The 138,718-nt window shown below is 34.3% G+C and overlaps 1 long non-coding RNA gene across 3 annotated transcripts; it reads right to left on the bottom strand.

The window, feature by feature from the left end:
* Positions 1 to 17,205: 17,205 nt before the first annotated feature.
* On the bottom strand, positions 17,206 to 98,205 carry LOC110260235 (uncharacterized). Of its 3 annotated transcripts, XR_014842988.1 has the most exons (5): positions 97,943 to 98,165; positions 85,618 to 85,785; positions 41,747 to 41,860; positions 28,366 to 28,448; positions 17,206 to 18,704 (listed from the first exon to the last, which is right to left on the bottom strand). It is a non-coding gene; the product is annotated as an uncharacterized LOC110260235 (long non-coding RNA). The 3 variants fall into 3 exon arrangements; XR_002343152.2 differs by lacking the exons at positions 17,206 to 18,704; positions 28,366 to 28,448 and adding an exon at positions 35,708 to 36,489 and having other exon boundaries at positions 41,743 to 41,860; positions 97,943 to 98,205; XR_002343151.2 differs by lacking the exons at positions 17,206 to 18,704; positions 28,366 to 28,448 and adding an exon at positions 35,708 to 36,489.
* Between the last annotated feature and the right edge of the window lie 40,513 nt (positions 98,206 to 138,718).

Raw genomic sequence — 138,718 nt, 5'->3', positions numbered from 1 at the left:
CTGGCTCAGTGGGTTAAGGATCCAGCGTTGCCGTGAGCTCTGGTGTAGGTCACAGACATGGCTCAGATTTGGTGTTGCTGTAGCTGTGGCATAAGCCGGCAGCTACAGCTCCGTTTTGACCCCTAGCCTGGTAACCTCCATGTGCTATGGTGTGGCTCTAAAAAGTCAAAAGACAAATTAATTAATTAAACATAAATTCTGCCAAACTATCTTCCAAAAAGTTGCATCTATTTTCATAACCACTTGTAGTATATACAATTACAATGAATATATCATTAAAGTATACTTAATTTGAAATATTTCTTTATTTTTATAATTAAAGTGATAATGAAAGTGCTCTTGTGAATTTTGAGTATAAAATTATATGAAATAAAATATGAAATAAGTGATTTCACCATTTTGATTGCTAAAACTGCTAATTTTTTCATGTGTTTCTTTTCAGTTTGTATTATGTGTGAGTATGCTTGTGTGTAGGTGTATGAAATATATCTAAATATATTTACATGACCTACTTCCTACTTTGTTTTAAAAATTAATATTCTACTATACATGCATATTTCTATTGTGCTTTTAAAATAAAGTATCCTGGAGTTTGCACTGTGGCACAATGGGTTAAGGACCTGTCATTGCCACAGGTGTGGCATGGGTTGCAGCTGTGGCTTGGATTCATTCTCCAACCTGGGCACTTCCATATGCCCTAGGAGCTGCCAAAAAATAAATAAATAAAAAGGATCCTTAAATCAGCATAATTTAGCAAGAAGATTTGTAGAGCTACTAAAATTCTTCTATCTCAAAGATAGTATTAATTTCATTAAACAGCCACTTAATAAATTCAACTTCTTTGGTTTTTAAGCATAAACTATTATAATTATAAACCCCACTGATGCACTGATATAATCATTAAAATGTATTGATTTTCAATTAAAATGCTTTAGCTAAACATAGCAAGAAAAAAAGTCTATTTATGAGTGCCTCATAAGGGATCTATAGATTAATCTTAGGCCTTTTAATAGTTCATAAATAAAGATGCTTTACATATTTGCAGTATACTTTAAAAAAATCAAAATGTCTAAACTGTAACAGAAAAGAGATGCCAATAGGGAGGTAAACTTCTCCAGATAAAATAGTTTTACCTTTGAAATTTTGAAGCAAACTCAAAGAAAATATTTTTATGATTAATAAAGTTTGATTTTAAATTAAAACTGATGTTCTTGGTAAAAGCATAAAGCTAGATTTCAGGAGCTCTGGATTCTTCGCTTAGATCTGCTACTTGTTTTTTTCCAGGTTTGGAGGAGATTTTTTATTTCAAAAGCTTTCAGGGTAGCATCTCCGTTTCTACTACTTTCAAAGCTCTAAAATAAACACAATGGAACAATAATATTCAGACTAAATTGTCTACAATTTAAAAAGGAGTTTGTGTTTCATGCGTGGCCAGTAGAAGTCCAGAAAATAGCATTTTTTATTTAAGAAAACTTACTTTATCTGACTTTCATCCAGAGGTAGTTACTATATTTCCTGTGTCTTAGTTTTGAGAACCTTAGTTTATCCCCTGTTACAGATGCTATGAAGTTCCTGGTCCTAATCCCTCAGCACTCAGCAAACCAGACATTTTACTGTAAATGTAAATCTGTAAAGCTTGTTGCTGTACGCAACCCAAGCAAGTTTCAGCTCCCCAAGATCACTTTAGTCCATGGTAAGCTGAGACTTGATGAACCAGTACCCTAGCTTTCTATCCTCATGGCTGAGAAAACTCATTGATGTGGTTTTCATTATTTCCTAAAGGTTTGCAAAGGTGACTTGTTGATAGTGCAAGCTGCCTTGACTTCTCTGTCTCACTCCTTCAGCTCTCTTCCCAGAACTTCTAGGATCACTTTCCCCTGAAAATTACATTCATTTGAATACTTTTTCCAAAGTTGGTTTCTGAAGAAACCCAACCTAAGTTATTCCTAATGTAGTTTCAAAAACATTTAAACATCCTTTTTACCATGCATATTTTGAACACCCACATTTGACTCAATAAAATGATTTATTTTAATCAATAAAAAATTTAATCAATGTTCTTAGAATTTCATCAGATGAGAGTATCTCAACATCTCAAAATTTTTTCAGACTTGTAGTTTTCACATGGTATCAATTTGTAATTATTTTGGCCACTCCCATGGTATGTGGAAGTTCCTGGGCCAGGGATTGAACTCATGCCACAATTGTGACTAGAGCCACAGCAGTGACAACACCAGCTCTTTAACCTGCTGAGCCACGAGGAAACTATGATAATTTTTAAAATATTAGAAAATCATATATTATTTTTAAATTTTCAGATGTAACCCTCTATTTTTGGATTAAGTTCCAAAGCAGCATCAGTTTGGATGATGACACTTTCTTAAAAATTCTGTCATCAGAATATGTATATCACTCTATTGTTGCCATACTACCATTTACCTGAGAGATTAAATAAAGAGAGTAAGTTTGAAATACTGGAACACTTCTACTGTGTAATTTTTGCCTCTGCCCAAAACACTGCTAGGGAATCAATAAAAGTCATGCAGTTTTTTCCGTTGTTCATTGGTCATTTTAATGTGAATATTGAACAAAGCAGATAATCCAAACAACTTTGCTCTGAACCCCACTCTCATGATATTTGATTATCATATTTTTTGAGTTGATTTCATGATATTAATATTATCTAATTGCTCTTAAATTGTTCTTATGGGCTGTTTTAATTTATTTGTAATGCTTTGATAACAGAAACAAATTCCTTGGTAACATATTTCCTTCTGCGTTTGTATTAGTTGTAGCTTAAACATTTCCAAAGGCTCAACTAGGTTGCTAATAAGAAAACCTCCAAAAGATCTACGTTGAGTGCATTAATTTCATGGCATTTCATTCTGGTCTATATTGAAAAAGTCCATGGAACCATCTAAGAAACCACAGGGGGTTTAACTTAATATTGTTATTACAACCAACTTGATGATGCCACAGGTGGGAGTAGGTCTTTAGATTCTTCAGTGACAGAGTTAGAATAAAGCTCCATGAAAGGAAAGACGTTGTATCTCTCAACACTCTCTCCTATCAGTTGAATGAGTGAATGAACATATAAATGAAAGAATGGATAGCTCAGTTATGTGGATCATGTGACCATGAAATCATTTTGATTTTATTTCTATAAGTTGATTTATATAATTCTATTTGTTACATGTTCCTGTTCTTGTGGATATAACTAGTGAACTGCTATCATCTTTCCAGCTATATATGGCCACATGACAAAAAGTTCTCTCCAATGGAATATCAGAAAGGATATACATGGCCACTTCCACATCTGGCCTATGGAATCCTTCCACATGACCTTCTTCAAGATAGGTTCAGAAGAGCTGCCCCATCTGAACAGGAATCCTGAGAAGAAAAATTTTTGTTCCATAAGCCATTGATTTTTAGGGTATATATCTTAATTCAGCTTAGCCTACTTTAATGGCTATATTAGATAAGTGTAAAATAAATGTAAATACAATCCCATTGAGTTAAAAGCATGGGCTATATAAATCAATCTCACACATATACATATATATGTGTATGTACATATGCATATGACAAACATATTATATATATATATATGTGTTGAAAATGTATGTCTATTTCTGTTGAAAGATATTTTCAAGGCTAAAGTTTTATTTTAGACTGATTTGTTATTTGTGGCTTATATCTGATTCAGCTTCATTTCTATTCTTTTTATTTTATCAGTTTTATAGGGGTTTTAACTTCAAACTTTCTTCCTGCTGTGCTGTGAACTTCCTTTAAGTCTGATACATGCTGTGAATAAGTGGGTTTCTTTATTTGTAAAAATCATGTTAATATCTTTCTTCTTTTCACCGCTTATCTACATTGCTCTTTAGTAGACTGCACAAAGCACAAGGGTGACAATTTGAAATTATCCCACAGATAATTTTTGGATAAAAATCTCTAAATTACTTATGAATTATGACATGAAGAATAATGGTAAACCTAAAAAATAGAGAAAGCTTAGCCTGGAGGAAGTTGTTGCTCTATCTCATTATTAGCTCCAAAATATTTTACTCTTCTCTTTAAATCTTTCAGGGATTTATAAAATACTTCTGTTTTGTTGAAAAGATTTTTTTTTTTAAGAACTTGTAGTCTGATGCATTTTAGTCATTTCAGGTAGCCATATTGCATTTACAGAGACATTGATTGACTAACTTCCAGATATAGTAAATTTCATCAAACTATGTGCATGGTATATGTGATTTTAAAATAATACCTATTTGTCCCATTGAAGAATTGCTTGTGAATTTCATTTTGATTAATGTCTTCAAATGCAACATGACACTTCAATTGAAATTTTCAATTTCTGAGACTCATCCTGTGTCTTCTAGATGACAAACAAACAAACAAACAAAAAACACTGTGAATGAATAACTTTGTATCTCTAACATGCTTAGGCAATAGTACCTCTCTGCTGCTCTGATAGTCTTAAAGGTCTCAGTTGTTGCAATGTGTTCAGGGATAGCAGGTGTTTTGTCAGAATAGACGGGTTTAAACAAACTAAATCAAGGCTCTTGCAATTAATTGAAGGTTTGGGTAAGCATCATCTGGCTGGTGGTTCTCAAGCGTAATAGATCATAGAGAAGTCAGTCTCTGGGACCTCAGTTTCTCTGAAAAGCTAACCATATGCCACCTTGGGAAATGTAATCATCAAAACCTCATCTCCATACTCCTCATCATGAAAGTCCTTAAGGGAGAAAATTTCGACTGACTTTTCAGGTTATAAGAAAAAAGATAAAGTGGAGACATTTTTGGGGTAAAGTTGGATGAACTTATTTTGACAATAATAAAATTGAATAAAAATTCCTGTAATCTAAACTTTCTCACTCCATTTGATTTTGCATCTATGGAGCCTTTTAGAGATAAGAAGAAGAGTTTTACAAAAATATAGCACTGAATATAGAAAATACATTCTAAATAAAGTTACAAACCAATCCTTATACAAAGTATATAGATTGCTAAAGATAAATCAGAATTTATTTTATTCAGTGCTTAAGCAAAATCATAATCTCAGGAAAAAAATTACTGATTTAGTTTACTTAATTTGCCCCAGGAAAAATATTATAAAACAATAAAATTCTGAAAAAATCCCAATAATCTACTTAAACAACATGAAATAGTCTTTGGCAGTTGAAATGGATTCTAGTTTCAGTACTGCAATTTCTTTGGGTACTGTGTTCAGGCATTATTATAATTGATATTATTAATGCTAAGAGTTACTAAGACAATGGACCTCCACTCATAATAAATATGGATAGCTAATCTTAATAAGTATGCTCCAAAATGAGCCATTTGACTTCAGGCATAATTTTTTAATCTGTATTTTTAAAAGTAAGTCATTTTTTATCAAGATTTTCCAATTTGTGAGATATATTCATATGAAAAATGTTTTAAGGAGTCTGTGAAACCATATAAACACTAATAATTAGTATCTATAAAGTACCCATATGTGTACTTTTACCATTTATTGTTATTAATAAAAAGTACATTTATCAAAATATTCAAATTTAGACTAAGTTTTATCACTTTGAATTTCTTTCAATTACCAGAAACTAAAAATAGAGCTAATGTCATCTGTCAAAAGAATTCAGAGGTCTTTATTTAAATTATTTTAGTTGAAAAATAACCTTTATTTCATAAAAGACCAAGAATTTTAATTGCTTATTATAATTTCATAATATCAAAAAAGAATTTCACAAATCAAATATACAATGTGTCTAGAGTCAGGACTACTGAAAAATTTGGATGGAAAACTGAGGTTTAAAAATCTTTTAATTTATATAATTTATGAAAAATATTAACAAAACTGTCCACCTAGCTACCAAATAAGGATTTTTTATAGACTATTCCCCTTAATTTTTTCGTTGCAGCTTTCTCCTGAAAAACAAATAACTATGCTGATTTCAAGGGGCTTTTTGAGGGGAAAGTGGTAGAATCAATGACTTTTTAAGAAGCTATATCATATTTACAAGGGAAAATAAAAGTGTTGTGTACTTGACCACCTATTAGAAGTTGAAACACATACAGACACAGATGCAGAGAGACAGATGATAAATAAATAGATGAGAGAGAGGAAGAGAATTGCTAATCTTATAGGAAATATGCAAATTGAAAGAACCAACGAAATATCATGTTAGGATACTGGGGCTCAAAGAAGTAATTTATTCTCAGACCCAGATAAAGAAAAAACAAAAAACAAAACCAAAACAACCATGCCTGCAATCCAAAAACTAACTTAAAAGTTTATTTCATTTCATCAAATCTCCTTTCAGCAGCAGGGAAGTGAAAGCCACATGTTCCTCAAACCTATTTGCATTTTATATATGAGTGTGTATATGTGTATGCATGAATTACCAACACCAAATTTTTCTAGACAAGAAGCTGCTTATTAATCATAGCTTACCAATTTTCGAAAGTTAAATGTTTGCCTTTTGATTTATATAAACTCAAAGGTATCTAAGGTAGGTAGAATTATCACCCCCAGAAAGATTCTATACCTTAATCCCCAGAAATATGAAAAGGATGATATAGCATGCCTTGGAATAGGTTAATTCACATAGCTAAAGATACATGCAAATGCATGCAGATATAATTGTTTATTAGTCAGTTGTCCTCATGATAGATTATTTTTGATTATCTGGGTGGGCCCAATGTAATCGCATAAGCCCTGAAAAGTAGAAAAGAAAATCAGAGGGTGAAGTGGAAAAGAAATAGCAGAAAAGAAGTCAGAGAGATTCAGATTATAACCACCATTGAAGACGTTTTTTTGTTTTGTTGTCTTTTTAGGGCTGCACCCATGGCATATGAAAGCTCGTAGGCTGGTGGTTGAATCAGATCAGTAGCCGCTAGCCTGTGCCACAGCTGAGCCACATCTGTGACCTACACTATAGATTATGGTAACTCTGAATCCTTAACCCAGTGAGTGAGGCCTGGGCTTTTCATGGATACTAGTTGGATTCTTAACCCACTAAATCACAATGGGAACTCCAGCTGATTCAAACTTGAAGATGGGGGGCACCATATGGAAAATAAAAGAAGGAATGCAGGTCACCATTAGGAGCGAAAAACTGGCTTACCTATAGCTACCAAAGAAACATTCTACACCGCATGGAAATAAATTGCCAGCAACTAGATGAACTTAGTAGCAAAACCTTTCCTAGTCTTCAGCAAATAGTTTGGCTCAGGCAAAAAAAAAAACATTGATTTTGGTTTTATAATTAGTAATTTTGGTCTTACAATTAATAATTTTCACAATTATATGGATGGAAATTACTCTATGGAACGAATTTTTTTCTTGATAATGAGAGGGGATAAAATGTCTCAATATTTGGCTATATTTAGATACTTCACACCTTTTTAAATATCCTAGATAAAAACTGTTTAATTAAAGACTGGGGAATACCTGGTTCAGGGGTAATGAATCCAACTAGTATCCATGAGGATGTAGGTTTCATCCATGGCCTTACTCAGTGGGTTAAAGATCTGGCACTGCTGTGGTTTAGGCCAGAAGCTTCAGCTCTGATTCATTCCCTAGTCAGGGAAATTCCATATGCTGCAAGTATGGTCTTAAAAAGCAAAAACGAAACAAAACAAACAAAAACTGGATTGTATTAAAATGGTCTACCATGTGCCTATTTCATTGGTAATTGATAAACATTCTTTTATTTCAAGGTGAAAGAATGCATTACATTAATAATATGACATCTGCTTATAAAAAATTTAGTAGTTCAGAAAATCAGGAAATGATTTTTTTTTTAAGTTTAGATGGGACTATGTTATCTGCTTCTACCTCATTGTCCCTATACAAATAATAATGGTAAAAATATGTCCAGGATATAAAGTAAGGAACAATTACTCTAGTTACTACGGACAAGGTAACCGGATTATAACTGACCATATGCCAATAGTTTTTAATGCTCTTCAAAAAAAAAAAAAAAAAAAAGAGAGAGAGAGCGAGAGCAGAAGGAAGAGAAGAAAGAAAAAAAAATGTAGTCTTTTTATTCTAATTTTAATTTTAGATTTTTTTGATATAATTCAACTTTTCTGAGTTAGGCTCAATTCAAAGATTGCTTTTGTCTTTACTCCGTTATTAAATTATCTCCAACAAAGTTTCATACACATGTTCTAATACCAGCTTGCAGGCTATCTGTTCCATAGTGTAAGATTATAACTATGTAAGATTGATAGGATAGGAAAGGAATGACACAGTTCTGGAAGAAGCAAATACAACAATCAGACTCTTACGACGTTAAAGTGTTATCTCATTTAACACACATCAGATAATATATTCTTAACCACAACTCTTTTCAAGACATCTAAATATAGAAGTTGTCCCCTAAGTGTTTTGTGATTATTTTTTATAATCAAAGAATATAAACAATCAATAAAGAGAATAGATTCAGGAGCATTTGGCTGTTTTGTAAAAGAGAGAAGAAAGGCTTAAAGCATTCCATTAATCTCAATATTAAGTTCAACTTTTTGTAGAATTGATTCCTTAATCGCTTTAGCCAACATTTACAGTTCTTTGATAGTGACACACCGTGGTAGGCCACAGGTTAGCCTCCTAAAGTCTTAATGACACCATAAAAAAATGTTTTCCCAGGAGTTTCCAGTTAGTTATATGTGTTGCCACTGCTATGGGCCAAGTTTGATCCCTGGCCTGGAAACTTCCACATGCAGTGGGGGCAGCCAAACACAAACAAAAAGAAAGACATGGCCAGGTGGAGTAAATGATCTTGGAATAAAGGAAGAAGGGGTGGTGCTGGTAGAAGAGGGGGGATAAAAGAAAAAAAAATTATTCTCTTGACTATGAAGGTAGCTCCTATTCATTCCAGTGGTTATATTAAAGGCAGCTGATATGCAGGTACTCAATTCTTCTGATAAAGGCTGCATGTGATAGTTAACTTCAGATGCACTCATATAAGGAGGTAGGGTGACAGCAAAGAACCACTTATGCACCTATATACTTAATTGTATAGTTATTCCTTCGACAGTTAACCCTAATGAGTTTGGTACTAAGTCAAAGTGAAAAATAATATATGTCAGGATCCAACTATTTTTCTCAATAAACTCTTTGAATCTGGATCCTTTTATTTTTGGTCTAGTTCATATTCACAGAAATACTTAATACTTAAACTTTAAGATATGATGTGCTAAATTTCAAATGCCTTTTGGCGTTTGTGGCAATACTGGGATAATAGAAAAAGGTAAAAAAAAAATTCTATTGTCTAAAGGCCACAAGTTTGAGATATAATTAGGTAACTGAATTTCGATCTCAGCAATGCATTAGATGAAAAAGCTTTTTAAAAATATGGGGCTTAGGAGAGTTGGGCTCTGTTTAATGAACCCAATTAATATTCATGAGGATACAGGTTCAATCCCTGGCCTTGCTCAGTGGGTTAAGCATCCAGCATTGCTGTGAGCTGTGACATAGGTCACAGATATGGCTTGGACCCCATATTGCTGTGGCTGTGGCATAGGCTGGCATCTATAGCTCAGATTCAACCCCTAGCCTGTGAACTTCATATGCCACAGGTGCAGCCCTAAAAAAAAAATGTGGGGCTTAGGATCAACTCTAGGCATCTAGGCAGATAGAATCAGAATTGGGGGGGAAGGATGATACTTAAAATCAATATTTGTTTTAAAGTTGTAATGATAAATTCTAATGAGCAGCTATCAATAATGCAGAGTGATACATTCTGTTCTATGATAGTAATGTGTTACCATAAAACTACTACATGAGAGAACTAGAGCCTTTTATTTATGAGCAGTTAAAATGGTGTTGTTTTATTGATTAGGTAAAGATGCATAATAGCAAATAGTAAGATACTCTTTTGCAAACCCAGCCAGGCAAGCTGAGTTTTCACTGAGAGTCAGTCAGTCCTTTTGGTTAAGGCAGTATGAATTCATGGTTCCCAGCTAAAGGCATATATCCCTTAGGAAATATAATATTTTTTAACATGAACATTCATTTATTCACACATATATTCAACATACTTCACCATATATCCAGTACGAATACATATATTCATGTATTCAAAGGTCCTACTATATGTCAAACATGGTACTAAGCAGGGGGTGTTTGATGGTGCATAAAAAGTAGATATTGCCTTCAATAATGATCAGGTATATTAAAAACTAATTATAAGCAAAACATTATACATTCTTAAAAGACAGATGCGAGTGACCTATTCTCATTAAAAAATAATTTTAACTAGACATTTGTCCTTGAATAGGATATATTCAGTGTGTTTCCAGGAAAAAAAGATGAAATGCTGTCTGCCAAAGCATAAAGACCTAAGGATAAATTTTCTATTTGAGGAAACAAATCTAGTTAAAATGTAAGATCATCCTAAGAGAAGGGGTACAGATATATTTGTATAAACATATATAACATATATATATGTTTAATTTTTATTCACTTTTTCTTCACAACTTTGAAGTTGTTTTTATTCTGTAGATAATAGGGTAGGCCCTGCAAATGTTTACAAGTAAGAAAACTGTAGTGTAGGGAGTTCCCATTGTGGCTCAGTGGTTAACGAATCCAACTAGGAACCATGAGGTTGCGGGTTTGATCCCTGGCCTTGATCAGTGGGTTAAGGATCCGGCGTTTCCATGAGCTGTGGTGTAGGTCGCGGACGCAGCTTGGATCCCGTATTGCTGTGGCTCTGGCGTAGGCCGGTGGCTACAGCTCTGATTAGACCCCTAGCCTGGGAACCTCCACATACCACAGAAACGGCCCTAGAAAAGGCAAAAAGACCAAAAAAAAAAAAAAAAAAAAAAAGAAAAAAAGGAAACTATAGTGTTTAGTGGCATCACTGTGGCTTAAGAAAATTCTACCAGTAAGATGGAATATGAACATTATAGGGGAGAAAAAATATAGAATATGTATAATCTAATAAGTTTTTGCAGGAATCTGAGTAAGAGGTAATACAAATCTTAAAAAGGAGAGGGATTGTACAGATGGTGAGGTGGAGTGAAATCTGGAGTTCTTTGGAAGATATACTGTATAGGAGATGAATATAAAGATGTGTGAAGGAAGGGGTTAGAAATGCATCCCATTATTCCAAGTGGATGAGTAGTAAAATGGGGCTAATGTAAATGAGGAGTTCCCTTGTGGTACAGTGGGTTAAGGATTTGGCATTGTTGGCCTATGGCTCAGGACATAGGCATGGCCAAAAAAATAAATAAATAAAATAGATTTGAAGGAAGGTGATGAGTTGGAGTATGCGAAATTAGATACAAATTTTATGGCATATAGGTAAACAGTAAATGGTGATCAATTTAAAAATGTTGTGAAACAGAGGTAGTAGCATTAGCTCTAAGAGAAAATTTAAAGATGTACCTTTTCTCAGTAATGGAGTGAGAAATTGTTGTTGACAGTGGAGTCAGGTGAGACAAAATCTATCCTAGCTATTTTCAGAGTGATTAAGAGTTTAATTATGATTTAGTGATGAGGGTTATAGTCTAGAAGAAAAACTATACTAAACTAAATCTCAGGTAAATTTACTCAGACTGCCTATTCAAACTCAATATATTTCAAACTGAATTCTTATTTTTTATTCCAAACCTCCTTTACACTCTTAGTATTCCAATTTCAGTGAAAGGTGTCTCCTTTCTTCTTATTTCTCTGACCTAAATCTTGGATTCATTTAAAATTGCTTTTTCATTTTTCAAAGTTTCATTGAAGTATAGTTGATTTACAAGGTTGTGATAATTTCTGCTGTACAAAATACATCCATTCTCTTTCAGATTCTTTTCCCTCATAGATTATCAGAAAATATTGGGTTGGAATCATATTTGCCTCTCATTTTCCTCCCTCAATCAATATCCACTCCATTTGGAAATCCACTTGGCTCTATAGTCAGCATATCCACAGTGAGACTGCTTCTCAGACACTCACCATTAATTAGCACATTCTGTTGAGGCACTATCCTCTTGTCTGGACTATTGGAATCACCTCTGATTTCCCAGCTTCTCAAAGGGATCCCATTAAGATCTAAGTTATCCCACTGATAAGTTCAAAACCTTTCAGTGAATTACAGCGATGATAAGTGCCCAAATCCTTACAATGGTCCCTGAAGCCTGCTAATATGACCCCTTCTTCTGTCGCATCACTTCTTTCCCTCTGCTTTCGCCACACTTGTTTCCTTGCTCTCATTTGCCATTCAAGGCACGCTCGCCTTGCAGGATATTTGTACTGGCTCTTTTTCTTGTCTGGAACACTTTTCCCCAAATATCCACATGGTTAACTCATTTCCTTATGCTTTGATCACAGGTCACTTTTCCATGGAGACTACCTCGTACACCAGTTAGTACTACAAAGTGACTTTACCCTGCTCTCTCCACTTGCAATCCTGCTCACTCTGTTTTATTTTCTCCATAATATTCCATCTATATCACATTATTTATGTTGTTTATCATTATTGCCTGTCACTCTTATCAGAAAGTAAATAGGTTCGCAATAATTATTTGTTAATAAATGCCTACTTCCAACTTCTCTGATAATTATAATTAGAGTAATAATTATAATGCCCATGTTCTCCTTTATTACTATACCTAACAGTGATATAGCAATGGGTGAGATCTATATTATATGGTTATTAAAGTATTTTCCTACTTGTAATTTCACACTTATTCTACTTCAAGGACTGTATTCATATAGCCTAGGGTGGACCAGCATCTATTTTCCCTAAGCCTTGAAATTCTGGAATTATTTTCTCTTAGACAAGTTTTATCTTTTATGGAAGTATTTTCCATTTCAGCAAATAATTCCTGGCTCCTTTCAATTCTTGATTCATGTTAAAATTTCACTCCCTTTCTCCATTGACCATGTGACTCGCCCTGGTCAGTGAAGTGTGAAAGAGTATTACATGTCACTTATGAGTGGAAACTATAAGCAGGGATTGATTTGCCATACTATCTAATTTCATTTGCCACAGTGACAAGAAATATCCTAGACAGTGGCTGCTCTGTCAGTTTGGGTCTAAACAAGTGAAACTGAATCATAGCCAATTCACCATCAAAATGTAGTATGAGTGGGAGAAAATATTAATATTTTAATTTCTATGATTTTGCAATTAATTACTATTTCAGTGTAAGTTATCATTGTAATTCATATATGCTCTCAGTCACAAATTAGGTCATTCCCACTTAACTTCCTATTCAGCCTTTTGGCCATATACATTTCTCAATGGAGTCTGGAACCTGCAACTGATGATTTAAACTATATTTTAAGTGATAATTTATTTACCCAACATTTATTAACTTGGTGTGGAAAGAACAGGCGAAATATGTCATGTGACAGTCAAGCAAGGATGCAAGTAAAACATAAATGTAACTCTTTTCTATTTAGTGAAGAATAAGTATGGAACATATAAGAACCATAATAGAGGGAATTGCCTCTGTCAAGGAGATCAGAATTTTCCTGGAAAATTCAAGGTGGATTTGAGAAATGAATGAATGATAAGCATGAACAAAGAAAGAGGGGAGAAGGAACATAGAAGAAAGTTAACTGTGAGTGTGAGAAACTCAAAGGCCAGTATAACTACAGGACAAGAAAAACAGATGAGTATGGTACAAAATGAGGTTGAGAGAAATCCAGTTTATAGATCCTGAGAGTCCCTGATAAGGAGTTTAATTTTCAAAGGATGAAAGATTGTATACTGGGAAGAAAAACAAACAGATCTGAAATTAAAGTATCACTCTGGTTGCATCAAGGAAATGAGATTACAATTCAGTGAGTAAGTGCAGGTAGTCCTGCAAAGGAACTACTAGATTAACCCAGGTGAGATATAAGAAAGGCTTGCAGCAGATATGTAGTGTAGACTTAAAGAGGAGAAAATAGATTCGGGTAGTGTTAGGAAGGTAGAATTCACTAAATTTAGTGATGAACCATCCATGGCAGTAAAGGAGAGAAAATACTTTTGGTTAATATCCAGGCTTCTAATTTGTATAAGTGATGAAACTGTATGGCACTCCACTGAGTGAAATGAAAGGATCACCTTAGAAAGAAAGATAGTGAGATGATTAAAATCTCACACACATAAATTTGTATAATTATTTTTAATTATATTTGATATTCTCCAGTTAGATTGTGAGATCATTATGGTTGGAGCTATAGAACTTACCTAATTTTTACCCTAAAATTGATAGTAGTTCAATATATTCCTTGGTAGTTTGCTATAATGTGAAAGGGGGGGAAAAAGAGTGTAAGGGAATAAATGTTGCAAAACTTTTAAATAAAATGAGTGGCAAGTACTTTAAAACTTGCATTATGGAGGAGAGCAAGTCAGCTGCACTTGACCTGGATGTGAAGTCACTAGTGTTTAGCATTGGAAAAAAATTAAAAATGTCACAAGTGGAAGAAAAATCTCAAAAATCTCTTTCCATGATCTCTGCATGCTCTTTCTGCTAAACTGAGCAGTTTGTCATTCACATTAATAAAGTTCCTAATTATTATAACCAGGTCTTGTTAAACTTGTTCTGATGATCAGGGGAGAAAAATGACTGTTTAGCAACCTGAGTCATGCTGTGCCCTGGCTCTTGAGCTGAAAGTTGACATTCAACCAAGACTTGCTGGTGGGTTGTTTGAGGGGTTTAAAAAAAATCACTATTCATCATGTGATGTCTGCCTTAAAACACTCATTTCGGTTGGTATTTTTCTAACAATTTGATAAAATAGAATGTATTTTATTGAAACATATGGCGATAGAATCCTTGAGTCTAAACATGGGCATCTGACAGATACTGTTTCTTGCTGAGAAAGAATTACTTCAATATAGTTTGACAATATGGCTTTTTCCTCAGATATTCTGTGCTTCATTTTTCCCCTATAGTAAGCATACTGTTAAGAAAATTTATTCATACAGGATCCTTTACTCAACCTACAGCCATAACAATAAACTTTCTTTCTCCTAAATCCCTCCCAGATTTCCCTCTAGTGACAATAAGCATACACTGCATTTACAGAATCAATATGCTTGTTTTACATGTTAAATGTTTAAATTCATTCCTTTTGTGTTGCTGCTACCACCTAAGAGGAGAATGAATCAAGCTTCTATTTCAGCTAGCACACAGGCATCTTTCCATAATAATAACATCTACAGTGAATCTCATCCATTTTTTATGTGTCAGTATTTTTTGACTATAGAGTGATTTTGATATATATATATATATATATATATTATTAGCTTTCCTTGGACTTTCTATCAAATGACATACCCCATGTTTCCTAAAAATGGGTTTAATGATATTTTCATTGTACTGCTATTCAATCAAAAAAACTATATCTAAAATTTTAATTCCGCTTTAATTTTGCAATTGATTGGAAAAAAAGCTTTATTAAGATATATCCCTTGTTTTCATAATATAAATGAAATAGAAAACTCAAAAGTTTTCTTTATTCTCCTGAATGTTTCCTCCTAAAACTCTGGGTCTCATGTATTAACCTGATACATTTTGTGTTGTGCTTTCTTTGTGCTTTAATTAACGTATACTTTTTCTCAATATAAAATGCTTTACTCACTTTGTATAAGTACAGTTATTCCTTAAGAATATGCCCAAACCTCAAATTAACACATCTCAGTATTCACTTTGATGACATCTAATCCATATAATAGGTCTGGTAGAAAAAAGTCACTTGTCTTAATAGATTGAAAGCCTATCCTATCCTGCTTCCTTATTAGAGTGCCTAATAACGTTTGCCTTCCTTGTTAATGTTTACTCCACCACTGCAAAGGTCTTAAGTAGAACCATGAATCTAGTAGTTGTTCAATGAACAACTATGAAACAGAACTGACTTACAAAGGAGGTGTCTGTAGGTTCCTTATGATGATGTCAATGTGCCAAAATTAAATTAAGTTAGAGATTTATGTATTTTTAATGTAAATGGAAAGCAGGTTATGGTAGTAAAGAAGCAGAAGCCAAGTTTATTATCACCATCCTTCATCATTTAATATTTCCAATTTGACTGCTCAAAATATTTAATGTTATAAAAGAATTCAGAGCTATTTCTCATAAAAGGTCAAATGGTAAAAATTCATTCTTTTGGGGCATTTTGGATAAATATGTCTTTTTACTTTTAATGAAGACTTTATGGATATTTTTGTTATGGTTAATGTGATTTTTGCTCTGTTTAAGAAATTTTTGCTTATGTCAAAATCATAAAGAATTTCCTCTGTTTTCTTCTAAAACATTTATCTTTACAATCAGCTCTGTAATATATCCCAAATTAAGTTTTCTGTTATTTGAGAAATCATATAAAGATAGACTTTGTTTTTCTTATAAACATTTAATTGACCCAGCATCATTCAATGAAAATATCACCCATCTCCACCATACTGCAAGGTTACCCTTGTAATAACTGCTAAACAAATAGGTACTAGTTATTATACAAACATGGAAATGCTGATTGCATTGCTGATTGGATTCTATTAATTGAAGAAAAATTATGAAGATTTTTTTTTCGTCTTTTGTCCTTTTTAGGGCCACACTCATGGCATATGGAGGTTCCTAGGCTAGGGGTCTAATCAGAGCTGTAGCTGCTGGCCTACCCCAGAGCCACAGCAACATCAGATCCAAGCCGTGTCTGCAACCTACACCACAGCTCATGGATCCTTAACCCACTGAGCAAGGCCAGGGATCGAACCTGCAACCTCATGGCTCCTAGTCGGATTTGTTTCCTCTGTGCCACAACGGGAACTCCAAAAAATTATAAAATCTTACAGAAGCAACTAGATCTTAAGAGCAGGACCAGTAAAAGATGAATTCAAATAGATAAGATTGAGAAACATGACACATCTATTTTCCTTCTCTAGAAATTGCTTCTGCTAATGTCTTACTGGCTTCAGAATCCCTCTACTCTCTCTCTCTTCATGGTCTCCTTAAGAAAAGTACTTCTAAAGGAACTCCAAAATTAATAAGATGTTTGAAAATGCATGCCTCTCTTAACCCATAAGTACACTGTACAGAAAATTTAATGGAGTCCAAAGATAGAAGGGAAACGTCTATTCCTGGTAATATAAAAGATTAGATCACATGAAAAACCACACATTTTAAAAAAATCCAAAAATGCTAAACAAGCTAAGACAAAATTCATTCTGCTAAAAAATTATTTTCAAAAGTCAAAAATAGAACTCTCATAAATATATAAAATGAATAAGCATCAACAATTTATTAACAGATTGAAAGATGTAATAAAAGTCTAATGGTTCAAAGAACATTTGCGGAAGAAAGATTTATATATCCTAACAGAAAAAAATTTTAACACTGCAACAGCATTACTAGCATTACATACAAAATTAGTCAAAGTACTATATGGCAATAAATTATAGCCTTTAGGTTTATCCATTATACTGAACAGAATTTTTTATTGCTATCTGATAGGAATTCTTGTCATTGTTTTTGATTTTCTATGTTAATTTATATTCTCATAGAGTTAGAAAATATTTTAATCAATAACGAATAGAATGCCAAACATATACATCCCATAGAAAGTCAAATAATTCTTATTAGACCATGCCTAGCACTATAACAAAAAAATACCCACAAGCCCATTTTGTTATTTCCACATTTTCCATAGTTTTCTTAACAGTGTTCACACTTGTAATCAAATAATTCTCAACAATTATTATTCAACATAATAAAAAATAAAAGGAATATTCTCATTACATGGTGGCCTGATTCATTTGTTTACACTCAGAAAGGGTTAATGAACATGCATAAATCTCATTATGGTCAGCAAATGTAGAACCATTTGGTGTTAAGCAACTATTAGAGCAGAAAATTAGTGTCTGTCTGGAGTTTTCATAGGGAACTAAGATGGTATTTTTTTTATTTATTTAGGCCATGCCTGGGGCATGTGGAAGTTCCTAGGCCGGGGACTGAACTGACAGCACAGCAGGGACCTGAGCCACAGCAGTGACAATGCTGAATCCTTAACCTGCTGAGCTTAAGATGGTATGTTCAGTAGGATTTATTATTTAGTCTTCTATATGAGGCTAGACAGCCAAGCCGAAGAAAAACACCTTCACTTCCTGGCAAGATCTTCCAAATTTCCCAAGGTTCCTAGCCTGCAAGGAATTTAACTTTCTTACTATGAGACTTGGTTGCATAAGTCATAGAACAGGTTACATGTTAACTTCCTTCAAAGGCTTTATTGGCACTTGTTCCACATATAAAATACAGCACTTAATCCTTAATAGTGGGCTTACCTAACCATGTAAGTGGCTTTCTCAAATATGACACTCATGGCTTGGTTACATAATTTATTGTCCAATTATACCCTATTAAAAAGGAGGACATAGTGTACTTAACCAAACTGAATAATTATAGTGCCATGAAAATGAGGAAACTCAGTAAAAATATTTATTTTTGAATTCTGAGTGGTCAATGATAGTCATACAGCATTTTTGAATATTTTATTTCAGTTTGTAGAAGCTTGGTCTAATAATTTGTGGGTTAAAGATAAGGAAGAAAGCTAAATTACTTCCTCATTTACTCATCAGAAAACAGACTATTAAAAATAATAACAATTTTGCAAAACATTTAACTACAATACAGTTTTCTAATCAGTTTTTACAGTGCTACTTAAATAATTCTTGTTTTGTTGGGTCTTAACATCAGCAGTCAACATATGAAATTGTCTATGTCTGGACAAAAAAGAAATGAAGAAATTATGACTCAGTTTCTTAGTACAATCTGATAATTTTCTAAGAGAAATTACACACAGGCCTATACTCAAAACCATTATTCAAAGCATCATTTATTAATATTCCTTTCACTATTTTTTTTTCCAGAAGACCTAATTTCTAGTTTGTAGTAAATGACAAGAGTTTTTAGGCAATAATCAGAGGAAAGGAAGAACCACCAGTTTGATAATGTTCCAGTTCCACAGATCTTTTCTTGTTAGTGGTCTTGATATATTTTCTTAATTGTTTTGAGCTAACAAACAGATAAACAAGTAATATATGAAGTAAACCACAACAAAGGAAGATATTTTTAAAACCCTATTTCCTTTCTTTTCTCACTCAACAGAGAATAGAATCCCATTTCTGCTAAAAGAGATCACCAAATTGTCAGATCAAAAAATTAAATTTCTAATCTTTGCTGCTGCTAATGGAGAAAAGATCAAAAACAAACCAAAACCATAATAAAATGTAACCAATAATCACAAGAAAACAAAGCCATAAAATCAGAAATTATCAATCTTTCAGAAATCACTCAGGAGCCCAGAATTCCAGGTGTTCTTATTCTTTTTTGAACACCATGCTAAGTTCCCCTGGCTACTTAGGCATCATGAGCATCTTGATCGAAAAGCCCCTCAAAGGGGACCTGCTATATAGCACAGACAACTCTATGCATATTTTGTGACAATCTATATGGGGAAAGAATCTGAAAGAGAATGGATGTGTGTACATATACAATTGAATCACTTTTTTGTACAGCAAAAATTATCACAACATTGTAAATAAACTATTCTTCAATAAAACTTTAAAAAATGGGAAGTTCCCGTCGTTGCGCAGTGGTTAACGAATCCGACTAGGAACAATGAGGTTGTGGGTTCGATCCCTGCCCTTGCTCAGTGGGTTAACGATCCGGTGTTGCCGTGAGCTATGGTGTAGATCGCAGATGCGGCTCGGATCCCTCGTTGCTGTGGCTCTGGCGTAGGCCGGCGGCTACAGCTCTGATTAGAACCCTAGCCTGGGAACCTCCATATGCTGCAGGAGCGGCCCAAGAAATGGCAAAAAGACAAAAAAAAATAAAAAAATAAAAAAAATAAAAAAATAAAAAAGGGAAAAAATCCAAAAACACAATACTCTAACATGTAAAATTAATGCATGCCAAATACTTATTCAAGAACTCACAGATGAGGGAACTAGTGAAATGGCAAAGCTGGTTCAATGGCTTTTTTGAGCAAAGTTTCAGTAGAATGTTTTTTAATAAATGGTAGATTAAGTTTGCCAAAGGAGAAACAAAATGGTAGGTGTTTTTGAGAAGCATTAAGGATAAACTTTGAGAATATCTTTTAAATGGGACAATATTTATATTGGTCTCAGACAAGAGTAATTTGCATTGTTTTAAGTCTTCCATAAGTTAACTTCTACCCTTATAGTTGTAAACTATCTTAATCAATTGTAAATAAAAAGTCAAAGGAACTCCATGGCCCTAGAAAATCAGAAATCCTCAGTATCAAACTTATTAGGCATTCAGTAAAACTTTTTGACTATTTCCAAGTTTTTGATAATTTTTCTCAATACTTCCAATATAAATTTGAATTTACATAGGCTTAGTGAAAAAAAAAAAGCCCAGTGTGTCCAGCTTCTCCTTCAAAAAAAAAAAAAGATGGTGAATTAGTTTGCTGGAGCTGCAATAACAACAAATGCCAGAGACTATGTGGCTTAAACAACAGAGTTTTTTTTCTCACATTTCTAGAGGGTGGAAGTCCCAGTTCAAGGTGCTAGCGAGTTTGATTTTTCCTAAAGCTTCTCTCCTTGGCTTCCTGATTGCTGTCTTCTCCAGTGTTCTCCTGTGGTCTTTTCTTTTTGTGCACAAAAGCCTGGTGTCTCTTCCTTGTCTCATAATAAGGACATCAAGCCACCTAGATTAGGACCCCACCCTTGTGACCTTATTTAACCATAATTATTTCCTTAAAGGCTCTATGTCTAAATATAGTCACTTTGGGGGTTAGGGCTTTAACATATGAATATCCAGGGGACATGATTCAGTCATTTACAGATGGAGTTAAAAGCAATTAAGATAAAACTGAAGCTTTATATGATTAGTCATTTTTTTACTATCACATTCTCAAAGAGGTTTGCATTTTAATTTCACTGAGAAAGGATTCAGGCCATGAGTCCAAACAAGAAGTAAAGTTGTGACAGAATGCTACAGATGACTGATTCTCTCAATATTTTTACTGTAAGAAAAAAAAAAACCTGCTGGTGATAGAAAGAGGCAAGAAAATATGTTTGAGAATAATCTATGTTGTTTTAAAAAATCCACTAAAAAACTTACACTTTCAAGTATTTGGTGTTTACATATTCTACTCCCAGTGTATCTCAGAAAAGCTAAACTAATAAACTGATGTGAAAATGATCCCAGTTCCAGTTTAGGAGCATCATTGAGTAAAGGTCAAAACAAATACAAATCCTCACTAGATTTGTATTTTAAACTAGATACATCAACTAATCACATAAACTCACATCCTTTAACTAAAAAACACACTAGCAAACAATCAATAACAAAACAAACAGTAAAAAACAAAAGAATTATGGAGGATTTCCAGATAATATAATTATCAGATATAGAATATAATGAAGAATGTTTAATATATTTAAGAAGTAGAGGAAGTACTTTAAAAAATTAAAAGGAGAAACCATCCCATTTACCATAGCATCAAAAAGAATGAAACACCTAGAAAAAATCTACCCAAAGAGACAAAAGACCTGTACTCTTAAAACTGTAAGTCACTGATGGAAAGGAAAAAAAAAAAAAAAAAAAAAAAAAAGACAACAACCAAATAGAAAGATATATCATGCTCTTGGATTGGAAGAATCAATATTGTCAAAATAACTATATTACCCAAAGCAATCTACAGATTCAATGCAATCCCTATCAAGTTACCATATAACCATATAATCATATAATCAGAACAGAATATTTTAAAATTTTTATGGAAACACAAAAGATGTCAAATAGCCAATGCAATATTGAAAAAGAAAAATGGAAATGGAGGAATCAGACTCCCTGACATCAGACAAATTACAAAGCTACAGTTATCAAAATAATATAGTATTGGCACAAAAATAGAAATGTAGATCAAAGGAACAGGATGGAAAGCCCATAAATAAACCCAAGCATCTATGGTCAAGTAATCTAGACAAAGGAGGCAACAACATACAGTGGAAGAAAGATAGTCTCTTCAATAAATGGTGCTGGGAAAGCTGGAAAGCTACATGTAAAAGAATGAAATTATAACACTTTAACACCATATATGAAAATAAACTCAAAATGGATTAAAGACCTAACTATAAGGTCAGATACTAGAAAATTCCTAGAGGAAAACATAGGCAGAATGCTCTTCAACAAAAATCACAGCAAATCTTGTTTGATCCACCTCTTGAATAAGGTCAATAAAAGCAAAAATAAACCAATGGGAGCTAAGTAAACTCAAAAGATTTTGCACAGCAAAGGAAACCATTTAAAAAAATTGAAAAAACAACATACAGAAAGGGATAAAATAATATCTTTGCAAATGATGCAACCAATAAAGGCCTAATCTCCAAAATACAAAAATAATTCATACAACAAAACCATAAAAACAAACAACCCAATCTAAAAATTGGCAGAGGACGAACATTTCTCCAAAGAAGACATGTGTGGCCACAGGGCAGATGAAAAAAAAAATGCTCAACATCACTAAATATTAGAGAAATGCAAATTAAAACAAAAATGAGATACCACCTCACACAGGTCAGAATGGGTCATCATTAACAAGTCAGCAAATAAACGCTGGAGAGGGTGTGGAGAAAAGGGTAACCTCCTTCACTGCTGCTGGGAACATAATTTGGTAAAATCATAATGGAAAACGGTATGGAGGTACCCCAGAAACCTAAATGTAGAACTATCACATGATGTAGCAGTTCCACTTCTGGGCATATATCCAGACAAAACTCTCATTGGAAAAGATAAATGTACCCTATGTTAATTGCAGCAGTATTCACAATAGCCAAGACATGGAAACAACCTAAATGTCCATTGACAGATGAATGGATTAAGAAGAGTGGTACATATATACAATGGAATACTACTCAGCCATAAAAAGGACAAAATAATGCTATTTGCACAAACATAGATGGAACTAGAAAGTCTCATACTAAGTAAAGTAAATCAGAAAGAGAAAGACAAATACCATATAATATTACTTATATGTGGAATGGAAAATATGGCACAGATGATCCTACATATACAAAACAGATACAGATTATGGACATGGAGAGTAGGTCTGTGGTTATCAGAGAGCAGAGAGTGGGATTGTGGGGAAGTTTGTGGTTAGTGAATGCAAACTGTAGCATTTGGAATGGATGGACAATGGAGTCCTACTCTACGGCACAGGGAATTTTGTGTGATTAGGTTGCTTTGCTATACAACAGAAATTGAAGAAACATTGTTAATCAACTATACCTTATTTTTAAAAAAATTTAAAAAGAGATAAGATGATATTTATTTTAAAAAAGCTTTGGGAGTTCCCTCATGGTGCAGCAGAAATGAATCCGACTAGGAACCATTAGGTTGCAGATTTGATCCCTGGCCTCGCTCAGTGGGTTAAGGATCCAGGGTTGCCCTGAGCTGTGGTATAGGTTGCAGATGCGGCTCGGATCTGGTGCTGCTCTGGCTGTGGTGTAGGCCTGCAGCTATAGCTCAGATTAGACCCCTAGCCTGGGAACCTCCATATGCCATGGGTGTGGCCTTGAAAAAAAAAAAAAAGACAAAAAGACAAAATAAATAAATAAATAAATAAAGCCTCAAGATATATATATTTATAAATGAATGAACTCCTAGCAGAAAAGTATAATACTGAAGTTAGAAATCCAATGGATGGTTAAGCAGTATTATAGCCAGGGCTTATGGGGAATAAATAATTGTAAGAGGGTTCTGAATATACTAATTCTATGAAGCCTAGAGAATAAAAACAATGAGATATAGATTATTGAAGAGAGGTTAAGGAAACTGGAGGATAGAATACAACTTAATTATCCCACTAGAGTTCTGAAGAAATGGAATAAGCACTAATATTTGAAAATATAGTGACTAAGAATTTTCTAGAATTATTAAAAGGGTATACTTATATTCAAATTTGATAAGCAAAATGTATGTTAAAACACAAAGAATACAGGCCTCGACATGTGATTCTAAAGCTGGAGAACACCAAAGACAACTAAATGCAAGCAGCTGGGGAGAGAAAAGAAATTACTTATGAGGCAATTATAACTGGAATGTCAGCAGGCTTCATATTTTAAGAATAGATGCCAGAAAACCAAGATATACTTGTCATCAAAGATGGGAGGCCATAGCTGTCAACCTCAATTTCTGTATCCTAGAAAAACTCTTATTAAAGGGTGGGCAACTCTAAGGCTTTTCTGCTAATGGGCCTCAAGGACACAATACTAAGAAACCTCATTCTTTGAAATGAAACAGGACATTTATAAATACAAAGCAACATAACTGAGAAAACTTGATCTGCGATACCCTAAGATGAAGAAAACTTTGCTCTTTGAAAATAAACCAGGGACTTGAAGACCAGAAGCAACCAGCTTTGAGTGGGAAAAAGAATTAAATATTGCAATGATTAAATATTAAATATTGTCTGTTAGGACGTGGGTTGAATACCCAGCCTCACTCAGTGCATTAAGGATCCAGGATTGCCATAAGCTGCACCATAGTTTGCATATACAGCTTGGATGGGCATTTGCTATGGCTGTGGTATAGGCTGGCAGCTGCTGCTCCCATTTGACTCCTAGCCTAGGAACTTCCATATGCTGCGGGTGTAGCCATAAAAAGAAAAAAAAAAGTTATATATATATCTGAATAAACAAAGCCAAGCCTTGGTAATACTAACAAATATGCACTACAGACCAGGGCTATTCCATAGAATTTTCTGTGTGATGAAAATATTCTACATCTGCACAGTTCAATGCAAAACCTGCTTGCCACATGTCTCTGTATTGCATGTTGTAACTCCCTAAAGTGATGGAGTAGAACTTTAAATTGTCTTTAATTTTAATTATTTTTAATTTTAGTATCAACATATCAAGTAGCTATAGATTATTAGAAGCTTTGTTTAAGTAAAGGTGATTTAAAATATTTGTTAGTTTCAGGTATACAGCAAGTTGATTCAGATTTATTTTTTCTAGATTATTTTCCATTATAGGTTATTACAAGATATATAGTTCCCTGTGTTGTACAGTAAATACTTGTTGCTTATTTATTTTATACATAGTATTTTGCATATGTTAATCCCATAATCCTAATTTATCCCTTCCCATCTCCCTCTCTCCTTTGGTAACCATAGGTTGTTTTTTTTTTTTTTCCCTATGTCTGTGAGTCTGTTTTCTGTTATATGTAGATTAATTTGTATTATTTTTTAGATTATGCATATAAGTGATACCAGTCTTTTTTTTCTAAATTACTTCATTTAGTATTATATTCTCTACTCTTTCCATGTTGCTGCCAATGACAATAATTCATTCTTTTTTATGACTAATATTCCATTATACATATAACAGATGGTTGGTAAGATATACATACACACACACATGCGCGCACACACACACACACACACCACATCTTCTTAAACTAACCATCTGTTGGTGGGCACTTGGGTTGTTTCCATTTCTTGGCTATTGTGTCACTATGAACACTGGGGTGCATGTGCCTTTTCAAATTAGAGTTGTCATCTTTTCCTGATATGCACAGGAGTAGGGTGGCTGGATCATATGGTAGCTCTATTTTAGTTTTTTAAGGAATATCCATACTGTTCTCCATAGTGGCTGCACCAATTTGCATTCCTACCAAGAGAGTAGGAAGATTCCTTTTTCCCCACACCCACTCCGGCATGTATGATTTGTAGATTTTTGATGATAGCTATTCTGACCAGTGTGAGGTGATTACTTTATTGTGGTTTTAATTTGCATTTCTCTAATAGTTAGTAATGATGAGCATCTTTTAATGTGCCTATTGGAGAAATGTCTGTTTAGGTATGCTGCCCATGTTTTGATTGGGTTACTTCTTTTTTCTGATGTTGAGTCATATGAGCTGTCTGTATATTTTGGAAATTAAGCCCTTGTCAGTAGCATTGGTTGCAAATTTTTTCTCTCATTCAATAGGTTGCATTTTCATTTTATTTATAGTTTCCTTTGCTGTGCAAAAGTTTATAAGTTTCACTAGGTCCCATTTGTTTATTTTTGCTTTTATTTATTTTGCCTTGGGAGACTGATCTAAGAAAAAATTACTATGATTTATATCTGAGAATGCATAACCTATGATCTCTTCTAGAAATTTTATGGTGTTATGTCTGATATTTAGGTCTTTAAACCATTTTGAGCTTATTTTTTATGTGGTATAAGGGAATACTCTAATTTATTTGATTTACATGAGGCTGGCCATCTTTCCCAATACCACTTGCTAAAGAGACTGACTTTTTTTTCTTTGTATTGTTATGTCTCCTTTGTCATATATTAACTGACCAAAGGCGTGTGGATTTATTTCTGGGTTCTTTATTCTGTCTCATTTATCTGTAAGTCTGCTTTTGTGCCAATATCATGATGTTTGGATTATTATAGCTTTTCAGTATTGTTTGAAGTCTGAAAGTGTTAAGACTCCAGCTTTGTTCTTTTTCTTCAGGACTCCTTTGGCAATTATGTGTCTTTTATAGTTCTACATAAATTTTAGTATTATTTCTTCTAGTTTTGTATAAGAGCAGTCCTTTTTTAAAAAGAAAAGTAAACCTAGGATGAAAACATGAGATAAACAAGGCATATGTAAAAATTTTCATAAATACCTGAACTAAATCATTGGTTGCATATGTTCATAAGATTAATAATAGGAACTATAAAAGGTTGAATTAAAATATCAGAAAACAATAACTACAAAAATTGAGTTAAAACAATACTAGAATAATATATTGTTCTGAAGTAGAAATTTTGTTTAAATTTATCCTATATGCATTCACACATACATACACAAATATTTCCAAGAAATAGAGGGGAAAATAGAATACTATAAACATTAACCAAATCAAACATGGAAAGAATGACTGAAAAAGAAAATTATACTCCAAATTACATTCTTACTTAGTTTGCAAAGGAACATGGATCATTTAGAAAAAATGAAAATTATCTCCTTTGGACCTCTCTAAATAAAACTTGAATCCAACTTCTTTTTTATCCTACTTTTCCTCTTTCCTCTGATAATATACGCAAGCGATCCTCTCTTTTCCTTATTTCCCTTTTTCTTTAATTCTGATAAGCCTGAATCCCTGAAAAGTCAATTGCCACTTTAAATTAAATTCATTCAAAATAGATAAAGACACTTGATTTTAAATCTACTCCTAATTCTAAACTGAGAGTCATTGTTATTTATTCTCTGTGCCCAGATAGGAAAAACAATAATCAACAGAATAATTTAAAATAGTCTTAAAGGAGTTCTGTCGTGGCGCAGTGGTTAACAAATCCGACTAGGAACCATGAGGTTGCGGGTTTGATTGCTGGCCTTGCTCAGTGGGTTAAGGATCTGGTGTTGCCATGAGCTGTGGTGTAAGTCACAGATGCTGCTCGGATCTGGCGTTGCTGTGGCTGTGGCGTAGGCCGGCGGCTACAGCTCCGATTGGACCCCTAGCCTGGGTACCTCCATATGCCTCGGGAGCGGCCCTAGAAAAGGCAAACAAACAAACAAACAAAATAAATAAAATAGTCTTAAAGACATATAATTCAAGACTGTAAAATGTATATCAATCACTTCACGTTATTAAAAATTTTGGGTTAAAATTAAACAACTACAAAAAAGATGGAAAATGTGGGTGGGAAAGACACCAAGGGTAACCTATAGTCTCAAACTGAATATTCTATAGGCCATCAGAAGTGCTAAGAAAAGCTATGGTGTTTTGACAAAATCTTATTGAGATATTTCCTTGAAATTAGGCCAGGCCCTAATTCAGTTCCATAAGCAAAGAAAAGATAAATTTATTGTAGATTTCAGAGTGAAATCTTCATCTTCAACACCTTTACCCATGATTCAAAAATAGTTCCTGACTGATGTGACCTTAACTCTCTTCTCACTCTGTGTGAAAGACCTTAACCAGACAGTTAGGGGATTTGATATATCAGTAAGGACTGCAATGGGAATACTTTGCTAAAGATTTTGAATGAGTATTAAAACAAGCAGAATATGACCCAGAATAAACAAATGGCTTTACAGGTTAAACAATGATATGCTCCCATCCAGGTGAAAACTGTAATGGAGAAATTTTCTTAACAAAGACTCCTGTAGACATTGTGAGGGGAAAAGAAATTGAAAAAATAACACACTGCATTAGCTAAAAAGGGGGGGGGTACAATAAACAATGAAAGTCTCCAGCGAAAAAAAAACCAAGTGCTTAATTTTTCCATTTAACTCAAACTCACAAGAAGCAATACCACTGTTGAGCTGTACCATACAGGCCTGGTGGGCCTTTGCTTGCCCAGCTTCAAGACTAAAGAAAGAGCCAGGGTGAGCAACAGAGACCTCAATGGTTTAATAGCTGGGGGAACTTACGTGTCAGAAGCATGGTCCTAAAATTACACCACCACACTGTGTGCAGCAGACAGCAGGGAAGACGTGGGGGCAGGCCTCACTCCCTGGAGGAAAGGGCAATTGCAGTGTGTAGGTGGAACTAGGTTAGATTGGCTGATTAGTTACCAGGGAAACCAACAGAGGTGCCCACCCCTCATCCTCCCTTTGATAAGAGCAATCTTGAGCTGGGGCATGGGGCACACGTGGGGGAAGGTCAGCCAGGTGAGTGGGATATTGGCTAAGCAGGCACTAGTTGAGCAGAGGTTATACAGTCATCTCGAATGGCCTGACCTTACAATGGCAATATGTTAAAGGGTAACTTTGAAAACATCTAACTAAAATTTTATTTAAAATATTTACTTTAAGCCCTTGAACCATCTCATAACTTTCCCCAAACTTCCCATGTAGCAGAGAACTATGATAATCTTGGGTTTCATACTATAACTTTCACCCTTAATTTTTTTTAAAAAAGGATTGTTCCTTCCTCCTTTGTGACATCAACTAACTTAGATGATGGTGACTCGAATGAACTTGCACTGTGTTAGGGAAGCTGATGAAGGTCATGTATCCCCCAGTCTGCATCCAGTGACATCATGTTGCTAAAATGAAACTGAGTAGCATTACTGTACTGAAATCAGAACATTATTTTTTTAAAATGGAAACATAGTTGTTATGTAAGTCACCATGCAAATAAAATGCTAGGTTATGTAGTTTCCTGAAGGCGTCTTCCTGTTAATTTTCTATTTTTTTTTTCTCAAGATATAAACCATCAACAAACCATAAAAAATCTGGGATTTCCACAGAGGTCTTTAAGGTCTGATTGTGTCATGAGCAATTCTTGAATGGAGACTACGTAGTAATGAGTTTTTCACTCTTCTAGTAATGAAAAGATAGCAGGTTTTATTAAGTTTTATAACATCATATAAAAATGCATTTGGGATAAAGTAATTGAATTTCATTTTTTTACTTACCTAATAAACTTTTTGTATATTCAATGAGCAATGAAGTCTGCATGGTTTAAGGGATCTTCAAAGTTAAAAACCACATTTGTATTTGTCTCCACTAGTTAAAATGCAGCTCTTATTGCCCATTTATTCATAATTTAGTAATAATTTGGACATTGATGTACCAGTATATTTGTGTTCAAATCTAACCTAATTTGAAGATCTCCAAAAGGTACCAGACCATTACTAATTTCTACTTATACATGTAGAATTTGTGGGATTCTTATCAAAATTATCAGTGAGGTTCTGAGTAACACATTCAAAACTAGACTCAAATATGTATTACTCTCTGAATCTAAAACTAAAGGCCATACTTAAAATCCTTACAGAAAAAGCACTAATGATACTTTGTCCTGGTCCTTGTAATAAGTTAATCCTTCTAGAAAACAAATAGGTAAGAATGTAGATTCATTCATAACTTCAGAATCACACATACAAATGATTCCCTTCTTTCCATAATTCTAAACACAAGTACTATTTTATTTTCAGTGCCATTTGTGGCTGTATCTTTTATAGTCACAATTTGGTGGCTCTAACTCTTCTGCTTTCCTTAGTGCCCTTCTAGATGAGGACGTCATTACCCAGTTACCTTTCCCAGAAAAATCAACAGGGTGCCTAGGCAGTGGCAACAATTTACATGAGAATTTTACTGAGGCACCCTCCTAAACATGGGAAGTCCTTAAATAGGACCTTAGGAGCCTCAAGTCTCCTTATAATGCTTCTATTTTCCAATATGTTGAATCCAATTATTTTTGCAATGTTATAAAAGTTACCAAGGTCATGTATCCCCCAGTCTGCATCCAGTGACATCATGTTGCTAAATGAAACTGAGTAGCATTACTGTACTGAAATCAGAACAGCTCTAAAACATATTCCATCTGTTTGCTGATTTGGACTAGTTTAAAAAAATCCAAAGAAAAATTAATTTACCATAACAAATACCTAAGATTTTATTTTTCCCAATGAGAACAAATACTCACTTCAAACTCTAAGCTCTTCAAAAATTTCCAGATCAGTCACTAAGAAAAAATTGTTTTCCCCTATATCCCTGGCTACAACTAAATGGATATCCAAATTTTCAGAAATTATCACACTGGTATATGATTTAACTAAGTCCCTGGTAAGTAAATCACCTCCTTTGAACCAAAATTCAAGCAGTCACTATGTTTTAAAATTATCTGTTGAGGCCACTCACACTTATTTTCATAGAGCTTGTTACCTATTTACACATGAGAAATAGGGACCATTGATATTTTGACTAAATGTGATGGGTATAATCAGAGATTAAGGGTTAATTACAGTCTTTCTTTTCACCTAAGGCCAATTTTCTCCACTTTATATCAGAGCAATAACAGCTGTGTTTTAACTAGTGGAAACAATACAAACTTTTAGCTTCATGACCTCAAACTGTGCAAACTTAGCTGCACATTGAACATACAGAAGTTTGCAAGGCAAGTAGGCATACCATGGCTATTACTTTGTCCCAAACATTTTCATATAACATTAAAAAGGACACTTAAAAATCTGAGGTTGTCCTTTCATTACTAGAAGAGTGAGAAACTCATGACTGCCTAGCCTCTTTTCTAGAATTGTCCATAACACAGTCAGACTTTTATAGACCCTTGTGGAAATCCCACATTTATTATTGTTTGTTGATATTTTATATCTTAAGACAAAAATATAGAGTTAATAAGCTTAACTTCCTCGGTGGAATAATACCCTTGCTAGAGGAAAAGTCAACCTGGCTGATAACACTCAATGCACTTACCAGAGCTTGCAATTAGCAAGAGATAAATGAGTTACTATGTATAATGATAACATGTCCATGATTGTGGGATACTTCAAAAAAAATTGAGTGTTCTTGACCTCAACAGGCACTCTAATTTAAAAAGTTAAAGAGATTAAAGAACTCTTACTGTTCTGAGAATTTGACTGTAATAGTGCAAGCAATACGAACAGAGATATAAAAAGAGACTAAAAAGTACCCTAAATGATAATTATGACATACAGGTAGTTTTAAGCAAGATCTTTGAATCTGTACTAGCCCTTAAAGGCTAAATCTTTGGAAAACTAAGAAACTATTATGGAGTAACAGTAAGTGGTTCTAGAAAGAGGAAAAATAAGATTTTGGAAAAAAATTGATGGGAAATCATGTAAGATGATGATGTCAAATAGAAATTTATAAATATAAAGTTGTATGAAATGATTCGTTACAGCAAGGAAAAACTGATGTGTGCTTAGCATGTGATAGGAAAACTAAAAACATTGCTTCAGGAGTTTCCAGTGTGTGTTTCACTTGTCACTAGTATAATCCTGGTAAAAAGGATGCACATGTTCTTGCACATGGACAAGGTCTCAAGCTTTGATCATCTTCAAACAGATTTAGTACTCTCCTTCCATCTCCATAATGGAGTTTCCAAGTGAGAATATTCTAAAGCTCTGAAGCCAGAGTTCCAACTCTGAGGTTAAGCAGGAAGAGAAATATTTGATGTAATGTTCCCAATTTTGAGAATCTCAACCCACTCAGTGGTGAGGAAGTATATTTTGTTGATACTCTGATTAAACACCTTTAAAAAGCTTGGTGCTTACTCAGAAATTTTAATGTCATACCACCTCTAATCTTTGGGAAAGATGCCAAAAACAAACAGACCACTAGAACTAAAATTAGTAAAATTCTCTAAGACAGTTGAGCTTCCATCACCTATTAGGATATGCTACTAGCCTTAAGGATGGGATTGACCCCTGTTTATGTTCATCAACTCTCTCCTTGTTGTGATAGTTACAGTCAAAACCATGTAACTACTAATTTCACTTCCTTCTTAGATACTGCCTGTTGCAAATAGATGTGAAATATGTTGCAAGGGGATTATCTAATAACCTAGTTTTATCATCCAAAATACAAACTATGAACAAACAGCCTTTCCTCAATATCTTCAAAACCACACTTTTCCTAGAAGAGTTACAAGAAAAAGATATCCATCAAACTTTAATAAAAAAATTTAAGTTTCTATTCACAGACAATACATCAATAAAATCTAAAATGGATAAAGCTTGGATCCACATCTTTTTAAGAGACACAATTAGTACGCTGTTTACTAAAACCTTGTTACTGTTATTGGTTAGGGATCTCCAGAGAAACAGAATCAATAGGCTATACATAGATATACACAGAGAGGATTTATTACAGGAATTGGCTCACATAGTTATAAAAGCCAAGTCCTGTGATCTGCCATCTGCAAGCTTGAAAACTAGGGTAGCAACTGGTATAATTTAGTTTGATTCTGATGGCCTGAGAAGAAGAAGACTGATTGTATCATCTCAGTCAGAGTCTGAATCCCCAAAAGCCAAGAGCACTGATATCCAAAAGCAGGAGCAGATGATGTCTCAATTCAAGTAGAGAAAGTGATTTCACCCTTTTTGTTTTATTTAGGCACTCAAGGGATTGGATGGCACTCACCCACAATGGCAAGGGCAATCTTATTTACTCAGTCTGCTGATGCAAGTGCTAATCTCTTCCAGAGACACCTCACAGACATGCCCATAAATAATGTGTTACCAGCTATCTGGGCATCTTTTACTTCAGTCAAGTTGACATATAAAATTAACCATCACACACTCTGAAAGCTAAAACTGAGGATTTTTAGGAACCCTCCCTGAAATAGATGGGCCTCGGAGAAGGAGGTAGCTTCTATCCAGAACATAAGATCAGACAAGTCCATGACATAGACAAATTCCAAAACCACCAAACAAGATCCAAATGACTGGAACCAAGAGCTATTATGCTTATTTTTTTCTTGTTTTACGCTCTCCTACCTGCTTTATTTCAAATTTGATGGCTTATTGTACTAGATTGCCCACAGACACATGTTTCTTAACTCAGAAAACCAATAGCCTTAATATTAGACACTCAGACACAATACTTAGACAATTCAGTAACTGTCTGCAATTCCTTTGTGACTTAAACTATGAAAAACATAGCCAATTCAGCTGATGAGTTTTTGCTTTACTTTGGGTGCCATTTAGCTTTCATCAGTACAGTAATTAGTTGATATCTTAAATAATTGCAATCAACTATTTAGTAAATTTTTAGATGACAAACACCCCAACAGATCAGGCAGTCAAAAGGTTAAAATTCCCTATTATCTCACAACTAGTGAATTATCTATTGCTACATAGCAAATTAAATTTTTTGGCTTTAAAAATGCATATTTATTATCTTACATTTATGGAGGTCAGTAATTCAGTGGTGCCTTAGCTTGGTAGTCCCAGTTCAGAATCTCTTCTAAGATTACTATTAAGATGTCAGGTAGGACTATAATCATCTGAAGGCTTGACTAGAGTTAGAGATTTACTATTAAGAAAGCTGATTCATATGGTTGCTGGGTGGAAGACTTAGTTCTGTGTCAAATGTTGTCAGAATGCCTCAGTTATGTACCACATGGTTCTTTACAGAGGTTTATAAACATGGCAGCAGCCTTCTCCTAAATCAAGTTACTGAAGTGAGAGAGAAGGCAGACAGCTACAGTGCCTTTTGTTAACGTGTATGTGAAGCACACAATGTCATTTCCACCTTCTTCTATTCATTGGAAATGAATCTTTTTGCTCAGGCCTCAAAAGGAGAGGGATTCACCTCTATATCTTGAATAGAGAAATGTCAAGGAATTTGTGGACATAATTTTAAACCCACCATATTTAAGGTGGGAAATTTATGTCTCTATGGGAAGTAACTCCTATCTTGTATAGGAGTTAACCTTTGCAGCAAACTTTTAATTTTTTTAAAAAAAGAAAAATATATAAAGAGACAATGGAACAGAAAGCTCACTTTTACATGTTGCAATGAAGATATCTTACTTCACCCCAACTACATTATGGCTTTAGATCTAGATTGCGAGCTTTCCATTATAAACCATACTGCTTGGTATCGGGTCAGATCACTTTTTTTTTTCAGAGGCACATAATTATGTAATACTGTTTGAAAATGCCGTAGAGATATTTTCGCTGATTATATATTATTGCATGGTACTCAAAAGGTAAACTTGGATTCGTGGCACAAATGTTTCATAGTGTCTACTTAGAAACTTTTAAATTTAATAATCTGATGCCTGTTTTAAGAATTTTTTTTTCCTAGTATTACCTAGGGTTCTTTTTTGAATGCTCAACTCCCCTCCAGAAAAATACAGCTTTAAGTTAACTAATTCAAAATAAATAAAAATGGACTTTTAAAAGCTAGATGTTATATTTTAAGGGAAATTGTGAGCTGCTTTCCTCTGACCTCAAGGATCTTCATTTCATGCTTTTCAATGGGCCTGGAAAATTAAGAAGTTTTCGTATACTATGATTCAGAATTTGACAAAGGAATCAGGCAATGCCACAGAGTCCATAAAATTCTTCAAAAGCGAAGGTCATAAAATGGAGTTCCCACTGTAGTTCAATGGGTTAATGATCTGATTTCAGTGGCTTGGGTCACTGCAGAGGTACAGCTTTGAACCCCAGTCCCAACTGTGAGTTAAAGGATCTGGCATGACTACAGCTGCAGCTCGGAATCAATTCCTAGCCCGGGAACTTCCAGGTGCCTCAGGTGCAGCCATATAAGAAAAAAAAGGAGGTCATCAGGTTAGACAGAAACTGAATCACAACAGATGAACTACAGACATAATATTGGCTTCTCAAGGTGGAACATGTCTTATATTCATATTCCTATCGAATCTTTTGTCCAAAGAACAGTCTTCTATTCATATTCCTATAGACTTCTCTGAGATCTTTGATATTATTGAAAAATAAGCCTGGGAGCAGATTGCCTGATAGAGAAGTCTTGCTTTGGACAGAAATGGCTAGGCCCTCGGCCACCATCTTAGTTGCTTGGGGCCACAATGAGAAAAACATTCCCTGGGCTACCTTGATTCTGGTCAGTTATTGTCTAGGGGCTGCCTTGTGAATAATATGGCCTGAGATGTCAGCTAGACATACTACTTATTCTTGACCAGCAAGGCCTTTCTTGAGGAGTGGTTATGTCTTTCATACTATTGTACAAATGTAGAAAATCCAATAACTGTTCTTCTGACTATGACTAAACTTATATTCCATGCAGATTAAATATTTAAACATAAAAATAAATTTTCAAACTTTTAGAAGAAAAAAAATCAGAATATATCTTTATGCTATTTAATAGGGAAGGATTTCTTAAACAATGAAATAGAAACTTTGGTGCAAACTGCACACAAACTTGAAAAAGGTAGTACCTGTTTGTCTAAAGACACCATATATGAAGTGAAAAGAGACAAAATTGTATATCATACATAATAAAGTTTTAGGCATCACACTATATTTTAAAATTTTTATTTTCTTTTTTGGCTACCCCATGACATATGGAGTTCCCAGGCCAGGGATCAAATTTGGGGATTGAACCTGCATCCCACTTCTCCCAAGACGCTCCCAATCCCATGGCACTACAACAGGAACTCTGCAGACTATATTTTTTCAAATTACAAATCAATATGAAAAACATAAACAGTGCCATTATAAAACTGATAAAATACATGAGCTTAGAAGATGAAATTTATGAATATGTGCTCAAAACCAGGCAGTAACAAAATATGTAACTATATAGTTAGAAAACTCAAAATTTCTTCAGGATAACAGAAACACATCTAATATTTTCCTTGTGAAAGTATAAATTTTTACAACCATTTTGGGGGACAAGTTACAAAATTAAAGATATACATGATTTACAATTTAGCAATTTCACTCTTATTAATATATCCCATAACTATGATTATCAATCCAGGCTATACATTAAACTTATCTGAGGTTATTACTAGAAAACAACTAATTAATAATAAATGATCAGGGCCCCAAACCAAACCACTCAAGTTATTATATCTAGGCATGGAAATCTGCTTTTTGTATACCTCGATATCTCCCCAGATCATTGTGATGTACGTAAAAGTTTAAGAACCAATGGTGCAGAAATAGTTTAAGAGCAGTACTATACGTAATAAGTGCCTCTTATGCAAGATCCATGAATAAATTTCTGGAAGTAAAAACGGTGTTAGTTTGGTGTCATGAATTGAATCCTGCTTGGTTAATGCATGTGTTTTAGCACCTGAAAAATAGAAAATATAATATTTAAAATAAATAAACAAAAGAAAAAATAGAAGGAATGGGTTACATTAATATTATGAGGATATTTTAATTTCTTGTGCTATAATAAAGAACACATTTAATGCCATTATCACAAATCCACCATCTAATTAAGAATTAAACCAACTTAAGTTTACAACTCCAAAACTCTAAGCATCACATTTGCTCAAAGGCAGAGGAAAAACCATAGAATTGGGAAAATGTTTGGGGTTATAAGAATGTAAACAATATTACTGGTTTGGCTTTAGATGCAGCATATCAAAAACTGTGATTTTTTTTTTTTATGTGCTGTTCTTGGTTAGGGCAAAACTGTAAGAAAGAAAAATCAGAGGAAGACACGCAAAGCTAGTGAACAGGCAATCCATATACACAACAGAGAAGAATAAGAATACACTTAATAAAGGGTATGATGTTAAAAATTGGGCCATCCCTTCATTAAAGTTACAGAAAACTTCTAGAGATATATAAACACAGAGTATGAGGGAGATGTGCAAATCACAGAACAGTGACATGGGACAGCAGAACAAGTACCAACAGAAATAGCTTCTGTGTAAAAGGAGGCAATCAAAAAGGTTTTAGTTTTGTTGTCACTGTGGTCAAGTTTGCTCAATCTTCAGAACAATTCCAAATCTAGCAAAGGAAAAGTATTCATGAGGGATCACTAAGTACTGTATATATGTATGTATGTGTGTATATATATATATATATATATATATCCGTTTTATTGGGGACCCTGCAACAGTAGCTTCACTAACATAAATAGTAACAGCTAAGATTCAGAAGTAACAAAAAATTCTTCACCTGGTAATTATGAGATGCATTAGGAAAATATGCCTGGGTATCAGGGATTAGGGAAGAATTTCTAAAAAATAGATGGAGAGAGAAGAAATGATAACAAGAAAGACACATCAGATGAAGAAGACTTGGGGATCCTTTTAGGGCTAAAATTATATATGAAGAAGAATTCCCGTCATGGCTCAGTAGTTAATGAACCCAACTAACATCTATGAGGACGCGGGTTCAATCCCCTGGCCTTGCTCAGTGGGTTAAGGATCCAGTGTTGTCATGAACTGAGGTGTAGGTTGCAGACATGGCTCGGATCCCATGTTCCTGTGGCTGTGGTGTAGGACAGCGGCTACAACTCCAATTGGACCCCAAGCCTGGGAACATCTGTATGCTGAGGGTGCAGCCCTAAAAAGACAAAAAAAAAAAAAAAAAAAAAAAAAAAAAAAAGGAGAAAAAACAGGAGGGACATTAAAAAATGCAAATCATATAGTGTATGAATATATATATTCTATTACATATATACATGTACTGTTTTATATGTATGATATGTATATATATTTAAATATATTTTCCATTATAAGAGAAAATATAGACTGAGCTTATAAGCACATTTAGAATTCAGCCCTGCAACTGGGATGCCAGAGCACATGGTAAATAATTAATACACAGTAAATATACTGAAGAGATATATTTATATAGATACAGATATGTTTATAGATATATCTATATATATTTGGTAGATATAGTAGGCCTCCAGAGAAGTCCAAAGCTTGGTGATCCCACCTTTTTAAAAATTGAGGTATAATTGTTAAAATCAAATATAAAATTGTAACTTGTTTGGAAAACTCCCTGAGCAGACAAAACCAATTAAGCCACAAGTGAAACTTAATTTAGATTATTTGGCGAAACAAATGAACCTTAAGTTGGACTGCTTCTTGTAAATACTTCTGAAAATAATGAGCAAAACATAAACTCTTCCCAAAAACTGATATGAGGTAACTTTTAACCAATCCTCTATCACTAGGGAAAGTGCAGACGTCACAAGCAATCCTCTTAAATTATAAACAGCCTCTGCATGCTCACTGTATAAGCGGTTTTATAAACAATACACCTCTGAACATCATTCCAGTCAGTTTGAGAGCTCCCAGTTTGTAAATTATTTTTGCACAATAAATTTTTACTATTACTGTCTTAGTAATCCAATGGTTTTGCTTCTGCTATTTATTAATTTTTTACTTTATTGACATATATCATTTTCTAAGTTTAAATTGAACGATGTGTCTATTTGATATATTTATATATTGCACATGATTACCATTAGAATTTTAGCTAACGCTAATTACATAATTATTATTTCTGTTTTCTTGAGAACAGTTAAGATACAGTCTCTTAGCAGTTTATATACAAGCATACCGGAGATATATTCTAGGTTTGGTTCCAAACCATTGTACTAAAGCAAATATCTCAATAAAGTGAGTCACACAAATGTTTTGATTTTTCAATGCATGTGAAAGTTATGTTGGGGATGATATCAACAACATGGTAGAGTGAAAAGCTACCTTTGTCTCTCCCCTTTAATCTACAACCAGCAAAACACCCACAACTCAACTAAAGAGCTTCTGTCCAATAGAACAGGAGGCCAGAACATTCCACACATCTGCACATCTCAATGTGAGTGGACTAGAACACACAGAGGAGGCAGAACCAGGGATCAGTATAGATGGTGCCTGCAGTCCTGGCCCTCTGACAGTGGCAGTTAAACCTGCAGCTTCAGAGAACCCAGTAGCAGCAGGAAAGCCAGTACACACAAATCATCTTCCCAACCACAGGCACACTTGTGACCACAGGTAATTAGGCAGCAGTGGCAGTGGGGACTGGGATCCCCTGCACCAGCCTTTGAAGTACCCACAACCCCAGCTCCAGTTCCTCCACCTGCAGTGGTAGAGCATGTGAACCTCACAACACCAGATATAGCAGAGGCATCCGCACAATCCCTTGGTTCCACACATGCTACCACACTCCTCCCCTTGAAGTGGTGGATTCTATCTATGACTTGGGGATTCCAGACACAAATGAAGAGCCCACAGCCGCAGTGTGGAAACATCAGGTCTGGTATAAGCAAGGTTGCAATGACCCCAGAGGCACAAAAAGTGACAGGGAAGGCACATAGCTTCACTTCTTATAGAGACATGGAGGCTGGAATGTGCCAACTCCCAAATACTAGGAGAGGCAGCTCAAGAAAAAGAAACCAAAAACGTTTGCTATAGTGCCACCTACTAGAGAACAAAAGAAAGGACTCTGACTTATCACACATCATTAACTTCCTTCAAAATTGCCAGGAATAATTGATCAAGCATCATGAAAAACCACAGTAACACTATACCATTTTTTTAATGACAGTTCTCTAGAACCCAAACTTAGAGTCATGGAATATTGTGGTCTAACAGATAAAGAATTCAAAATATCTGTCATTAAAAGCTCAATGAGATACAGAAAACTCAGAAAGGGCAGTTTCTCAGGAATGAAATTAATGAATAGAAGGAATACTTTACTAAAGGGACCAAAACTCTGTGAAAGAACTCAACTGAAATTCTGAAGCTGAAGAACTCAGCAAACCAGATGAAGAATGCACTAGAACACATTGGAAATAGAGCAGACCTTATGGAAGAAAGAATTAGCAAGCTCAATTGAGAAATGAACTAAGTGGAAGAGGAAAGAGACCTAAGATATTTTTAAAGCAAGGAAATTCTAGTGAGATATCTGACTCTTTCAAGAGGGGCATCGGTAGAGTAAGGGGAATCTCAGGAAGAGAAGAGAGAGAGAAGGGAGCAGAGTGATTAAAGAAATAATAGCTAAGAAATTTCCAGACCTGGGAAGAAATTGTGTATAGAAGTCCATGAGGCTAAGAGAATATCTGATTACCTCAACAAAAAAAAACTTTCTCCAAGACACATAATATTAAAATTTCCAAAAATCAATGACAAAGAATTTTAAAGTGCCCAGGGAGGAGTTCCTGCTGTGGCTCAGCTGATTAAGGATCTGGTATTGTCCCTGTGGTGGCAGCTCAGGTTACAGCTGAGGTGGCTCAGCTGGATCTCTGGACCAGCAAGGGTGTCAAAGTTGTGGCAAAAAAAAAAAAAAAAAGTCCTCTAGGAAAAAAAGATAATAAACTACAATGGAACCCCCATTAAGATATCAGCAGATTTCTTAACAGATACCCTATGAGCCAGGAGAGAGTGGAATGGCATTCTCAAAACATAGAAAGATAAAAACTGCCACAAAGAATACTTTATCCAGCAAAGTCGTCATTTGGATATGAAGGAGAAATAAAGACCTCAGGCAAATAAAACCTGTAGGGAGTTCATCACCACTGGAATTGCCTTGAGAGATATTCTTCCACTAGAGACACAACAGCCAAAATACACAAAACTTTAAGGTAATGGATAGAAACAAATTTTAACTCCTTATCAGAAATTGGTTTTAAAACATTTTTATTAAAGCATAATGATTAAAGAGAAAAAAGAAGGAAACAACTATACCTATTTCAGGTTGGTAATGAGCTTATACATAAAACAGGAATAATTTGAGACAGCAAAAATAGAAAAGGGGGAAAGGAAAAAGATGGGACACATAAAGGTAAGTTAAGATGCCATCAGCATAAAAGGGGTATTTTATCTTTGGGACTTTTAATACAAATCTCAGAGTAACATCAAAACATAGACATAGAGCAAAACATGAAAATAAACAGATGAAATTGATAAAAATATCATAGATAATCATTGAACTAAAATGGTAGACCAAAAACACAAGTTAAAGCAAACAATGTATATAGAGCAACAAGAAAGCAAAAGATAAAATTGGCAGTACTAAGACTTCATCTTTCAATAATCACCCTAAATATAAATGGATTGAATTCACCAATTCAAAGATACAGAGTGGCTGAATGGATTAAAAAACAAGACTCAATTTAATGCTAATTTCAAGAGAGACAGCTTAGCTCTAAATATGTAAGCTAAAATGAAAAATGCAAGATGATGCTCCAATTTCCAAAAGGAAGGTGTGGCAATTTCTTAAAATAAGACAACAATGCCTTTGCCACATTGATTGACTCTTCCTTTCAAGAAAGATTTCTCTGTAGCATGCAGTGCTGTTTGATTAGCATTTTACCCATAGGAGAACTTCTTTACAAAATGAGTCAATCCTCTCAAACCCTGCCACTGCTTTATCAACTAAGATGATGACATATTCTAAATCCTTTATTGTCATTTCAACAATCTTCACAGCATGATTACCAGTAGATTTTATTTCAAGAAAAGACTTTCTTTGCTTATCCATAAAAACAACTCTGCATCCATTAAAGTTTTAATCAAGAAATTGCACTTCTAATTCTAGTTCTCTTGCTATTTCCACCACATCTGCAGTTACTTACTCACATCTTAACTCCCTCGAAGTCATATCTATGAGGATTCGGGTCAACTTCTTCCAAACCATTGTCAATGTTGATATTCTGACCTCTTTCGGTGAATCACAAAGGTTCCTAATGGCATCTAGAGTGATGAATCATTTTCAGAAAGTTTTCATTACTTTGTCCGCATCCAACAGCAGAATCACCATCTATGACCTTACAAAAATGTTTTTCTTAAGTGATAAATAATAAGGCTTGAAAGTTCAAAATGACTCTTGGATCTACAGAATGGCTTAAGAATAGATGTTATGTTAGCAAGCATTAAAACAACATTCAACTCACTTTACAACTCCATCAGACATATTGGGTGACCAGGGGCATTGTCAGTGAGCAGTAATATTTGAAAAGTACATATATATATATATATTTTTTTTTCTGAACAGTAGTTCTCAACAATGGGTTTTAAATATTCAGGAAACCATGTTGTAAACAAATGTGCTGTCCTCTAGGCTTTGTTGTTTTCTATATAAAGCAAAGGCAGAATAGATGCAGCATAATTCTTAAGGGTTCTAGGCTTTTGGGAAGGATAAATGAGCGTTAGCTTCAATCAGCATTGGTGTCACCAGCTAATTTGCCCATAACAAGAGTGTCAGTCTGTCCTTTGAAGCCAGATATTCTAGCCACAAAAAGTCCTAGATGGCAATTTTTTCCCAGTGTTAAGCTATGTCATATACATTGAAAATATGTTGTCTGGTGTTATTTAGTGTCATTAATCACTTTAGCTATATCTTCAGGATAACTTGCTACATCAGCACTTGCTGCTCTACCTTGCAACTTTTATGTTATAGAAACAGCTTCTTTCCTTAAACCTCATTAACCAACCCCCTGCTAACTTCTAACTTTTCTTCTGCAGCTTCTTTGCCTCTCTCAGCCTTCTCAGAATTGAAGAAAGTTAGGGTCTTTTGCTAAGCAACCCACTAAGAGTAAGGGTTTTGGCTTAAGGGAATGTGACTAATTTAATCTTCTATCCAGACCACTAAAACTTTCTCTGTAACAGCAATAAGGTTGTTTCACTTTCTTATCATTTGTGTGTTGATGAAAGAAAGTTCCACTTTGAATTTTCTTCAACTTTTCCTTTGCATTCTCAACTTGACTAACTGGTACAGGAAACTTAGTTTTCAGCCTTTCTCAGCTTTCAACATGCCTTTCTCACTAAGCTTAATAATTTCTAGCTTTTGATTTAAAGTGAGGGACATGGTATTTTTCCTTTCACTCAAACACTTAGAGGCCATTATAAGGTTTTTTAATTGGCCTAATTTCAATATTGTTATGTTTCAGGCAATAAGGATTCCTGAGGAGAAGGAGAAAGACAGGGCAACTGGGGGTTCATGGAGCAGTCAGAACACAAACAACACTTTTCATTGTCTAATATGAGTGTGGTTTGTGGTGCAAAACAATTACAATAGTAACATTAAAGATCACTGATCATCGATCACTATAACAAATATAATAATAATGAAAATGTTTGAAATATTAGAACACCTGCAAAAATATGACACAGAGACACAAAGTGAGCAAATACTGCCGCAAAAATGGTGTCTATTGACTTATTCTAGGCAGGGTTACCACAAAGCTGGACTTTGTAAAAAACACAGTATCTGCAAAGCACAGTAAAAACAAAGTATTCCTGTAATAAAGTACTGTTGATTATAATTATAATGCTGTGCATTAGATCTCCAGAACTTATTTATCCACTAGTTGTAAGTTTATAATTAGAAAAATTATTATAAGGTAAGATTGTTTCATATTTGCCACTAAGGAGAAGAGTTAAATTGGGTGTGGGTTTTTGGTTGTCCAAAGTATGGCAATTTTAGTGAGATAATTACCCTCTTGACCGAATTTCTCCCTAACGAGCTTTAAATATATGCAGAGTAGACTCAGGCTGGAACATTTCATTTTCATTCTTCTCTCTCTCTCCCCCTTTCCCTCTCTCTTTCCTGCTCCATCTTTATCTCTTTTTCTTTTGTTGTAGTTCTTATAGATTTTATTCTCTTTTCTCCAATTCTCTCTATAGATGTTTACTCTCTTTTTAACAATTTAGACTAGAATATTATACATTTAATTTTGATAACACCTTTTCTTTTTAGTTAAAATATTGTTATGAAAGACAATTGAAGAAATGTTCATGTAGTTCCTATGTTTGGTTTGAGAACCTGACGTGTTTTCTGAATTTGGTGAAAATATTTATTATTTTCTGTGCTCTTTGTCTTCTGAAAAATTATATATAAAGGTACATAATCTAGAGACACCCCACTTAGAAATTGCTTAAATTTTGATTCTGGGAACAATATTGCAGACTATCTCTGATGATGAAAAAAATCTGTTCTGAAAAAACACTGAAAATCTATTCTGAAAAGCCTCCTTTGACTGGAATAGAGAAGCAAAAGAAAGTAGGAAAATATAGTTGTTTTATTTTTGAATATTAAATTCTTTGTGGGATGATAGGAGGGGTTAATTTTATCAGTTGGGGATACAGTATTTGGTAATGGAGGCTATTTGCAGTGATCAAATTTTTCCTATTCTACAAGATTTGAGAATTTTATATTACTGACATCTTATTATTTAGATTATATTGATATTAATTATATAATTTATCATATAAATTTTCTAGTGAATTTGATATAACCCCTCATCTGAACAATATACAAGATGGAAAATAGACTACAGTGATTTTTAGCCATGTTTTTATCCTTAGATAAGAGACATTCACAGATGAAACTGAGGGGTTGATTTGAGACTGAGAGGGTAGAAATTTATGAAGAGTAGCAAATAAAAATTATGGATGAATTGACTATGCTACTTATCCACACAGGTGTCCCTTTAGTCCATGCCAGGATGAACACAGTGTTGAGCACCTATTAAATGTGTCCAGAGGTTTCAGTGAATATAAAGGATTATAAGCCATTTATACTTTACTGCATATGTGAGAAAATAGGTGATGGAAGAAGCTTTTAGCATTAGATATTTTTATTTCCTATAGTCCAGGCCACATTCTCTGTAGTCCATGAAAATTTTTTCTTAACAATTCTTTCCATTCATCTTTATAAGCTTCAACTTATTTTTCAGAAAAGGAACTGTTCCTCTTTAGCTACTGTATCCATATTTACATACCTTTTTTTTTTTTTTTCACCAAGAGCCATTTTCTTACTATTGTCTAACCTCCCAGGTGGAAGATTTTATTAAAAAATCAAATCTTTCACAAGAATTACAAAAAGCAGACTCTAGGAGTTCCTGCCATGGCACAGTGGGATAAGAATCTGACTGTAGCATCTCAGGAAACTGCAGAGGTGTGGGTTTCATTGATCCCCAGCCTGGCATAGTGGGTTAAAGAATCCAGGATCGCCACAGCTGTGGTGTATGTCACAGCTGTGGCTTGGATTCAGTCTGGCCTGGGAACTTCCATATTCAGTAGGTGCAGATGTTTAAAAAAAAAAAAAAAAAAAAGCAGATCTGTAATTATTGCATTAATTTGGATTTTCTTTGCTTATTCTTCTCCATAAGTAAAACAGCTTAGTTTCTTTATTGAAAAAACAAAAAAACAAAAAACCAGCGAAGTCCCTCTGAGTGCCTAATTGTCCTTTTTTTCTTTTAACCCAGAAATGGAATGACTCAAATCTAATCTCTTTTTTTGTGTGTGTGTGAATATGGATACTTTCTTTTTTTTCTTTTTTTCTTTTCTATTTTATTATTATTTTTTAATAGTTATTTCCTCAATACAATTTTGTTTTTCCTACTGTACAGCATGGTGGCATAACTCTCCTACACTTCAGGCAATATTACAAAGCTACAGTCATCAAGACAGTGTGGTACTGGTACCAAAACAGACATATAGACCAATGGAACAGAATAGAGAACTCGGAAATAAACCCAGACCCCTATGGCCAATTAATCTCCGACAAAGGAGCCAAGAACATAAAATGGGAAAAAGACAGTCTTTTCAGCAAGCATTGCTGGGAAACCTGGACAGCTGCATGCAAATCAATGAAACTAGAACACACCCTCACATCATGCATGAAAATAAACTCAAAATGGCTGAAAGTCTTAAATATAAGACAAAACATCATCAAATTCCTGGAAGAGAACACAGGCAAAACATTTTCTGACATCAACCTAATTGTTTTTTAAATGACTTTATTAAAGCTAGAAGAACAAAGGGTAAGCTCATGTTGGCTTTCTTTTCACTGTCCAGCTCCCACTCTGATTGGGATAGAAATCAAATCGATTTTTATTATGCTCAAGTGACAAAAAATGGGCAACAAACTTTTTCCATAGATTATGGTACGTTTTAAGCAGGACTTCTGTCGATGTATGTTTTTTCAAACACCACAGCTCACACACAGTGATGTACAGACTTTTTAAATGGATGGCTGTGTTTATGGTGCCAGCTGCCAGAGGTGGGCATATTCACAAAGCGGGGATTCTTGGCCCCAGCACCCCTCACCCAGCTGTGACACAGACACTCCAGCCATACGTGAGAGAGAAATTAGAAGGGACTCAGGAGCAGCAAAAGAGTGGTATAAGCTTGGGGCAGGGTTAAATCACTCTACTCAACAGAACCTAAGGAAAATCATGAGTGAAGAAAGAAGATAATTGTTAGCTGTAGGGAAGGGAGGGGGAACTGGAGAAAACAGATATACTAAATGAAGACTTAAGAAGTTGTGTGTTCTGCTATCTATGACATAAACCTCCATACGTATTTCCTTCTAAAATTTTTAGTAGAACTTAAAAGAAAAAGTCACAAAGAACTGTATGTTGTTAGAATGTGATTAGAAATTCTGAAGAAAAAAAAAACACATAAGAATCAGGGTCTGTGTATTCTTTATCACTCACATGAAACAGAATTGGGTCATTAAACTCAGGTTTCAGCAGACCTCTGGGTTAAATACCACATGAAAATTCCAGTAGAGTGTTGGTAGAATGAATTATTTTAATGGCAAATGTTGATTTCCAAGAATTGAACCAGAAGCAAGTTTTATTGTCTTAACTGTTGAGCTTTGCACAGTGAACCCAGTGTCACATAAATAAGTAAAATACAGGAAAGCTTTAATGTTTTATGCTTCCCTTCCTTGACCTTGTGAAGAGAGAAAAAAATGATAATACTTCAGCCCAAATGGCACAATAAATTTTAACATCTCACCTCCATAAGCAAGGGTGGGCCACATGTTGAGGATAGGAAAGAGAGTTAGGCTTAATATTAAAAGGACTTAAATCTAGAACTGTCCTGCCTCTTCGAAGGAAGAACAATAATTCTACCATAAAAAATTGTATTATAACAAAAAAGATCCAGGTGATGGTGCAAACTAGATGATTTTTCTGCTGCCTAAAGCAATTTTTAAAGGATGATCAATGGATGTAACTTTCAATAGTTTGGACTGAGCAGATATGATTCAGAAACCAAGATGCAGAGTTCCCATTGTGGCTCAGCGGAAACAAAGCCAACTAATATCTATGAAGATGCAGGTTCTATCCCTGGCCCTGCTCAGCAGGTTAAGGATCCTGTGTTGCTGTTAGCTGCAGTGTATGTCATAGATGCTGTTCAAATTGGATCTGACTGTGGCATAGCTGCCAGCTGTGGCTGTAGCTCCAGCTCCAATTTTACTCATAGCCTAGGAACTTCCACACGCTGTACCTGCAGCCCTAAAAAAAAAAAAAAAAAAAAAAAAAAAAAAAAAAAAAAGAAAGAAAAGAAAAGAAAAAAAGAAACCAAGATGCTTCCTTGTAAAATTCATCTTTCTATTTAAAATATACTGCTAATAGCCAATAGGATTATCATATTTCAAATATGGCAATTGTACATATTTCAAGCTACTACAGTATATGCAATTTGCATATACTTTTTCATCCTCAAGTCCTAAAGGCTTAAGCCAACAAAGTAGAAAGTCCAGCGACTTAACATTAAATGCCCCATTAATTAGCAGTACATGAAAGAAGATCCTGGATTATCAAGGAGTTTGTCCAAGAAAAATCCAACCCATTAAGAATCTGGGATTTTTCACCCAATTAAATATTTATAATAAGCACTTGAGAATTGAAATTGCCCCTATGCAATTTATTTTATATTTTATTCTTTGGATATTTTTTATTTTTTATTATGATTTTTATTCTATTATAGTTGATTTACAATGTTCTGTCAGTTTCTCTACTGTATACAGTAGAGAAACTGACAGAACACTGTAAATATATATATATATACACATATATATATATATTCTTCTCAAATTATCCTTCATCATGTTCTATCACAAGTGACTAGTTTCCTGTGCTATAGAGCAGGATCTTATTGCTTATCCACTCCAAATGTCATCGTTTGCATCTATAAACCCCAGATTCCCAATCCATCACACTCTCTCCCCCTCCTCCTTGGCAACCACAAGTCTATTCTCCAAGTCCATGAGTTTCTTTTCTGTGGAAAGTTTCATTTTTGCCATTTATTAGATTCCATATATGTGATATCACATGGTATTTGTCTCTTTCTGACTTACTTCAGTTAATATGAGAGTCTCTAGTTTCATCCATGTTGCTGAAAATTGCATTATTCTTCTTTTTTATGGCTTAGTAGTATTCCATTGTGTATATATACCACATCTTCTTAATCCATTCATCTGTAGATGGAAATTTAGGTTGTTTCCATGTCTTGGCTATTGTGAATAGTGCTGCAATAAATATATGGGTTCACGTATCTTTTTCAATGAAAGCTTTGTCTGGATATATGCTGAGGAGTAGGATTGCCTGGTCATATGGTAGTTCTATATTTAGTTTTCTGAGGTACCTCTATGCTGTTTCAAATAGTAAATGTGAACATGTAGGAGGGTACCCTTTTCTCCACACCCTCTCCAAAATTTGTTATTTGTTGACTTGTTAATGGCCATTCTAACTGGTGTGAGGTGGTACCTCATAGTAGTTTTGATTTGCATTTCTCTAATAATTAGTGATGTTGAGCATTTTTTCATGTGCTTGTTGGCCATCTGTATATCTTCTTTGGAGAAATATCTATTCAGATCTTTTGCCTATTTTTTCAATCCGGTTTTTTTTGTTTTTTGTTTTTTGGTCTTTTTTTTTTGCTGTTGAGTTATATAAGTTGTTTGTATATTTTAGAGATTAAGCACTTATCAGTTGCATTATATGAAACTATTTTCTCCCACTCCGTAGTTTGTCTCTCTCTCTTTCTCCCTCCCTCTTTTTTTTTTTTTTAATGGTTTCCTTGCTGTGCAAAAGCTTGCCACTTTGATTAGTTCCCATTGGTTTATTTTTGCTTTTATTTCTTATCATGGGAGACTGACCTAAGAAAACATTTGTATGGTTGATGTCAGAGGGTGTTTTGCCTATGTTCTCCTCTTCTAGGAGTTTTATGGTGTCTTGTCTTACATTTTCGTCTTTAAGCCATTTTGAGTTCATTTTTGTGCGTGGCATGAGGGTGTGTTCCAGTTTCATTGATTTACATGTGGCTATTCAGTTTTCCCAGCACCATTTGCTGAAAAGACTGTTGTTTCCCATTTTATATTCTTGCTTCCTTTGTCAAAGATTAATTGACCATAGGTGTCTGGTTTATTTCTGCATTCTCTACTCTGTTCCATTGGTCTGTATGTCTTTTTGGTAAAGTACTACATTGTCTTGATTCCTGTAGCTTTGTAATATTGTTTGAAGCCTGGGAGAGCAATGCCTCCTGCTTGGTTTTTGTTCCTGAGGAGTGCTTTGGCAATTCTGGATATTTTATAGTTCCATATAAATTTTTGGATTGTTTGTAGTGGTTCTTTGAAAAATGCCGTGGGTAATTTGATAGGGATTGCATTGAACCTGTAGATTGTTCTGGGTAGTGTGGCCATTTTTATGACATTAATTCTTCCAACCTAGGAACATAGAAAATCTTTCCATTTCTTTGAATCTTCTTTAATTTCCTTGATAAATATTTTATAATTCTTGGCATATAAGTCTTTCACCTCCTTGGTCAGGTTTATTCCTAGGTATTTAATTTTTTTGGATGTGGGCCCTTATGCATTTTAACTATGAAAACTAATATTTGAGACCAGTTGCCAAAGTTTCTTAAACATTTGCTATAAAATATTCTTGCCCAAGGTGGTAAGCCTGGAAATAAACGACTCAAGTATTTACTTCAAGTATCTCTATTAAATAACTTTTAGGGCAAACAGTTTATTTTCATGGCAAAAAAAATGGTAACTTGAGCAAAAAAGCTTGTTTTTTGTCCTTTTTAAAATGTCTTTATTATAATATAGTTGATTTACAATGCTGTGCCAATTTCTGCTATATAGCAAATTGACCCTCTCATTCATACATACATATAAATACACACACACACACACACTCTTAGCAAGTTTTCCTTAGAGTATGATAAAAAGCTTTCTTTCAAAAATATTGTTTTACTCAAAATTTGCTTCAAGATTCTCAATACTAAAGTCTTATGTTATGAACTTTACCCAATTCTAATAAGCTTTTACCCAATTCTTTACCCAATTCTAATAAACATTTAATGACATGTCTTAAACCATTTACTGTCATATTCCAAACCCAATAAATATCCTAGTAATCTCTCTTTTATTTAATATACTACTGAGATTCTATCAAGATGGTGTTCTTCCTTGCTGTGCAGTAGGTTTAAAAAAAGCTTTAAACAACAGGTAAATTTCTGGTGGATTTATTTTTAGGAAGATGGTTGACACACAAACTATAATCATATTATATCTAATTTATTTGAGAAATAACTAGTGATACCAATAATGTATGCAGAGGTAAATGAAAATAATGAATACATTTTTCATTGACTAATAATGCCCTTTTTATTTTTTTCTGATGTATTATAAGTATTCCCCCTAGAGTTTCATAGTAACCAATAAACCTTAATTTTATTTGTTCTTAATTTGACTCTTCTGTAATTCTAAAAAACTAATGCCCATCTTTCTGCATTTAACCTATTTTTAGTATCTTAAAATAAAAATCATATTAATATGTATACTATATTAATAATAATAAAAGGTCAATTTTAAACCTTTAAGTTCAATCACTTTAAGGCAGATCAAAAAAAAAAAAAACAAAAAAAACAAAAAAACAAAAAAAAAACGCCCAATGGGTTTTAGTTGTAAAAGGAAGTATTTAGGTTGGAAGAAAGTCAACAATTTTCTGACTCAGAGACGCAAAATATAGAGAGTTGTAGAGAATCTCCCTTTCTAGAAATGCCAATTATCCTGAATGTTATGAATGTACTAACAAGCTTTTCTGAGGGATAAGAAATACTCTCTAAGGTTTTTCACATTTTGCATTTGTATTGTTTGACATAAAGCTTAATTTTGATATAAGGAATTCTTCAATCCCCTGGACAAAACATTAATATTTAGGAAACATACCTACACATTTTGTAATGTTGAAATGCTTATATTTCTTGTTGAGATAATCTTCCCCGAATGAACTAGATTTTTGTATTTCTTTTATTAAAGTAAAATTATTTTTTTTTCATTAATTTAAAATAAAACAAGGAAGAAGGTGTCTTAGCTCAGGTTGCTATAACAGAATATCATAAACTGGGTACTTAACAACAAACATTTATTTTTTGCAATTCTAGGGGGTGGGAAGTTCAAGATCAAGTTGCTGGCAAATTTCAGTTTCTGTTGAGAGACCTCTGCCTGGCTTGAGGACAGCTCCTTCTTGCTATGTCCTTAAGTGGGAGAGGGGGTGAGAGAGAGAGAGAAAGTACAAGCTCACACAGGGTCTGGTCTCTCTTCCTCTTTTTACAATGACACTAATTCCATCTTGGGAGCCAAATCCTCGTGACCTCATCTAAACCTAATTACTTCCCAAGGTCTCTACCTCCAAAACCATAACATTGGGGATTAGGACATCAACATATGACTGGCGGCAGGGTTAAAGGGGAGGCACAAATATTCAGTCTGTAATGGATGAGTTACATGGTTATCATTTCAAAAACGTACAGAAATTGTTGCTTTCAAAATTGTAACCACATGTCACATCTCCTCAGGAACCTTGGTTCACAGATCACAGCCTCATCATTATCTTCATTTTTACATCTTCAGTATTTCCTCCTTTGAGATTCTTTTGCCTTAGTATGAGATAATATTTATTACTTTATCATCTTAAAAAAAAAGGTATGTTCTTTTCTAACTGCTGTCCAAATGATATTCTCTTTTTAGACCAAATTTCAAAATGTTAAGTTCACTCCAAAACTACATTATATTTGTTCCTAACATAAAGACCTCTCTCTCTCTCTTTCTCCCTCCCTCCCTCTCTCTCTTTCTCTCTCTCTCTCTCTCTCTCTCTATATATATATACATATATATATATATATGTATATATATATATATATATAAAACTTGGTATTTCCAGTACCTAACAAAATACAAAGACTTTAGAAAATATTGAATATACATAGCAAATATTGAATATATAACATAAATATACAAGGAATAAGTGAGTGAATGAATGGGTATATATCTTGTTTTTTTTTAACTTCTTAATTCAGGTTTCATCTACTACATTAGCTATCCACTGAATGTGACTTTATCTAGTTTACACATTATTTCCAGGAAAAAAAAAGTTTAAGCAGTTAGGTTTTAAAATGACCCAAACAATGAGTCACTGAAGAAGTCAAAGAGTTAATTAAAAAAAAAATCTAGGAGTTCCCGTCGTGGCGCAGTGGTTAACGAATCCGACTAGGAACCATGAGGTTGCGGGTTCCATCCCTGCCCTTGCTCAGTGGGTTAATGATCCGGCGTTGCTGTGAGCTGTGGTGTAGGTTGCAGACGCGGCTTGGATCCCACGTTGCTGTGGCTCTGGCATAGGCTGGTGGCTGCGGCTCCGATTGGACCCCTAGCCTGGGAATCTCCACATGCTGCAGGAGCGGCCCAAGAAATAGCAAAAAGACAAAAAAAAAAAAAAAAAAATCTAGAGACAAATGGAAATGGAAACAATTCAAAATATATGGGATGCAGCAAAAGCAGTTCCAAGAGCAGTTCTAAGCAGTTATAGTGATACAAGCCTACCCTGGGAATCTAGAAAAATTTCAAATAAACCACCTATATTTATACCTAAAGGAACTAGAAAAAGAAACAAAACCCAAAGTTAGTAAAAGGAAAGAAACAATAAAGATCAAAGCAAAAATACTGAAAATAGAGACTAAAAAATAAAGGGAAAAAAAAAACAGTAAACATCAATGAAACTAAGAACTGATTTTTTTTTTGAAAGGATAAACAAACTTGATAAAACTTTAGCCAGAATCATCAAGAAAAAAAAGGAGAGGTCCCAAAAGAGTAAAATCAGAAATGAAAAACAAGGAGTGCCTGCCATGGTGCAATGGGTTAAGAATCTGACTACAGAGGCTCAGCTCACTACAGAGGTGTGGGTTTGATCCCCCAGCCTGGTGCAGTGGATCAGATTTGATCACGGATGCAGGAATTTCCATATGCTGTGTGTGCTGCCATTAAAAAAAAAAAAAAAAAAAAAAGTTACACCACAGAAATACAAAGGATCATAGGAGATTACTCTGAAAAATCAAACAATTATTTGCCAATAAATTGAACAAACTATAAGAAATGGACAACTGCCTTGAAATGTACAATCTCTCAAGATTGAATCAGGAAAAAAGGAAAAATAAGAACAGATCTGTAATGAAATTAAATCGGTAATAAGAAAAACTCCTGGAAAGGAGATCGAAATGGCAGAAAAAGAGGATACTGAGTTCACCACCCCCAATGAGCACACCAAAAATACATCTTAATGTGGACCAATTCTGACTGAAAATAGCAAATAGAAAGCTGGCAGACTCTTCTTCATCCAAGACTGTAAAGAAATGTCTACCCAGAGTCAGTTAGAAAGGGAAGAGAGTGATCAGATTGGGATCTACACATCTAGGAGAGGACACAGACGAGGATGGGAATTTCATAGGTTCTGAGATCACCCCTGGGGAGTTAGTAATTTGAGCAACATATTAGATTCCCCAGCCCTGGGGTCTGGCACTAGCAATATGAGTCTCCTTAGTTGGTTTGAAAACCAGTGGGTCTTACAGGAGAGCTGTAGGAAACCCAGTCTGTGCTCATGAAGATCATACACACATTTGCTTACAGGAATGAGGCAGAGGAAGGAGCCTGAAACTGCTCAGGGGCTCTGCCTGATTTCCCATGAGTGCCCCAGTGTGTGACCCAGCCTGCATTGAATACCTACTCTGGATTCTCTGACACAACACAGCTCCCCAGAAAGGGTGAAGGGAGCTGTTACCAAGGAGAAAATGCTTTTTGGTTGGGAGTGGGGTAGAGCTGGTTCAGACCCTGTGCTGCATCTGAACAGAACAAGGTTGGCCACAGCTTGAGAGCTATTTCGAGCTCTGACTAGCAAGCCTGGACCATCCCAGTGTGTCCCTTGGCCCATGCATGCCAAGTACCTACTCTGGGCCCGCTAGATCCAGCACAGCTCCCCAGTAGGCAGAAAGCTGCCATTGCTGAGGAGAGTGCAAAGTTGGGGAGATGGAGTTGGACTGAACTGAGTACTGCATCTAAATGGGGCAAGGGTGGCCACTGCTTTTGCTTATAGAAGTAGTGGATCTGGAGCTATGCTGGCAAAAAAAGAAGGCAGCCTACTGAATGGGAAAATATATTTGCAAATGATATATCTGAGAGGGGTTGATTACTAAAATATGAAAAGAAATTACACAATTCAACACCAATATAAAAATATAATTAAAAAATGGGCAGAGGACCTGAATAGACATTTTCTTAATGAAGACATACAGATGGGCAACAAGCACATGAAAAGATGCTCACCATCATTAATCATCATGGAAATGCAATGCAATATCACAATGAGATACTGCCTCACACCTGTCCAAATGGCTATCATCAAAAAGGCAAGAAATAATAAGTGTTGGCATGGATGTGGAGAATAGGGAAGCAGGACCACTACTGGTGGGAATGTAAATTGGTACAACCACTATAGAAATCAGTTAGGAGTTACTCAAAAATTAAAAATTGCTGCCATACAATTCAGCAATTCCACTTCTAGGCATATATCCAAAGAAAGTGAAAACACTAATTTGAAAAGATATATGTAACTTTATGTTTTTTGTAGCATTATTTACAAGATACAGAAGCAACCTAAGGGCCCATCTACACATGAATAGATTATATATAATATGTACATATGAATATTACTCAGTCATAAAAAAGGAATAGAATCTTTGTATTTGCAACAATATGAGTGAAACTAAAGGGTATTATGCTAAGTGAAATAAGTCAGATAAAGACAACACATGATTTCACTTGTATGTGGAAATGAAAAAACAAAACAAATAAATAAGCATAACAAAACAGAAACTGAGTCATAGATACAAAGAATAAACAGGTGGTTGTCAGGGGGATGGCTGGAAAAACAGAGAAACAGGTGAGGGAGATTAAGAGGTATAAACTTCCAGCAACAAAATAAATGAATCACAAGTATGCAATGTACAGTGTGGAGAATATAGTCAAATAATATAATAACCTTTAGTGACAGATGGTAACTATACTTCACAGGGAAAATAAAGAAAAAACAAAAATAGGTTCTGGAGTTAACCCATCTAGATTAGGTGTCCTATCACCTAAGAGCCTCCTGACTTTGGGCAATTTTCATAAATTTTCCAATACTCAGTTTCTTGACATGTGGAGATAGTTGGGAAATTTAAAAGATGAAATGCAAATAATAATAGTACTAATAAATAAAATATATTTGCAAAGTAAAAACGGTAGTTGCTTCATAGAAAATTCTATAGTGTCTTACTTTTTTTTCCAATAATGGATAATTTGAGTTCTCTGTCATTGAGTCTTTGTAGAATTTTATTATTGATGACTTCTAATTTCTGAAACCCTTTCTCCATTGTCTTTAGTAACAATCTTTAATTCAGAGGTAACACCTAGGTTTCCTTTGAAGCCTTCTAATACTTTCTGCTGAAATGCCAGAAAGATAATTTTATATCCTTAGAGTTCATCCTTTCCCTGTCTTCTACCTATCTATCTATATTTACTGTTTTTCTATTTTCTTCTTTGATTTCTGATTTTTTCTCTGTTATTTCCTTTGTTCTGCTTACATTATATATGTTATTTCCTTTGTTCTGCTTACTTGGTATGTGTACATTTCTTTTTTAATTTTTTAAGGTAGAAACTTAAATTAATGATGCAACACGTCTTCTTTTCTATTTAAGGAATTCCTATGCTGTAAATTTCCCTTTTAGCACTACTAAATGACACATGTTTGCTATGTCATGTTTCCTACCAATCTTCCCTTTTGATTTCTTCTTTTCTCTGCATTTTTGAGATAAGTATAACCTAGTTTTGAAAACACTGAAGGTAATGCAGATATTTTTCTGTTACTAATATTCATTTAAATCCATTATGGCCAGAAGAAAATTCTTAATTTTACCTAATGCAAATTTATTGAGACTTTTAAATTGCTCAAACATGGTCTATCTTTAGAAATGCTCTCTGTGCACTTAAAAATAATGTAGATTCTGCTGTTCTTGCTTTGAGTATTCTGTAAATATCAGTTAAGTGAAGTTGTCTGACAATCTTGCTCATGTTTAATAAGTCCTTCATAATTTTCTGCCTATCTTTTTTTATTGAGTGATGTTACAATTTATAGCAACAATTATACTTTTTTAATTTATTCTTTCAGCATTATAAACTAATGTTTTTTATATCATTATTCTGTTGGTAGACACATATATGTTTAATATTTGTATATACTCTTAGTGAATTGACTCCACTGACATTAATAGCCTTCTTTATTTCTAATAAAATAATGTTTTTTATTAATATGGTAACTCAAGTTTGTGTGTAAGGTTGACATGATATATCTTTTTCTTGTCCACTTATTTTAAACTTATATTTCTTTATTTTGAAAGTCTTTTTTTAACAACAGCACATAGTTGTACCATGCTTTTAAATTCACTCTAATAATCAATAACTTTTGATTTATATAAATGACTTTCTACATTTAATGTAATCAGTGACATATTTGATTTAAATCTACCATCTTGCTATTTGTTTTATAAATGTCCTATTTGTTCTTTAGTCACCTTTATTTGCATTTTAATGAATTGACTGAGTATATTTTATGACTCTATTTTATAACTTTTATGGCTTATTAGCCATACCTCTTTATTATACTAATTTTTATTGGTTGCATTTATGTTTATATTAAGCATTTTTCCTCTCTGTCCTTCGTGGTATTGGTGACATATATTTTTATTTTGCATATATTATTAACCACATAATTCATTGCTATTATTGTGCTTTCAAAGATCAATTTGGGGGAGACTTCCAAAATTCTGAAAATATAGACTATATATGGTTTTTCCATTATTTTCTTGTGAAATATAGCTAAAACCCCTGGCTATGTATATGTGTTATATACAAATATTTCTCAAAATAGATCATAGAATTAAATGCAGAACATGAAATTATAAAACTTTTGGAAACACAGAAAACATAGGGGAAAAATCTGGGATCTAAATCTTTGTGAAGAGTTCTTAGACCTGACATAACACAAATATGATCCACAGAAAAAAAAATTAAAGAGTTGGACTCATTAATTAAATATATTTATCTGGAGAAAAGCCTGTTAAGAGGATGAAGAGACCAGCTACAGAGTAGAAAAGGATATTTTAAACAAAATACCTGACAAAATGCTTTTATTTATATTACTTAAAAAACTCTAAAATTTCAAGAGTTAAAAAAGCACAACCCTATTAGAAAATGGGTTAGATATATGGAACAGACATTAGATTATACAGATGAAAATAAACATATTAAAAGAGGTTCAATATCACTAGCCATCAAGAAAATTTAAATTAAGATCACCACAGCGACCCAAGATCTGTTGGATACAGCAAAAGTAGTTCTAAGGAGGGAAGTTTATAGCAATAAAATTTTACCTCAGGAAACAGAAAAATCTTAAACAACCTAACGTTAAACCTAAAGCAACTAGAGAAAGAAGAACAAAACCCAAAGTTAGTAGAAAGAAATCATAAAGATCAGGACAGAAATAAATGAAATAGAGATTAAGAAAACCATAGAAAAGATTAATGAAACTAAAAACCGATACTTTGAAAAGATCAACAAAACTGATAAACTCTTACCCAGACTCATCAAGAAAAAAAGGAGACGGCTCAAATCAATAAAATAAGAAATGGAAAAGAAGAGGTTACAATGGATATCACAGAAATACAAAGGATTGTAAAAAATAACACTACAAGCAACAATATGCCAGTAAAATAGACAACCCAAAATAAATGGACACATTCTCTGAAAATTACAATTTTCCAAGACTGAACCAAGAAGAAACAGAAAATATGAATGGAGCAATCATAAGTACTGAAATTAGAAATATGATTTAAAAACTTCCAACAAACCAAAGTCCAGGACTGGATGACTTCATGCAAACTCTTTCAAACATTTAGAAAATAATTAACACCTATCCTTCTGAAACTAAAAAAAAAAAAAAAAAAAAAACAAAACTTCAGAGGAATGAGCACTGCTAAACTCACTCTACAAGGCCACTATCACCCTGATTCCAAAACCAGAAAAAGATGCCACAAAAATAGAATATTACAGGTCAATATCACTGATGGATATAGATGTGAAACTTCTCAACATAATACTAGCAACCTGAATTTAACAATGCATTAAAAGGATCATACATCATGATCAAGCATTATTTATGCCAGTGATGCAAAGATTCTTCGATATTCACAAATCAATCAGTGTGATACACCACATCAACAAATCGAAAAATAAAACCATATGCTTAAGTCAATACATGCAGAAAAAGCTTTTGACAAAATCCAACATCCATTTATGATTAAAAATAAATAAATAAAGTGGGCATACAGGGAACCTAACTTAACATAATAGGCCATATATGATAAATCCACAGCTAATGTCATTCTCAATGGTGAAAAGCTAAAAGAATTTCCACTAAGATGGGAAATAAGACAAGGATGTCCACTCTTGCCACTTTTAGTCAACATCATTTTGGAAGTCCTAGCTACAGTAATCAGAGAAGAAAAAGAAATAAAAGTAATCCAAATTAGAAAAGAAGTATAACTCTTGCTCTTTGCAGCTGTCATGATGCTATATGTAGAAAATCCTAAAGATGATACCAGAAAACTGCTATAGCTCATCAATGAATTTGTTAGAGTTGCAGGATATGAAATTAATACACAGCAATTGATTACATTTCTGTACACTAACAATGAAAGTTATAAAGAGAAATTAAAGAAACAATCTCATTTACAATTGCATCAAAAAGAATACAATACAGAGAAATAAACCTATCTGAGGCAAAAGACTTGTGCTCTGAAAACTATAAGACACTGTTGAAAGACATCAAAGATGACACAAACAGATGGAAAGACATACCATGTTATTGAATAGGAAGAATCAATATTGTCAAAATGATTATACTACACAAGGCAATATACAGATTCAATGCAATCCCTATCAAATTACTAATGGTATTTACACAGGAAAGAAAAATGGAACTGGAAGACTCAGGTTCCCGGACTTCAGATTATCTTAAAAATCTACACCCATCAAAACAGTATGGTACTGGCACAAAAACAGAAATATAGATCAATGCAACAGTATAGAAAGCCCAGAAATAAGCCTATGGTCAACTAAATTGTGACAAAGGAGGCAAAAGTATACAATGGAGAAAAGAAAGTCCCTTCAGTAAGTAGTGCTGGGGAGTTTCTGTTGTGGCTTAGTGGGTTAAGACCCCAACTAGTATCCATGAGGATGCAGGTTAAATCCCTGGCCTCGATCAGTGGGTTAAGAATCTGGTGTTGCAAAAAGCTTCAGTATAGGTTGCAGATGGGGCTCAGGTTCCTGCATTGCTGTGACTATGGCATAGGCCAGCAGCTGCAGCACCAATTTAACCCCTAGCCTGGGAACTTTCATATGCTGCAGGTGCAGTCCTAAAAAGATTAAAAAAAAAATGTTGTGCTAGAAAAACTAAACAGCCACACATAAAAGAATGAAATTAGAACTCTCTAACACCATACATAAAAGTAAACTCAGAATGTATTAAAGACCTAAATGTAAGTCTAGATACTATAAAACTCTTAGAGGAAAACATAGGCAGAACTCATTCTGACATAAACGGCAACAATAACTTTTCAGATCCACTGTCTAGAGTAACAAAAATAAGAACAAAACTAAACAAATGAGGCCTAATTAATCTTTAAGGCTTTTGCATAGCAAAGGAGACCATAAATAAAATGAAAAAGCCCACAGAATGGGAGAAAAATCTTTGCAAATGAAGTGACTGACAAAGGATTAATGTCCAAAATATACAACCAACTCATGCAGGACAATATAAAAAAAAAAAACAACTCAATTAAAAATTGGGCAGAAGATCTAAATAGACTTTTCTCCAAAGAAGACATAACAGATGGCCGAAAAAATACAAGAAAATATGCTCAAATGTCACTAATTATTAGAGAAATGCAAATCAAAATTACTATGGGGTACCACTTACAACAGCCAGAAGGGCCATCATCAAAAAGTCTGCAAACAATAAATACTGGAAAGGATGAGGATAAAAGGGAACCCTCTTACAATGTTGGGAATGTAAATTTGTACAACCACTGTGGAAAGCAGTATGGAGCTTTCTCAGAAAACTAAAAACAGAACTACCATATGATCAAATAATCCTACTCTTGGGCATCTGTGGTGTAGGCTGGCAGCTGTAGCTCCAATTCAGCCCCTAGCCTGGGAACTTCCATATGCCATGGGTATGCCCCCCCAAAAAAATTACATAAAATATGTGAATTTTACTATACATATTAATTTACAATAAAGTTATACATTTGTCTTAAAAATAATAATGTACTCAAAGTAGGTTAAGCATATTATTTGAGATTTGTACCACTATCACATCTATACAAAAGTTTAGAAATTTTAATAGTTCTCTGAGGTTACAGGATTGCCATATGAAGGGCCTGGAATCTGAAGGGTCTGACTCTCATTTCTATCTTTTCTATTTTTTTTTAAACAAATTAAGCTGTCTTCCTTCATCACTTCTTACCTGCCTTACAGTAAAATTCTTCTCTCTTTATTTCATTTTGTGGTCCATTCAAATCAATTCTGAGTTACCACTGGGTTCTCTAAAGCATAAATCTCATTTATTTCTTACTTTCTTTCCCTTCCCTCCCCTCCTTCCTCCCTCTTTCCCTCCGATCTTGCCTGCCTGCCTGCCTTCCTTCTTTCTTTCTAACCAATCTCTTTGATAACTTCCATAACATTCCAGTTAAAAATCCTTGGACCCATATAATCATTAAAAAATTCTCTCATGCCTTTCTACCTTGACACGTGTGCACAAACACACACACACTCAGATACATGTATCTAAGAATAATGTGTTTTATAAAATATATTTGTATCATAATACATACAACATATATATAACATGTACTTTATATCCTTATATCTAATGTGACTATAACATTTATAAATATATTAACATACACAATTTACTTTCTTATAGTTCTGAGCAACAAAAAAATCTTAGTATTGTTTTTCCCCTATGAAAAGACTTGCTCAATTCTGTTCATCTCTTGGTTGACTCTTCCTGCTTTTCCATCTCATGCATTGTGTCTCTTTATGCAGCAACCCTCCCTTGTGCTTGTAAAGCATTCTTTATCACCATATTCACAAAAAGGTTTATACACGTTCAGCTTATTTTTCTGTCTTTCCATAGCCTCGCTTTTTAAAAATTGTATTGAAGTAGTTGATTTATGATGTGTTAATTTCTTCCATACAGCAAAGTGACTCAGTCTTTTATATATATATGTAATTATATATATTCCTTTTCATATTCTTTTCCATTACGGCGTGTCACAGGAGATTAAATATAGTTCCCTATGCCGTATAATAGGACTTTGTTGTTTATCCATCCTATATATAATAGTTTTCATCTGCTAATCCCGAACTTCTCCATAGCCTCTTAATTACAACTATTGTGTATTTTTTCTCTGCCCCTCTCTCTAGCCATCCAGAATGCCTGAAGGTATTCATTTAATTTGTTTACTGAATTTTTTCCTTTTTTTTTTTTTTTTTTTTTTTTTGGCTTACCTGCTTTTATTCTACTTATAAAGAAAAAAACAAAACAAAGTTCTGTTATTTCTATTGGCATTTCCTTACCTATTTCAAAAAAAAAAGTGTATAAAATATACATAAACAGGAACCAGGTTGGCCTTAAGGGATAGAGGTAATTGATCACACACAGCACTTGGGGTTCCACCTTCTAGGTTTCAACACCTCTCTTGAGGTAGAGAACACAACTGCTCAGCATGACCTGGGGTAAAAAGATCTTTTGTCAGTTGCATCATTTGAAATTATTTTCTCCCATTCTGTAAGTTGTCTTTTTGTTTACTTTTTGGTTTCCTTGGCTGTGCAAAAGCTTTTCAGTTTGATGAGGTCCCATGGGTTTATTTTTGCTCTAATTTCTATTGCTTTGGGAGACTGACCTGAGAAAATATTCATAATGTTGATGTCAGAAAATCATGGACTTGGAGAAGAGACTTGTGGTTGCCTGATGGGAGGGGGAGGGAGTGGGAGGGATCGGGAGCTTGGGCTTATCAGACACAACTTAGAATAGATTTACAAGGAAATCCTGCTGAATAGCATTGAGAACTATGTCTAGATACTCATGTTGCAACAGAAGAAAGGGTGGGGGAAAAACTGTAATTGTAATGTATACATGTAACGATAACCTGACCCCCTTGCTATACAGTGGGAAAATAAAATAAAAAAAAAAAGATCTTTTGTACTTGACTTCATTGATTACAGTCATTGTGCTCCTTGGAAACACAGCTTTAGACCAATGATTTTGTTTCATTTAGTCAGTGAATTATTTCATTCTTTCCTTGAGTTTTTGGTGTTTTCTTTTGATCTTTGCTATGTACATAGCTCCTTGAAAACTCCAGGGATCTCCAAATGGTGATTATGCTAAAGGCCCAAAATACTTCAGAATGATTAAGGGAAATCAATTAGACTTTTCGCTCTCTTTTTTTCCCCCTTAAAATTAAATTTCAAGGTTCCTTTTGATCATTCATTGTTACACGGTATGGCTTAATCTTTTTCTTATGAGAACAGTTTCTTCATAGACAGTATATCTTTCTTTAACCAGGCTTTATTTTTCCAAATCAACATTCTGCAAAATAATGTTTTTAATCAGATATGCTATTAAAGACAGGACCAACATTAATTTTTAAAAGATTTCTTAAAGATTTTTCAAGTTATAGAAAAATGTTTCATGTGGGTTAAAATTGCGCTTTAAATAAAATGAATTCCAGAAATGGTGAATCACTTTGTACATTTAGAAATTAAACTGAAATGCAGATTAAAGCAATCCTAAGCAAATATACAAGTAAAATAAAAGTTTTATTTTCTCTTTTCAGGTTATTGCTCTGTGAGACCAAACAAAATACTTGAAAGAGTAATTAGGACACATTGTCATAAGATTCATATTATATGAACAAATTTCATATTATAAGAATTCATTGTTTAGTTAAGATTGAGATATTTGCTATATACAATGGAGTAAGGTGGTTTACAATTAATGTTCTCCAGGATCTGTTAATTTTTTTTCTAGTTTTATAGTTCAGTCTTTTGATCATTATATAGAGAAACAACTCATTAGAAAATAGCTGCACAAAAGGGTTTGTCATGAAATAATACAGTCCATTTTAGTAAGGACTTATCACACTATTAACTTACTGAATTTTTTATAAATTTGAGTAGAATGTGAAGAATGTCGGAAACTGTATATAAAATTAATTTGTTACGCTAAAGATATGCTCTATGTGTTGTCACATTGAAATTAGAATTCTGAATTTGCTTTATTTCACTCTGTAGGGTCTTATTTGGAGTCTTTCCAAAGTATGAAATGGGGATCACTTCATATATTTCAATTTTGGTTTTTGTATTGTTTTGTTTTCAATCTTATTTTATATTGCTTTTATTTTTTTATACTTTCCTAAGACTCTCTTTTGCTTATTTTTAATATGTACACTATTAATATTGCATTCATGACTTTTAAAATATTTAAAGTAAGATAATATGCATATGAAAAGTTTTATGCTAGTTTTGTAATAAATGTAAGTTGCAGATAACCATGTTTATCATACAATATTTACACACCTAAACAAGTTTTTTGTTGTCAATGTAAACATTTCAAATATGTAAAACATTCCAAGTATCTCTTTTCAAATCCATGTTTATTACTATACGATCTACTGTGGATGTTGAGAGTGTGATACCCAGATTTGAATGGACTTGTGTTCAAATTCATTTATTTAAGAAACATTTCAATGTTTACTATGTCCCAGGCACTAGAGATCTAGGTACAAACTAAAGTCCTTGCTCTATAGGGAGTTTATATTCTAGTCTATTCTGAAAGCAAAATGTAGAGTTAATATTTGAGATTATTCTTTGTTCTCATTCTTTTTGCATATGAGATCTTAAGTCATTTAACTTTTCTGAACTTGTCTCCATTACCCAAAAATTTTGGAAATAATAGTAGTAATTCCTAGAATTATTGTGAGTACTCAAGACAATGCACGAAAGATACAAAATTCAAAACATCTGGGAAAAACAGGTAAACTATCAGGTAATATTATGATAATTATTAACAAAATTTAAGCTATTTTCCATGCTGTACATCAGGTAGTGCCTAATAGTTTTATTAGAAGAAAAAGCACTTTCTTTTTTTGACTGCCCCACAGCATATGGAGTTCACAGGCCAGGGATCAGATTAGAGCTACAGTTGTAACCTATGCCACAGCTGTGGCAACACTGGGTCCTTAACCCACTGTGCCAGGCTGGGAGCCAAACCTGTATCCCAGTGCTCTATAGACACCATTGTGCCATAGTGGGAACTCCAGTTTTTTCCCTGATTTTGGTATTATGAACTGGAAATTGGCACTTGCCATCCACCTCTACATGGGTTAAATCATGAACCACTGCAGTTGCCAACCCACAGTGCCCTTTAAGTGAAGTCAGTGTGGAGATCAGGAATGAGACACTGTGCTCTGGGAAAACTAGCAAACAGATCTTCAGATCATTAGATATTTTTGGGATATCTTCTGAGCCCAATTCTTACACCTTCATGTCTAGAAAAACACTAAAATCCTTCATTGTGATGTCTGCTCCTCTTGACTTGTAGTAACCTTCAGGAGACCAGCAAAAAACTTTTGTAAAATGTGTGCATGGCTACATGGCACCTCCCCTTCATCTTTATCACATATACACTAATACTATTTCCCCCTACCTCTTTGGAGCAGTATTTCAGAGCCATCTGAAAAACCACCACCAGGGCTATTTTTTAAAACAAAGGATGTCACAGTCATCAGCAAGTGCAGCCACCTACAATGATGAGCCAGTGAGCCCTGAGGGAACTCAGGAAGGAAACAAAAAATATCTGCCATCTAACAGCCATTGGACTGCAGCCACTCCCAACATCCAGTGCTGAGGAAACTCAGGCTGTGAAAACACAGGATATTGGCCCAGATAACTGAGGTGCATATCACAGGAACGTAGTCAGTGAATCCAAATCTTCGCATCTTCCCATAGAAAAGGGCTAAATTCCTTAACTTGAGATATCTGGTTTTCTGTTATTAGCAGTAATCTTCTGTTCCTACTACCTCCCCTTTGTTGTAAAAACTCCTATATATTCTAACTTCCCCCTTACCTCCTTGGAGTTTTTGCAGGGTTACCTGAAATGCCACCTCTTGGGCTTAAGTCCTAATTTTGCCCCAAATATAAAACTTAACTCTCAACTTTTAGGTTGTTTTTTTAAGTTGACAGCATATTTCATAAGGTACAATTGTTAGTAATGTTTTTAGTGCAGAAATGAAATCCTTAGGAAATTCTTTTGTGCTCTAAAACTATATTGAAAGTAGCAATGATCTATTTTACCTTCTATGGCTCATTTTCCTGGATATTAGTGAATTGGTGATTGGTGGATCTTTCCTTCAGAAGCATTTATGCTCCAGGCATTGTCAGTTAGGATGGGATTAAAATGCAGTTATGGTTCCTGACTATTAAACCTATTATCATATCTGTGTTTTTGTAAGATACAAAATTCCTTAAGGAAAATGTTCCATCTCTGACTCCTTAACCTCAATTCTCTACCTCTGCTACTTCAGACAGAGTAATGCTGGCTTCTTGCTTCTGCTTTGTTTCCAGTTGTCTCAACATTCCTTTCATTTTTGCTATAAACTGCTGGTCTCTTTAACTGTCTTCATTAAATTCTCTTCAGTTAGTTTTTTTGACAAGAAGCCTATTTCTTGCTGGGCTTTTTATTTATAAGCACTTTAAGGTGACATTGGTATTGGTACTTTGGAAAGTAGCAGAGCATTGAGTTAAGGGCAGAGTCTAGACCCAGACTGCCTGGATTTGAATCCCAGCTTGATCATGGGCAAATTGCTTAACCTCACTGCAACTCAGTTCCCCTTACCTATAAAATGGACGCAATAATTCTGAACCTGTTTCAGAGAAGTGCTGTGCAATTATTAAAAGTGTCATTTTACATAAATCAGTTTAATCCATGAATTATAGAGAATATACACTGTTACCTATTATTATTTTATTTGTAATAAAAATATTTAATGAGGTAAAAGAACAATGAATGAATTCTTGACATGGTTGATATAAAAAGATTTCTAGGCAGGTGAAGTAATCCTTCTAATATGTTAGTACAAATAATTACTTTTTCTATGAGGTGGTTCACATACTCAGATTAGATTACAGTGTGTTAACCAGAAGATTTTGTAGTATATGTTAATGCCGTATTAAACATATTTTTTCTACCTCTGATGATTTTTTCCTTCACATAGAAGGATTCTGTTCAGCAATACTTCATTTTATTGTGCTTTGTTTAATTACACTCCAGAGATTGCATTGTTTTTACAAACTGAAATTTATGGCAGTCCTGCATTAAGCAAGTCTTTCAGGGACATTTTCCAATAGCATTTGCTTGCTTCATGTCTCTGGGTCACATTTTGGTAAATCTCTCAATAATTCATTTTTTTCATTATTATTATCTCTGTTATGGTGATTTGTGATCAGTGGTCTTTGATGTTACTATTATAATTGTTTTGTAGCACCACAAACTGCACCTAGGTAAGATTGAACTTAATAGATAAATGTTGTGTGTGTTCTGACTGCTCCATTGACTATTTCCCCACATTCTTCCCTTTCCTTGAGCTTCCCTCTTCTCTGTGATACAATAATATTAAAATTAGTCTGATAACTTTACAATGGCCTCTGTGCAAAGGAAAGGAAGTGTCATGTCTCTCACTTTAAATCAAAAACTAGAGATGATTAGGCTTAGTAAGGAAGACATGCTGAAACCTGCAATAGGCTGAAAGCTAAGCCTCTTGCACCAAACAGCCTAGTTGTGAATGCAAATAAAAAAACCTTGAAGGAAATTAAAAGTGCTGGGCCAATTTATTTGAATGTTTAGTTATTGAAACAAACTGCATTTTTCTCTTAATAGCAATAAAACTGTCTCTGGCCATGTCAAATTTGTGCAAATAGTTACCAATATTTTTGCAAATGTTGTCTGTCTACATTTTAAAAAAATGAGATTAAAGTCTCTGAGTCCCTGACTACAGGCAATATAGATATTCTTACCCTGTAAATTGTTGTTACAAAGGTCAAATATTTATCCAATGAGTTAATTTTCCCAAAGTGGGACATTATTTATGTTTTCCAAAAAAATAATTTAGCCATTTAATTTTATCAATATTTCCTTTTTTTTTTTTAACTTGGACTGGTTCCAGTGAGATAAACTTGATTCTCAACTCTACCATAACTTTGCCTAGCAGAAGAAAAATCTTTGCAAATATAAACATCAACAAAATGGAAAATATTTCACTGTCACAGGAAATATTTAACTATTAATCAATTGTTTATTAAAAACAATTCACAACGGGTAAAAGTTGGCAAAAGTTTCTACATGAGATAAATTAACTGACATTATCTAATATCATCTGCTTTTAAAAAAGGCCATCATGACTATGTAGCTAAAAGCTTATTTATAGAAACTTAAGTTAACCTTTGGGCAATAAAAAAAACAAATGTAATTCTAAGTCATTAAGAATTGTGATGCAAAACAAACAAATAAACAAACAAAAAAGAATTGTGGTAAAGTATGCATCTATTAACCAGACTATTGCCTTTGGAATGGATAAGCAATGAGATCCTGCTGTGTAGCACTAGGAACTACATCTAATCACTTATGATGGAGCATGATAATGTGAGAAAAAGGAATGTACACATATATGTGTGACTGGTACACCTTGCTGTGCAGCAGAAAATTGACAGAACACTGTAAACCAGCTATAATGGAAAACATAAAAATCATTAAAAAATAAAGATAATGTGAAGCTAAAAAAAAAGAATTGTGGTGAAGTAGAAAGTTTCCTTAGCCAAGGCTCTGATATGTTGGTATGACTAATAGGGCTACTTATGAAGCAGAATAGTGTTCTTCTATGATGAATCAACTCACAACTCCTGTACATACTGCCAGATCATAGTAAATGTATAATGAGCATGGAAGCTTAATATTGTACACAGTAATAAAATCTATTTAATTCACTTACAGTATTCATTGAAATTCTTGCCATAGGTGAAACTGCAAGTTTAGGAAAATGATAAATAGATGATTCAGAATGCTTAGCCTTGTCTTCGTAGATTAAACAATATCCTTTGTATACTTCTAAGCTTTAATTACTTTTCAGGAGTACATCAGTTCATCAATAATTTTGAATAAATCTCAGTTATGCACTGAGAAAGAAAAATTAATGTTTACAAACAGTGGTAATTTGAGTTGAATTCACATGGGATCTTAGAGTTTAAAAAATTGTATTTTGAGGGTATAAAAACTTATTTAAAAATGTGTTTTCATCTCTTGTCAGAAGAGAGAAAACCAAAAAAAAGCTTTTATTTTTATTTAATTTGCATCATTAGCAGACATAAAAATGTGTCACATACCAACAGAAAAATAGAAAACATTTTAAGATAAGTGTGCTAACATTTATTAAATCATTTGGTGACAGAGAAAATAGGCAGAAAAACATTCCCAAAGTGTAAGGTGCTTTCATTGACTAGATAAAGATATCACTCATGTCATTTATTATAATGACATTTTAATAATGAAATTAATTATTTCATTGTAAGAAAAAAAGAAAATATTGAGTCCATATCACATAAAAATATTTTCTTTAAAGATTTCCAGAAAAGAGCAGATTTGATTTTTACTTTATTTCCCATATACCTTCTTTTCCCTTTATTGATTTGTCTGTAGTAAAAATCCCAAGACATATTTAGGATAAAATTCTAGTTGAATAATTTACTCGTTATGAATGAGAATAAAATATGAGGCAAGAATATGTTCCAGAAGCACACATATGTTTTTCACTCTCCATTATAAAGATCTCTTCTGAAGTATATGGAATTAAATATATTAAGTAAGATTATTCTAGTTGAGTTAGCATCTACTGTAGACGTCATGTATATGAGTGTAAGAAACAGTAAAATGAATGAGAAAATATGGACCTAAAGATTTCAGATTGATAATAATATAGAAAAATGGTAGAATAGATATATATTTCAGATCTACTATTGCAAAAAATTTTATTTGACAAATTTATGAAATAAACCCATTACCTATGCAGACCATATGTGGGCTACCTGAGAGATGTCATATAAGAAGGAACTGTCCAAAGCCTACGTTAGCCAGAGTCAGGTGTAGTCCACATAGCTCTTGAGGACAAAGGATAAGTGAAACTCCTTGTTGAATTGTGTTATGTGGGAGCACAGACAAATCAGAGCTAAGAATTTGTCTAGAAAGGAAATCTGTAACTGGAGAAGAGGAGGTTTCTCTATAAACCACTGGAGAGTAGAGAGTGAACTGTTTCCCCCAGAGGGAAAAATAACAATTATTGTCAGATTTTCCTATGACTGAAGAATCTAAGTAGCTGTGTGGATCATTCTGCCCCCAAATTAAAACTCCCTGATTAAATATACAATCTTTAAAAATATATATTTATTATGATTAGAGAGCACTGAATCCTAACCACTAGATCACCAGGGATATCAATGGTTAAAAGTGTAAGAAAATATCAGGAAAGAAAATGGGTGATAGTAGGGACATATAGATACAATGAGAGCACTATGACCAGCTTTCTCCACTAAGAACATTTACAAATATGGTGAACATGAACTTAGTTTTCACATAGTCCCTAGGGGTAGGGAAGAGAAGACTAGTGTAGTCATTCAAGATTTTCTATTTATCTTTGCCATTCATAGTTTTATTATATGTCTATAAGAAGATATCTTATGTTTATCCTACTTGGAATTTGTTAGTTTTCTTGGATATATAGATTAATGCTTTTTATCAAATTTGAAAGATTTTGGCAATTTATTATTTCAAGAATATTTTTACTTTTTTTTTTTTTTTTTTGATCTTTGTCTTTTATAGGGCCACAACTGCAGCATATGGAGGTTCCCAGGCTAGGGGTCTAATCGGAGCTGTAGCTGCCAGTCTATGCCAGAGCCACAGCAATGGGGGATCCCAGCAACATCTACGACCTACACTACAGCTCATGGCAATGCTGGATCCTTAACCCAATGGGGGAGGCCAGGGATCAAACCCGCAACCCCATGGTTTCTAGTCAGATTTGTTAACAATGAGACATGATGGGAACTTCAATTTCAAGAATATTTTCATTTTATTTTTCTTTCCTTTTCTTTTGATACTCTCACTATGTGTATGTTGATATGCTTATGGTTTACTTACAGGTATCTCAGGCTCTGTTATCTACTTCTTTATTCTATTTTTTCTTTCATAGTTTTTCAAGCTACATAGTCTATATTAATTGATTTCAAGTTCATGGATTCTTTTTTTCTGCCAGTTCAAATTTGATATTGAATCTAATAGATTTGTCCTTTTTTAATGTCAGTGTCTTTTTATTTATTTTTAAGTTTTAATTACAGCAGATTTACAATGTTCTGTCAATTTCTGCTGTACAGCAAAGTGACCCAGTTTTGGATAGATAGATAGATATAGATACAGTCTTTATTTCAGTCACTTTGCTTTTAAACGCCAGAATTTCTATTTGAAGATTCTCATTTTTATAATTCAATTTTATTTGAATTCCTCTTTGGGCCATTTCAATTATTTTTTATTCACATAATCTCCCCAGTACACTTATTTTTTTAATTATGGATATTGTTTATGAAAAAGCATGGACAATATTTGCAGATCTAAGTCATAGCATTTATCAGAGTTCATAAAATTCATGTGGAGAGTTAAACTAAAATAACTGGAATCAGACTATAATAATATAATCCATAATTTAATTGTTTCGTAGTTTAGCTTAGTATATGTGGATGTATTCCTTTTCTTTTTTTTTTTTTTTTTGTCTTTTTGCTATTTCTTGGGCCGCTCCTGCGGCACATGGAGGTTCCCAGGCTAGGGGTCTAATCAGAGCTGTGGCCGCCAGCCTACGCCAGAGCCACAGCAACGCAGGATCCGAGCCGCGTCTGCAACCTACACCACAGCTCACGGCAATGCCGGATCCTTAACCCACTGAGCAAGGGCAGAGTCCGAACCCGCAACCTCATGGTTCCTAGTCGGGTTCGTTAACCACTGCGCCACGACGGGAACTCCTGTATTCCTATTTCCAGTTCAGCCTTACTCTCAAGGTGTAGTGCTTACTGAATCGCAAGTGAAAATTCTGGACTAGGTTGTACACTGTTGATCCAGTCTCCATACGTGTTCATCTCAAACAAGTTAAATTTGATAATCGGCTCTTTAATTATAACCTATGAAATCTTGTTTAAATTTGCTGGGTTTTTTTAAGTTAAAATATTATAATAACAACATTTTCAAATCGTTAAATAGATAAAAGGAGGAAACATACATATAGAATTATGATAGGGACAGTCATGTGTTAAATTTAAATAGGGATAGAGAAAACATGAATAAATATAAATTATTTAAGTATCATGTTTTGTTGACCACTTGAAGCCAGTGGCTGTTATCTATCTTCCTATCTTATTTAATAACTCCCTTTCATCAAAACTTTATAACATTGTTTGGAAAAAGAGGTGTAAAACTTCTCACAACAAGAAGTAGAAATACTTCTAAGTAGGAGCAACCAAACTCACAAAAATGTTTATATGATTTGGACTATTGGGTTTTAGTCAAAACATAAGGTTTCAATTGAAGGTGAATTGTGTCAAATAAATCAGAATCTGAGAAAAAACATTGCCTGGTATCTAATAGACAAATTCATTCAAAGCTTTGCCTTACTAAGAGTTACCTTAAAGTTTTCAGGTCATATAGCATATAATTCCAACTCTGATTCAAACTTATACCAAGTGCACTAATACTATTATATTTTAATAGGAGCAATTTATTTTCAATAACAGTTATTTGAAATATGTCACCATTATATTAGTTATATGTACAAACATTGCATAAATATTATAGAAATAATTATAGCTTATATAAAGTATATCTAATTATATGTTTCTTAATTTTCTTAGTACTTTATTACTACTTTTTATGTAGTTCTGAGTAGCTATTTTTTAAGATGGAAGTCAAAATTAAATGGGAAATAATCTTGTCTAGAGATTCACGTAGCAACACAATCACAGAAGTGTCTAGAATATAACTCCAGGGTATTTGTACTTCCCCATAAATTATTTTTAGATTTCTTACATACAGTCAAATTTTTATATATTATATTCTATGTTGAGTTTAAGAGTATATAGGCTTAGGGGACACTGCTTTTTGCTCAAGCTACTAACAGTGAAAGCTAGAATAATATATTCATATATATTCATATACTAAAACAAAGATATTGTTTCAAATTAATCAACACAAATCTTCAGTCACCTTTGATTCTCAAACATTGTGTTGAATGCAGTAGATCAGGGATTCTCTGCCTTGACACTATCGACATTGTGCAGTGAATCATTAATGTCTTGGAGAAAGGTTTTGTGTATTTTAGGATGTTTAGCAGCATCTCTGGCCTCTACCAACTAGATATGGGTAATACCCTTTTCCTAGTTTTGATAACCAAATGACCTCAAGATGTTGCCAGATGTCTCCTGGGGGATAAAATCATACCCTGTTGAGAATTATTGCTGTTGATGAACTCATGGATAAGACTAATCAGGTTCCTGAGCTATATCTAGTAGGAGACATAAATAACAAACAAGTCGAAATGAATAAACTGGGTCAATACTGATTGTCCTAAGTGATTTAAATGTGCTATATATGATGATGGGGTAGGTAATGGGGGGATACCAAATACAGATAATATGTTTAGGGAGTACTTCTTGAGAAGGTGCTCTTGAGCTGAGATTTGAAGAATGAAAAGGAGCTCTCTATATGAGAGGACTAACAAAATGTCAATATCTTTTAGCCTAGAGGATGCCTACATCTGCCTGGGAAATCCAGACAAAGTTTTCCTTAGAAGACTTTAAAGTAGAGGTGTAATGAATTTGTCAGAGAATTAAAAGAAATTTTCTTTCCTTTCCTCTAATGTAATGGAAATAAAATATTCTAAGAAATCAAGGTAATAGAAGGTGGTGTCAAAAACTGTCAAGAGTCTGAGGTTTTACCCTACTACAAGCTAACAAGTTAGCCTACCACAGTTTTATGGATGCTGGCAGAAATCATGGGACTCCTGAGTCTGGGACAAAGGGTACATTGTTATTTAAAACAATAATAAAAATAAAATTGTTATCATTTTCTCCTTCTAGTTCCCAGAAGCTTGGTTCTTATAGGGTGATACAACAAGGACAAATACCAGGGATCAAAGTGGGTTACATAACAGGGGAAGGACCACAATTTAGGAAACCCAAATCTTTTATCACGGCAGTAAATGCGTCTGCCCTAGATTTGTCCAAGTGGGAAACATTGCTTTTCTAATACTAGACTATAAACATTTTTTCCCTGAGTAAGGCTTTTGGCTTCACAAATATCAGTTAAAAAGATAGTGTCTCTGCTTGCATGTTGTGCAGAAAAGAGAGACTTATGGGGAATGGTGTGTCTTATAATATATGGGAAGAGTGTTATGGACTGAATTGTGTCCTCCAAAAATTCACATTCAAATCCTAACTCTCAGTTTGACTGCATTTGAAGTTGAAGTATTTAAGTAAGTAATTAAGATTGAATTAAGTCATATAGATAGACCCTAGCTGATTATGGCTGGTGTCCTTATAAGGAAAGGAAGAGACATCAAGGATATACCTGCACAGAGAAAAGGCCATATGGGAACACAGAGAGAAGGTGGCCAGCTGTAAGCCAAATAGAGAAACCTTGGGAGCCACCCTGCTTGCCAAAGCCCTGGTCTTGGACTTTCAGACTCCAGAAATGTGAAAAAAATTTGAAGCCACTCAGTTTGTGGTATTTTTTATGGTAGTCCTAACAGTAAGTATATTTGGAATTTGAGTAATATATAATTTATTATATAAAGAATGAGTTTTCACATATAGATCAATGGAATACAATAGCCCAAAAATCAACCAACATAATTATCTTCAATAAAAGATGCAAGCATATACAATGGGAAAAAGTCTCTTCAGCAGTGGTATTGGGAAAGTTGCATGTAAATCAATGAAGTTAGAACATACATACCTTCTCATCATGTACAAAAAATAAACTCAAAGTAGCTTAAAGATTTAAATAAAACTCCTAGAAGAGTTTGTAGGCAACACCTTCTCTGAAATAAATCATACAAATGTTTTCTTAGGTCAGTCTCCCAAGGCAATAGAATCAAAAACAAAAATAAACAAATGGGACCTAATAAAACTTATAAGTTTTGTACAGGAAAGGAAACCATGAACAAAACAAAAAGACAACCTACAAGTGGGAGAAAATATTTGAGAATGAAGTAACTGACAAGGGTTTAATTTCCAAAATACGCAAAAAGCTCATACAACTCAACAGCAAAAAGCAAACAACCCAACTGAAAAAAAAAATGGCAAAGAATTAAATACACATTTCTCTAAAGAAGACAAAAGGATCACCAATAGGCACATGAAAAAATGTTCAGTACCACTAAATATTAGACAACACAAATCAAAACTACCATAATGTACCACTTCACATCAGTCAGAATTGCCATCATTAAAAGGTCTACAATGACAAATGTTAGATATAGACAAAAGGGAATCCTTCTACACTACTGGTAGGAATGTAAGTTGGTATATCTATTATGGAAAACAGTATGAAGGTTTCTCAGAAAACTAAGGATAGAGTTACCATATGATCCATCAATCCTACTCCTGGGCATATATCCAGACAAAACTGTAACTTAAAAGATACACACACCCCTATGTTCATTGCAGCACTGTTCACAATATCTAAGATGTGGAAACAACTTAAACGTCCATTGGCAAATGAATTGATACAGAAAATGTGTTATAAATATACAGTGGGATACTACTCAGCCATAAAAAATGATGAAATAATAATGACATCTGCAGCAATATAGATGGAACTAAAAGTTATTATACTAAGTGAAGTCAGAAAAAGAAAGGCAAATACCATGTGATATCACTTATATGAAGAATTTAAAATATGACACAGATGAACCTATCTATAAAACAGATACAGACTCATAGACAAGAACAGACTTATGGTTGCCAAGGGGGAGGAGGTTGGGAGAGGGATGGAATGGGAAGTTGCGGTTAGCAGATGTAAGCTATTATACACAGAGGTAATAAACAACAAAGTCCTACTGCATAGCACAGAGCGTTATATTTAATGTTCTGTGATAAACAATAGTGGAAAAGAATATATTAAATTATGTGTGTGTGCGTGTGTGTATATACATATGTATATATAACCTGTATACATGTTTATAACTAAATCACTTTATGTACAGCAGAAATTAACACACCATTGTAAATCAACTGTATTCCAATAAAAAAAGAATGAGTCGTTAGAGAGAAATAAAGAGAAAAGCATCATCTTCATCAGTACATGCGGCATTTAGGTGTCAACATTTTTGAAGAGTCAGATTTTGCCTACTGAGAAGCTAACAAGTTAGCAGGTCACAGTTTAGTAGATGATGGTAGAGTATATGAAGTTCTGACTGGGTCAGAGAAGAATTGCTTATTATTCACAGCAATAGCAATATCTAGAGTAACAGCATTTTTGTCCTTGTTCCCTGAGCCCAATTTCCTGAAGGGACAGATGACCCATGAATATGCAGTGGTTGACATTACAAGAAAGGAAATCTGAACTTGGGGAATCTGAACTTTTTTTTTTAAATGGCCAGAAGTATTGGTGACCCTTTGCCATTAAAGGAAGAATGGGTCTTCAAAAGATGTAAGCTCACCTGGCCTTTGCACCAGATGAGAAATTATCTCTGTCTTCCCAAGCTGTTTGCAATATAAACATCCTTTAATACAAAGGGCATCGGCACCTCCTTTGCAAGATGTATAAAAACAGAAGAGAAAAATGGGGAATATTTTCAAAAATTAAAAAGGAAGAAGAGAAGGAAAAAATATTTTTATGTGAGAAATAAATCTTGCATATTTTTTGTTGTTGCTGATAGGTATCTTTGAAAAAGGCAGAATGTGTGGTTTTCCTTAAAGTGCAATTTAAGGAGAAACAAGATGATGGGTCCAACTACAAAATATTTCTCCCGCTATGCATGGCTGATTGCTGAAATGCTACCATTTCATTTTAGCCTTTGTGAAAAATACTACACCACCCCTAAAATTTTCTTTTCCTTTTTTTTTTTTAACAAATAGTCCTGAGAACAACGAAATCTTGTAACTAACCTTTTGGTATGAAGTAAATTTGTATACATGTATGTGTAACTGGTTCACCATGCTGTACAGTATAAAATATATATATATTTGGTTATATATATATATATAAATGGTTAAAAAGAAAAGTAAGGGACAGGTGGAAAAGCAAGGAGAGGAGTCATGGCTGACTTTACAGGTAAGCAAGTGAGGAGTCAAATATAGGTCTAAGCCTTAAATCCTAATAGAAGTGTGATGGCAACACAGAACTCAATTGTGGGAGTCAGTTTGTTGTAAAGAAAATGTTTGAGTTCGAAAAAAAAAGATTTGAGATGACAAATGTGTATATTGAGGGAGAATGACTGGAAGAATATATATAAAATAGATACGTTAACAAGGTTCTACTATATAGCACAGGGAATTATATTCAATATTGTGTAATAACCTATAATGAAAAGAATATGCAAAAGAATGTATGTATGTGTGTAACTGAATCACTTTGGTGTACACAAGAAACTAATAAAACATTATAAATCAATTATACTTAAATTTTAAAAAAGGACAAAGGAATTATTTTGTGGTACAGCAGGATAGGGATCCAGGATTGTTACTGAAGATGCTCCAGGTGCTGCTATGGCATGGGTTCAATCCCTGGCCCAGGAATTTCCACATGCCGGGGGTGCAGCCAAAAAATTTGAATTCAAAAAAGGTAAAATTTGCAAGTAGTCCACATGGAATAGTAGATACTTGGATTATCTATTAAATGTCATTTTTTTCTTTAATATCTCAGCAGTTTTTCTATCTGGACTTATGAGTTAGTTCATGGTTGAATTGCATTACCCATTGGAACTGGAATTCTTTTGTAAAAGTCATATGTTGAATATTTTTAAGATACTAGATTTTTAAAATTACGATAGTAATTTTAATAGTAAAATCGGTATAATTAAAATGGGTTTCATCTATCCTAAATATTTTGCTCTATCTACATACTCAGAAACATGATACAAAGATACTACTTTTCCCTTCAAAGAATAATACCTATCTAAACACAATTGACCCTTGAATAACATAGATTTGAATGGTGTGAGTCCACTTTACATGGGTTTTTGAAAAAATAATATACAGTCAGCCCTTTGTATTTGTGGATTCCACATGACAGACCCAACCAATGAATGAGGTGAATGGGGATTCACCATTGGTTGAATCCAGGGATGTAGAACTCACAGATACAAAAGGTCGATAAGGGATTTGAGCATCCATGGACTTTGGTATCCATGGCAGGTCTGGGAACCAATTCCCCTAGGATACTAAGGGAGGATTGTAGTAATGCATTAGGCATAGAAGCAGTAAAAATAATTACCAATGTTAACAGAGTGCTTACCATATATCAGGCACTGTTTTAACACTTTATGAGTGTCATTTCATTAATTCTCCGAACATCGTAATAGATACAATTAATCTTATTTTTACAGATGAGAAATATAAGGCCTGTAGAATTTACTTATCTTAAACAAAATCCATTTTGTGCCGTGGGAGACTAGACCCAAGGCTTATACCCTTAACCACAATGCATAGACAATTAAGTAGAAGTTATACATTGATTTGAATATTTTTGTAGCCTATAGTATTAAAGAATCCTACAGTTTACATGCATCATAACCAGACAGGAACTATTGCTATATTGCATTTACATAAGTACTAGTAAAATTAGCAATTGAGGATGGACAGGGCATATTCTTTATATCTAACAAAACCTGGAAGATTTCTGTAATTCAGAATATAATGACCCCAAAAAAATTTAAATTGAGGGAATTCATATTCATGAAACATTTCTGAAAGCTTTGAGATTGGGAAAATATGGGCTTGGTATAAAATAGGTAAAGTGTTGATGCTGCCTTTAAAACACATTTTTATAATTCTCCCATTAAATGAGTCAAAAGAAATATTAATATATTAAAACTGGATGAATTTAATTTCCAAATACATCCTCAAAAATGATAAAAAGTGTAGGAGTTCCCGTCGTGGCGTGGTGGTTAACTAATCCGACTGGGAACCATGAGGTTGCAGGTTTGATCCCTGCCCTTGCTCAGTGGGTTGACGATCCGGTGTTGCCATGGGCTGTGGTGCAGGTTGCAGATGCGGCGCAGATCCCACGTTGCTGTGGCTCTGGCGTAGGCCGGCGGCTACAGCTCTGATTTGACTCCTAGCCTGGGAACCTATATATGCCGTGGGAGCGGCCCAGGAAATAGCAAAAAAGACAAAAAAAAATGATAAAGTGTTAAGGTAATAGCCATTGAGAATGAGCTAGCCAATAAGGGATAAGGCCCTGGTTCTGGTGAAACATCATATCAATATTGATATTTTGAGGTTTAGGCTTATGACTCTGAGTCTACACATAAACAAAGTATGGGACAAAGGACTGGAATTGGTGGGTCATGCCATTTTTAGATTTTTGAAAAACTCCTACAATATTTTCCTTAGTGGAGCGCTGATTTACATTCCTACCAACAGTGTACAAGAGTTCCCTTTTCTCCGCATCTCAACATTTGCTAGTGGGTTTTCATTGGATTGTGTGTGTGTGTGTGTGTGTGTGTGTGTGTGATACCATTCTGACAGGTATGAAATGATACCTCATTGTGATTTTGACTTATATTTCCCTGATGATTATCAACGTTAATCTTTTCATATGCCTCTTGGCCATCTGTGTGTCCACTTTGGAAAAAAATGTCTTTTCAGGTCTTCTGCCCATTTTTTAATTAGGTTGTTTTTCTGATGTTAAATTATATGTTTATATATTTTTGTTATTAATCCCTATCAGTCATGCCACTTGCAAATATTTTCTCCTATTCTGTAGGTTGTCTTTTCATTTCATTGTTTTTTGTTTGTTTTTGCTGTGCATAAGCTTTTACATTAAATTAGACTCCATTTGTTTGTTTTTGCTCTATTTCCTTTGCTTTAGGAGACAGATCCAAAAAATATTGCTATGATGTATGTCAAAAAATGTTCTGCCTATGCTTTTCTCTAGGATTTTTATTGTTTCCAGTTTTAGGACTTTAATCAATTTTGAGTTTATTTTTCTATATGGTATTAGAGAATGTTCTCAATCTATTATTTACCAGCACCATTTATTGAAGAGACTGTCTTTTCTCCATTGTATAATCTTTCATCTTTTTTGTAGATTAATTGACCATAAATGTATGAGTTTATTTCTGGGCTCTCCATTCTGTTTCATTGATCAGTATGTCTGGTTTTGTACCAGTACATACTGTTTTGATTACTGTAGCTTTGTAGTATAGTCTTAAGTGAGACAGCATGATACCTCCAGCTCTGTTCTTTTTATTCATGATTGTTTTGGCTATTTGCAGTCTTCTGTGTTTCCATAGAGATTTTAAACTTATTTGTTCTGGTTATGCGAAAAATACTATTGGTATTTTGATGGAGATTGCATTGAATCTGTAGATTGCTTTTGGTAGTATGCTCATTATAATAATATTAATTCTTATAATCCAAGAACACAGTAAATTACTCCATCCTTCTGCATTGTCTTCAAGTTCTCTCATTAGTGTCTTACAATTTTCTAAGTATAGATTACAAAAACACACAAATTCAGAAAGATTATATGCATCCTACTCTTCATAGAAGCATTATTTACAATTGTCAAGATATGGAAGAAACCTAACTGTCTATCAGCAGGTGAATGGCTAAAGAAGATGTGGGGTATGAGTGTGTTTTACATACACACACAGCAGAATATTACTCAGCTATAAAAAAGAGCAAAATAGGAGTTCGCGTCATGGCGCAGTGGTTAACGAATCCGACTTAGAACCATGAGGTTGTGGGTTCGGTCCCTGGCCTTGCTCAGTGGGTTAAAGGATCTGGCGTTGCCATGAGCTGTGGTGTAGGTTGCAGATGCGGCTCGGATCCCGCATTGCTGTGGCTCTGGTAGGCCGGAGGCTACAGCTCCGATTGGACCCCTAGCCTGGGAACCTCCATATGCCACGGGAGCGGCCCAAGAAATGGCAAAAAGACAAAAAAAAAAAAAAAAAAAAAAAAAAAAAAGAGCAAACTTTGCCATCTGCAACATGAATGGACTTGAAGGTCATTATGTTAAGTGACATCAGTCAGGCAGAGAAAAACAAATATTGTATAATATCACTTATATGTGGAACCTAAAAAAATACAACAACCTAGTGGAACATAACAAAAAAGAAAGACTCATAGGTATAGACAACAAACTAGTGGTTACCCGTGGGGAGAGGGAAGGGAAGAGGGTAAACACAGGGGTGGGGGATAAAGAGGTACAAACTACCATGTATAAAATAAGCTACAAGGATATATTGTGCAATACAGAGTATATAGCCAATATTTTACAATAACAATAAATGGACTATAACCTTTAAAAATTGTGAAATACTATATTGTACCTATAGCTTATCTACTAGTGTGCATCAGCGGTACCTCAATAAAGAAGAAAATATGAGATATTCAGAGTTGAGACATTAATATCCCACTTCTCCTTTATATATAGCAAAATACCATCCTCTCTGAAGCCTCAATGCAAAATGACTCATTCTCAAATACTTGCACTTGAATCTGAAGTAATTATATCATAACAACTCTTCAATAAAAAATGATAACCTCTTGACAAGCAATTCCTATACATGCTACAAATGTAATTATATATACACATAAACCTTTCATATAGATATAATTCTTTTATATAAATTAGTATATATAATATATAAAAATATATATTTAAATTGTTTCTTTCTTACAAAGGAGGAAGTTCACAACCAGAGCTGTTAAGTGACTTTCTCAAAGGATAAGCATGGTAGATATAGAGCTGGTATACAAAGCCAGGACATCAGACTAAGAATTTGTTATTTTCTTTGCAAATTCTAAATATTTTAAATATAAACTAATATTACATTACTTTAGGAATTCCTGTTGTGGCTCAGCAGAAATGAATCTGACTAGTATCCATGAGGATACAGGTTCGATCCCTGGCCTTGCTCAGTGGGTTAAGGATCTGGTGTTGCCGTGAGCTGTGATGTAGATCACAGATGCAGCTTGGATACCGTGTTGCTGCGGCTGTGGTGTAGGCCAGCAGCTATAGCTCCGACTGAGCCCTAGCCTGAGAACCTCTACATGCCATGGGTGTGACCCTAAAAGACAAAAAAAAAATAAATAAATACATTATTTTATATTCATGATATTAAGAAATCTCTTTGAGGTATTTATGAAGTAGTAGAGTACCTGCTGGCAGGCCTAATTTTTAAGTAAGGAGGCATTTCTGCTAACCAAGAGCTAAGGTGAATTGCTACAAGGTGAGATATTGATTGTGCATAAGCAAAATATTGATTAAGCGTACTTCTCTACATACATAGAGTATGAAATATCGGGTAGCTAAATTTTAGCAAGGTTGATTATTATTTCAAAAGGGGACTCTATTTAAGAAAAACTGAGAGAATAGACTTTGAGAAATGAGCATTATGTTTTCAGGTAACTACTAACTGGAAGATATATGTTTATCACTTAAATTCAAGTAAGTTGCATTAATCAGTATTGAATTACAAACTACGGAAACCTAAGGTAAAGTAGTTCAGGCATGAGGGAAATAAACTGGTAGTATTAGGGAACTTCACACAACTGCTACGCTGGTTGGGTATCATGGCTAACTGGAACTTCTAAAATTTTGCACTTTCCATCTTTCATCTCTTCTTTCTGCCTTATTTTTCTCAGATCATCTTCCTCTGCATGATTGGAAATGTGACGGTCTATACCTTTATATCTCTTGGCTTGGCTATTAGAAGGACAGACAGTCTGATATTTAAGGCCTAATATTCTGATTTTTTTAAGGGATAACCACCTTTAAGTCAAGCAGATATTGAAGAGAGGCAGGGGTCCCAGCTCTGCACATCAGAAAAACACATTAATAATAGAATAGTAAGTACAGCCACACAGGCAAATTACTCGTCCCTCTTTTGAGAATGGATGAAATGGTGATGGCAGTAGGAAATTTTAAAAATATAATACAGAAAAGTCAGTTTAGGAACAGTTTATGAATTACAATTATGTGAATGTATTCAGAACCATCTTGGTTTGGAGTTTGGTCATGGAGAGGATATTTGTGTGTAGAGTTGTGCAAGAAATGTAATATTCCCTGAAGTCATTAAACAAGCTGATCATTTTTTAGAATTTCCTCATACTGTGTTGGTCAGACCCCCAACTCAGGCCATGCAACTCCATCAGATTGACAGCACTCTCAGTAGCAAAGGTTATTACGATTGCAATTGAATTGGAGCTCTGTGATTAAATTTGCCTAAAATTTTGAGGAGAAATCAACCTGAATCATAATAACATCTATATGAAACATAAACTCTGCAAGGCAATTCATCCAGAAGCTACAAATTCTCAGCAAAAGATGGAGTTCATTAACTCAGTCCTATATTCAACAAAGAGACTAATGTGAATAATTCAGTCTCTTGAAAGAATATCAATTTCTTGAGCTAGAAAATTCACCAGCTTTCCCATGCACATTGTAGTTATGCCAGAACCTAAGAGTATGTCTCCCTCCTTAGTCTTCCTTCTCCTTTGCCTTTACTCAGTCTTCTATTTGCCTGCCAACATTTCCAACTCATGTTTATAACTGCCTTAAGTCTCCATAAACTAAAAATGTAATAAGATACTGCAAAATATAGTTCTTCCTTTAGTGATGCATTGGGTGGAGCAGGGTTGATATTCTCAGTCAGCCGTTTAGAGCCAAAATTATGAAAACCCCTTTTGGCACTAGATTGAAGACATGATGAATGGGGGCAATGGACAAGCAAAATAAAAGAGCAATTTCTCCCATATGAAGACTTTGCTGTTTTAGTCATAAATAGCCTAAATAAAATTATATCACATACTAGGGAAATGAGTGAATAAGTGAAAAAGTTTGGTTTCAATATTTCATTTTTCCACCATTATTATCATTTATTTATTTGTGAAGTGATGACAGGTACTTGGCTTTATCCAAGCTATTAGAGAAGACAGAGTTCCTGCCCTAACAGTTTCCTATTCAAAGTACACAAATTCAGGAAGCAAGACATGGTTTGATTCATATATGGATGAGGTCTTTTTTTTTTCTCCCCAAAGTGTAACATTTTTTCTGCTAATTTTTTCTCTACTTAAGGGAGGGAATGATGAATGAACAAAAACAAAACAAAATTAAAAAAAAAAAAAGAATTCTGAGGTAAGTGGGTAATCCTTAGCAGAAATCAAGTATTGTAAAGGAAGGACATTTATTGTAAAATTATACAAAGCATCATAATATATGATATGCTGAATGATTTTTGAAATAAAATTTATATTTAAGGCGAGATAAATTTTTTTTTCTTTGCCCATTTGGGCCTTCTCCCTCCCCTCTAGCGTGCACTGAATATCTGCATTATACATTAACCAAAATTCCCCAATGGCAGAAATACCTGCTCAACCATAAAGATAATTTTTCTTCTTCTGAACCAGCCATACAACTCCTCAGACAATAACATCATTTACTTTTGATCTTACTAATGCTACCAGCTATATTGCTTGCATTCTGCTTATTTTACAAGATTACTCTTTCTTGCATTACCAAATGTGTGACTGAGCCTTCAGTAAAAACGATGACTAGGTGACTTGGAATGACCGACCAAATATATAGTTCTATAAGATTAATGACTATAATAGTGTAATATACACAATGGAAAATCAACAAGAGGAACTATTTCCAAGACCATAAGAGGCAGTCCAGAGCCTTTTGGCTATTGTTCACAGCGCCTAATCCAGCGCATTGAGGGCCCTATCACTGAAATCCTGGCCTGATCTGGGAATGAGCATTCCCAGCAGGATGAACAGGTCATAAAATACCTCCCAACCCTGGGTTGAAATTAAGATCAAAACAGGGTGGGGATTGTAAAGAATATTGTTCACCATCTAGTTCTTCTAGAATCAAATCATCAGCCACTATAATTGCTGACCTATCATATACCCTGAAAGAAATTCAAGGTAAATATCAAGATGAGGCATTCTGTGCTTTGGTGAAACTGGCACAACTTGCCCTTAGATAGACATTTTCAGGAGAAAATTGTATGACCCCACTTTCTTGTATTTCCCCATACTTAGAAAAGCACTAAAAGCATTAACTTAGATATCTGTTCCCCACAAATAGCAGTAACCTTCTACCAAAATGGGTGCCAAAATCAGATATATACTGGCCTCTTTCTCCTGCCTCTCTGAAACAGTCTTCAGAAATGTCTGAAAGACTATCTCCCAGATTATAATCTTCAGGTTGGCTCAAATAAAATTTTCCATTTCTTTCTTAGATTGACTATTGATTCATTTTTTGGTTGACATTCATAAACATCCTTTTTGTGTTACCAGGCAACAATATCAACGAAAGTCTTCTGAACAAGAATATCAAGTCACTTGGACAGAGATCTTATAATGGAGAAAAAGAAGGGAAAGGAAATTTTAAAAATAAACATAAATTTTTTTCACATAAATAAAAATATAAAAGCCTCAATTCACAGTCAGAAAGTCTGTTCCTGAATTATGTTCTTTTAAAGACCAAAAGAAACTACTGACTTACCAACAATTTTTCACTATGTCATTTATAGAGGAAAAAGGAACAAAGCTTTTTCCTGGACTTGCCCATCTGAAGTCAACACTAAAATCTTCTGATAATATTGTTATTATTCCCACAGAAAATGTAATGAACACCCTGAAATCATGCTTTTGAATTTGCTTCCAATTAGCAGTGATTGATAGTAGGCATATTTGATAAATCCTCTTTGGAGCAGAGACAAAATAAACATTGATGTTTCCAAAACAATGCACAGATGGGAAATAAAGCTAGAAAAGGCAGCTTCCAAACCTTCCCTATAGCACTTGAATTACATTTTAAAAGATTTTATCATCCTGCTTTCAAGGTTTTGTAGGAGAGGGTTGCATGTTGCTTTTCATATATTATACATGAAGTTACCTGTCTTTTCAATATAGAGCCGATGAAAATGCCAGAAAATCCTTGTGCAAAGATATTCCATTTTGGTCAACTGCATTTTTCTTTGGCAAACTTTTGCAACTCGTCAGCATTACAAAGTATGGCACTCTCCAGAGTACAGGCTGCCAGCAAGACAACAGGAAATACCCACTACAATAAAAGAGTTTTATAGTATTTAGAAACTTATTTTCCAGGAGCAAAAAAACTGATCTCCTCAGCAGGCAAATGTAAAACACTTTACAATTAGAAAAACTATTCTTCACTGTTTTGCATAATTGTTTCAAACAGCTCTAGTTGAAAGATATTCCATGTGCTCAAGGAAAATCAGCAGTTATGGTAAACCACATGGCTTTGTTTCTTGAGGATGAAAGCATTTCAGAGTTAAAGACCAGGAACACTGATGACTAAAAACAAATTTACATACATATTTCTTTGATAAAATAGAGCTTTTGTAGTTATAAATTACTCCTGTGTGCGGTCTCACTGTTAAAATATCATTATTTTTTATTCTTCTTCTCTCCAGGGTATATTTAAGATAACTCACTTGCAGGTGTACATTTAAAAACTCCATTTTTGTATTGCCTTTAATTTTCAAATTTATAGACATCTACAAGATGAATTCGAACAGCCAGAATAAATAGAAGTATTCTTTTAAGTGAGTTCAATAGTTACATCCAATAGAAAGAAGGATCTGCCAGGAAGAGAAGCCCTTAATCTGTTTCCCAGCCAAAGGAAAACATCACCAGTTAAAAACTATTCCCAGACCAGAGAGAACAAAGTTCCTCATTCACAAAGTGAAAAATGCCAAGAACAATAGGAATGTTTACTAAAATCCAAGGAATGGCTTTGATTACAAAGTGTTCAATCTTTTTAAGTAGAACTAAAATTTACTTTATAGATAGTTGCAACTTATTGAAATCAGGAAGAGATGCACACACTCATTCATTATCCTCTCACGAAAAGTCTTTGTCTTAGTGTACTTCATATTTACTTAATTTTAAAATACATCCTTGTCTCTATATCAAACTCCTGTTCTTACGTTGCTATTTCTATTCGTAAAAACAGACTCTATACAAACCTTCAGAAATGAATCCCATGAAAACTTTGTGTTCTAACCGAGTATTTTTTTTCTTTTCTTGTTTCCAAAACCAGGTCATGGATATTAAGACATATATTTTTCTTTCCTTTTTTTTTATTAAACTATAGTTGATTTATAATGTTGTGACAATTTTTGCTATACAACAACGTGAACCAGTTATACATATATATATACATTCTCTTTCTTATAATATCTTCCAACACAGTCTACCTCAAGAGACTGTATATAGTTCCCTGTGCTGCAGAGTAGGAACTTGTTGCTTATCCATTCCAAATGCAATAGTTTGCATCTACCAACCCCAAACTCCCAGTCCATCCCCTTCCCTAACCCCTCCTCTTTGGCAACCAAAAGTTCTTTCTCTAAGGACATATGTTTTCTCACTAAAAAATGCCAGCCCATTTGGCATAGAGTGTTCAGGGAGAGGTCATTAACCCAAGCAACTGTATCAGTTAAATGTGAGGTGCAAGTTGGAAAAGATAATCAGAATCTGTTGAGAACTTTAAAATACCTTTTCAAGAAACTTGTATTTTCCCATAGGCAATGCAATAGCATTTCTGTTTTTTAGATTGTATTGTGAGGGGAGATGGGGGGTTGGGGGTGGAACAAGGTCTGGGTGGGAGAGAGCATGATCAGATCTAAACTTTAGTAAGAATATATGCTAACAATGTGCTAAATGGGCAGGAGAGAAGAAAGTCTAGGGCCTTAGATAATAGTTACTACATTAATTTTACTTAAATAGGCAAGTTAATAAATGATGAAATACTGAAATCCAAAGGATAGAGGGAGGAAAAGGAACTGAATAGCATTTTGAACATGAGATTGATGAGGTACTGTGATTTCTTAGAGGTAGAGGTTAAGGCAATGAATATGACAAGGATTTTAAAGTGGGGAGTTGGAAGAACTGTTACCCTAATAATTGATAAAAGAAGTATTTATAGAAAAACAGGCTTATATTGAGAAAATAAATGAATTCTGAGAAGTAAATTTCAGTCAATATTATTAGCAGTAGTTGTTTATTGGAAGATAAACGTCAAGAAACTTGCAAGTTGTTATCACCTTATTGTTACCTCTTTCCTACAATAAGAGACTAACCACTGCCCTGGGAATAAAATAGCAAAGCTATGACATCTCAGAGATTTTCAGTCACAGAAACTTGAAAAATGAGTTAAACAAAAAGTCTAATGAAACCTTGTCTACCCAGTTTGAGAATCATTCTATAGGATTAAATTCAAGAATTCTCATCCTTTCTCTTCAAAGGAACAAGTATAAACCATCTCTTTAGATTTAGCAAAAATAAAATGAGAGTGTCACATCAGAATAGCAAGAGGCAGGGAGTATTCAGAATAGGACAGAAAGTTCCAAGGGTAAAACAATAAATCATCACTATTAATGAGTAACAGTTGAGAGTTCCCCTGGTGGCACAGTGGAAATGAATCAGACTAGTATCCATGAGGATGTGGGTTCAATCCCTGGTCTTGCTCAGTGGGCCGGGTATCTGGCATTGCTGTGAGCTGTGCTGTGGGTCTCAGACACAGCTGGCATCCTGTGTTGCTGTGGCTGCGGTGAAGGCCAGCAGCTGCAGCTCTGATTCAAACCCTAGTCTGGGAACTTCCATATACTGTGGGTGTGGCCCTAAAAAGCAAAAAAAAAAAAGTAACTGTTGATAGACCAGAGTATGTTATTCATATTTTATTGAATGAAACGACCGACTAAATTATGCTTTATATTCTCATTTTATTGTGTTGCAGGGTGGCTTCCTAGCCAGTCTTAAAAGTCTTCAGAGATCCTACTGAACAATCAGACTAGACGAAACCTATATCAGTGCCTCTGCATGTGAGATGGTGGGAAGGTAAGTCAGAGTCAGCCTTTGATATACACGGACATGCTTAATACTGTCACCAATTAGTTACTTATTAACTATGGTGAGTATAACCAAGATCAAAAACTTCAAATCCGTTATTGCCACAGATTTTCCATTCTAAACATTCAAGAAAGATATATGCAGATGAGATAACAGCAAAAACTACATTAGAGCTCTTGGGTATAGGCCTTTCTGATCACCTGTGTGAAGTGCAATGGTTCCTTTTTGCATAAACTGTGAGCCTAAATCTCTGGCATCATTTTCCCCTTCACTGCCCTCCAGCTTTTAGTTGGCCTCTCAAGTTTGAAGTGTATCTGCTTTTAAAAAATTGATTTAAGAGGAGTCCAAAGGACTGACTTCAAAAAATAAGCTTCTTGTTGAAGCAATCCCAAGACTTTAGCAGATGGATACAGAAATCGTTAACTTCACTTACATGGCTGAAAACTAACTCTCAACCAACTCACCACCCGGCCAGGTTGTTCCTTAACACATCCCAGTATCATGATATAATATCCTTAGCTTTGACTTTGAATATTTGTACTTTCTTTTTCATTTTTTTTCCAAATCAAGCTAGGATCTGAGGAGGAGGGTGCCAGGCATCCTATTTTAATTGTAGTATGCCACGGTTCACCGTCATAACATTTGATTCGGAAATCAAACCTTTTAACAGACTGATGGGCATCCTGACAAAGTAGCTTTCTTATGAATTTCAACATCATTTCTAGAACTCAGGAGACTGCCTTAAACATGTATGTCCTTGTGAAGGACCCTGATGTAGGACTCAAGAGACCTGGGCTGTGTGTCTTTCTTTCAAGCAACATGATGTTTTTCCTAGCAGTGTCTGAAGCTATACGTATATGTGTACAACCCATATTTCTTTGCATTTTATCTCTGCTTTGCTATTACCGGACCCCAACCCCTGGAAATTTCTCAATTTGGAGACTCTTCTAAGGAATTCTCACCTGATCTTATGAAAAAGTCTGATTATGTATTAGTTTGGTCCCCAGCCCCACTTCTGGGTTCCTAATTGTTCTATCACTTAGATACACTTCACACACTGAGAAATATATTATTTTGAGGTCACTGACAATGTATTTCTAAAAACTGTCTCTGTCTTTTAGCTTTACCTGTCACCTCTTGTGATTTTTGAACAGGAACTATCCTTATCCAGATATTCTTGCTTTCTAGCAAGTAGTGCCATTTCCTGGTGGGTACCACTGCTAATCCTACTGTGAATGTGATAAGCCCTTCTGATAGGGTGATCTGGGGCAAAGGGGACAATTACTCTCCCCATTTGTTCTTTAGATGCTCTTTCAAAGAGGTTCTAACGCAGTGTATCTTGTTTTTGAATAACTAGAGTCGATGAAACTATTATTTCAACTCCACGCCAAAATTTTATGATTCTTTCTTTCCTTTCATCATCATTCTCTTAAGATTAAGGTATAAGCTCATGCGACACTGCAAAGAAATTTGAGTAAAATCCATCTAGCTTAGTGTCATGGATCCATTGTAATAGTTAATGCGTTGTGACTAGGTCAGCTTTATTTACCTAACATTGTTACAAGTATCCTCTTAGCTTCTGAAGTCAACAGACTTCTGATGAGAAATGGGTTTTATATGAATCACAGTATTAGGTGAGGTTCAGGCTCAAGATTTGTTTTATGGAAAGCAAGGGAACTGTCATGACAATCCCTAGAGGTTTCATGTAAACTTGGTAGTTTTATGCTATTACACTCTCTTCTGTATTGGGTAATGCTTTTATGTCGCTTATGTTTGGCTTAGTCTTATTTCCTTAAAAATACGACATGTTTGAATTTTCCTAAACTATTGTCATATTTTATGACAAACTTAGTTGAAGCATTTCGTATTTGGAAGGTCTCAGAAGGACCTATGCAGCAAGATTATATTCTTCACTTGTGTGCATGTATATGTTGGAAGAAGTACTCTTTTCAAATATGAGGTAATGTTAATTACCACATACATTTGGTAAATTCACCTTTAAGTAGAAATAACACTCTGGAAATACATCTACCATAAGAACACACTTACCTCCAGAAACTCCCTCCAATTAGTATGCTTTTCTTTCATTTCAGAATACAATTTTTAATTAAGAATCTATAAATCATATTTCATCAAACACAAAATGTATAGTTACATTCAACTGATACAAATTAAAATAGGTGAAAACAGAAGTTTATTCTCAGCTATTATTGGTGATTCCTTAATCAGGTGCATGTATTACAATCAATTCTGCTTGCTTTTGATAGCATCAAAAAAGGAGAAAGGCATGTGGAAGAGTATCACATTGTTGAATATGATATGACAGGCATGTAATTGATAATTTAATTTTTGTTCTATAATTTTGTTGATATAAATGTTGTCTTTTCACATTTTCTGATAATGTTTTGATTTTAATTAATATGTACGCATGTGCTAAAATATATCTGTACAGATATGGTTGAGGTAGAGGTAAAATAAATGAGATGCAGCAGACTCAAGAGTGTGAACTGTGCAGGAATTAGGAATGAAATCTATCTAATGCATTCAGACAGTGTCTCTAGATCAATGGTCCTAAAAGCTTTTGATTCATAATGGTTCTGAAGCTGTGGATCTTCTCCATAGAAACATACACACACACATACATACATACATACATACATATAGAATATGTGCTTTCAAAATTGTCATAAACTTTCTGTCCATGAAACAAGAAATCCAGTTTGAAATTTAAGAATAAACTTAGAGCATGCCAACTTTGATGGGACAACCAGAGCTTCAAGTGCTGTGAGGATAACCAGGTTGACAAAATTGCATTTCAATGGAATAAAATAATAAGTGACTAAGGATTTTCTACTTAAATAGGCATCATCTTGGAAACTATTCAAAAAAATAATAATTATTATCATTTGTTAACTATGTGCCAGGTGCCATCCGAAGTGTTTCATATATGTTAAAAAATGATAATCTTCACAATTCCTCTAAAGATGGTGATGTACAAACAAGGAACTTAAGGTTAAAAAGGAATAACTCATCAAATAATCCAATGTTTAAACTGTAGAGCCTTGATTTAAACCCAGTCAGTCCTGTTCCAACTTAAAGCTTTTATTTTTTATTTTAAGGGCTACATCTATGGCATATGGAAGTTCCAGGCTAAGGGTTCAATCAAAGCTGCAGCTGCCAGCCTACACCACAGCCACAGCAACAAGATCTGAGCCACATCTGCGACCTACGCCACAGCTCACAGCTCACTGGGTTAAGGATCCGGCATTGCGGTGAGCTGTGGTGTAGGTTGCAGACATGGCTCAGATCTGGCATTGCAGTTGCTGTGATGTAGGCCAGCAGCTACAGCTCCAGTTCCACCCCTAGCCTGGGAACCACCAAATGGCCACAGGTGCAGCCCTAATAAATAATTAAATAAAATAATAAAATAAATAAAAACCCGGCAGAGTAAATTTTTTAAATATATTATTACTTCCTAGAAGCCCATAATTTTCATCTACCTAAAATTAGCCTTCGACTAGTCAAAACTTCCAATTGTTAAGATCAGAGAGATGTATAAACTGAAAACTAGTTATGCATTTTTAAAAAGAAGTCTTGGCATTCCTGTTGTGGCTCAGTGTTACCGAACCTGACTAGTATCCTTGAGGACACGGGTTTGATCCCTGGGATGTGTGTTAAAGAATCCGGACATTGTTGTGGCTGTGGTGTAGACCAGCAGCTGCAGCTCTGATTTGACCCCTATCCTGAGAATCTATATGCTGTGGGTGCAACCCTAAAAAAGGCAAAAAAATCAAAGAAAAATAGAAGGAAATCTTGGTCAATAAAATATTAATATGTGGATATAGTTGATTAAGGTATTTTTCCTGACTCTTATTCATAAGAGTCTGTTGCATTCAAATAATTGCTGAAGAGAAGCAACTGAAAGAGTGGCTGATAGATCTAATAAACTAGAGACTGTTGTATCTTATTTGTCATCTTTGAGAAACAAAATCACTGTTATCTATACATATTCACTTTCTAAAGAATGAGTTTTAGTGTCCAGAATCTGTTGAATATTATAGCTGAATATTTTCTCAATGCCTATTGAGAATATAGAAGAGACATAGGTATTTACATACAGTTATTATTTTGGAAGTCAAAGCTCATGTTCAATATATTACTGCCCCAAGTCATACATGACATGTGAATATAATACAAGACTTCATAGGATCCAGAGAATGTACAATAATGCACAAATAAAATCAATTTTAGTGGAGGGGGGAGGAAGTGAGATGGACCGGGAGTTCAGGGTTAACAGATGCAAACTGTTACATTTAGAATGAATGGACAACAAGTTCCTGCTGTATAGCACAGGGAACTATGTGCAATCACTTATGATGGAACATGAGGAAAATAATATGAGAAAAAGAATGTGTATGACCAGGTCATAGATGTATGACTAGGTCACTTTGCTGTATAGCAGAAATTGACAAAACAATGTAAATCAACTATAATAAAAAATTAAAAATAAATCATTGTTAACTATATAAAAGTTTATTTTTATGACAAGAAAGATAAAAATATTTTAATGATTATTTAATGGAAAGAAAAAGAATAGGAAGAAATAGAGAAAAAGAAGTTCTCATGTTGGCAGCCAATACAACTTGAAAATTCATTCCAATTATTTATAACTTGAGACAGATTTAATTAAAACACTATTCTGAGGGGAAATATAAATATGTCTACAGGAAAGAATAAGTGAGAAAAATACTATAGTCAGGTGCAAATACATTTACAACGCTTTCATAGTGAACAAAACTAGGGTTTATTAAATATCTATGTTAAAGCAGAAAACAAAAAGAGATAAATTTTCTTTAGTAAAGAAAAAGGCAAAGTTATTTTCCTATAATTCAATTCAAACAGATAAAACCAGTTAAATTTAAAGCTGAAATAATACAAGATTTAATAATAACCCTAATCTGAAATACATAATTTCCAAGTTATCTTTTCATATCAACATAATTTGGTTTTTTTTTATGCTTGGAGCTGAACATTTCTGGAACTCTGTTTTTTTAATTTTACTGATGTTGATTTATTCAATGAAATTATTTATTATGTAAATACTATGTAGTGAGACATGTTAAAGGTACTATAATAGGCACTAGAAATATAATACTAGACAAGGTCCCATCCCATCTGCAAGTAGATTATGATCTAATAAGGCATTTCTTGACCTGTGTGCTACATAAAACTAATTATAAGAAAAACTAGTGACAAATATTTTGTGAACATAGTGTTTCATCATCAAATAAATTTGGAAAAATTGCTTTTACTCACTCTTCTGAAGTATGTTTTGTCGTCTGTGGCTAAGCATCTTCTTTAGGATTTAGATTTCAAAGGGCAAACATAAGAATACTCAAAATGACCCTTAAAAGTCTAACTCTTCTACAGGATACACTATACATGACAAACTTTATAGCTCATGGTGGAGGATAATATGTAGTCTAACTCCTTTTTTCGCTTTCTTGGTAAAGGATTACAAGGAATGTTTGGCTTGAAATTAAACCTAATTGTGTTGAAAATGTGTCTTTAAGCATCAGTTTCATGTGTAACATGGCCAGATGCTCCCTTGTTGAAGAATGCATGGCCATTTAGACCAGTTCAGCCAAGAGTGAATTCCTATCTCCTTCAGTTTTATTCTGGAGCAAATGGAGAGGATCGGTAGGAGGAATATTTATACTATTAATGTCTTTTTTCTCATATTTATTTATATGGTTATTTTACTTTCTTGTTTACCTACTTTAACTGGTTGATATCTTGCTGGTTTCTTGTTTAATGAGATTTCCCTATGAGAGTATTTCTGCTTGCTTAACATGTTTTATTATTTTACTTGACCATGGAATTTGTGTGTATGTGTGTGGGCAGTACTTATTGTTCTTTGAAAAAGTGTCTTATAGAACTTAGTTACTTTAATGAGCAAAACCAATGTCTTTAATGAATGACATGAATTTGGTGAGGAGTAGTAAGGAGAAAAAAAAAGCCAGAGATGTTAGATTTTATAGTTATTCACAGTTATAAATAATTTAAATACTTTCTGATATGTTAAATGCTTTTGGAAGTTGTCTTAGAATTAAAATATACCAATAATTATTGAACTATAACAATTTCAGCAAAAAAATCACTACACTTAATTTTATAATTATACCTATACCTTTCCAATTTAGTAAATATTAAGAGAAAAAACTTGAAAATTGAAAAACATACTCCCCAATCTGTAAAGAAACACTTGAGATGCAACTAAAAATAACAAAATATTATTCAGGCATCCATCAACTATGTTTCTAGAAAATGTGGTTAGATTAAGAAAGTGATGTATCTATCTTATACACTTAGGTCTATATAAGCAAGATACTTCTACATATAAAATTATACTTTTATATATGGCCATATGTTTATTCTCCTTAAGACTGCCTTCCTCATGTTTCACTCAATGCCTTTATTAACATTCATTATCAGAAAAAATCCTCTATGTGTCTTTGATGAAAACTAAAAATAAAAACATATATTCAATTGTCCTATCAAGCTTTGTCATGATCTGCATTATCAGAGGAACGAAATAATTTCACTTATAAATATATTTTGTGTATTCACATTTTTCCAAATATTGTCATTTATAGGATACTAAATGTAAAATAAATTATTTACTTTTTTTTTTTTTTTTTTTTTTTTTTTTGTCTTTTGTTGTTGTTGTTGCTATTTCTTGGGCCGCTCCCGCGGCATTATTGTTGTTGTTGTTGCTATTTCTTGGGCCGCTCCCGCGGCATATGGAGGTTCCCAGGCTAGGGGTTGAATCGGAGCCATAGCCACTGGCCTACACCAGAGCCATAGCAACGCGGGATCCGAGCCGCGTCTGCAACCTACACCACAGCTCACGGCAACGCCGGATCGTTAACCCACTGAGCAAGGGCAGGGACCGAACCCGCAACCTCATGGTTTCTAGTCGGATTCGTTAACCACTGCGCCACGACGGGAACTCCCTAAAATAAATTATTTGATTCATCATTTACTATCTAGACGCTTAATGAGTATCACCTAAATAGATAATGTGACACTAATAAACAAAATTGATCATAGATAGCAACTAAATAATAAAAATGAGACTAAAAAGGCAGATTCTTTCTGCAGAGTGAGGGGACTTTCTCAAGGGAAGAGCAATTACCAATAAATGCATACTAATTATTCCTTCGAAGACCCATGAATTCGGTAGAGAAAATATGAGCAACTGACAACTTAGCACAAAATAATTTATCAGACTAATTTGCCCCACACACATCAAGGCCGTAAGGGAATTGACAACGCATAGGCTAATTTTAAGTGGTAGAAAGAGCTTAAGGAATGTGATCAAATGGAAGGGAAGGATAGGAAGAACAAGAGTTGAGACTGCACGCATCCGTTGAGAACTTGGTATAGAATTAAGGAATAAAATGAAGGAGAAAATAATAGAAATAACGAGGTGGGGAATTAAAATCCATGTTCTTTGCAATCTTGGTCAGCTTACAGCCTGAAATAGGAAGTACATGCTCTACCCAAAAGTCGTTGTTTACAAAAATAACACGTAAAATTTATATTGTAATAAATATTAAAAGGAACATTTCATAAGCGTTGGGTCATAATTCCATGCCATTCTACCTCTGTTGAACTAAACACAACAAATTCATGATCATGAATTATTTGTTACCATAGCCATTTGCTCAAAACTGCAACCATGTGTCATAGCTTTCAGATAAAAACATAGTGGCACTTACCCTGTCCTGATGGAATATGTATACCTTTTGAGCCTTCTATGTTGATTGATTACTCTATGTATTGCCAAAGTAAACTAATTTATCTAGGGCCTGATATAGTTATATGTGGTCTCTAACTCTTCCATATGACTGAAAATCTGTCTAAAATATCAATAAGCTTAAATTGTCTAAAGGGAAAATAAAAACAAAATATTTGCCACTTTAAGAGCTGTGTGGTCTGGCTAAGTTAAGAAATAGATAATTGACAATAATGAAATAAAATAAGCAAATTATGAACAGATCTTTAGAAAAACTTTAAAAAGTATTCAGTTCTGTATTTTTAATACTCATTTGAAATGACTATGGGATGTAGTGGCAACTGCCTTAAAAAGTGAAAAAGCATAATATCTCACCAAATATTTGCAAAATAATTAGAAAAATAAACAAATTTCCTGTTTATACCTCTATATTTTCAAACAGAATATAAAAAGAAGACTAATTTGAAAACAATATGTAATAGAATATATCTCAATCAAATATAAAGAAATTTCCATTATATTAATGAACAATACAAAGAAAATAAAACAAAAATCAGGTGGTGGTCAACTTAGCTAGGCTATACTTTTCAGCTATTAAGTCAAACATTAATTCAGTTGTTGCTGTGAAGTGTTTTGTAGATGTGATTAAAGTCCATAATCATTTGACTTTACGTTAAGGGAGACTATCTAGATAAATGGATGAATCTAATTCAATTAAAGTCCTTAGCCTTTTAAAGTCCTCAGTCTTTCCTAATGATGAAGAAATTCTGCCTGTTGCTAGAAGTTTTAGCTCATGCTGCAGAGCCCTAACCCCCCATTCCTGATGATGTACCCTAAAGATTTTAACTCAATGAATTTTATTACATTTATAGTTGTGCAATGACCATCACAACTCAATTTTATAGCATTTCCATCCCAATCCCCCAGCCCATCCCCCGCACCCCCCAACCTGTCTCCTTTGGAAACCATAAGTGTTTCAAAGTCTGTGAGTCAGTATCTATTCTGCAAAGAAATTCATTGTATTATTTTTTTTAGATTCCACATATAAGTGATAGCATATGATGTTGGTGTCTCACTGTCTGACTAACTTCACTTAGCATGATAACTTCTAGGTCCACCTATGTTCCTGTAAATGCCTTTATTTCTTTCCTTTTTTATGGCCAAGTATGCCCTAAGGATTTTGGACTTGTCTTGTCAATCTCCATTTTCATATAAGCCAGTTCCTTACAAGAAATATTTTAACATATATCTGCCCTATTGTTCTTATTCTCTAGTCGAACTCTAATTCAAAAGATAAAATATATCTTAAAAATGTATATAATTTTAGAACATTAGTTTAACCCAAAATAATCTATGAACTTACTGCAATAGCAATAATAATTATAATTGGAATTTTATAAACAATATAGCAATTTCTGATTTAATAGTGAAGATATAGCCACAATCACTACTTCCATTAAAACTGGGGGAAAGGCTGGAAAAACTTCAAATTAATCATTTTTCTTAAAACCATCTGACAACCACAGTGAGAGGGCAAAGAACTCACCCAAAATCTCAATAGAGAGAGATGACTGGAAGAAACTGCAGAGCTAGGGCCGTGGCGTTTGCCAACTTGAATCAGACTTGAATCAGACTTGAGACTTGCTATGTAAGCTGGTAATAATGTTACCAAACCATGTGGGTCCACTTTCCCGCACAGTAAAGCCAATCTACTTACACTGGGTTGGGGTGAAGGAAAGTGCAGCATTTATTTCACAGGGCCAAGCAAGGCGTCCCATGGTAACTAGTGCTTAAAAGACCCAAACTCCCTGCAGGCTTGCAGGGAACGGTTTTTAAAGATAGGGAGGATGGTTATGGGATATGTGATCAGCTCACATTTATCTGATTGCCTGGTGGTGAGGTAATATGGAATCAACATCAGCAACCTTCTGGTTCCAATAGGTCTGGGGTCAAGCGGCATACAGTTAACTTCTCCCACCTGTTGGGGGTTTCAGTATCTGCAAAACAGCTCAAAGGATATGGTTCACAATACTATCTACAGCCCTTGAAGTGGAACTAAATGTCCTAGATTTGTTTAATGGCTAAACTGTTATTTTTTTTGTCTTGTTTAACTGTTTTCCTTTCTACAATTCTCACTTCTCTGGTTTACTTGTTGGAACGTAGGGAAGGCTTAGGAGACTAAGTTTTTCTACAAACATGAGTCAGGTGTAGGCTATGGGGTGGGGGAAGGGGAACCTGTTCCAGGAAGACCCCGTCAGTCCTGCTCAGTTACAGTAACATTCAACTAGGAATATTTATCAAATGACTAAAGCCTGGGTGTGGGCTGGCATGAGAGTGTGAGAATCCTGGGACACAAGCGGGGGATGGGATGCATACATTATTACAGCCCTGTCCTGAGAGAATCCAATCAAATACAGAGAAAATTGAGGTGAATGTTGAGAAAGTTTGTGTCTGAAGGAATGAAACTTAAGCTACTGCAAAAATCCCCCAAGACCATCTCCTGGAAGGTCTTAGTCTATAGAGAGAAAGACAACAAAACTATGTACGAAGGCCGAGGACACTGATGGAAACCCCTACAACTTGATGAGGTGAACAAGAAAAAAAGCAGCTCAACACCAGAGTATAGTTATGGAATGATTAACAGGAACACCTGTGAAAAACTCACTCTCAACACCAGGTTCACAATGCCTACCGAAGACTGAAGTTTAATCAGGATATCCCTTAAACCCTCCTAACCGACTACCAGTCTAGCAAGCGTTGAGTGAAAATAATATTGGAGTACAGATTCACACCAGGGAGCAGTACAAACAGAAGACACAAAGCCAAGTGTGGAAACACACAAGCCAGGTAATGCTTGTTAAATTCTGTTGAATTAAAACATTTGTTTTTCAAAGGATACTGCTAAGAAAGTGAAAAAAAGTACATAGACTGGGAGAAAATATCTGCAACTCATATTTCTATAAAATAATTTTATGCGGAATATAAAAATAACATCTAGAACTCAACAGCATGTAAACAAACAAGGCAATTTAAAGACAAATTACCAAAATCCTATAGACTCTTTTTCAAAAAATATAGAGAAATGGTAAATATAGTAAATAAGCTTATGAAAAAATGTCCAATATTAGGTAAATATCATTAGGTAAATCTTAGTTAAGGCCACAGAGACATAAAAATGTAACTTATTAAAATGATTTAAATTTTTTTTAAATGGCAGTAAGTCATACTGATGAGGATGCAGAGCAATAGAAATCCTCACCCGCCAATGGCAGAAATGCAAAATGATAAAGCTCTTTTAGAAATGGTAAGGCAGTTTATTCCAAAATTAAACATGCAGTTTTTTAATTGCCTAATCACTTCCTTCTTTTCATTTACTCTAATGAATTTAAGTTTTATGCTCACATAAAAGCCTGTATGAACACTATCATAAGTGCTTTATTCATAATTGTCAAAACTGCTAACAATCAAGAGTCTTAAAAAAGAGAATAGATAAACAAACTGTGGTACATGTACACAATGGAAGAATAGTCAGGAATAAAAAATAAATAGCTATTTATTCATACAACAACATGAATGAATTTTGAATGTACTTTACTAAAAACAGAATACCAGATCCTCGGTTAATTAATTATATGGTTACAAAAAAATGAAAGCCAGGCTCCTATGCCATGAGCTAGACAACCATTGAAGTATAATTTTCACTCTAGAGCTCCCCAGTGGAACTAGTCTGAGGCTATACCTTCGCCTGATATCTTGCTCTTGAGATTTCCCCCCTTCCTTTTCCTGCATCCTCTGTTCACACAGAGTCCTTCTTTAATAAAACACATGCATGAAAATCTTGTTCGAGTTCTGCTTCTGAGAAACCCAAACTAAGACTGAATTTAGAAGCTCTCTCTAAAATCTCCTTACTGTTTTACTTAATGAAATTTCTTTAGGTTTATAAAGCATTTTTGTTTTGATCTTATAACTGTGATGTAACAATTAAGTAGATGCTTTATATAATACACTTAGCCAATTCCATGGAGAAAAAAAAAAAAAAAAAACCTCTGTAACTTAAAAACCGTGAGTTATTTTAAAACTCTGAGCAAATATAGACAAAAAGTAAATTATAAATAAATAAAGCTAACTCTGTTCCTGAGTATAATTATACTAAGTACACAACTAATGACCCTTAAACTTTTAGGTAGGAAAAAAATTATAAAGAAGTTTTTGCAATTCTTCAATATAAATTCCTAGATTCTAAAGCAGCAGATAGCCTTTCTAACTTGTGTGCAGTGTAATAACGTTATGAATGACAATGAAAAATACGTGAAATTTAGTCAAGAAGTAGTGAAAAAAGGAGTAGTCACAAGCTGCACATTTAGTTTTCTTTATGGTTGTAAATAATCACCTATAATTGATATTAATTTATTTTAATAATAATTATTAATATTTATTTAAATTATAAAATAATTAGTATAGATGAATTGATTCAGTAAATATCTAGTCTGTTTTAATGTGAGGCATAATGCAATAAAAAATATTTTAGATGCGACAGAAACTACAGCATTTAGTTTATATCAATAAGCAATAACCATAATTGCATGGCATAGATTAAGTTATATTTATGAACCTGAGGAGATAATTATTGATGTCAAATTTAGGCACATTGTTTCTCAACAAAGCTTTCATATCAAATGGCACCACTGATTTTAGTCTACTGAGTCTACTGATGAGACTCTAAATATACCTGTGCTGCCAATGCAATGTCATACCCAGGCAGAGAACACTTATAGTATGAGTCGAGAAAGATTTGTTTCTTAATAATTCTGAAGGTATGAAATTATGACACTATTTTTAAGCTAAAAATTCAGACTCCCAAGTCACTGCAAATTTTGAATATACTCTCTCTCACCTTTTGTTTTGCATCAGTTCTCTGGCTAGACTGCTATTGGTTTAAATTATGGTACCTTAAATTCTTGAGGCACAATTATCATTTTTAGAACATAACTTAGCAATTATTGCATTAAAATTCAGTATCTGTACAAGTACAATCAATTTAGTGTACATGATTTAATACCTTAGAATGAAGAATTTCATGCAAGTTGCTTTATCTAGACATTCTTTTTTCCCAACAATATATTATGTTTAAAGTACTGATTTGTGACTTCTGACTTGGTTTATTCAAATTAATGTGAAATTGGTTATAGGTCATTAATGGTTCTTTCTGTTACTGGGTAACCTAAAAAATAATGTTTTAATATTGCAAATCATAAATCACTCACTTTCTAGTGATAAAAACAAAACCGTAAATGCTTCGTGGCTCCAAATTTAGCAGTTTGAGTGTCAGTCGAGAGGGCTGAGCACAAAATGCAAAGCCAAGGCTAGCAAGGCAAACAAGCATAAGATTTCCAGGCAGATTCTTAAGGAATAAAAGTATGTCAGCCGGAAATGGGACACTTCTGAGATTAAGAATAAAAGGAAACTAAGTAGAGAACTTCTGCATAGGCAAAAATGGATAAATGGATCCTTATTAGCAGACAACATAAAGTTCCTTGCTGTTCTATTTTGCTTGGCTCCTCACTCTCTCTCCATCAAGGAATCTCTCACTGGGATGCCCTAGCTCTATTTATTAAAATAAAACATTTGTTTGATGAAATTATTCTGATACCCCAAGGGGTTCATTTTAACAGTATCTGACCAGTACAAAGTACTGTGAGGACATAAATTTAAGATTTAATCTTGAGGATAATCTCCATAGACCAATGTGAGAGAATTTTTCCCGTTCAAATCATCTTTCTCAAAATAAAGCCAAAAAATCCGTAACTCAGCGTGTATTCTACTGTATCCCCCCTTTGGGTGCAACTTATCTCAAAGTCTAGTTTTAGCCCTTGTCCTGGATTAAAAAAATGAAGCTGAAATGTATGTATAACAATCAAGAAACATCACTGAAGAGATCCTCCTGTCTAGCATGGTTCCTGTTGATGGTGTGATGGTTAGTTTTATGTAGCAACTTGACTGCTGGATAGAACCCAGTTACGTAATGAAGCACTAATCTAGGTGTTGCTATGGAAGTATTCTGTAGATGTGGTTAACTTCTACAATCAATTTACTTTAAGAGATTGCCTTTGATTATGAATGTGGGCCTCATCCAATCAGCTGAAAGCATTAGGAGCAAAACACTGAGTTTTCCCAGAGAAGAAATTATGTTTCAATGCTGCAGCATCAAAAACCATTTCCAGTCTGCTGGCCTGCCCTACAAACTTCCCAAGTTTCCAACCCCCAGCCTCATGCCAGCCAAGTATTTAAAATTTCTCTCTCCCTCTGTGTGTGTGTGTTCACATGCAATACACACACATTTATGAAATCTGCTATTGGTTATGTTTCTAAGAAAAGCCATGACTAATGCAGATAATTACTTAAAGTGTCAAATAAGTATATATGTTCACCATAAAAAATCAGGTTGTAAAAAAATCACAAAATATTCTTTTTTTACCTCTATAAGTAAGCTTTGACATCAAAACACAAATAATGTGGGCAGAAAAATTTTGCACTAGTCTCAATAAGCAAGCACATATGTTTATGTGTAGGATAAGCACTTATACACACTGAAGGTACTATACACACTGAAGGTATTTTTTTTTTTTTTTTGCCACACAGTGCACAACTGCAGAACTGCAGCAATACTGGATCCACTTGTCCCAGGCCAGGGAACTCTCCCCAAGGTTCTATTTATATCTAAAATCTGATTAATGTCGTTGGACTCTGTGAGCTCCCTGAACACATTTTAATACATCTGAGTATTTTGGTCAATATAAGGAATTGGGTTGAGAATGGATCAACAACTGACATTTTTTTGAAGAACTCAGGAATAATAATGTCTGAGAGGTGATGAGGCAGCTATGCCTAAGATGTCCAAATAGCTTTTCCCTATAAATATGACTGTAATGAATGGTACATAATACCAGTTCTAGATGAAGGAATGCTCAGTGCATTCAAAAGAACTGAGAAGTCAGAAAAGCCTGGAAATATTTGGCATTACTACATGTCATAAAAGTGTGATGATAGAATAAAGAGATAAAGAGCATATCATCATTACCTATTTTAGTTTCATTTTCTTTAAACAACAGTCATTGTCTTGAAAATCACTTAGCAAGGTCCTATTTCCTACTTTACCTTAAGTTGTCATCTAGATGTAATCTCAACTTTATTTTGTATATAAAGAGCAAAAGACATTCACATGTTTCTTTGGTTCCTTCTGTTTGTGTTTAATATTTGAATCTTGTCTAGATTATATTTCACTGTTTTTCATAATATGGTCAATGGACTCCTGCATGTCTCAGCTGTTTTCAGGATTCCGTAAAGTCAGGACTATTTTTGTCACAATACTAGGATGTCTTTGCTTTTTTTGTGCTGGGTGTACTGATGTTGGAAAAAGATTGGTAAAGGAAAATGGCATGAATTGTAACTGCAACACCAAACTATAGTAGGAGACATTTCATTTTTCACCTTCCCGTATTCACATGAAAATCAAAGTTACCTAGGAATGTCCTGATGAAGCAGTAAAACATCAATTATACTAAATCTCTCTTCCTACCTAGAGATTTAGTATTGAAATATATGTATATATATATATATATATATATATATGTGTGTGTAGCTGCAGTATTAAAATGCACATATATTTATTTGTAGGAATAGAGATCTAGTATAATTGATGTCATACTATATACAATTAATTGATTATATTACCTTCTTTATAGTGAAAAGTTTGCATAAAATGCTTCTGCCAGGTACAGAAATATGAGCACTGTCTTCACATACAAAAATATGAGCATTTTCCAGAGGAAAAGCAAATATGGAATTGAGTTACTACCCGAACTAGTTGATTCTTTTGCAATGGGAAGCATTCTTACTTAAAAGAATCCCTGGCAAACAATGGTTATGCAGATTTTGGCATTTGGCAGATATTTTCTCACAAAAGGACAAAGTAAACCTGTCACTTCAGGGAAAGTCACTGGCTTAAACAGAATTATTGTGAATTTCAAAATTTTATCTTTTAAGTGAAAGAATTTTGAAAAACATGTTTACATCACTCTGAGACTTGCCAACACAAAGAATTTTCTGATCAAATTGGTAGTGAGAGCAACAAAAGTAATTATTCCACATTTTGTATTAAAATGTGACAACATTTGGAAGATAGTCATGACAGTGAAGCATTGTTTTCTAAATGATAAGTGATGATCATTTCATATAAGTAATCATGTAGCCTGAAAATTAATTTACATGCAATAATGTAAATAATTCAATGAGGTGAAAGAAAAACCAATGCAATTTAATATTATACTTTCTCGATATGGTTTAAGGTTCTACTAAAATTGCTTATATGATATCAAATAAGAACTATTCACTTTCCTGAAAAGGCTATTAAAATCTCTCTCACTCTTTTAGCTGCATTCAAATACTCTCTAGGTTTTTTGTTTTTGTTTTGTTTTGTTTTGTTTTTGGCAATTCAAACCTTTTTCAACCACATATTTTTTCATAAACTTCAACCAACAGAAAATTCTCTTTGTTCTTATTCTTGTTCTTCGAATTCTTGTCCTTGGGCTCTTTATTTTTAGCATATATGTTTTTCCTTGTTGACTTCAACTGCACCTATGATTTTAATTTCTATTCATTCCCTGGTAACTACTAAATCAATATTTCCAAGGGACTTCTCTTTCTGAGACCGAGATTCATTTAATCAAGTGCTTGTTGAACATTCATTCATTTCATTGATTGCTTCCATTTGAAAATCAAGACTTCCACACGCTCAAAATTGTCTTTGCCACTTTCTTCTCAAGACCAACTCACTTTTTTCTTTCTCCAGTGAGTGACTTCTCCACCTGCCTATTTACTCAAGAGGAAAGCTATTAAAACCCTCCTTCATATTAACAATCCATCCCTGCAAAACTCCACCTACTTTAGTTTCTTCTCCACTTACTATTTCATAAAAATATTTTGAATAATATCCTCTCCAGTTCCACAGATTTGTATTATTTCTCACCTGTGCAATCAAATAGAGACTGAATATGTTCCCTGACTATAATCCCATGCTCCTCTGTTTTTCATATTGCTGCCACAGTGATTCTCAAAATGCACATCTGATAATGTCCCCTCCTGGATTATATATTTCCAGTGGCCTAGCATCACCACCATAGACAGGCATTTCAATCTGATGTGGAAGTCTTTTTGTCCACTGAAGTGATCATGAGAAAGTAAAAATAAAACAAAACAAAACAAAAAACAAACAAGCAAACAAACAAAAAAAATGGTTTGGAAAGAACCAGCAAAGCACTGATAAAAGAGATTTTTACACACACACCCACACACACCCACCATAGTATGTATATATTCAAGTGCACATGTACATATGTTGGTAGCTACACAATGTTATAACTACCAGAAAACATCTGCTGAATAGGTAACACCCTTCTGAAGTTGTGAGACTTTTTGCTTGCTCTGGAATCAGAACACTGACGACTGACAAACAGACCAGCAAACATTGATGTGATCTGCTTTTGCTGTCAGCCAAATCACAGACCTTATAACTAATTTATGTTACAGATACTGCTGGCTCTATATTGCTCCTATAATCAGCCTCAGGTTTAGGAAAACAAAAAAACAAGACAAAGCAAAACACCAATGCCATTCTTCAGATTTGTAAAGAAACTTTCAAACTCATCTCTATATAAAAGGTACATCCACCCACCGAGCTAGAATGAACACTCCATGAGAGAAGGGAGTATCATTTGACCTATACCCAACAGGTACCCCAGTATCTGCCATAGTTCAGGAATTCCATAGATCTTGAGGGATAAAAAAAATTAATTAAACAATACGTTCCTGAAGGACTTGAAGTATCTCTAAAGTACATTTTATAGCAACTACACTCTTATTCCTTTATTTTCCATAAATAAAAAATACACTGATAAAAGTGTCTGCAACAACAAATTACCTGTACTCAATTTTTTGTTTTTTGGATTTTTTCCCACTTAAATAACAGTAGGTACAGGGTCTGAGAAGATATGATATTAAATTTCTAGTATTGTGAAAACAAATTCATCAGATGCACAGCAAGACATTTCAAGAATCTATGGCAATCTAACTACATACAGATATAAAACTTAGAGGACATGAAGAAATAAAAAATTACAGAAGAAATTAGCTTCAGAACAGTAGTCCTTAGAGGTTTTTTGTTATTTATTTGTTTGTTTGCTAGTTGTTTGGTTTTAAATCACAGACTTAAAATCAGACTTTCACCCAAAGAAATTCTGAATCATTAGGCCTGTGGTGGAAACTTAGAATAGTAATTAAAAAAAAATTATAAATGTGAAGTGCAACCAAATTTGGGGAATATTACTTTCTGAGGATATTTTTTACTTAAGAAATATTTCAAGTTTATCTCATATTATAAATATTTGCATCCCTAAAATGTTATCAATGTTCAAATACTACAGTATCACCTATAACACACCAATAGAAAATGAATGGTTATTACTTTAATCATAGAAATATTTGTTAGGCTTTATGGTAATAATGTTAGATATCATTTTCTCCAGCTTTGTCGACTAGCTTGCTCTTCTGTTGCTGGCATATTTTTCTGCAGGACAACTGTTTGGTCCAAGGAGCTATTGTTTCTCCGTTCTAATTTCACGGCCACTCTGGCTCTTTCTAAGGAAGTTCTGTGTGCTTTTCTGTGTTTATTTTTCCCATTCAGATGGTCTGGGTTTAGCATTCCATGCTATATAATGTTATAACTAACTTAGAATTAACTGAATTACTTTTCTGCTTGCCTAGTTTACCTATGTTTTAAAGGAAAAAACTTTCTGGAAAAAGATTTTCTAATTTTTTAAATTATTTCCCCAATACAATTCTTTTTTCTACTGTACAGCATGGTGACCCAGTTACACATACATGTATACATTTTATTTTCTCACATTATCATGCTCCATCATAAGTGACTAGTCATAGTTCCCAATGCAGAATGGAAAAAGATTTTTTAAACATGACTAGAAGATTCCAAAGTGTCTCAGTGATAGAATCATCAATTTTTCTTATTGATAAGGTCTGTCTTTCAGTTCTCCAGGAGGGTCCAGAACTCAGTTTTAAATCTCTCTCTCTCTCTCTCTTTTTTTTTTTTTTTTTTTTACCTTTTTGCCTTTTCTAGGGCCGCTCCCGCAGCATATGGAGGTTCCCAGGCTAGGGGTCTAATCAGAGCTGTAGCACCGGCCCATTCCAGAGCCACAGCAACGCGGGATCCGAGCCGTGTCTGAGACCCACACCACAGCTCACAGCAACGCTGGATCCTTAACCCACTGAGCAAGGCCAGGGACCGAACCCGCAACCTCGTGGTTCCTAGTCAGATTCCTTAACCACTGCGCCATGATGGGAACTCCCTCAGTTTTAAATCTTGAAAACAAAACTTTAAATATTTTTAAGAGAAATTTTAATGGGAAGTATTCTTATATATTTTAAAAAGAATTTACAATTCTCACCTCAATGATACTGTCTGCTTATCTTCAAATTGATTGTTTTCCCTGAAGAAGATAAATATTTTTTGCTATTTTCAATTTCTATTGACTTTTAAATTTTGAATTAATTAGTGCAGCTGGCCTTGATCAGTCTGATATCTGGCCTTGTTATTCTTCCTCTGTTAGGTAAACTTTGCCTTGGCTTTTGGAACAATGCCATACCTATGTATGATAACTGTCAGGAGCTTCATGACTTAGCATTATTTCAACCTTATTATTAGAGATATTCCCTACATGTGTCATGTAAAAAATCCTTTCTTTTAAGGATATTGTTTAGTATCAGGACTATTAATAGATCTTGTTCAGGCATCTACTGCCCTTATTGCTTAATAAGAAAAATGCAGTCATACTGGAAAAAAAAAAGAAAGAAAAACAAACAAACCAAAATCAAATCGCTTCATGTATTTGTAAGTCTTCAGCCATATTTCCAATGCAGAAACCCCTAGAACTGTTGAAGGAATTTACTCAACCTTTTAGCTAGGAAAGATCCCTTCATTCTTCTAGCATAAAGCTGAGTTTAAAAGCAGGTTCTCTGGTGGCCTATAGTCAGGATTCAGTGCTTTCACTGCTCTCGCCTGGGTTTGATCCCTGGTCTGGGAGTTTCCACATCAAGCCAATACAAGCCATGGCCAAAACAAATTTTAAAGAGTAGGCTTTCTTTCTTCTGGCTTCTCATGCCCACACCTCATTTTTGGTGATCAAAAGAGGTAAGCAAGGGGTTTCCATCATGGCTCAGCGGTTAATGAACCCCACTAGTATTCATGAGGATGCAGGGTTGATCCCTGGCCTTGCTCAGTGGGTCTTACTATAGCTGTGGCGTAGGTCAACAGCTATAGCTCCGATTCAACCCCTAGCCTGGGAACCTCCAAATGCTGTGGGTATGGCCCTAAAAAGCCAAAAAAAAAAAAAAAAGTAAGCAAAGATTCACTAACATAAAAGTTTCTTCTTAAAATCTAGATGGGTGGCCTGTATCATTTACTATGGTTTTTTTTCCTTACAAAATACTGAATATATATTTAAAATATTTTCTATATGAATACATCTAACTCCATTGCTGCCAGGTTAGAACGTACTCACACAACACTGCAGTCCTTGATTCATCCTCGAGTTCTCAGTTCTCCAGAAAATGATCAAGTAGAAGGAGCACAAAAATGAAATCTTAAACTTTCAATTAATGATTTTATAAAAAGTTTATACTCTCTATTTCATAAGTTGTAGGAAAACGCAATTAGCCAAATCCTAACCTCTAACTTAGGAATTAAGGGATCAGGCTGACTGCCATATCTGTCATTTCATATCCTCCTTTCCTTGATGGATTTTATTTCCTGACAACCTTTAATAAAATAACACACCAAAATGAAAATAATTTCAACATGTGAATTGCCATGATTGCAAAACATAGCAGTTCTAGAGCCTGCACTGAGACATTTGGGTTATCTAGATGACATTAGTGAGTGTCCAATAATTTATATATTTGAGCCATGAAACCAAGACTATATATAAAAGAGTTAGTTTGGCCCCTTAAATATTTCCTTCTAATACTTTTACCATTTGTAAAGTCATTTTCTTCATTTCCTTAAGCTGCCCTGGATGACACACTTCCTGTAGTGTCAGTTTTCCTTCAATTTGTTAGGGAACTCATTCTTTATATAAATCATCCCTGGCTCCTAATTACATGATGCCAACATATGAACCACTTCTGTTCTCCCAGCAATAACAAATATTTTATTCAATATTACCTGCATTTAAGTCCCATTCTAGTATAATTTTCTCTGGTAATCTATCACAGTGACTCACAACCAGCACTCATTTTCAAAATTCATTTTGAAAAGAAATCCCAATCTAGATTAAAATTTGAAGAAATCATGCCTTCACATGAGCTATTACCATTCTTTTTTTTTTTTTTTTTTGTAGTTGTTTAATATAGATTTCCTTGATTTTTATTTTTTTGGCCAGTGTAGCAGCTTGATGTCAGATCTCAGCTCCCAGACCAGGGGTCAAACCTGGGCCACAGTGGTGAAAGCACTAAATCCTAACCACTAGGCCACAAGGGAACTCCCTATTGTCATTCTTTCTATTAACATTTTATATAGAGAGAAATTGATTTTGGACCAATTACTTAGCATTCAAGACAATGAATCGCTTATAATATGTCTGTGTAGTTGTGTTCCAACCAAATAGTCTTTACATGTAAATGGCTCTGAGACATGACTTCCCAAGTGGAATGACCAGTTAAGCAAGGATCAACAAGCATTTTTCTTATTCCCCATAAGCACCACTTAGTTTTTTCTTTTTCTTTTTCTTTTTCTTTTTTTTTTTTTTTTTTTTTTTTTGCTAATACAGATACCATTGCTTGAAAAACAGTGTTGAAAAATGACCCAAAGTTGTATTGTCAGATGTAGAGTGGCGATGCTTGAACGAAGGAGATGAGGAACTAGAAAATCCTTATAGTCACTCACTGTCATTCTCCCACATGCTGCTCCCTCCATGTAAATGTCCAAGTCTCATTGACTCCATCTACTATTCCAGTTCCAGCCACTAACTCCACTCAACAAAACATCCCTGGTCAAACATATAAGAAAGGTAAAAGGAAAGCAGGTTAGCCAATCTTTTGGGCTCTCAAGATTAAGGATTTAAATATATTATATGTGGCAAATGGAAGTTACTGGGTTCCTGGGCCAGGGATCAAATCTGAACCACAGTCGCAAACTACACCACAGCTGCAGCAACCCCAGATCCTTAACTCACTTCTCCAGGCCAGGGATCAAACCCATACCTCGGCAGTGACCTGAGCCACTGCAGAGACAAAGCTAGATCCTTAATGCACTGCACCACAGTGGAAATTCCAAAAAGAAAGATGTTAAAAAGTGAACAATGGATAGAGATTTGTCCTTGATCATTTTCTATACCAGCTACTTGAGTAAGTAATAACAATTTTTCTGCCCTTAAAATTAGTTTTCCTACTTTGCTGGGAAATTTGCCATGGTTCAAAATACTCCATTATCCTAAAGTAAAAACTTATAGAACTTTTAAAGCAAAGACTTTGCAGCTGAAGTATTGACTGCATTTCCTTTATTTTTTTGCAATTCAAGACATTTTAATCTGTATCTAACACTGAGGTAGGAATGTACAATTTTCCTAAGATCATTATCATGAAAAAACCTATTCCATTGTTCAGAGTTTGTCACCCTCTTGGCTTTCCTTTCCTACCCTTCACATCCGTACTAATCTATAAGACATTATTCACCATTACCTGATGGAAGAAAATTTGCTTTTTTTGTTTGTTTGTTTTTTGGTTTTTTTTCTGGCATACTCCAGCCAGAAAACTCCAAAGAAAAGACAAAATTTTTCACAAAGAACAAATCATCAGTTGTATTTATAAATCCAGAGTTGAAGAAACAAACAGCTGTACTCACCTATTATCTATTAGGGAAGAAACTGTTTAGTAAAAATCACATACCATTCAATCCTCTTGAGATATTCTGCATCTCGAAATAGATTCAAGATAAAAATGCAGTGTGACCTTTTCTAGAACTCCCACATGGTAGGATGATTTCTCCATTCTTGATTCCTTTTCTTCAGGTCAATCTTTCTAGAAGTTGCTAGATTGCAATAGTCCCTTTGTTTGACATCATTTTTCCAAGCAGTAATTTCTTATCTCATATTCTCCACTTATGTTTGACTAAATCTTAAATTTATCAGATACTCAGCAATTCCTGAGGGATAGCATGCATGCTGCCTATACACCATTCATTAAGGTACAGCAATTAAGCAGTTTCATCAAAGACTGGGCACATTGCCAAACTATGATCACTTTCAAAAAACTCAAGAGTTGAATTATGTTTCATTAAATATAGTGATTGTGAGAAGAATATATATATATAAGAAATGCTAGATATTTTATATGAATAATCAAGAACTCCTTGGGTTTCAATTAATTCTTTTCCCCCCAAAAAAAAGTCTCCTAGAAAACTTTTAAGAGAGTTTTAGGTCCCAGCTTCACAGTTAAATAGATTGTATTACCTGTATTCTAAGTGTTGGAATCTTAAGGGTATGGAAATGTAGAAGAGCCGTTTTTCCACTTTTACCACACATAAATGGTGGCCCTGGTCCACCTTGATCATCCCTTTTCTGCTTTTTATTCTAAAGATGAATAGTCATACTACATCCCATACAATCTCTGGAGTAATCTAGCAAAGCAGTTACTTACAAAATCACTGATTTCCTAAGACAATGAATCACATGATATCCTTGCCTTGAAGAATTATGGAATGTTGTTTGAGCCCTGTATCCATGTACATAATGTCAGTAAAAAATGTGCCTGAGAATGTAAAGAGATAAAATACTTTGTGGGCAAGACTTGCTTTGCTAATATCTGAAGTATTTAACATAGGCTATCTATCACCATTTTATATCTTAACAAATGAAATTGTCAAACTATCTGTGCAGTTTAAGAGTTAGGGAGTTCATGATGTGGCTCGGTAGGTTAAGAACCCGACATGGTGTCCATGAAGATTCAGGTTCGATCCCTAGGTTAAGAATCTAGAATTGACACAAGCTGCAGTGTAGGTTGCAGATGTGGCTCAGGTCCAGTGTTGCCATGGTTACGGTGTAGCCTGGCACCTGCAGCTCTGATTTGACCCCTCTCCTGGGAACTTCCATATGCCACCAGTGTTGCCATGAAAAGAAAGAAAGAAAGAAAAAAAGAGTTACAACAATGAGATTATTCTGTGCCTAATTTTCATTTCCACATTTGCTCTTGGTCCTTCCTTTACCCCAGCATCATTCCAACCTCTCTGCGTTAGAAAAATTTGTAGCAGTGAAATGATCTTGAAAGACTTTCTTCATATATTTTTCAATCCCTTCAAGCTAAAGTTGTTTGCTTAAAGGAAAAACTTGTATTTTTTTTTCTTAAATGACTAGAAAAAACAAGACCAAAATTTATCCCTGTGCCAACTGTATCTGAGTTTCATACTATTGATGATAATATAAAAATGAAATCTGTCCATTGTTCTAGTTTTTCTTATTTGCCTCATACTTGCAGCCCATTGTATCCACTGTTGGAACATCTCGGTAAATGTACAAGTTGTAAAGGTTTTACTGTTTCTCATGCCTCTGGAATGTAAGAGTTACATTTTAAATATTCAGTGCTTGAAATGCCAAAATGTGTTGCTGGGAGAGGTTATATAATCTTTTTTGCTGGAGACCTTTTAGAACAGAATAGACACCTCTCCCCCTGTGTTAGTTTAAATGTAGCTGTGCCTAGAGGCAAGGAAGACAGTAACTGACCTCCAGTAACTGAGACACTTTTAAGCTCTATGATTTATGAAATGGGTATGCAGGATTTCACAGTAGTGGGTAGACACCATCTAGTGGAACTTTACACAGAATTTTTAAAAATTTGCCTAACCTATACAGTGTATTTAAGGAGCATGTTTTAATGAACTGTAAAATGGTTAGTCTCAATTTGTTAAACTAATAGTCAAGTAATAATTACTGAATATCATGATTATGTGTGGTAGGATGAAAAATATTCTTGCAAAAGATATGCAAATCAAATCCCTGGAACCTGTGGTTGTTAATCTTACTTGGAAAAAGGGTCTTTGCAGATGTGATTAAATTAAGCATTTTGAAATGAAGATGTAATCTTGGATTATTAAGGTGAGCTCAAAATTCAATCACAAATGTAATAGAAACACAGAGGGGATTAGCAGTAGAAAAGAAGGCATATAGACAAGGGAGAAGGCAGTTTGAAGACAAAAGCAGAGACCAGAGAGATGTAGGCACATGCCAAGGAAAGCCTAGTTTCTGCAACCAGAAACTTGAAGAAGCCAAGAACAGATTCTCTGCTGGACTCCCAGTGAAAGAGATGCCCTGCCAGATTTAGGGCTTCCAGCTTGTAGAATTGGGAGAACAAATTTCCGTTTGTTTAAGCCATTGAAGTGGTGGTAATGTGTTAACAAAAGCTGTGGGAAACTAATAGCATGCTTTTGTAAAACAACTCTGAATCTAAAACAATGTGATATAATTGAATCATTTGACTTTATATAAATTTTTTATGTGTATGTATATTTAAAGGATTGACAATATTTGATTAGGTTATAGTAACATTGGGAAAGTTTTTATGGAAGGTTATTTTTAATTTGTTTAGTCAACTACTTAGTTTAAGTAGGAGGGAACTGAGTTGAAGGTAAGGATATAGCATAATGGGAGAATTAAAAAAAAAAATTTTAAGTGAAGGGGATATATGATGGAAAGACTAGGTAGGATGGAATTTACTGGAGTAGAACTATTAGTTGTGGACATAAGATAAAAACCTGCCCTGTGTTACAGAGAGTTAGGGTTGCTAGTATTGCAAATAACAGAAAAATGAGTTTTTCATTACAAAATTATTATATGTGGTTTTTGGATTATTATATTATGTGCACTTTTGTATCTAATACCATTTCCACCATGCCTTTGTAATCCCTTCAGTAGTAAAATCACATGTGGTAATCTGATCAAAAATGGTAAATCAAGGGCTAAAACAGTTGTGTTGCTAAATCTCTAGATTTAGTTGTCATGAGCACTTACAGCTCTAAAAATTTTAGCAAATAAGTGATAATAAATAAAAAGACCTCATCTGAAGCAAGAAGTATGACTAAACTATCATTGATAAAGAACTGTATTTTGTGTTTCTCAAGTTCCATAACCTGAGTGATATTTTTAAATTGCTTTGAGTATGTGCTGTATCTATCATATAAATACACAGAATATGGAATAAGGTGATGTAAGATTATCATACTTATCAACTTTTATCTCTGAGTTGAATTTTATTTTTTACAAACATTTCTCTACCATAATGCTTTTCCATATTAACAACACTATGAAAATTAGCATGTTCCTCTTGTCATTGTTTGAAAGGTTATTTTGTAGAGCACCTGTTACCGTTATAGTCTGCTCCATTATCCTAAGTCATCATTCAAAGTATTTCTTGGTTATTCTTAAGAGCCAACTCTATTCTCATTGATAACTGACAGTGCAATACTTCTCATTAAATATGGTGTATTGAATTTCACCTTATCTTTGCTTAATAGTTGACTTATCAGAACCCAAAAGAGAATTTCTCAAAATGAGCTAGTATTAGCCTCCCTTGCTTAGTCTTCCAAAGTGCCTCTGAAAATGTAGCAAACTTGGCATTCATTTGAAACTTGCTATTACCATGGGTAGCATTAGCCATAAGCCATAAAATATGAATTCCTTTAGTAGGAAAATGTAAAATACCTTTGCTATTACAATTCCCTCAGAGGAGTATGATAATAATTCCACACTTTTCTGGCAATAAGCTATTTTTAATACTAGAATATAACTATATGATTTCTTTGAACTATATTAATTACACTAATGTTTACCTTAGACATTTTGGGGAAGATATCAAATAAACTCATTTTGTTATTTTTATCCTCTAATGCCTTTATATAATAATTTAACCTTAAACTCTTACTCTTTTTCCTTATTTACATATTTGTATGAAGCAAGTAGTTCTACACATAATTATTTAGAAATTAATTACCTGTCATTAATTTGTTGTCACTAAGCATGTTACTAGAGCTTCATAACTTAGAAATACTATTTTGAAAATAGGTGAAGAAATTAATATTTTAAAATACTTTGTTAAAAATATTTGAAAAAAATGGTAAAAATCTTTAGAATAACATAAATAATTGCAAATAAATGTATTAAAGGTACAATAATCTGCAGTCAATCAAAACTGGAATACATGTGCCTGTTGGCCATACATATATCTTCTTTGGGGAGATATCTATTTAGGTCTTCTGCCCATTTTTCAATTGGATTGTTTGGTTTTTTGTTGTTGAGTTGTATGAGTTATTTGTATATTTTGAAGATTAAGCCTTTGACGCTTGCATCATTTACAACTATTTTCACCCATCCCGTAGGTCCATAGGTTGTCTTTTTTTTTTCTTTATGGTTTCTATTGCTGTGCAAAAGTTTGTAAGTTTGATTATGTCACACTGGTTTATTTTTGTTTTTATTTCTGTTGTCTTGGGAGACTGACCTAAGAAAACATTTGTATGCTTGATCTCAAAGAATGTTTTGCCTTTGTTCTCTTCTAGGAGTTTGATGGTGACTTGTCTTACTTTTAAGTCTTTAAGCCATTCTGAGTTTATTTTTGTGCATGATGTGAGGATGTGTTCCAATTTCATTGATTTACATGCAGCCGTCCAGTTTTCCTAGCACCATTTGCTGAAGAGATTGTCTTTTTTCCCATTTTATATTATTGTCTTCTTTACCAAAGATTAATTGACCATAGGTGTCTGGGTTTTTTTCTGGTTTGTCTGTTCTGTTCCATTGGTCTGTATGTCTGTTTTTGAACCAGCAGCACACCGTCTTGATTACCGTAGCTTTGCAATATTGTCTGAAGTCTGGGAGAGTTATGCCTCCTTCTTTTTTGTCTTTTTTTTTTTTTTTTTTTTTTTGCCATTTCTTGGGCCGCTCCTGCGGCATATGGAGGTTCCCGGGCTAGGGGTCAAATCGGAGCTGTAGCCGCCAGCCTACGCCAGAGCCACAGCAACGCAGGATCTGAGCCGCGTCTGCGACCTACACCACAGCTCACGGCAACGCCAGAACCTTGACCCACCGAGCAAGGGCAGGGATCGAACCCGCAACCTCATGGTTCCCAGTCGGATTTGTTAACCACTGCGCCACGACGGGAACTCCCATGCCTCCTTCTTGGTTTTTTGTTCCTCGGGATTGCTTTGGCAATTCTGGGTCTTTCATTGTTCCACTTAAGTTTTTGGATTGTTTGCTCTCATTCTGTGAAAAATATCATGGATAATTTGATAGGGATTGCATTAAATCTGCAGATTGCTTTGGTTAGTATAACCATTTTAATGATATTAAATCTTCCAACCCAGGAGCATGGAATATCTTTCCATTTCTTTGAATACTCTTTAATTTTCTTGATTAATGTTTTATAATTCTCAGCATATAAGACTTTCACCTCCTTGGTCAGGTTTATTCTGACATATTTTATTATTTGGGGTGAGATTTTAAAAGGTATTTTTTATATTCCTTTTCTAATATTTCATTGTTAGTATCCAGAAATGTGACTGATTTCTGAATGTTAATCTTGTATACTGCTAATTTGCTGAATTCATTGATCAGTTTCAGCAGTTTTTGTGTGGAGTCTTTAGGGTTTTTTTACATATATTATTATGTCACCTGCATATAGTGACAACTTTATCTCTTCTCTTCCAAACTGGATACATTTTATTTCTTTTGTTTGTCTGATTGCTGTGGCTAGGATGACCAAAAGACACATGAAAAAATGCTCAACATCGCTAATCATTAGAGAAATGCAAATCAAAACTGCAATGAGTTGCTACCTCACACCAGTCAGAATGACTATCAAAAATAGGTCTACAAATAATAAATGCTGGAGAGGGTGTGGAGAAAGGGAACCTTCCTACACTGTGAGTGGGAATATAAATTGATACAACTACTATGGAAAAGGGTATGTAGGTATCTCAGAAAACTAAATATAGAACTATCTTATGATCCAGCAATCCTACTCCTGAGCATATATCAAGACCAAACTTTCATTCAAAAAATACATGCACCCCTATGTTCATTGCAGAACTATTCACAATAGCCAAGACATGGGAATGATCTAAATGTTCATCAACAGCTGAATGGATTAAGAAGATGTGGTACACAATGGAATGCTACCCAGCCATAAAAAGGAACAAAATAATGGCCTTTGCAGTGACATGGATGCAACTAGAGATTCTCATAAAGAGAAAGACAAATACCATATGATATCATTAGATGTGGAATCTAAAATATGGCATAAGGAGTTCCCATTGTGACTCAGAGGTAATGAAACTGACTAGTATCCATGTGGATTCAATTTGATCCCTTGCCGTGCTAAGTGGGTTAAGTATCTGGCATTGCCGTGAGCTGTGATGTAGGTCACAGATATGTCTCAGATCCTATGTGGCTATGACTGTGGTGTAGGCTGGCAGCTACAGCTCTGATTCAACTCCTAGCCTGGGAACGTCCATATGCCATAGGTGCAGCCCTTAAAAAGTCAAAATAAAATAAAATAAGGCACAAATGAACCTATCCACACAGAACAGAAGAAGACTCATGGACATAGAGAAAAGACTTGTAGTTGCCCAAGGGGACAGGGAAGGAGTGGGATGGACAGGACATTTGGGATAAATAGATGAAAACTATTGCATTTGGGGTGGATAAGCAATGAGGTCCTGCTCTAGGGAACTGTATCCAGTCACTTGTGATGGAGCATGATGGAAGATGATGTGAGCAAGAGAATGTGTGTATATATATAAACGCATAATACATATAATAAATATATATATACACACATATATAAATATAAAAAAACATATGTATAACTGGGTCATTTTTTTGTACAGCAGAAATTGGCAGAACATTGTAAATCAACTATAATAAAAATTTTAAAAAAGGAAATGAATAAGATATAGGGATATAATATATAGCACTGGAAATATAGCCAAGATTTTATTTATTTATTCCATTTAGAATATAATCTATAAAAAATATTAAATCATTACATTGTACACCTGAAACTAATACTGTTGTTAATAAGCTAAACTACAATAAAACAAAACAAAGAAAAACAAAAATTGAATTACGCTTTGTCTACCCATCATTCTTGAAACAAACATTATTCTTCATTTTCTCTACAAATTTTAGGCATGATATCCTTGATTAAAAGCGAAATTAGGAAACATAAATTTGTGTGTGTGTGTGTGTGTGTGTGTGTGTGTATTTGTCTTTTGTGTCTTTTCTAGCACCGCACCTGCGGCAATTTATTATTTTTATAATGATTTTTATTTTTTTCATTATAGCTGGTTTACAGTGTTCTGTCAATTTTCTACCGTACAGCAAGGTGACCCAGTTACACAAACATGTGTACATTCTTTTTTCTCACATGATCATGCTACGTCATAAGTGACTAGATATAGTTCCCAGTGCTATACAGCAGGATCTCATTGCTCCAAAATGATTAATTTAGAAGTATATCTTAGGAGTTCCCATCATGGCTCAGCAGTAACAAACCCAACCTGTATCCATGAAGATATGGGTTCCATCCCTGGCCTCACTCAGTGGGTTAAGGATCCAGTGTTGCCCTGAGCTGTGGTGTAGGTTGCAGACGCAGATCAGATCTGGCATTGCTGTGGCTATGGTGTAGGCTGGTGGATACAGCTCCAATTTATTCCCTAGCCTGGGAACCTCCATATGCTCTAGGTGCAGCCCTAAAAAGACAAAAATAAAAAGAAGTAAATCTTAAAATATATGATTTACTAAGTGTTTAATATGAATATATATATTTCTATTTGTATAATCTACTGCATGTGTATTTATATATATATATAGTTATGTATCTATGAATTGTCTGTTGTGGCAGTCAGCTTCTAAGAAAGCTCCCAATGACCTTCTAGTTTTCTGGTTTTATACATAATCCATGCTCCTAAGTATGGGCTGGACCTAGGTATTTACTTGTAATGAATAGACCTTGGGGGAAATCTGAAAGCTTAAGTGTTAAAAAGACTTTGATTTCTTACTTGCTCATGTTCTCTTGCTCTCACTTACATGCTTGATGGAAGCCAGCTTCCATATTGTGAACTGCCTTGTTGAGAGGCCCCGGTGTCAAGGAACTGAGAGAACTTTCTGGCCAACCGCCAATGGGAAACTGAGTCCCTCAGTTCAACTACCTCTGAGGAAATGAATCCTGATAATAACAATGACTAACTGGACATGATCCCTCCCTGCTTCCAAGTCCTCCAAGTCAGTTGAGCCTTCAATAGAGATCACAGCATTGGTCATTACCTTGATTGCAGTCTTTTAAGAGACCCTGACTGAGAGAACCTAGCCAAGATGAGGCTGAATTTCTGAGCAACAGAGATTTGTGAGATAATAGGTAGTTAATCTGAGCCACTCTGTTTTGGGTAATTTGTTATACAGCAAAAGCTATGTGGTACATCTACACATTTAGCTAAAACTTCACATAAAATGGTATAAATATTATTTACTGGGGTATTTACTATTAATCCTCCCACTTAAAAAGATAGTATTAATAATCTAAGCCAAGTATCATGAGAGGTACTCTGGTTATTTCTGTTCCTATTAATTATTGCTCAGATAAATTTCAATACTAGAAAGCAGGAAATGTATGTTTTTCAAATGCGACCTATGGAAAAACATTGTCATGAAAGCCTGCAGGCACTATTTGGTGATTCCTCTTCTCTGCTGGTTCAGTGGTACCATAATTTTTTTTAAACTGCTCTGACATTACAAGCTGAATGCTATTTCAACATGTCTTTATTTTTTTTCTTAAAAAGATTTTTTAAGTTGCTTCCTCCTGCTTCCCATTATGAAATGACATCCCTACATCTTTTTCTTTTTTTTTTTCTCATACTCTGCTTCTGATGTTTGACATGGTGATTTTCTTTTTAATTATATCATGTGTTCTTATTTGTATCTATGCTGACTTTAGAAAATTAATTCCTGCAGTTCATAGCTATATGTTTCAAAGATAGCCTTCTTTGAATGAAATTAAAAGGAAAAATGCTAAAATTCATTTCCCAACTCACATGTGATTCATTTTAAAGAAACTCACTTTATGAACGCATATAAATTGAAATATTTTGATTTAATTTTTTGTTAATAATAATACTAATAATAAAAATATTTATTAGCTTCTAATAAAGCTTTCAGATATATTTTCTTATTTTCTCCTAATACAAAATTATATAGGAGAATAATTTCACAAAGCAAGTAAATAAATGTTAGAAAATGAATTGATACAGCTTGAATTCAATATTCTCCTATTTATAGCAAGTATGAGTATCTAACTTAAACAACTGATATTCATAACAAAGTTACTAAGCAGTTCAAAATTCCATAATTATGTTTCCTTTTCTACACCTTGACTTTCCTATCCATAGAATAATAAATAATTTCTAGTCACTCCAAAATCTCTAAAGTACCATGATTCTACTCAGGTCACTATTCACACTTGACAAAACCTATAACATGTATTGAAAAAAACAACATAAAAACCTTTACTTTAGGAAATAGACTGTGTTGAAAAGTGAGATAACAGTTTCCAAATTGAACCTACTGATGTTTAAATATAATACATTAAATAGCTTACATTTCATATTTTGGCAGGAAATCTACTCATCTCCTTTTTTTCTAAATGAGGCATAAGTTATGAAACAAAATAATCTATGTCTAACAAAATATTGAATTTCAGGAAACACAGTTATTGAGATATTCTGGAGGAAAATCATACATTGAAAAAATAAGAAATATTAAAGGAGACTTGAGGTGGATTTTCTGGTTATTTTTATGTTATTTACTTCTTCCTATACTTCTACTTTCCTATATCTTTTTCTCTCTTCAGCTACAAATTGTAACTTTAAATCATGTCATTGAGGTATTTTTAAAATGTCAGTTGTCTTGGTCTTCACACAAACATTCAAACATCCTGATTATTCCTTAAAACAAAGTAGTCATCTTTAAATTTATTTTCTTTCTCCTGTGATTCCAATATATGACCCTTTCAAAAATACGACTTTGTTGTCCTTTATTGACATTCAACCATGGCAATTTGTTTATTGGGAGTTTTAATATTTTTTTTTCAGGTGACAATTTTCCATAGAATTTTTTTTTCCATGGAAATTTTGAGACCTGGAAGATAAATAAATCCTTCAGAGGAAATTTTGCTTTTGTTTTAGTGAAGTGCCTGACTTTACTACCAGACAGGGACACATTAAACAAAACAAAACAAAACAAAAAATTTAAGCAATACAGGTACTATAAGTTTTGTTGGCAAATTTTTTTGATAACTTTTAAAATTCACAGGGGAGATTTTATTTTGTCCTTGTGCTTAACAACAGTGAAGGGGAGATGGAGTAGCAGAGAGTTTAGGAATGGTGATAGGTGCAGGATTTTATTACTAGCTCATTTTAATTTTTCAGCATGATATTACTGAGTCTAGTCTTATACAAGTTTACTCATTAGCTTTCCTGCCTTCCTTGAGCTTTATTTTCCCAAACTCCACATGGCCATGAACAGTAGTACTTAAATTCACCAAATTTGATAAATGCCTTCAAAGCATCTGGCCTCCTTGTTGACTCCAGTTATTTGTATCTTTTTCTTCATATACACCCCTAGCATTGAATCTCATGTGATCAAATTATGTCACTTAAAAAAAAAAAAAACTTCATATTTTTGGTCATTCAATGTTCCCTACTTGAACATATGGAAGTTCCAGGATTGAATCAGAGATGCAGCTGCTGGCCTGCACCACAGCCACAGCAACACGGGATCTGAGCCACGTCTATGAATACACCACAGCTCACTGCAATGCTGGATCCTTAACCCATTGAGTGAAACCAGCTATCAGACCTGCATCCTCATGGATACTACTCAGGTTTGTAACCAACTGAGCCACAACAGGAACTCACCCAAACTAGTGTCACCCCTTACTTTTTGTAATTTTCTCCAACACTACTTTTTTCTCCATTATCAGTTACTTCAGAAAAGGCGTGATGATTCTCCTAAAATCCTAGCCTCTCAATTCCTTCACTTCTTTCTTGTGAATTAATCTCAACCATTCACTGCCAGTGTCACACTCTCCTAGACTTGTCATTAAGAACGATGAAATTCATCCATTATTTTCTCTCTAATTTTCTTATGTTTATTTTATTTATGTATTTGTTTGATTGTTTGTTTATCTGGCTTACTTCCTCTAGTTGTCAACCCAACTCTGATAACCTTAATATCCTTAGGATATTACCCCATTATACTTTCACTTTTCATTGCTGCATGCCCCTTTGATTTCTTTCTTCCTTCCTTAGCTAATTCAACAGTTAACTATAATATTTTCCTTAAATGAACAATTAACTCTCTTGCTCCTTCTGTGCTTTCTATACTATCATGAAAAAAGAAAAAAGAGATTTCCAGTTAATTGCCTAGTCATTACCTTCACCTATCTAGCAGGATAACCTGCATTTATACCTTTAAAATATATTTAGAAGCTATTATTCTTCACCATCTCCACCACCAACAGCCTGATAAAAGCCAAAGTCTTTTCTCACCTAAATTAGTGGCGTCGACTTCTAAGTCGTTTCCTTGTTTTCACCTTTGATTTTCATCCATCTGGCTCAATGCAGCAACAATGATCATCCCTTTCCAAATTAATTCAGATCATGTCATTCATCTTAAAAAAAAAAAAAACCTTTCCAGTTCACACAAAGTAATATGAAATTCATAAAAATTACATACAATTAAGATGAAGATGTTTCCCACATTTCCCCTGGAATATTGCAGATTATGTCTATTTCCCTTGCATAATTATTATTAGTGCACATATTATCTGTCCGCCTGATGACTTACCTTTGATTGTCCTTTTAACTATTGCTTATATCATAGTTACCCCAATAAACAATGTAACATGGTTTCATGTAGAGTCCTGTGGTGGCTGTTCCTTCTTCCTGGAAATCTCTTCACTCAGATAATCAAATAACTTTCTCACTCTCCCCTTTCATATCTTTTTTTCAAATTTCTCTTTCCCAGGATAACCCATCCCAACACTCTATTGAAAATTGCAATCTGCTTCTGTGACCCAAGACTGTCCAAACTCTTTTACCCTGTTCCATTTTTTTCCTTTGTCATTGATCACCATCTAATATTCTTTGAAGTATACTTAAAAAAAAATCTGTCTACCTTCATTAAAATATAAGCTACATGAAGGAATTTTCCCTTTTTATTCTCTCACATGTTCAAAGTATTTCAAAATACTCTGTAAGAAAGTAGTTCATTAAAATATTTAATGAAATAAATAATACAAAAAAGTTACCATGACCAAAAATCATTTTCTAGACTGAAAGAATCTACCCATCATTAACCAGCCCAATACTTTAAAAAAATACTTATACTAAGACACAAAATATTTCAAATATTATGAAGAGTCTTAAAACTTACAAGAAGGGAAGGAAAGGAAAGGGAGAAAATAATAATCAAAGTTCATACATAATAATGATATAAGAATCTTCTATAGTCACATCTAAACTAGAACTTGAGAAAAACCTTAAACTTTTATAGAGAGATACTCAATCTTACATTCCATCCTAAGACAAACAATCACACTGGATAAGGATATTACTGAGTAAGGTCTCAAAAATTCTCTTTTTATTCACCTTTTATTCCTTTTCTAGGGAGCTAGTGCAGAATGTGCACCACTAAAATAAGAGTAAATAAAGAAAGAAGAGCCAAGCAATTGAGGATCCACAGGAAATAAGGAAATAGTTGTCTCAAAATAATAAAGAATGAAAATCCCCAAAATAACAAATTTGAAACAGAATGGCAGTGCAACCAGCCCATGTTGGAGCATGGAGGTTTGGGGGTTTCATGGTCATTCATGGAGACTTGAGGCTGTAGGCTACATAGTACTAGGAGCTGGAACTAATCTTCCTGAGAAAAACAGAGTCTTGACAGGTTGTGCCTTCATGAAATGTGAGCTAGAAAAATTCCATCCGTCAGCCTGAATGAGAGAGTGGGAGATTGACAGCATTTCAAAAAATGACTTGAAAATAAATAATTCACCCATGAGAAACTGAAACCACAGGCCTCAGACAGTGGCAATGGGGTGTTAATTCACACAACTGGCATTGCATGTGAATCTTCAAAATGAGGAATTACTATCAAACTGTTCCATAGCCTTGAGGCTCTTATATCTAAAGACCATGAAAAAAAAATAGAAATGAGTCTAAAAATGGAATAGACTGTAACAAAGTATAACAACCAGAAGAGAATGGTAAGGGAGTTTTAAGACTATAGAAGAGACTTCAGCTGATATAAAGACATAGAAATTGTGTTATAAATAAGATACAGCTAATTATACAGATGAGCTGGGATTCAATAATGTGGTGATTGTCCACTTCAAGTGGAAGGAAAGAGAACTAGGAAACATAAAAGCAATTATTTCTTTGTGGCAGAGGGAAAGAAGAATGCAGATAGTTATCAATAATATATTTGTGCTATTGAAGTATATTGGAAAACAGTCACTCAGACATTATTATAAAAAGTAATTATTAGAAGAGTAATGTGCTGGCAAATTTATTTCATAAAAATGACTTAACAGTTTTAAAAAAATAAACAGATTGAATTTGGTCTTCTAAAATTAAAATCAGTTGTAAACCAAAAAGAAACTATTGCATGCAAGATTGATTTATTAAGCATTTTTGAAAGACCCTACAGTATGCCAGATACTCAATAGAATTGTGTGTGTGTGTGTGTGTGTGTGTGTGTGTGTGTGTGTGTGTGTGTGTGTGTGTGTGTGTCTTTCTGTCTTTTCTAGGGCCGCTCCGGCGGCATATGGAGATTTCCAGGCAAGGGGTCTAATCAGAGCTACAGCTGCTGGCCTACACCAGAGCCACAGCAATGTGGGATCCGAGTTGTGTCTGCGACCTACACCACAGCTTACAGCAATGCCAGATCCTTAACCCACTAAGCAAGACCAAGGATCAAACCCGAAACCTCATGGTTCCTAGTCGGATTGGTTAACCACTGAGCCATGACGGGAACTCCGCAATACAATATTTTAATTGAAGGTTAAAATGGTTGATAATTTAGTTCCTTTAAAAAAAAAAAAAAAAAAAAACCTCTAGTCTCAGTATTTCTTGAATAACATTTAATTCCCTGATTGGATTGTGTAGGAACTTTAAAGGGAAAACACATTTACTTTGAGGATAAGATCGAGACACTTTTTGAGGAGAAAAGATCTATATTAATGGAAAATAGTAGTCCCCACTTTGTACAAATATCATGTTAAGTTACATAACCTGAAATTATTGTAATTACATTCAAATATGTTGACATTTATTTTTAAAGTAAGGTGAGAATCAGTTCTATTTTCATTTCATGTTGTTTTCTTATCACCGTAATCAGCCGTCATATAAACACTTGCTAAGATGTTGTCTGATACATTATATAATTATGTTGTCACCAATCTTCTTTTAGCAATTATTCTCCCCCCCAAAAAAACATGTTTCATAAGAGAAGTTCTACTTATGTAGCTTTGCAAAAGGATAGCAGTACACAATATTATTAAAAGAAAATACATGACCCACACCTTTCCTTTAAATAGTCTTACAAAAAGATACCTCACCGAAATTATAGTTTACATTTTTAACACAAAGATTATTTCAACAGCTCATGTTTCAGATATAATGTGCATAAAAATTATATTTAAGATATAATTTTAATTCCAAGCCCTTACTGTCATTGAGATCATTATTAAATAGAATCAAGATTGAAAAAAAAAATCCCCTCTGAATTATTCCACCAAAAAAGAACAAATAATCAAATGAATTCTTCAATGTGCTGCATCTTGAGGATTGATAAATAGATATGAATATATACATATGATATATATATAACATATATTTCAATGTTGCATTTAAAAGGTATTCTTTATATTAAAACAAAAACCATGCACTTCCTGTTGAACCACTAAGGACTTTGAAGAATCAAATAATTATTCAAAGCCTAATTGAAATTTTGTCTGTCTATTTATTTGCAAAATGTTTATTAGCATTTTGTATCATATATGAGGCACTGTGGTAGGTATTCAGGAATAAAGTTATATATAAAGTATTATCACTTTCCTCAAAACACAAACATTCCAGGAAGATTAAAATACAGATGACTACTGAATATGTACTATATATATATAGAAAATACTAGATATTATAAGAAATGTGTAAAGTCTTCTATGGAAGAGGGTAGGATTTTTTTTTTTTTTGAGAATACTTTTGTCAAGATGAATAGAATTTGATAATTTGCCCAGTGTATTAGTTTTCTATGGCTGCACAAACTTCCACAATGCTGGTTGGTCGCTTAAAATATCAGAAATGTATTCCCTTATGGTTTTGCAGGACAGAAGCCCAAAGTCAAGGTATTGGTTGGGTCATACTTCTGAAGGCTCTAGCAAAGAATTCTTTTTTGCCTCCTCCAACTTATGGTCATTCCAGATCTTATTTGACATGTAGCTGCAGAAACCCAATCTCTGCCAGTGTCTTCATCTGGCCTTCTGCTCTTTCTCTATCTTCTCTTCTTTTCTCTTTTATAAGGGTAATTTCCCTGATTATAGGGTCTACCCAGGATAATCTAATCTCAAGATTTCTTAAATTAATTACATCTGCAAGGACCCTTTTTTTCCCAAATAAAATTACATTTACAAGTTCTATGGTTTGGAATATGGACGTATTTTTTTGGCCACTATTCAACTGACGAGTTGGAGATCAGTGTGAGAGATTCCTCGGGAGCAGGGGGATATAATGTGAACTGACTTACAGAAAAATACAAAAATAGTATACATTAAAGTGAATAACTGAAAAATATAGGAAATAATATAATGTGTGACTATTTGGAAAGTCAGCTGGGACCAGCTTAAAAAAGACCAATGATTTTGGAACTTATCTGATAGGCAAATGAAAAAGTATTGAGAGATATTGAGCCATTTCATATTAAAGAAAAAAAAATAGGTGTGAGAAGGAAAGGTAACTGAGAGGAAAAAAAATGAAGACTGAGTTCTCTAGCCAGATTTTATGAGAATTATATATATAATTCAACTTTGAAAAATAAGGAAATCCTGCTGTTTGTGAGTACATAGGTGGACCTTGAGGGCATTATGCTAAGTGAGATATATCAGACAGAGAAGATAAATACTGTGTGGTATTACCTATATGTGGACTCTGCAAAAGTTAAACTCACAGAAATGGAATAGAATGGTGGATACCAGAATTTAAGGGGTGGAGGAACTGGAAAGATGTTGGTCAAAGGCTCCCAACTTGCAGTTGAAAGATGAATAAATTCTAGATATCTAATGCACAGCATAGGGATTATGGTCAACGATACTGTGTTATATATTCCAAAATTGCTGCAAGACTGGAAATTAAATGCTCCCATCACACACACACAAAATGATAACTATGTGACATGATAGAGGCGTTAGCTAAGGCTAGGTGGTAATCATAATGCAATTGCAAAACATAATTTTATCAAATCGACATGTTATACACCTTAAAACTCACACAATGTTATACGTCAGTTATATCTCACGAAGAAATTTAAAGTAGTAGGAGGGATAAGAGAGCAGACCTTTTTCTGGTCAAGATATTTTAATCTGTGTGTGACTTTCATCAGTGATAGCTGAGAGGGAGGAAGGACAGTCTTGTTTCTGCTTTTCTTTTTCTGTTGTAGGCATGTCGGTGTGCTGAAGGGTTTGCAACAATTTCATTTTCATGGGTTCTTATTTTCAGCATCATGGCAGATCCCACAAGTACCTCTACTCTCTATAAAACCACTACAGAATAGAAATACCACAAGGACAAAATACAGCATTTTAAACTTTGTGAAAGCCACATAATAAAAGTAAAATGAGACATTTAAGTTTAGTAATATTTTAATCCAAGTATCAAAAACAGCATTTCAACATGTATTCAAGATAAAGAATTATGAGTGGGATCTTGCTACAGATCGAATGTCTGCATTCCCCTCAAAATTCATATGTTTAAACCTATATAACGGTATTTTGGAGGTGGGAATTCTTTAGGAGATGATTAGGTAATGAGGATTCAGTCCTTGTGATTGGGATTAGTGCCTTTATAAAAGATATCTCAAAGAGCAATCCTACCCATTCTATGTGAGGACACAGGAAAAAAACAAGCAAACAATCTTTTCTATGAACCAGGAATTAGGCTTTATCTACTCAGGCCTGATCCTGCTTCCAGAATTGTGAGAAACACATTTATCTTGTTTATAAGCAACCCAGTCTATTGTATTCTTCTATATCAGTCTAATGGACTAAGATCTTTTACTTTCTTTTAAATTCTTCAAATTTGGTGTGTATTTCATATCTACACCACTTCTCAATTCAGATTAGCCACATTTCAAGTGCAGAGTAGACATATAAGGTTAGTGCCTATCCTATTGATCATCAGAAATCTGGAGTTCCCGTCATGGTGCAGTGGTTAACGAATCCGACTAGGAACCATGAGGTTGTGGGTTCGATCCCTGCCCTTGCTCAGTGGGTTAAGGATCCAGCGTTGCCATGAGCTGTGGTGTAGGTTGCAGACTCGGCTCCCGATCCTGCGTTGCTGTGGCTCTGGCATAGATAGGCCGGTGGCTACAGCTCCGATTAGACCCCTAGCCTGGGGAACCTCCATATGCCGCAGGAGCGGCCCTAGAAACAGCAAAAAGACAAAAAAAAAAAAAGAAAAAGAAATCTGTAACAAGACCTTTTCTATACAGTTGTCTCAGTAAGAGAATTTGACATCTGGCTGTCACATCTCATAGACTAAAAAGAGGGTATAGAGAAGAAATAACAATTTACTTCTATGCACACTATTATTTTTTTTTTGTACACATTACCATGCCTACTCCCTTTCCTTTCTTTTTCAAGCAGACAGTAATATTTATCCATCTCAGGAACTGCTCTTCCCTATTTATGCATTTCCTCCCCACCATAGGATACTCCTCATGTTTTCCCATGCCATTTCCCCCACCCCACTAATGACAATTTGTTGAAACATACCTATTTAAAATGGCATTACAACAATAATTACGACTTATTTTGTCCACATTGTGATCCCCAAATACTGAAGAGCTGCCATTAACATGCCTTCCCTTGATAGTCCCAAAGGCAACTGTACTTTGCAATTTGATGTGAAGTGCAGGTGTTAGAAATAAAAGTGTTCCTGAAAGAGGAGCTGTTGGGCATCATTGTTATTTTGTATTCTTCCTCTGGCTTGAAATTCAATGCTTTGATGGAACTATTTTATGTGCTAGCCTGACAAATCTCCCTATAGGCACATTTAATAGATGAAAAGCTAAGGCAAAGAGGAAAGATTAATTAGCTTGTCTAAGGTCACTTAACTCCACAATGGCAGAGACAATGGCAGAGATATAAACCAAGAAGCATGCATTTGTAAGAATTTACAAAGTACTTGGCAATTTCATTTTCCTTGATGAGGACTGTAACTACAATATAAAGAACAGTAATTTCTGGTGCCACCCCTTTAAATGAATATCAACTGTTTGGTCATACCAGCATTATGTAAATGCCTTGCTATTATTTTTGTATTTTTTGCCAATCCTTTTCTCATGAAAACTGATTTGTATATTTGCACCACTGCAGTGGTGAAATCTAAGGGCTGTTATTTGTTATGCAGTCTAATAAAAACATGTGTTTGTTACTAGTTCCACAAAAGGGCTTTACATTTCTGCTTTACATGAAAGATTTGTCTGTATTTTTATTAAAAGTTATGTCAAAGAGTTTATACAAATCTACCCATTTGATCATTTACATAGAAATCTTTAAATTTTAAATTGTGCATTTGAAGACAGACAGACTGCAGTTTTATAATGTAAACATGATGACAGACCAAGGAAGATATTATAAATGAGTATTACATGAGAGGCAATACCATGTAAACTTAGTTCCCATTTAGAATACTAAAATTCACAAAGTTAGAAGGATTAGGGATAGAAGAAAGCATGTAGGCTAATGATGATGTGGTGGCACCATATATGAAAATATAAATTATAATAGCACAATCTTGGTTTCTTTGTTTCACTTGTTTGTTTATATTCCAAGATGACCTTAATGTTCTCCAAAGCTTGAATACATTTTAGATGGATTTATTCCTGAATAGAACCCTGACTTCTCTTTTCTTGGAGCATTTGCTTTAGAAAACTGGCAGTGATAAATTTTTCTCTGCCCCTTTGAGATGCACATCTTCTTATAACTTCTTGCAAGTGTGGAAGCCCAGATATCCCTCTCTTAAGGACATGGAAGCCATCCCTTTGAAATGGAATCATCAAGAAAGATATCATCCCTACCTCCCCGTCTTTGTAGGGGTGCAGGAACCTATCTTTGATAAGGGCCAATTTACAAACAGATGGCCTTATCATACTGACCAATTTCCCTTTAAGGTCCTACAGGATTTTTCTACCAGCTCATATAGTGCTTCAAAAACCTCCCACTTTTGTTTCAAGAGAGTTGAGTTCAATCTCTCTTACTCACTGAAATAGTCTTGACCCCTTTTGCACTACTGTTGAATAGTCTTAATTGCCTATTTGGTATGAGATATTATACTACGTATGTATACTATGTATAGTATCTATGTAGCATATAGTATAGACTATATATCTTCTACCAAATGTGCAATACAATTATGACTAAAAAACAATGTTTATATCTTAATTTAAAAATGTTTTAATGATAAACAATGCTAAAGATTTTCTGAGTCCTAATCTTCTTGCTAGTATAGGGTCTTGCCTTGATATGGAAGGCTGCTGGCTGATCAGGGTGGCAGTTACTGAAGGCTGGGGTGGCTGTACCAATTTCTTAAATGCAATAACAAAGTTTGCTGCAATGATTGACTTTTCCTTTCATGATTGATTTCTCTGTAGCACACAATGCTGTTTGATGGCAATTTATCCACAGTAGAACTTCTTTCAAAATTGAAGTCAATCCTCTCCAACCTGTGCTTTATCAACTACATTGATGTCATATTGTAAATCTTTTGTTGTACTCAAAGCAATTTTCAGAGCATTGTAGATTCCATCTCAAGAAACCTTTCTCTCTCTCTCTCTCTTTTTTTTTTCATCCATAAGAAGAAACTCCTTACCTGGTAAAGTTGTATCATGAAATTCAGCAACTCAGTGCCATCTTCAGGCTCCTCTTCTAGTTCTAGGTCTCATGCTATTCCCACATCTTCAGTCACTTCTTCCACTCAAGTCTTGAACCCTTCAAAGTCATCCCTGAGGATTCAGTTGGACTTTTTTCAAGCTCTTCTTAATTTTGATATATTGATCTCTTCCCATGAATCATGAAGATTCTTAATCTAGAATGGTGAATTCTTTTGAGAAATTTTCATGTATCTTGCTCTGATTCATTAGAGGATTCACTGTCTATAGCAGCTGAAGCTACTAAGGGAAGATTGTGGCTCATTTGATATTCTAACTACACCACTAATATCTTCTGCATATCAGCAGTAAATCTATTCCCCTTTCTTACTATTCATGTGTTTCCTGGAGTATCACTTTTAATTTTCTTCAAGAACTTGCCTTTTTTATTCACAAATTGGCTGTTTGGTGCAAGAGACCTACCTATCAACCTTTCTCAGCTTTTGACATGCCTTTTCCATTAAGCTTTATTATTTCCAGCTTTTGATTTAAAGTGAGAGATATGTGATTCTTCATTTGAACATTTAGTGTCCATTTTAGGGTTAAAATAGACCTAATTTCAAATATTTTTGTGTTTCAGGAAATAGGGAGACCCAAGGAGACGGAGAGAGAATGGCTAGTCAGTAGAGCTGTCAGAACACACAAAACATGTATCAATTAAATTCATAGCCTTATTGGGCATATTTCATAGTCCCCCAAAGCTATTACTATAGTAAATAAGATTGCTGATCACAGATCCCCATAACAAATACAACAATAATGGAAAAATTATAGATATTGCAAGAATTATGAAAATGTGTTACTGAGACACAAGTGAACAAATGCTATTGGACAAATCATGCCAATAGACTTGCTTGATGTAGGCTTGCCACAAACTTTCAGTTTGTTGTTTATTTAGGCCATACTCAAGTCATGTAGAAGTTCCTGGGCTAGGGATCCAACCTACACCACTGCAGTGACAACGCCGTATCCTTAACCTTCTGCACCACAAGGGAACTCCAATTTATATTTAAAGAAATGCAATATCTGGGAAGCACAATTAAACTCAATAAAATCAGCTTATATATATATATGTATATATATATATGAATATAGATATAATATACATATAGTTGGCTCTTGAACAACACAGGTTGGAATTGCATGAACCCACATATACCCTGATTGATTTTTTTCAATAAATATACAGTTGGCCCTCTACATTCTTGAATTTCACATTTAGGAATTTATTCAGCTGTAGATGGAAATTTCCATGCAGTTTTTGAATTATTGGGTATAAAACTTGTGTATATGAGGGAGTGACTGCATTCATTGTACTATGACATCTGAGAGAATTGAGCACCCACAGATTTTGATATATGCAGGGGCTCCTGGAACCAATCAGCCACCTTATTGAGGGGCAACTGTATATAATCTTCTATAGTTTATTACATATATAACAGATATATAGGTAACACATTGTATAACATTATATATATATATATATGTTGTTTTAGATAATTTAGTCTTAGGCATATATGTAGTTTTAAGGTGTGGGTGTGTGTGTGTATATATGTATGTATACATCTATATATAGTTTGAGTTTTATGTGTTTTAATAATATATTCAAAAACAGTAATCACAGATCTATGAGTAAGGATGTTCAAAGCACAGTACTATTTAGAAAAATAAAATATTAAAACAAACATTTCAATAATAAATGATCATAATATGGACTATTATATAATAAACCTTAAAGTGATAATTTGAGACAATTGCTTTTAACATGCAAATGGTAAGGTTTTGTTTGTAGTTTAAAGAGTTACAAAATAGTACATATATCATATATATCATTATCCCACTTTTACTTTGAGTTAATTCATTCATGCAGAATTGAATGGGAATACAATTTTGAGTAAATTTACAAAGAACAAAATCCAAACTTAGTAACTGCTGGGTTTGTCAGTATTGGGCAACTTTAATTTTCTTCTATAAAAAATGCTATATGCTATATTATTTAACTTCTCTGCAATTAATAAATGTAGTATAAGCAAGAAATTACAATGATATCTTCCTTAAATTAAAAAAAAAAAAATCAGAGTTCCCATTGTGTCTCTGCTTGTTAAGGCCCCTATACAGTCTCCAAGAGGATGGATGCCTGGTTGATACCTGGCCTTGCTCTGTGGGCTAAGGGTCCAGTATTGCTGTAAGCTGCAGCATGGGTCACGTATGTGGTCACATCTGGTGTTTCTGTGGCTGTGGTTGTGGCCACAGTTGCAGCTCTGATTCAATCCCCGGCCTAGGAACTTTCATATGGTGCAGGTGCAGCCATTAAAAATAAAGAAGAAAAGAAAAAGAAAATAAAACTTTCTTGTGCAAATTTATGATTTTTTTTTAATATACGAAGGTCAAATTCCCTGAATCTGTGGTGGTAGAGAAAATTGACTTGTGCATGTTTCATTATTCACACAGCTGTCTTAATTACTAGTAAATTTGAAACAGTGAAGACGCTGTTTTTCTTTTTTTCTGTCATAAACCCTTCAGCTATTTTTTTAACTTCTTCATGTTGTATGCCTTCTGATCAACTGAAATTAAAAGAGAGTAGATTTAATTTAATACAAATTTAATTGTTCAGCACATTCTGCTGGTTAATCTGGTTTTATGTCTGCCAGTGCTTTGCCTGAAGCAATACAATTGCAGTTATTCAAAGTACATACCATTTGGAAGAAGTAGGTATTTTAAGACTCTCTTTACACAGGCTGGCCACAGAGTTACCTTCTGTTGCCAGTGTGTAATGGTCTCTTCATTGACTAAGTATTATTTTTAGCAGAGTTAGTCTTCTGTAGACTGCAAAAAAAAAAGAAAGACTAAAATACTAGCCTTCTTTTTTGTAAGCACACTACTATAAGGCACTAACTGTATAGACTGTACCACTTACAGAAAAGAAGAAATGGAGAAAGAAGGTGAAAGATTTTTCTTGTGTATGTCGTAGGCATCTAATTTATTAAGTAAGAGGCATGGAGGAAGAAGATACCCCCTCAATAGTATTGTATCCAGTATGCAGAACAATTGCCAGGTCATCCTTCCTTCTGGAATTGAGTTTCAAAGTTTAGAGAACAAAAGCAGTAAAAAGAAATCATTTTGAGCCATTTTTCTTCTCATTTATCCAGGCTAAACTAATTGTCTCTCACAGAATCAAATTAGTTCTAATTAATATTTCTGATTTTTATATTCTTTAGACTTAATTTCTTTGGTGTGCATTACTAACTCTGGATATTTTTTTTTGGTCTTTTTGTCTATTTTATTTTATTTTATTTTATTTTATTTATTTTATTTTATTTATTTTATTTTATGTTTTAGGGCTGCATCCGTGTCATACAGAGGTTCCCAGGCTAGGGGTCCAATCAGATCTTTAGCCACCGGCCTACACCAGAACCACAGCCATGCAGGATCCAAGCCTCATCTGCGACTAACACGTCAGCTCATGGCAATGCTGGATCCTTAACCCATTGAGCAAGGCCAGGGATCTAATCGCTCCTCAGGTTCACTAACCACTGAGCCATAACGTGAAAACCTACTAACTCTGAATTTTTTTTCCAAAAATTTTGAATGCAAATTTTATCTTTAGCAGAGAATATGTCCATGCTAGTTACTAATATTTTCTTGTATACCTTATTTCCTAAAAGGTTTTCTAACAATATCCCTTATTCTTCAACCAATCATTATTAAAGATGTTAAAAATAAATTGGCAGAAATAATTAATGTGCTTTTCTTTTTAGAAAAAGAAGAAAATAAATTACATTGAACTTAATAAATATGAGCAGAATAGGAGTTCCCATTGTGGCGCAGAGGAAATGAATCCGACTGTTAACCATGAGGTTGCGGGTACGATCCCTGGCCTCCCTCAGCAGGTTAAGTATCTGGCATTGCCATGAGCTGTGGGTTAGGTTGCAGACGCAGCTCGGACCCCACACTGTGGCATAGGCCGGCAGCTTCAGCTTTGATTTGACCCCTAGCCTGGGAACCTCCATATGCTTTGGGTACAGTCCTAAAAAGCAAAAAGTAAATAAATAAATATGAGCAGAATATAATAATTTAGGCTGCTTAAGTGCATTTTATGGAGATATATTTATTCAATTTTTTAAGAATAATAAAATAAAAAAAATTGGTAGTAAATACTGTTTTTGATGACAGGAACTTAATAATTTGCGCTTATTAGTAACTTCAATTATTTTCCCATTTTTTTTCCTTGAACAATTAGTGCTCTTGGGTTCTCCCATATGGGTGAGCAGCAAACAAGATTTAATGACTTTTTCTAAACTTCCTTTGAACTAAATAGTCTACTTAGTCAAACATATTGAATAAAATAACACCATGGTTCAGAATTGGAAGGTCAGAAAAATTCCCAAGAAATATTTCTTTCACATATGCTTCTCAAACAGAATGTCTGCTTCTGCTGTGGTGTAGAACAGGCACTATGCTCAACTCAGTTCCTAACTCCCTTTAAGATCTGCTGCAAGGTACAACTCTATTTTGGAAACCAAAAATGTAAGTGTGATAAAGCAGGTTATATCCAGGAATCAGCTTTGCTAAGACCCGATCTCAAAATTTCCTCTGAGCTATTAGGAATTAATTCCATATGGATTTTGGTCCAACATAAGTGAAGAGAAAAATATGTGATCGCCTTTGTCTGACATACAATCCTTTCTCCAAGAGGGTTTAGATAATCAAATTAAATTTAAGATTATAAAAGTTCATCATTTTACCAAATGTCTTTCGAGATTCTGCTGTGAATACTCCAGGCACTGCTCTAAGTGATGAGAATGTAATGTGAACAGGTCCATATGGTTGATAAATTCGCAAAGCTTATGGCCTGTTGAGGATTATAGGCAAACATCAGGGTAGCCTGTTCGTGTAGGAAAAATTCTTAATCTAAATTTTGAGCTCTCAGGGAGCAGCATGTATGAAGTGTGCAGGCTGGGTGACCTTAATGATGCCTGGCTGAGAAACAGTCAGATGAGTGATACAAAGAGCAGCATGTCAGTGCTCCAAGATAAGAGAGGACGTAAACCGAAGTAACTTAGTCCAGTTACTGCTGGTGAGGTCTGGAGGGGCGAGACTGGAGAGACAAGCTGGTTATGATCATGAAGCTCCTATTTACCGTGTGGAGAAAGAGTCTGAGCATTGCTTGAAAAAAAAAAAAAAAGCAGCTAATGATAAGCATGGGAATGAATGGACAAGATTTACATTTTAGAAAGATGATTATAATGAAAATAGGGCCAACCTGAGAGATGAAGAGAAGACTATTGAAGGAAAATAGGTAAGGAATGAAAGTGGTCACATTTAGGGACATGGCAGTGCAGATGAGAGTAGTGGACAGCAGATTTGAGAAATATTTAGGGGGCAGAATTACTACAATTTGGTGTTTGATTAGACTGGAATAAGAGGGAAGAAAAACTAATGTTCAGGTTTCTTATGTAATTGGGTGACACATTTCTGAAGAGAGAGTGATCATGGAAATGGCTATTTGAGGAGCAAGAATGAATCAGAAACATGGTAAATTTAAGTTTGCAAGTTTCATTTTCAGTAGCTTTGAAATATCAATATGAAGATGTCTATTTGAAAACTAGGTAAATGGGTCTCAATTTAGAACTAAGAAAGAACCTAGAAATTATAGTCCATAACATTGATTTTTATCCAACACACCTCATCTTTTCCTTTATTATTATTATTATTATTATTATTATATGTTTCAGTATTCTTGATTCGAGGTGACACTCATATTTCCCATCTCCTAACTCGTATTGCTTTTCTTAATTACGGAAAAAAATCCTCAGTCTTATACTTAAAGAAAATATTGATGATGAGATATATTGGGACTGCAAAGATTAATAGAGGTTCTTTTAAAAATATTAATTGTGGGAGTTCCCGTCGTGGCGCAGTGGTTAACGAATCCGACTAGGAACCATGAGGTTGCGGGTTCGGTCCCTGCCCTGGCTCAGTGGGTTAACGATCCGGCGTTGCCATGAGCTGTGGTGTAGGTTGCAGACGCGGCTCGGATCCCGCGTTGCTGTGGCTCTGGCTTAGGCTGGTGGCTACAGCTCCGATTGGACCTCCATATGCCACGGGAGCGGCCCAAGAAATAGCAACAACAACAACAACAACAAAAAGACAAAAAAAAAAATTAATTGTGGTTTTTCAAATTAAGTTAAATAATACTGTCTGTTATTTATTTTTTAGATGAAAATTTTATGTGCACATGGTTTCTTAAAGACCTGTTCTCAGGCATTAAAAGTTTTATTTTCCTTATCTTGGGTTAGAGTATATCCCCTTACTATGAGAAATTAGTAGGTGCAACAGGAACACAGTAGGAAATATTTACCAAAAAAAATACTATCTCAATTTAAATTAACATGTACCACTATAAGATAGAAAACTCCAGTTACTTTCCTACTAATTAGGATGCTCTTCCATCATAGATGTACTTAGTTCCTGGTAGTAATATTTTATGTGCTGCCTTTGCAATTCAAAAGTCCTCCTAAAACATATGTAATATAATTTATTCTGAACATCTCTGAGTTAGGTTTTATTACCCTATTTTATAGGTAAGATAAATGAAGCTCCATAAGGTTGCACAGTTTGGCTAGCATAACACAAGTCATGTGTGAACTGAGCAAGGGCTAAACCAAATATTTTACTCAAGCCCCTTGATCCCTTGATTTTTTTTCTTTTTCATAAAGTTTTACTTTTAACCAATGAACTCTATTTGCAAGATGGCTAGCTTACTTTAGGAATGTCACATGTAGAAATAAAGCCACAGATCTCCAGATGTGTTGAGCTCAAAAGTTTGGCAAGTTAGTTATTATATCAAATTAAATTTATCCAATGAAAGGTTTATTTATTAATTTATTTCACATAATACATACTGTCATTTAGTAAATATGTAGGCACACACATATCTTTATATCAGGACTTACTGT

Source organism: Sus scrofa, chromosome 4 (genome assembly GCF_054392235.1).
Source record: "Sus scrofa isolate SSC_HxYL_T2T_F1_AM1 chromosome 4, Sscrofa_HxYL_maternal_Yorkshire_Landrace_v2.0, whole genome shotgun sequence".
Taxonomy (NCBI): Eukaryota; Metazoa; Chordata; class Mammalia; order Artiodactyla; family Suidae; genus Sus; species Sus scrofa.
The sequence above is the reverse complement of the archived record's forward strand: the minus strand, read 5'-3'. Positions and strand labels throughout refer to the sequence as shown.